Genomic DNA, 121,896 nt, shown 5'->3' with positions numbered 1-121,896 from the left:
TGTTGCACTTATCCCTCCTCTCCTTTAAAAATCTGTATGACATCAATTATTACATAAGTGATTGGATAGCCCAAAATCAATACAATATCTCAAAGGTCTTTACAGGCCCACACATCAAACTAAAATCAATCAATCAAACCATACTAAAATACTAACAAACTCTTCCTGTTTTGTGTTTGCTGTTCTTTCTGCAAATAAGAAAATAACTTCCAAATCCATGTTACAGATGAGTGTGTTATATCTGTGAATAACTGTGTTTCTAAATGAAAACTCAGAGAAATAAGTTTTGATCAACTTCAGCGTTTAATTATTCACAACCAAAAAATAAATTTAAAAAGAGGCTTTTAACAATCTACAGATTTGTCATATTATTCATAACCATCCCCACATTTAAAGCCATCGTCATTTTATTTCCCACTGGATTATGTTAGACTATATTAGAACATCTCCCTTGTGCTTCATCTATAAACACTTTGTTGTTATTGTTATTTTTATGATGAGGTTTTTTTCAAAGAGTCCTCAGTACAAACAGACCTCTCAATGATGAGAGCAATGGTGTGTTTGTGTATGTGTGCATGTATGTGTGTGTGTGAGTTAGGAGACATTTCACAGAGCTGTACATCAACATCCTGACTGATCCACAGTCACAAAACGACCAAGTCAGAATGAAATGGACACACACACACACACATGTACATGCACACACATAATGATGCCATTTTCATGAATTATCAAATGTGTCAAAATAAAGAAGCTGCTCTTGTGCCATATGTTGGTTATCATATTTTCTTAGGAATTGCAGGCTAACATACCTCCAGTAGCATCCACTAATAAGAACAAGTAAGTGAACCCTTCTGAATTATCTGAATTTCAGAATCCAGTGATCTGATCTTCAAAGTCACAATAGACAAGCACTGCAACTTAAACCTCAGCCTCGCTGTGAAGCATGATGGACCGAGCATCACAATTTGGGGCTGATTTGGGGAACTTGGAATTCAATGGTTTGTCTTTTTGTTTTGTCTTTTGTTTTCCAGGGAGGCAGGCATAAGCTTAGCAGTCTGATGAGAGGCCAGTTAGTGACCCCAAAACACAGAAAGCCAGCTTCAAATAGGCAATCAACCTTTACATGTTTTGTTCAATAAAAGAGTTGAGATCTACAATGTTGCATCGTTAGTCAGAATGCGTGTCTTATGGTAACTTGGATGAAGATCAGAACACATTTGTTGGGTAATTAACAGAGAAATCGAAATAATCATTGGGAATTCATTGAGCTTTTTCTAGTACTAGCATTTCTTTTAGGCAATGCAGATCAGCAAAACTCCATTCTCAGGTAATAATAGTAAAACTATTCTTTTGAAACATTTGTTACACAATTTCCAACTACAGCTGAGGGCAGTTGGGCCCATAAGTACCACCTCATACAGCAACTGGTGTAACAGTACAACCCAGACTGTCTGACAAGTGATTTCTGGGAAGTGCAAGTGTAGTTCAAATCGTATCAACGTACAGTGGTGGCTTTAGCTTAGTTTAAATTATTAATACAACAACCTAATATCATGTTTCATGTCTAAAGATCAGACCATAGACCAGACTGAGCTTTGGACCTCTACAAGCACTCAGCTATAAACTTGTAAGTCAAATGTAACCAAAGCTAAAATGTATGACATTAAAATTAAACAAGCTATAGTTTCCTTGGCTGAGGGAATTCAGAAATCAAAAAAAGGAATTGTATGAGATAATGAGGTTGTGGAATCCTCCTTGCACAGCCTGTGTGATGCTGATTAGCCCCCTCTTCATTTCATTCTACCACCCTTTACTTTGCTATAGCATTTAATCGCTGATTATTATGCATATATATTTGATTGTATGTATTTTATATCCATCACTTCAAAGATACACCTAGTCTTATTAAATAAAAAGGATACCATGACATGAGAGGCGGCATGTATCCACCTCATGTACGCCACAATATTAGTGCTTTTCTATAAAGACAATCATTTTGTTATAGTCCAACAAAATTCCCAAAGTTCGCAAATTTCCAACCAGCTTATATTTGAATGAGCTCCTACTCCCAGTACAGTTATTCTAGTGTTCAGTATGGATGCAGAACCTTTCTAAAATCACAATGTGAACAAACAGAAATCATGTTTTTAGATTAAGGCTCCTACAGACTGTGTGATTTTGGACTGTCGCTACACAGTAGACCTTGAGTTTGGCCTTGCAAGGGTTGCCCGCCTGTCCCAGAATTGAGGATAGGGTAATTACAGAGGAATTTCTCCACGGGAATATTGGAAGATTACATTTAAAAGGATTAAGTGTGGATACTAGTGATGAGTTAGCTAGCATTAGTGAAGATGGAGCACTGTGGATACAAGCAACCCAAATGAGTGCAGCGTGCAGGGCTCATCCTGAGGGAAAGGATAAGGAGGTAACTTATTTGGAGAGCTCTGAGTAGAAAGCCTGCTGCTTTGAGACAAGGGAGCCTGCTGAGGTGGTGGCAGCGTCTCATCAGGATGCCTCCTAAGCACCTCAAGTGCCTCAGTAACCAGGACCAGCATAAGCAGTGGGAAATAGATGGATGGATGCTGATAAACTATTATACTTCAGGCTGCAAAAGCAATCAACCGTGCTACATCTCTGTGCACACAGATGTTTCTTTATCTGAAACCAGCATTTCACACATATCTCAGATTGTGACATGTAATGAATTTATAAAGTTGTGATCACACAGTTTGCAGGAGGCATCGGTGGGAGCCGTGTAATAAAACATAAGTGTGTATCTTTAATTGAAGTAGCCGGGAAGGAAAAGGGAAAAGACAAAGCAATATAAGATGATTCATTAAAAACATTTAAATTGTCATGGTCATCACTGAATTAGATATTACACTGGAATAGAACATGCTTAAGAGAAATACCATTGACATGTCTTCTGAGTGAGGAGAGAAACCAAATCTTCTTTCATCAATCCTGTCTTTTTCACCAAAACTGACAACAAACGGCTTCATTAAACTGCAATCATTTTTGCGATTTGATTTCAATGAGAAAAAAAAGAAAAAGGCCAACAATACAACAACTCTATATAACTATGCAGACCCACATATATTCTCACACATTATGTCAAACTGTAGAAATAAAACTATTTTAATCTTGAAATCATTGTTGGGGATCAGTTCGTGTTGAGCAGGTAAACCCAAGATCCAAACAGGAAGAAGAGTGATGGAGGAAGAGATGAATGCAGGCGGAATGGAAAAAGACAAGACGGGACTGCCAGTGGGAGGAATACAAAGACGGACGAGGGAAAAGTGAAGCCAGGTTTTGTTCTGTGTTCAGCTCTTTAAAAGACAGAGTGAGGCCAACAGGTATCAGTAGTTGTATCCCGATCCACTGACTCAATATCATGGCCTGTAGTTGTACTGAACTAATATTGGTTAGCCTATACACACACACATTCATATATATACACACTTGTAACATACATATCCTGACATCACTCTGTTCCTTGAGCACCTGACTACAGCTCGTGTAAGGGGCACACATAACAGGCATCTGGGAACTTCTCACCAACTCTCAACCCTGCATTTCCCATATTGGACTTGTGCTTTGTAGGGCAGCACCTAATTTGCGCACTCCAGTTGGGATACAGCTACTAGCTCAAGTCAGTGCCCCTTCTCTTCCTTTTCCATATTACATGAGTCAAATGTCCTCTGAATGAACATATTGCTTTTATAATCTGAGTTAGAGTTTTATTGGTTGAAGGTGCAATTGTACTCACAACATATCAGCAGGGATTAACAACTGACCAACATTTCCTGGGAAGTCGTTAATTATATCACTATAAATTACCCACCCCATACTCTGCACATGGTTTAAGCTTTTTTAATTGCAGAATATTTGTAGAAATGTCATTAGGGCAAGTGTCCCAGCAATGCAAGATTTAGTTTGCTAACAGTGACCATCAGAGCATCAGGACAGTGAATCCTTTTTTCAGCACTGACCAAATTAATGAAACAATGAGCTTTGGGAGATTTCTTTGGTAGGAAAAAAACTACAGGATTTTTGTAGTTTAGCCTACTGTCCTGACCATTTTGTACGATGAAACTGCAAAGCCATTTAGAATAGATTAGATAAACCAAACATTTGCTGTATCATTGTTTCAAATTTACACCCTATGTTTTGAAGAGATTTCATTTAGCCAGGGGTCATGGACCTCACACAAATCTATGTACCTTCATATAAGTTAAACTCACTACGAAAGTGTTGATGCAGTTTTGACGATGCTGACTATGCTCGAATATGAATCATATTCTGGCCATGACAGTGCACTTGTGTGTTAGTAAGGACTTTCCGATTGCCAAATAGCCACACACACACACACACACACACACACACACACACACACACACACACACACACACACACACACACACACACACACACACACACACACAAACTTAAGGAGTAAGTCGAGGGTTGATGAAGAGAGGGAGAAGACTGAATTTAATATACAAGGGCCACCATATACAAAGTAAAGAGTTAATGCTTCAAAACAAAAAACAACCTGAGACTAGTGAGGGTAGATGATGGGTGACAGAGTGGGGGAGAGCAACTGATTTTAAGAGACAGAAATTGAGCAGCAAAGATCAGTAAAGTAAGAGAACCTCTGGAATCAGACTTGCATGGAGGGAAGGAAGGGCTGGCTGGGTGGGTGGGTCTAAAAGGTAAAAAGATAAGTGGAGGGAAGGGAATTGTGGAAAGGGATACAAGGGTCAGGCAGGGAGGGGCAAGACAACAGAGAAAGGACGGGAAGAACTGAGAATAAGAATTCAGATAGGAGTAGTGCTTTCAGGAATATGGCTGTGGGACTCCATTTCCTGGTCTGTAAATGGGTCTCCCCGTTGGTGACTGAGGATTGGTGTAGGCAGGCCCAGCTGGATAGCTATAGCCACCATAGCTGTAGGAGGCTGGGTACGGTGCCGGGCCACTCTGGGAATGGCTGGGGGTGTACTGGCCAAACACTGAGCCTGGTGCCGGGGCATGGAAAGAAACCTGTGTTGGGTAAGGGCAAGCAGCGGAAGCTGAAGGCCCAAATGCAGGCCTGGGGCCAGAGTAGCCTGCTGCTGGGGAGAAAGATGAGCTAGAAACTGGATACGGAGGAAATTGTGATGGGGGGTTGGCAGGGCCTGAGCCTGCTGCAACAGCAGCGGGGGGATTGGGAGGACACGCAGGATAAGGGGAGTAAGGATGGCCGGAGGAGCCTCCTGCAGATGAGGAGGTAGGCTGCAAGCTGTTCTGGTAGCTCACAGACTGATTCTGAGGTGTGGAGCTTGGCTGTTGTTTATTTGCTGTTGTGGTAGCTTTTGTCTGTTGATTCCATGGCAAAGGTGTGCTGGTAGGGTCCTGACTGATGCACGCTGATGATATCATGCTGCTGGGATTGGTGCCCTCACTGCTGTGGTGGAGGATCTCCTGGAGTTTTTCTATCCGTACACGCCTCTTATGAGCAAGGGAGCGCAGAGAGAGGAAGTTGTCAAGGAAGGAGTCCAAAGGTAGACAGCCTTCCAGAAACTCTTCAGCTAGTGCCTACAGAGAGAGAAACAAAGGCACATTAAGGTTACTTAAACTACTCCAAATACCCTCCAAAGCAGCTTTGTCAAACAGCTGCAGCATCAAGAGATGCAATTATAAACTAAACATAGCCAGAAAATAAGATGTTGTAACTCGTTATGCTCTATGGCACATTCACAAAGTAATCTTTATTTCTTTAAACAATGTGGCTACATGCACATGATACAAAAGAAATAAGGTACAAAATTATTGTTTTTGTCTCTTCTGTCACACACATCAAAGTGGCATGAGGTAAACGATTTTACATTACAGAATGACCAAGCAAGTGATCAATGAACAAAATCTTTATGTCCAATTTGTCCAAATTAAATTATGTTTCTAATGTAAATGAGGAATCCTAACTCCATTCAAAATACCATGCTGGTCTGGCATCCCATTGTGATCGCCGATTGCTAATTTCTCCATTTTACAACTGATGGCTGTCATCATTTATTTTGGATGGCTCAGAATTGATGCTTCAAAAGAATTCTGATAGGATTACACCAGATGGCGGCCACACGGAGCGAGGTCAGCGCTGAGTCTGGGCCGCAACTTCACTTCTCAAAGCACAGCTGCCATTTTATTTGCAAATGTACATAAATAATATTTCTGCCTTGACCATCACTATAGTGTCATGGGAATATAATTTGCTGCTCTGACCTGGATACTGCCAGAATTTGGAACGTTGATGACGGAGGACCTTTTCTGTCAGTTAATTCTGTGTCACGTTTTAATTGAATGTCGCCGGCAGAGATTTTATTGCAAATAAAGAAACTAAACTTCTAAATAAAGTAAGGAGTTTCTTTCTTTTTAGTGTTTCCAATCACATTGTATGTATTCTAACAAGCATGAATATCAGCTTGTCATTCTTCTTTTCCTCTCATTGGTGCATGGTGAGCTGATAATTACTGTTAACACTGCATTCGTGTTTGCTCACATTGTTTATGAATGAATTCAGTCATTGTCATGAATGTTGTAGCTGTCGCAAGGGAATGTGCTGAATTCTAAATGTTTTAGTGTGCCTATGCAGAGAAAATTGCTTGTTTATTATAGTAGGTTTTGTTGCGCAATTGTGTTGTTGCTGATATTTTGCAGGTGTAAATTTTGGTTTCTCAATGTCTTGGGTAATGACGACACCTACTGTTTAAACCAGTGAATTGCATAGAATGGACAACATGCTGTGGCCATGTGATCAGTCACCCAATCGATCAACTCTTTATAGAGAAAATAGGAATACTGCCAGAGCCAACAGGACAGACACATGGGGTATCTGCAGGTTTAAGGAAGGGAAATTTAAGATACAAATTTTGGGCCATTTCTTAGGCCACTTTAATACAAAGACCTTACATTAGCACCAGCAAAAGGTATGTGGCTATATTAAGAATATTATTTCGGGAATGCTGAAAATGAATAGAATACAGGCTGACGTTAACTGCTGATGTAAACTGACTTTTCAAACAAATATGCAAGTGTTGTGACACAAGTGCTTATATTATTTGACAGTAATACAGTATAAATAAAAACAAACAAGTACAGAATATGCATGGCCCTCAAAACCTCTAGCTGCCACATGGAGAAACCACCTGTGCAGGCTATTACGTATGTAGGGTGTGGAAGCCACAGCTCCCCACCACAATCAGCGTGGAGAGGTTCAGTACATTCTTGAGGAAGAAGTGAGTCATTTATCAAGCATATGTAATGCTAGGTGAGATGATATACATTATATATGTATGACAACAAGTAAACAAATCGATTGACATAACTCCTCCTTTGTGTAATGTCTACAACTGCGACATTTTCCAAACAGTTTTAATTGGTTTATGCCTTATTTTTCAGTTGAAAGATAAACTGTGTCCTTTATGATAGATTAAAACAATAGAATTGTAATTATGATAACATGTCATCAAGATATAGATACACAGAACAACACAAACAAGCATTAACAAGGTATAACAGCTTTTCCTAAACCTTCTATGGGCGGGATAGGTAGATCACTGGTCATTTATTAGTGTGAACTTGTTACTTACTTTAAAGTGGAGCAGGAAATCCTGAGCAGACCCATGAACTGGGAGCCCAGGTAACCTGATTGGACCCATCTTTCCAGTAACGCTTGGTTTTAGTTGTTTGGAAGAGGGTCAAAGTAAACCGCTTTGTTTACATCGGCGATAAGGACTTTAAGATCAAAGTTCAGATTTTTCTTAATTTGTTTAGCTCGTCAGCTAAAACTGGGTCCACCTTAGTCCTGGCCTTTGGTTTGTAGTCTGTGATGGTGATTAGTCCTTGCCCTGTGCATCTGGAGTCCCTCTGTAGAAAGTGCAACTCAACTTTCTCCTTATCCTGTCTCTTTGCCTCCGTTAAAACCTTCCTCAGGTTGTAAGAGTCCACCTTGTAGCCCGCACATGTCGCCTGATCTAAGCAGTCTGTGCTTTGAGGTCGGGTCACACAGACCAACTTATCCATGGCTTTTGGTTCGGGAATGTCTGAACAGAGAACGTAGGGATGATGGTGTCCACCAGTATTCCAATGTAGCTCACCGCTACTTCTGCAATGTCGTCGTCATTTATGGAAGTCGACTGAAACATTTCCCACTTGATATCACCGAGCGCCTCTTGTAGCATTGCTGATCGGGCAGTCCAGCGCTTCACATGACAATGTCATAATGATTTGTCTTTACCCCACGTGAAGTTTTTAGCAATTTGAGAGTTGGGAAACATTACTCAGAAATTGTCTCAGACTCCTTTGTTGGCCACTGAGCCGAGTTTGAAGAGCTCCTTACACAGTGTGCGACTGGTCTCATATATATTTCCTTAAATCAAGTCTAAACCACACCTCAAATGCACACCTGGTCAACCTTTTTTGCCATTTGTGCCACCTTTTGTCAGTATGCATTACTGCCCTCTCCAAATGAACAGACATGCATCACATCACAATAGAGGAAACTGTTCAATCTGACTCCAAACACCAATAAAGCAACCAGTACACTGTGTGTGTATATGTACTGAATGTATGTTTATTAATTACACACTGACCTCCGACTCTGCCTCAGTTTTAGCCCCTTCTGTCTGTAGCCTGGAGAACAATGCCTCTGGAGACGCCTCACCCACCATCCCATCTAAAAGGTAGAGAAAGACAGAGATAGGAAAACAGATTTATACAGTGAGACGAGGGATAGGATAAAACAAATACACACTATATTAGACAATATACATTATTAGGTGCTATTTAAACCATCTGCGAATACATCCCGGCTCTGATTGGCTTTCTACAGCTCGTTCAGACATCTGAGATAGAGGGAATGAGAGCAGCCTGCAAATACTGGGTTTGTGTGGATTTTTCTGTCAACAAGCTTCACAGGCTCAGGCTCCATGGAAAAATACTACGTTAATAAGATTGAGCATAATACATTGGGTACGGAAAGTATTCAGACCCCTTCCATTTTTTTTATTGCTGAAATTTTTTCAAATTCATGTTTTCACACATAAATGTACAATCAATATCTTACGACAAAGCAAACACAGAATTTTGGAAAATTAGCTAATTCAATAAAAATAAAACACAGAATTATCACATCCATATAAGTATTCTGACTCTTTGCAGTGATACTTAAAATTAAACTCAGGTTTATCCAATTACTACCGATGATCATTGAGATGTTTCTACACATTGTTTGGAGCTGTACAAACAAGTGGAAGAATCATTGATTAGACATGAATAATAGGCACACACCTCTATATAAAGTCCATACAGTCCACAATGCATTTAGAAGCAAAACAGGATTGTGTCAAGGTACAGAGCTGGGGAAGGCTTCAACTAAATTTCTACACCATTGAAGATTCCCAAGAACACAATGGTCTCCATTGTTTGGCACAACTAAGACTCTTCCAAAAGCTGATCATCCAACCAAACTAAGCAATCTTGTGAGTAGGGCCTTATGCAATAGAGGTGACCAAGAAGTTGATGGTCACTCCAGCTGAGCTCCAGAGATAATCTGTGGAGATGAGAGAAACTTTCAGAAGGACAACGATTACTGCAGAACTCCACCTATCTGTGCTTCATGGGAGATTGGCCAGACAGAAGCTACTCCTCAGTAAATGGCACATGAAAGCCCGCTTGAGTTTGCCCAAAGACTTCCAGACCAAAACAAGATTCTTTTGTCTGGTTAAATCACGATCAAACTGAACTACCTGACCTTGTTGGCGTCAACGGAAGGCTCAATGCAGCAAAGTACTGAGATATTCTCAATGAAAACCTGCTTAGAGTGTTCAGACTGGGCCAAAGATTCACCTTTCAACAGGACAACGACCCCAAGCAGATGACAACAGATAATTAATGTCCTTGAATGGCCCAGTCAGAGCCCGGACTTGAACTCAATCAAACATCTGTCGAGAGACATGAAAATAGCTGTCCACCAGCAGTCCCCATCCAACCTGTCAGAACTTGAGAGGATCTGAAGAGAAGAATGGGAGAAAATCCCAGAATCCAGATGTCAAACCTCCTAAGATCAGACCCAAGAAGACTCAAGGCTATAATTGCTACCAAGGTGCTAAGTAAAGGGTCTGAATACTTGTTTAACTAACAGATTTCAGTTTTCGATTTTTACTGAATTAGCAAAAATGTCTAAAAATATGACCCACATCTTTCTAGCTAAAAGGTCTCAACAAGCAGCACACTATGCTGTCGTGACTACACATTGCAGAAAAGAGGTGGTCTCACATTACAGTGTAATCAAAAGAAATCCTGGAAGTTATTGAAAGGGTTACAAAGGCATTTCTAAGGCTCTGACACTCGAGAAAACCACAGTGAGAGCCATGTTTCTACCATCAGAAAAAGGCTGTGCAGAAATGGTCAATGGGAGCATCGCAAGTCGAAAACTACTGTTAACCATGGGGACTATAAAAGCTGGTCTCACATTTGCCAAATAACACTACGATGACCCCCGAGCCTTTCAGGATAATGTTCTGTGGACTGATGAGCCAAAAGTAGAACACTTTGGAAGAAATGGGTCCCATTAAATCTGGCAGAAGGCTACACAGCATTCCACCATAAGAATATCACACTAACAGTAAAACACGGTGGAGGAAATGTGATGGTGTGGGGATGCTTTGCTGCTTCAGGACCTGGGCAACTTGCCATAAGAAATAGAACCATGATTCTCTCTGAGTGTGTTGCTAGGTTTGAAAAACAAAGGGATATGGTGACAGGTATGGAATGACAATGTTTTTGAGTTTGTTCTTCTTGTCAGCATTACTCACAGTGCTGGAGTTCTTTCTGGTTCTTGTGGCTGTTTTCCAAAATGACCAGGTCGTGTATCCACAAGCTTTAAGCGCATTCTTAAGATAAGGGGTGCATTTATTTTGCCAGAAGCCGTCAAACTGGCTTCCGTGGACCTGTTTTGTTTGTCGCACACCTCCACAAAAGTCTCATCTTCAAGTCAAGCCAACAATGAAGATGCACTTTCCTGATTGATTTGTCTAAAGATTTATCTGAGCAGTGCAGCTAAGGAGGAAGCTGAGACAAACCCTCGCTCATCCTTTAGTAGATTAATGTTGTTAAGATAATAGAAAGAAACCTCTCCCAGACATCACACAGACATCTCACCTCTTTTTTTATAGCTGAATTGAGTGGAGTGGAGTGGGAATGTGACGACAATGCAGTACTATGGTCACTAGCATGTAAAACCTATGTTATGTTAAGTCATGTGTTGTGTGGTGCTGCACTGTGGCTTTATGAAGAGACCTTACCTTTCAGGGCACAGTGTTGTCTATAGTCTTCTCTGACAGCCTCCAGCTGGGAATATCTCTCCACCAGGACCTCCTTCTGTGACTCCAGATGAGGCTTCATGTCCAGGTTCTGCTCAGCCAGGCTGCGATTGGATGCCAATGCCATCTCTCTCTCCAGCTGTATATTTTGGATCTGAAGGAGAGAACAGATATTTTTACACTGTATGCCTTTCAACACAGGGATGCTTTGAATTACAAAGAGTACAAATATTCAGTGATGAGAGGAAAAGCTAATTTTTGAGGGAAATCATAATTTAGAACTGCAGGATATAATATTAAAAGATGTTCACATAGTGCTACCTAGAGGCCAAATCATATTTTGCTCCATCCTTTGACTCACTGATTATTGCAAAAAAAAAAACTACACATCTATTTTCCAGTTCATCTGAATGAGTTATGTGCCAATAGTGGAAACAATTCTAAAGGAAGTCATGAAAGGTTTTGCAAAACTTTCAGAATGGTGCAAATCATCCAAAACAAAATCTGTGAAAAGAGAACTTTGCCTCTGACTCCCCAATTCAATTAGACCTGTCCAACAATCCTGTCCTTTGTGTTGTCACGACGGAAATGTAATTTTGAAGGAAATGCAGTCTATACTATTATTATTATTATCATTGATGAAAAAGGAAACGTTAGGGGGGTAACTGTACATGAATAGACATGACATTCATGGGAGAGTTGCTAGAGGGAAGCCTCTTCTCTCAAAAAAGAACAAAGCTGCCCGTTTCAACTTTGCTAGAGAGCACTTGGACAACACAGAGGCCTTCTGGAAGTCCATTCTCTGGACAGATGAGTCCAAAATAGTATTATTTGGTCAGAATCAAAGCAGCCATGTTTGGAGAAAAGCCAACACTGTGTACCAAGAAAAGAATCTCCTCCCAACAGTGAAGGATGGTGGTGGAAATGTGAAGGTCAGGGGCTGCTTTTCTGTCTCTGGACCTGGACGACTCAATATGATACAGGAAACCATGAATTCTCAGGCTTATCAGCAAATTCTTGACCAGAATCTCCTACCATCAGTCAGAAAATGGCCAAAAAATGGGTTACGCAACATGACAACGACCCAAAGCATTGCAGCAAAACAACCAAGGAATGGCTTCAGATAAAGAGGACGCGTACTCTGGATTAGTCAGTCAAAGTCTGGACCTCAATCAGATAGAAATGTTGTGGCTAGACCTGAAGCGGGCGGTACATGCCAGATGTCTCTCAACAGACTGAGTTCTGCAAGGAATTGGCAAAAATCCCCCAAAGCAGATGCGAGAGACTGGTTAGTGGTTACAGAAGACATTAGGTGGAATTAAAGTGCAAAAGGAGGTGCCACAAGTTACTAATTAAAAGGGTGCACATACAGTTATTCCATGTTTCATGGAGTTTCTGGGCTACTTACACAATTCCCTCAAAAGTACATGCAATTGATAAACATAAACCTGACATTTCAAATATAAAAGCTGGTGATGATAAAATACAAAATCATGATAAAACAAAGACACAGACACTAAAATACAGCAAAGTGGACGTATCATCTTGTCTTTCTGTTTTCCTTCACCCATTTATAATGTCTCACAGGTCAGAGCAAACTTCTCCTTTGTAGGTGCATGTCTTTCTTTTGACAATAATCACACTTTCAGTTTGGTCTCTTGTGCTTTGGTGCTGCTCTTGGTTAGTGGTGTGGGGAGAGATAAAGGATAAACAGCCACCTTAAGTGAAAAAAGGATCTAAACATGCGCCTATTCACAAGAGGGGCGAGTCAGATGCTGCCGGGGAGTCGGGTTTCAGAAACCTGTATCCTCGCATGGAGCGCCGGGATGTTTCAGTGTTAGATTTTCATGCATAGCACTAAACTATACCAACTATAAGCCATTTCAGACTTGCAAAGTGCTCCACTGTGGCGCCTAGATTTATGCAGTGGCCCCAGTCATGGATTGTACTAGGAGCTTTGACAGCAAGGGGGAGGATACAGGAATTTTTATGTTGAGTTCAGTGGTTGTCTATGTTGTCTTACCCTGTCTGTGTGTTTGTAGTGGGTGGGTCTGTTAGCATATACTGGATGTGCCCTCATGTCTCAGTCTGTCTCTCCCTCTTGTTGGGTTAATATCTAGTTTTGTCAAGTCTATGTTTTGATTAGAGGGATGTGTTGTAAGTCTCATTGTATGAGACTGAGTTGACTCAATGGTCTTCAATTATTTGTGAGGTTTACCTCTTGCTAATTAACCCTACCTTTTGGAATTTAAACCTGTGTGTGTGTGTGTCTGCCTTGGCTGCCTGGTCTCTGACAGGAACACAAACACCAGCACAATATAACTCTGTTTTTTTTAGTACTTAAACTGTATTTACACAGATTTCAGTTGTTCTGAATATCTACAGAAGTGTTCAGTCATTCAGGAGCTGTTGAACTACCATTTGTGTGTCTGGATTTGAGAACAACTGCATTAAAGGTTTCAAATTTGACACAAAATAACTTTCACAACATGTCCAGGTATCATTAAATGGTCGAAAAATACAACTAATAATAAAAAACAAGTAATTTCACAATTAAATTACATTCAATTGAAACCCCTGATTGTTCTGGATGCTGCAGTCAAGGCAAACATTTAGGGATATTGTTTTTATACACAGACAGGGGGAGAAAAGAAAAAGAAAGGGAAAGGAAAGGAAAGAAATATTAGAGACTTGGAAATGTGATACACATGTAGACGAGATGCACAAAGAGACGAAGCACCGGTAACTTGAGCTAGTGACTTGTACAGTCCAGTTTGTAACATTCCTGCTTTTTACAAAACTTAATGCAAAGAATATCTGGTGCTGAACTCGTTTCAAAAATTTCAAGCAGTCATTTCAAGCAACTCCTCTGTGACAGAACTGAAGCTCTGCACGCCTTACCTAATGGCAAAAATCGGAATTATATAATGATTATATTTTTACATTATTTAACAAAAGCTTCTTTCTGTGTTGTCCGTTTGTCCGATGTCCGTTTCCAACAAAGCTTGCATCAGGGGTAGAGTTAAAGGACCAAAGCTGGGAATATGTGTCTTGTTATATGTGCCTGAAAGGTGTCACAGCCCGCCAGATTTGCTCCCAGGTTTTATGTTTAGTTTCTGTATGACCAATAACGTTTTATATTCTAAAAAAAACCTCCACGAGTGACTCTGTTCTGAGTAGGAATGTCCCATGTACATGACAGCAAGCGGCTAACAGGCAGAATTTAAGCCAGTGATTCACATTTTCAACCCTGGTTACACTCTTCCCTCAGGGGCCCATTTCACTAAACCGATGGTGAGGAAATACAAGGATAAATGCCATTCAAACCACCAAAAGCAAAACTACTCTCACAAAACTACTCTCTGTTGACAGACTTACAGCATCAAATGTTGCGTGGTTAGAAGATGCAACGGCTAGGTTTGGCATTTCTCGGAGCAAAATTAGTGCCATCCTGACATTTTTAAAAACTTTTCTCCCCCTCTCTGTGTATATAAAACAGATCTCCAAAAGACATTTGGGCACATCTGCCCACAAGTTTGTTCAGGTTGCAAGCATGAGATGGAACTGCACATACTATATAGAAAGCTGAATGTTGGAGCAAAACGGGCCCACAACTCTGCTGTCAGTCATATCCATCAAACAAAACAGCAGAAGATACAGGCGTAATTAAGTCAGAGGTCTGTGACTGTGACAAGGAAGAAAATCTTTTAAATAGGCAGAAGACTGAGAAGAATAAATGTCCTACTTTGGCTGGGCTAGCAAAGACATATCTCTGATTCCCTGGAAACTCAAGACAATCTGAGTGCATCTGAGACAGGAAACCATGAGAAGAAGCAGCCTGAGCTCAGTCTGGAAATCTAATATCTATCTGATGATCTTTAAGATTGTGTTCATGTTCATTTCAAAGTGCTTGGTAGGTGCCACTAAGTGTGTTTTATTTGTTATTGATTCAGTATCTTTAAATGTTCAGTAAAAATAATTCCTACGTTTCTTTAATTGAGACAATGTGCTTTATGTTTTTACAAAGCTTAATTTTTGTTGAAAATAACCAGTGTGTGTTTTAGGATTTTGTAAAAGAAATTGTAATACTTCATAATCCAATCCAATTTTCAATAATAATAAATAACAGACAGACTTACATTATCTATATTAGTCTATTATCTATTTATTAAATCATATATTATAATAAGTTGCATCCCTTATATGAAGGGATATAGTTACTGTACTGTACTGGATACAATCTTTACAGCACGATGAATTGTATCTCCACACTAAGGGGTGTATTGGTTTTAGAGCCTCCAAATGTTTCACTCAAACACTTCACACCAAACACGTTCACTGCCGCTCTGGAACCCGGTAAAGATGTTCAGTATCATGAGGCACAAGTTTTACCTCATCAGATTCCAGAGCCATCGACTCCACCCTCTCTGGGTTGTCCAGGATCTCCTGAAGCTCTGGTTGGTTCAGGTCCTGAAGCTTCTCCATTTGATTTGCCAGGACGGCTGTCAGTCATGGATAAACCCGGAAATCAGAGTTAAAAACATTGATAGGAAACAGAAAGTGGAGTCGAAGTTATCTGTAAAATGTCACCTGACCTTGAATACACGGTGTTTGTTCACTGACTTATCAGGCCATTGTAACAACACATCCCAATAAATAACAACCACATAGGGGATACCCTACAAATTAAGTTATATTTAAGCTCCACCTCAGTGTAAATACAGCGTAAACGGTGCTAATAGGCAGCTAGTAGGCTAGGCAGATTGTAATGTGTAGGTAAGAGACGTTAGGCCACAGCTCTGTACAAGTTACTAACAAAGAAAAATAAAGAGGTGAAGTCAAATGATATGGTACTTACACGATGCTAGCAAACCAAGTTGAGCCTAACACCGAGTGCTGGTGGCATCCAACAGCCCCTGTTTGTCCCTGACAGCTGGCGTGACACGTCCGCAGGAGCGCCGAGCTGCCCGGACTCGATCCAGCACTAGGAAAAGCTTCGCACTTCGATCGGCCTGCTAGCCAGCTACTCGACCGACGTCTGGTCTCAGCTGCTGGTTCCGCGATCAGCTATCTGATGACAACACAAGGTATGATGGCAATATCAGTGACTTTAGCTGCAATCAACTTCGAGGGAAGCCCCGCGATCTGGCGACCAAAAACGGATCACAGAATGGCGCGGTTCGGTTCTGAAGGACAGTGTCGAACGTCGCTGTACTATAATAACGCTTACTTTGATATACAGGCGGCTGTAATCTACATAAATATTTTTACAGCTCGCTGTCAGGCTAAATAAAGGAAAGTTTCACTCCACACTAACAGCATCCGTAGCCATTTTAGAAGTATCCATTTTAATGGTAAGCGGGGGTGTTCAAGCTGATCTAAAATAATCAACACTGAAGTATGACCGCTTATAGCCTGAGGACCTGGGTTATATTTGTGATAATTACTTTGAGTACTTGCAATGGAATAGTCCAATTAACCCCAAGGACCAATTTTAGCCGGATAAGTGTTCCTGTTGTCGCCCCTCTAAGGGAGGGTAATGGTCGGGTCCTACGCCCAGCTGATACACGGGAAACCCCTATGCGATTGTAATGTTCCATCTCTTTCTGATTCCAGATCTCTGCCAGTGGCAAAGACCTGTCATCATTCGTCATCCTCCTCTACAGACCAGGAAAGTGACTGTCTGCCCACACTCAAACTAAATTAAATGTAGGACATTACACATATTCTGCCTTTCCGGGGAACAGTTAGAGTTGAGATATGTCCACCAAAATTTGATTTCATGCCAATATTGCTTGCTTCTGTATTAAGACTTCAGACTTCCCAGAATTGTGTGAAGTGGATGTTCCTGGAACAAAAATTTGTGGAGATATCTCTTGAATTTCCCTAATGGGATGAATAAAGTCTCTCTCACTCCCTCTATCAGTGGAAGCAGCCAACAGGAATTTCAAGGACTTGCAAGACAGTTGCACAGAGTTGTGTGCCAAAATGTCAGCAAAGGAGCATTTCCCTCTCACGATAAAGGGATTAAAAGCCTTGATGGATCTGAGGGACTGACTGAAGAACCAGTAGACCAACCAGCGCGAATACCACAGCAATGAGCAGGTAATTACAGGTAATATTGCAAAAATGTCAGCGGTTGTTGGAAGCTATGTCAGCTTACAATAACTCATTTTGCATCCTGAAGCAGCTCTGTTCAACCACAAGCACTTTTCATACAATACAACAACATGTATCATATTATTGTATGGCATGCAATGTAGTATACTTTCATTTATTTATGTTTATAATACATAGGATGGGTGAAAGGAGCAGAAATGTAGTATTGAGACAGCTTTGATGTGTGTGTGTGTGTGTGTGTGTGTGTGTGTGTGTGTGTGTGTGTGTGTGTGTGTGTGTGTGTGTGACCACTGAAGACAAAGGTGATGGGGCACTGACAGTAAATAAACCAAATACATCTGAGGAAAAAATATTGACAGCTCAATGTTGAATGTTTTGAAAACAAAGACCTGTTCCCTATCACTACAGTTAAATCTGTGTCAAAATTGCACGTTCAAACCTTAATCCCATTCCATTATAACAGGTTAGCAGATGTTTGCTACAGGACTATATAATGAGTTTAGAAATTCTAGAGAAATGTAATGCATTACACTTGAATAAGTTAGAGGGGACGTAGCTCAGGATGGCTGCAGATATGTAGGATGGTAGAGCAGTCGACCAGGGATTGGAAGGTTCCTGGTTCAATGCCGGGCTCCAAGGGACCAGTGCTGAGCAAAACATCGAACCCCTAACTACTCCTGATGTGCAGGTTGGCACCTTGCATGGCAAGTTTATATAATATCAATCTACTGTACATTTAGTCCATTAAAATCATTTAATGGACTAAACCTAGACTAGAACTTCCGATGACTAAAATAAGGATTCAATTCAAAATCAAGAATTCAAAATTTGCTGTCAAAATAAACACTACTCTAAAGGTAGATTGGCAAAATCAAACCCAGTGGCTGGCGCTCATTAACAGCTCATTGAGAAATTGAGCAATTTGACGCTCCCTATTGGTAAGAGGCCTAATTACCCATTACCCCATACCCCAGCCTCCCTCTGTCTTTTTCTTTTTTGTTTAAAAGAGTTTAAGCATAGTTTTGTTACCACCTGCTGTAGTCAACATGGATGATTAGTTACAGACACTATATGATTATAACTACCAGTAATATCAAATGATTGCATTGACACTTAAAATATCAGATATATAAGATGACTGCTGGTAGCAGATCCTCTTTCCTGGTTGAAGGACAAAGAACCACAAATGTCAAATGACAAATGTCAACCAACAAAGCTTTCACGAAGAAGATTTTACCCAGACGTTTGTAGTACACACTGATGCATCACACTTGGCAGCAAAGCTGTATCAAAAGCAAGATGGCAAGCTTAGGGTCATCGCCTATGGCTCTTGGACATTAACAGCAGCTGAGAAGATCCACTTGTCCACTTCAAAACTGAATGCAATCCCTTCCAGGTTGGTTGCAGAGCACAGTACAGTATAGACCAGACAAGGAGAATATTGCTACTGACGCTTTGTCAAGGAGGTCACTGGAAGTAGTTATTGATGATAGAATGTTCTGAGGAGCTGCCACCTGACACCATCGCTGCCAAGATCCAAGCAGTGAAGGTACAGAAAGAGTCCCTTGCAACCTGGTCAATGTCAGAGGTATCTACGTCAGTCTCAGTTGAAGGTGAGACAGCCACTTCATCAATCAGCTCCATACCAAGAGATCAATTTAGACAGGCACAACAATCTGATCGAGTCATCCATCCTGTACTTGATTGCAAACTGTCTGGTTCCACACCCCCAAGGAGCAAAAAACAGCCCAAAGAAAAAACGCCTGTTCAGAGAATGAAGGACAATAGACAGTGATGGCATTTTCACCTCCACAGGTGAGTGTTGTCAACTCCCTAATTTGCAGGTGATAGCTGATGTGTAGATCCAGTTTGGTGGCTCTGTCAAAAGGGACAAAAGTAGAGCCCATGAGAGGAAGAGGAAACTTGTTCCTTACCATTCCAGACCATGTATTGATTATCAGTTTATCAGTTAATTTTCAGAAACTCCAGGTCAGTGTTCGATCGAAAAATCATATGGCTGGTGAGGAGGAAGTGACAGCCTGCTGCTTACTCTAGACTGGGGCTAGACCATGATATTCTGTGGGACACCTCTAGTGGTTCAACTACAGGTTCGGAAGCATGTATTACGGCAGACTGAATGCAGTTAGTATGACATTAGGAACTCCAGGAAACATTTTTGCGTAGCACTTTGATCAAATGGGGATTATGGGACTTTAACCAGAGAAACCAAGAACCAGAAGAACATGAGGCAACATAGATACTGATTACTGCTGACAAATCCTACTGTCAATGAAACTCTGATCTAACCCTGAATCAACATGAGCGGTAAGAGCGATGCAGCAACTACACCATACGAGGGCAGTGTCGAGCTGAAATCAGTGTGGAGGGGAAGCTCGACAATTCACGAGAGCCACGATCAAACCAGTGGCGCCCCCAGAAATGTTTCATAGGGGGCCAAATGGGGCCACTGAAAATCTAAGGGTGGCCAACCAAACCAAAACGTATGTTCCACGTATGAACTACTTGCCACTTCCCAACAGGGCTCGAGGGGACAGGGAGGTGTTCAATCCACTCTGGTAAGCAAAGATTAGAGCATTATCATTGTCATATCCTTGACAGAGCTTCATAATCACCTTTGTTGAACACACTTATTGTAAGTCGCTTTGGATAAAAGCGTCTGCTAAATGACCGTAATGTAATGTAATGTAATGTAATAATATTAAGTATATTTGACACTGTGGCAAAACTTTTAATAAACCAACTAAGTCACTAAAGCTTTCATTGAAAACCTTCCCACCACCAAACACATGCAGCTTAGGTGAATCAGAATCTATAAATTTCACCTAGGTGTGAGTGGGAGTGACTGAATGATTGTTTGCCCTGTGACAGATGTATCCAGGGTGTATCCTGCCTCTTACCCAATGACTGCTGGGATAGGTTCCAGCACCCCGGCGCCTCTAAAAGGATAAGCGGCTAAAGATAATGAATAGATGGACTTGTGTTCTTTATCAATACGTTAAACACTACAAATAAATAAAAAAGTGGAAATTGAAAACTCTGCTTCCTAAGTCACTAAGTCTCTTTCCATAGGGGTTGCAATCGTTGCATTTCAAACAGCTGTAATCAAACTACTCTGACAAATGCAACACTGGATCCAGGCATCCTAAACAACTATTGGCCTATTTCTAACTTTCCTTTCTCTCCCAAATCCTAAAACATTTAGTTAATGACCATCTGGTAGATTATCTGACCAGTATTTTTGCTTGTCATTCATGCTTTTAACTCTTTATGAACACATTACAGAAACACAGCAAAGCTCACGGTTGTTCTCGACATCTTCACCATGAGATTCCATGTGTTGAAAGTAAAAAATTATCAATATTATTGAAAATACAGGTAAAAACACCCATTTTTCAATAAACATACATGAAATTCTTGTACTTTTACATCAACAACTTTCCACAGGATTCATATGGAAACAATGCATTTGTGTTCCCATTCCCATTCCATTCATTCTCTTGTTTAAATCTGTACCGAGTTTCCAGCTTACATTACATGGCAGCACCCCCACCTTGGTGGTGATAGTTTCAATTTATTCTGTATTCCATGAGTTATGGCTGAGAGATGATGGCAGCATGTGATATATTAAATGCCTGGCTGGGCACACAGCTGATGTTTATGCTCTGGGCAGCTGATCTGTGATTGTGTAAAGCTAAATGCTAGTTAGCCTTCAGGGTTAGGTTGCTAACTGTGTTTCTGTGATGAAATATCATGTTCATGGCTTTTTTGTTATGGCTGTTTGTTTGTGTGTTACTTGGAATTAATATTGATTTGGGACAGCGGTGCCTAAAAGAAGGGGGCGGGGGGCATGAAGGGTAGCTTGTTTTTTACCTGAATTTTCATTTCATTGCAACAACTTCCCTCGGCAAGTTCTATCTCATTTTATCTAATAATGATTTTTTTTTCAGCACAAGGGATCTCATGGTGAAGGTGCTGTGTTTTTGTGAGTTTTTGCTGTGTTTCTGTGATGTGATGAGTTATAAGCAAAAGTAGCAAGCCAAAAATACAGGCTAGCTTTTAGCACTGTGAGATGGGTGAGGTTAAGACGAGCAACACAAAAATAAACAACACAACAAAAAACAACAGTACATGTTCACGGAACAAAATATTTTATTGTTATTAATATATAGACCAAAGACCAAAGACCAACGCTTGTTGACAGAAAATGTCTGCAGTCCTTCAGATCAGTCAATATGTTTGCATTTCTTGCATTTAGCTTATAATGTTTTCAACAATGTACACTCTAAAATACAGAAATGTGTATTTTGAAAAAATATATAAATGGTGTTTGTGTTTGTGTTCGTCACTCTGCTTTGAGTCCTTTCAGAGCGTACACAGACAGGATGCAGTGCAGGACCACAGCGACCGTGTCATACAGAATTAGCAGTAGGGTCAGACACCAGATGAATGTCTGATGAGAAGGAGAGCATCACATCATCATCATCGTTTATCTCATTTACCGTCTCCAATTGTGAAAAGAATAGAATTGAGTGGAGCACAATAGAACAGAATGGAAAGCAGCACACTGACCATCAGGAACTTTGTAGGACACATGAAGGGCACATATGGAGAGTAGTCATCCTCCAGGTGTTTTTCAACAGGCTGGCATGGCTCATCCAAGGGTAAGAAGCTGAGCTTGTAGCAGTAGAGGCAGAAAGCCAGCAGCGTCCCCAGCAGACCAACCACATTACTACAAGCACAGCCTTGAAGCTGAGGGGTGGGAGTTTATGGTCCATCAGTGTGACATGCTGAAACCTTCCTACTAATGGCAGATTAGTTGTACCACCTTGGTACCTACCAGCTGTATATATTTTGAAGTAAAATTACAATAAGTACCTATTCGGATTACTATGTAAAACACATAAAGGGCTGGCCCAATCCTTACTGGATCCATACAATCCAAACATGAATCCATCTCACAATAACAATGCTTAAAGGTTAAACCAGAACATTTGCACATGTCCCTTGATTTCAAACTATTATTATTACTATGATATCTTTAGAATAGTATAAGAATAAATTGTCCTATGAAGATCAAAGCCTTGATTAACTTACCAATTTCCTGCTTGGAAACCTCTCACTGGCGAGGGTGAATGATCCTCCAGCCACAATCTGTAACACACAGCACTGGCCTCTTACTTGGACACTCACGCAGAGAACTCCAGCACAAACATGACCGCTGTGGTTCTGCTTTTGCACATGTGTGTGTCTTTGTGCCAATGACTGTCAATGTTTCACTTCTTAAACTAAAGCTGTACTGAATATGATGACAGATAAAGGCAGTAATATGGTAACCAGGCACATAGTAGGTAAACATTGGGCAACCTAGGAGCAGATGTTTCCCATACGAAATATTTTAGAATAGTAGTATAATATTAATTGGTATAAGTTAATAATGGCCGATAACAATGTCTTCAAGACCCTGCTGTCTATTGCCAGAGAAATCATGACAGCCAGGTTCAGTCCATATTATAATACCTACTGCACGTTAATGAGCAGCGTTGTATCAGTTTAACAGTACCTACTAAATGTTGATTGGTATTTATTATTATAAGGCATTAAGTGAAAATGTATCAGTACCTATTATGGTACTGAACTTGTCCGTCCGTATCTTTTACAGTACCTAGATAGACAGGAATTAATTCTCAACATTAACAAAGGAAATTCCTGCTCACTTCATATTTCTTTATTTCATTTTTCATTGCACCATTTTGGTGAGCTCGGAAATGAGTGAGAGTAAACAAATGCTCGAAGGTTATTTTGTTAAGGTAATTAAACTTAAAAAGAACATGGCTGATATCTAAATGCTGATACATACTAGAGCTCCTACGATGAGTGGCAGAAGAAAGAGCTCTCGCATAGTGCCGTTGACGCCATACATCGGGACAGAAAGCAGAACCTGGACCAGCCCCATTAGGATGGTAATCACCTACAAACACACACAGTTTAACAAACCATACAAAAAAGGCATTGCAATAATTTGTTAAATAAAAATGTTCATACCATCATGGTAAGATAAAATACATCCTACATTCATAACTCTAAATAGAATCTAAATAGAAGTAACAAGTATATATTATTACACTGTATGTGTGTGCCCAAAGCAAGAATACTCACTGTGAAGAACCTGTGAGGTACTTGCATTAACAAGTTTATGGTACATATCAATGTTTCCGAAACAAGAAAGAAGCAATGCAATGAGATGCAATGTTTTTCAAACAAAGGGAAATACTAGCCATTGAGGTGAAACAAGCCCGCAGTGCCAGAAAAAGTTGCCAGAAAACATTTTCATATGCTTACATAACATATTGCTGAAAATGGTCATAATGGTAACAAAAGAAAAAACAACAAAAAATTATTTTTCCAATCCAGTGTGTTTGGTGCTTTTAAGGCCCTTTATATATAGGACCAAAAAAACCTTGCAGTTGCCACAGGTTAGAGCTAAGTGAGCAGAGGAGCAGGCATAGAGGCAGTCAGGCATGATGTTTCTGTTTCTATACAAAACATACTGTGTGCGTTATTTATTGTTGAAAGCCGTATTTCCATTTGTACTTCCATTTTCCAAAACTTATTTATCATTATCAGGTTATCATCAGAAAAACGTATACTTCGTTTTTTGAAAAAGTCTGTTTAAACAATAAAACAGAACTCAAACAAACTGTTTCTTAAATATTTGGAACTGTTCTTTTTATGAGAACTCTGCCCTGTGATATGCTGTCAGGTCACACTTTTCAGTGAACCCCTTTGTCCAAGAGTCAAACATTCCTCCTTGCCACCTGTATTAGAAGGATCTGACTGTTAAGCTCATCTAGTTCCTGATGTTGCTTTTTCTTCTTTCTTGTCTGGTCAATGGAGTTTGAAGGGCAGCTTGTAGAGTGAAGACTATTTCTGGAATTATGAGCACTGGGCCTTACTTTGGACAGACTAGGAGGGACCAAGGTCAAACTTGGCGTGAAAGTCTCCTCAGGAAGGACATCAGATCAGGAGGAACCATGGGTTCAGTAGGGGATGAGGTCTCTCCTCAACAGACAACATGGACAACACAGAGTAGGTTTGGGCTTCCAAAAAGGTCATTGACAAATACTTCCAAAGGGCCTCCTGTTCTGCCCCAGTACCTTCTCTTCTTTTGTTTAATTGCCTTTTGAAATAGTTAATGATATATAAACACTTCTTGTAGGGTTATAATTGTTATCATTGATATATAAACATGATGATCCTTAAATACAATTCTGTCCACTGGTTCATTTCATTATTTCTCACTTAATAACATTACATTATTACATTACATTACGCTCATTTGGCAGACGTTTTTTTTTCAAAGTGACTTACATTACATTACCACCCTTCGCAGAGGGGGGAGCAATTGAGGGTTCGGTGCCTTGCTCAGGGGCACCTCGGCAGGGGCTCGAATCGGCAACCCTCTGGTTCCCAAGGGGAAGCACTACCCACTGAGCCACTGCCTCCCTAACCAACATGAAGAGGCATGTTCAAGATAATTTTGGGTTATTATTTCTTTTGAACCTGGGACAAATGATCACATCTCCACTGCAATTTAAACACACCTGGTGAGCCCACAGGTTTGGAGATTTCTATCAATATGAGGGCTTTCTTCCCTGTGTCCTGGTAAGTTCTTCAGCGTGTGTTGTGAACTTTCTCGTGCTGAGAAACCACTGTAACATGTGTTCTTCCATTTTTTTCAATTGCCGCCCACCAGCTCTGCACTGCTGCACTACATCTCGTGAGCTCAAACTTGACGCCAAGCTCTGCTTAGCTCTGTCCAGCAGGAATGCACCCATAGATCAACACATAGACAATTAATGGATTTGATAGTGCAGCACAGGGTTTTGCAATTTCTATTTGAATGGCCCTTAAATCTCACCGCAGCTGCCTCGGGGTCAAACTGAGGGAAGAGGTGATGTAACCGAGGTCCAGCTGCTGTTCCCTCAGAAAACATGATTCTGGACACAAGAAATTACAGTCAACTGGATTTACATAACATGAGGTAATGCAAAATGGTCTTAATACATTTGACGTAAACTTATATACGTGGTGATTTCTGCATCGCTCTACTCTAAATACGTTGAGTGTTAAGCACTTTGAAGCTGTCTTAACAACATTAACAGCTTTGACCACCTTTGGTTACTGATAACTGTATTTAAACTGCCTGAATAATTGAACAATACTTTAAAGGTATGTTAAAGCTATACCATCACTGTCTATTTGAAGTGGCAAATGACTACAAATGTCATTGCATTGTGTGTGTGTGTGTGTGTGTGTGTGTGTGTGTGTGTGTGTGTGTGTGTGTGTGTGTGTGTGTGTGTGTGTGTGTGTGTGTGTGTGTGTGTGTGCAACGAGTGGGAGGAAGAGATTGAGAAACATTGAGGCAAATGAGGGTAACAAAAGAAAGAGTGTTTGAGTGTGTAAGTTCATGAAAACCACATGTCAGAATCCCCTTAGGAAAGACAGGAATGCTGGTGGATAAGAAGCAGATGTGGAGGAGAAAGAGAAGGAGGCAGCAATGAGGAAAAGAAAGAATGTGTTGGTTGCTGATGAAAGGAGCCTATGAGTGTGAAGAACACTATTCTGAAGAACATCTGATTATACAGGCACACATCTGTGCAATGTCAATCCAGTTTACTTCACCCTGTTCCCGTCAAAGTGGCTGTATGGGGGGGTTCATAAAAGTTTCATTTTGTGTGTCATTTTGTGCTAGAGAGGGTGTGCAAGCTCATTTTGTGACACTGGCATTTATTGCGTGTGACTGTGCAATGCAACACGACACTAGTTAAAGAAAAGGAGCTTTTCCACGAGTTGAAAAGGTAGAGAAAAGCCAAAAATGACGGAGAGGAGCAGTGTGCTTTTATAGGCTTTCCTATGTACATAGAGAGCCCATGCTTGTATGATACAGTGCATCCAGGATGAGCACACAGACACATGCTGAGAGTATTTGGGTTCATACAGAGTGTACACAGGCACCTACACTGCACACACACGTAAAGAGGGGGTTCATGCATGGTGCATTGAAGTGGCACTGGCAGGGTTATACAGCTTAACATACCCCTAACCTGCATCACACTACAGTTTCCACGTTGTCAGATGTGCTATTTGGTGGCTAAAAATAGGTTTCAGCTCCACAACAAGAAGAATTAATTTTGGTCCAAGCTTTCCCAAAGCAAAATAAAGGAGTAAACGATTACAAAGCAATGCAAGTAATGGGAATAGAAAGTAAGGTGTGGCATGAATGTGACCTCATTCTCATACATTTTATGACAAGCTGAAAGAAACAGCACAGCTCTGACTGGATTAAGATAATATTCACCTTCGATTGTGTTTATATTATTACACAGGTTTTTATACAGTAAACCCTTCTTGAACCAAACAGTACATGAACATCGACGTGCACAACGATTTCTATCTTTTTCTAAATAAACCACATAGAGTTTAATCTTTCTAACATCGGAAACATGGTCTAAAACACTTTCACTACTCACCAGACCTGAAAGCAACGGCGCAGATTTCACAGATGACACATGGAAAAGGACGATGCTGTGGTGTTGATTATGTTGTTTTGCAGTCCTCCACATGAAAAGCTGTACTCCCTAAAAAGTCGCACAAAAAAAACCGGGAGGAAGCGAGGGAGGAGCCTGAATCATCTGGAGAAAACGGTCTCTCTCTATCTGAGGAGGTTGATCAAAATTCACTCAAACAAGGAGTGGTTGAACCAAGAATCAACAACAAACTAAACCAGGCTGCAGCTGTTTCAATAGATCTGAAAGGTAAGCTAAAATGTAAGAAGATTCAAAGGTGTTTTAACTATCCAACTCGAACACATCTTGGTGTATTTGTGCAGAATACGCAGATATCAATACATAGTTATCGCTGTGTCAATTGTTGTTGTTGTTGTTGTGAGAAAGGCGTTGGCGTTTAGACCCTGAATAACATCACGGACGTGTAAAGGCAAATCCGCACAGTAAACATGAGTCCAAACTCCCGGAGGCGCAGCGTAAACAAAAAGAGTTCATGCGCAACGTGCTGTGGCCGATAACTGCGCGCAGTTAATGTGGAAAAGCTCCAGTGTGTGCCTGCTAGAAACTGCAGGGTCGGAGCACTATACCAACTTAAAACTTTACTATTACTTTGTTGCTTGTAGGCCCTAGTTTATTTTATACCAGAAAGTTTACCAGATCACAAATATTGTTCAATAAGTAACAATGTAAACCAGGTGAGCAATGAGCTGGGAGCTGCCAGGCACCTCATGACCTATGACAGATGATGATCCCAGCTGATATCTAGAGGTACTGCTTAATAAAGCTTTGACTGGATTCATGCTAAAATGTATTTTGACACATGAAATGCGCTTTCCAAATGTATCTGATTATTGCAAAGTTGTCCCAAAATTCTTTATTGAAGTTACACTGATTATCAAGATCAGGATGCAGAATTTGGATCTGATGAAATGAAATATGTTGTTGGACATAGGTTATTTATAATGTGACATACCACATTGGGAAAGAACCACACCACTGCCACTGCATTATAACAGTAGGTAGCCAAGATGATGATGATCTTTAATTGTTGTGAATCTAGATCCAGAAGACAATTTTGTCAGTAATACTGATCTGTGCGCCACTGATCAAGTATGCAGTCAAATTAGAATATAATTATTTAATACCCAGTGCACAATAAGATAAATATTCTTAATCATGAAAAACTTTTTTTCAGAAACAATGCTATCATTTGAGGACTATTGAGCCTTCATGGAGCTTTAGGCATGAGTGCCCCTCTAGCTGTATATTGTATTGTATGTTATGGGTTATAAATAAATGTATCTCTGTGTCCATTTACATTTTATGGTGTGTGTGTGTGTGTGTGTGTGTGTGTGTGTGTGTGTGTGTGTGTGTGTGTGTGTGTGTGTGTGTGTGTGTGTTTTTTGAGGACATATGTCCCCACATGAACCTGGTGCTGACAAAAAAAACAGGACATCCATGGATTGAGGGCATTCGTTCATTCACTCAGTCATGTTCTGTCATGTTCCGTTAAGTGTTTAAAATACAAGCTGGAGATGAGAGCTGTCATGTACCTGAACATGAAATTCCCGTTTGTGGGGCAAATCCAGATTTGCCATGTTCCATGTGGACAAGTCACCTATGGCTGACGATGTCATATTGGTCATATTAGATTATGCATCTCTTTACAGGGCCACAGAACAACAATTTCTGCTAAAGCTCTATGAACCTAAGAACTACAGATAATTCCCATAGACATCATATTGAAAAGAGACAATTACTTAACTCAATTGTCATGGTTGACCAGGAAGCCAGACACCACAGCGGACGCAAAAACTCAGGTTAACATGTTTACTAATGTACAAAGGTGTCTCCAGTTTGGAGAGGACAGGCAGAGGTCTGGTAACAATAAAAGCTATAATGGCAACAGTACAGACAAGGGCAAGGCAGGCTCAAAATGACAACAATAAAGCATAGATAAAACACCACCACAGAAAACTAGGCAAGAGCTCAGCTGGACTGTAAAAGTAAGGCACTTGACAATCTAGCAACTTCACAATGGCAACCTGGATCTATAACTATCAAGATGCTAATGATAATGGAGGGCAGCTGTGTAGGAAGCAGGGCTGGTTGAGTCGTGGAGTTGAGGGTGACATCTGCTGGTCAGGAGGAGAATGGCAAGACATCTGGAATAACAGATGATGAATAGAAGAAGAAGAAACTTTATTGGGTCCAATCACATGCGAACACGCCACCATGCAAACATTTCAATCTGAAATGTGTCTTGCGTGCCCCTCTTACACACACACACACACACACACACACTTTACAGAGGGGTCAGAGCAGGGCAGCCACAATACGGCGCCCCTGGAGCAGTTTTGGGGGTTTGGTGCCTTGCTCAAGGGCACCTCGGCAGGGCCCTGGAGGCAAACTGGCAACTCTCCAGCTGCCAGTACACTTCCTTGGTCCATACAGGACTCGAACCAGCGACCCTTCGAGTCCCTATACACATACTAAATAAGATGTCTGTGTCTGCTAATGGATGTCCCAGAAAGTTAAATCAATCAGTCTATCAATCAAAAAGCACCCAAGATCGAATGTTTAATTCTCTGGTCAGTAGAGGATTGGAGGAGCGCCCACGGAGGGACATCTTGGAAGATGTGTGGGTCAAACAAGTGGATTTAAGGATTGAAAGCTTGGTGTGAGCTAGACATGACAGCATTCATATCTATATTGACAGAATAAGCACGTGAGTAATCACACTCTATGTCACAGGTAAACTGACTGTGGCGCTGCAGGTGTGAAGGCAATGTCTGTGTCAGTCTCCAGGGATCTGACTGTGCAGGTGGTGAACGATTTAAATGCTGACAAGCTGACAGACAGGCAGCTGGCTCTGCATAGTAGTGTCCAGAAAGGAGAGCCGAAGAGTCTGGGGGTGAGTCTGTGTTTGTTTCTCTGGGTGTGTGTGCGTATATAATATGTATCATAATGTATATACAGTATATGTGTGGGTCATCTGGGGACAGCAAACACATCAACAGGGAAGTGAGCCATAGCGTGCACTGTGTCTGATGAATCAGTGTGTGCCATCCTGGCCTTTGTGGAGCAATCTTTGATAAAGTGCAGCACCATCCCCAAAAAAGACCAATTGATTATATATATCATTATATATATGCCACACTAATTGAAACCAGGCAGAGGTTGGTCATTTAGGGATGATTAATATGTGTGTTTGTGTGTGTGTGTGTGTGTCAGATCAGTCAGATGATGTTGGGCTTTATGTTGATCCTCTACGCCATACCTCTCCTCTTCACTGAGATCACTGAGGTGGTCCAAATGGGGGTGCCTTGGTGGAGTGGCCTGGTGGTGAGTCTGTGTGTATGTGTTGAAACTACTGATCGTGTCGAAAGCAAGATGAATTAGATAGAAGATGAAGGTGAGTTGACATGACATAACTGTTGACGGGGAAAAAAAGGACAATTTAATTTACAAACACCCCTGTGTTCCATGATAGAATGATGTGTTTTTTATTGTGTACAATTGTGTGTGATGACAAGTCCAATACGTGTCAATGTAGTTTTCTTCTTGCATCCCAGTGTTTATGTGCTGCTTCACTCCTGTTAAGTTGGACTACTATAGATAATTACAGTGTGTCAGTGTGCTTATTCAATTCATGATAATGAGAGACAGTAAGACAAAGAAAGAAACACAAATAAAACGTCTTTTTAGTAGAACATTCAAACACCAATTCCACAAAAGTTGACACAGTGTGTAAAATGCAATTAAAAACAGAAAGCAGTGAACATTCTCTTTTACCTATACTAAAATAGTACCAATGCTTGAACTGATCAACTTTATTATTACAGTAAATAATACACATTCTAAATTTGAAAGTAACATTTTTCTTGCTTGATATGAGACTCCAGCCGTTCAACAGTCCAGGGTCTTTGCTGTTGTATTTTTCACTTCATAATGCCTACATTTTCTGTGGGAGACAGGTGTAGACTGCAGGTAAGCCAGTCTAACACCCCCCACTTTTTTACAATAAAGCCATGCTGCTGTTACATGTACAGAATGTGGCCAGGCATTATCTTATGTTGCTTCAAAATGCATACTGTATGTACGGTCCAGCATTAATGTTGCCTTCACAGACAGCATGTTGTGAACACAACTGCATACCATGACAAACTCTGGGTCCTGAAAACATGATGTCCAATATTTAAAAAAAACAATCTGAAAGGTTGACTCATCAGACCAAAATACATGAATCCACTGTGCATCAGTCCATTTCAGATGCTCTTGAACCCAGAGAAGTGGGCAATGTTTCCCGGATCTGAATGTTTTGACCCATGGCTTCCACTTTCTGTATTACAGTTTGCAAACTTGCATCTATAGATGCAGCGAAAAACTGTTGGAACATGTTAATGTTTTTCAGTAGAATATTTTTTGTAAACATCGCTCAGCATTCCCAGTATTACACTGCCCCCGTCCAAACTTTTTTGGATGCGTGATACTTTGCAAAAATAGTTCAAAAGCGTATATTTCCAAAAAACGTTGATGAGTTACAACACTAGTTATCTTGTATTTGTACTGTTTTCAATTAACGATAAATATGAAACCAAATTTCAAATCACTGCTTTCTGTTTTTGTATTTGCAGTTTATGCACTGTCTCAACTTTTATGGAATTGGGGTTTGTGTATGTATGTTCCATATGTATGATGTTGAATTCTGTCCCCTCTGTTACTCCTCTGTTTCCTATGTTTCCTTTGCCTGCATGGCTTCAGTTCATCACAACAGGAGTGATTGCTATTAGGTTGGAGAGGTACTACAGCGTGAAGACTGTGAGTAACACACACAAACACACACACACACACACACACACACACACACACAGTTGTGGAATGAGTCAAATTCATTATGTGGGTTTAAGGAACTGCTAGGGAACTTCTGTGTCAAATTTGTTTGAAAATTATACAGCCAATTCTGAAAACATAGACTTACTGCATACAGACAGGAAATGGACAACCCAGCAAATATTTGATAGCGCCAAACAATTGTTAAACATGAATTTGTTTCATCTGGGTTACTGACTAAGTATATAATCATTGCACCTGGTCAAAAGTGATCACTGATGTGTATAAATAGGAATAATAAGAGGAATGTGTCTGAAAACTAAATTAATCCAACTTTATGAGCAACAGTGTACGTCAATTATCAATAAAACGTAATATTTATGTTCTCCAGCTTGTTTTTGGATATCAGCTAGCTTATCACCAACACCAGACATAATTTGCAACTTGTAATAATGGTATTTGGTAACTGGTAATTACTGCTGCCTCTGCTCCAACAGGATATCTGTACCTCAGAGGTAAAATATTGTCTTGTACTTGCAGCTGCGATTGTGTTTCATGGCGAGTGTGGCGTCCATTGTGCTGTCAGTTGTGGCTGTGATCATTTACGCAGTGGATTTATGGAAGAGCCTCGTGGTGCCATGTGAAAAGCTGAGTCATGGCAGCTGTCCTGACAGACATTTTGCAACGGTACATTTGAGATTTTATGTCACCATGCTTTGTTGTTCTTAGAGGAAGATCTCTGTCATCTTCACACACGTACTCATCACACACCAATGTCAATGTCTCAACCTGTTTGTTTTTTTACATCACAACCGTCACGCAGAACTAGAGTGCTAGGGTGAGGACTCAATTGCACGAAGATTGAGCAGCAGTCTTTTATTAGTTTAACAGGAGAAGGAATTCAACAACAACAAAACAAAAATTCACGGCAGGCAGGGCAACAACTAATCCACATTGTGAAGAATATCTTCAGGGAATTTAAGCATATTCCCTGAAGATATTTAAGCATATCTAACGCAACGCACTGAGGAGACAATGAGCATCTGGTCAATAGAATGGCCGGACGTGCATCATACCACAAGGACCATGCTCTGCAGGTTTTCCCAGATCTGATCCAGCACATAGTGACAGGGTGCAAAGTGCCGGCAGGAACAGCATAAACAACTTCATATATATAGATTTGTTTCTTCGATCACTTTCTCAATGTCTCTCTCTCTTTTTCTCGCCCCCTCTCCCTCTCAATATATATATATATATTGATGTGTCACCAACAGAAACTGAGCAGAGGATTGAAGTCTTCTCTTCTTCTATTCACCTTGGTCCAAACAGTCATCTCCTCCATCCTCTGCTTCCTCCTCAACATGCAGAGACGCTGCTCCATGCAGTACTATGTAAGATTACAAAGTTCAATGTTTTCTGTAGGCATGCACATGTGCACATAAAAAAGCACAATTGTTGAAGCGTATTAGTTTGTAACTAAGTTTACATGCACAGCAATGGTCTGATTAGAAATATAATATACTATATAACACAAACAAGTAAACCCATGCTATGGTCTGACTATAAGTTTATTTAATGTGAATTTTTAGATATTGTCACAACCCACTTTGTAGGGCCATGACAAAAATAGTGACAGACAACACAATACCAGAAAAGCTAAACTAATTTAAGTAAATTTAAAAGTAAACAAAAACTAGTTTGAGATGTGAGAGTCAATGATATCAGTTGTAGGTGCTATGAAATTATAAAAACAAAAATGGCGTTGACAAAAACATTGACACACTAGATTTGAGAAAGCAACCGGCCGAACAAACCGATACAACTCACTTGCTGTACTGCATATGCTATGAAAATGAGTTTGGTGATAATGCCTAGACTCGTAAATATTAGTATCTAACCAAGCGTACCTGGAGCATTTTTAGAAGAGAATTGTTTGTGAATATGTGGTTGTATTCCTTCATCAGAGAGCATCTTTTCCTATGGAGGTGACTTTAACTGGTGCGTCCTCTGATTACAAGCATCAACACGTCATTTTCAAATTGTAGCCTCGATTCTCGTTCAAAATGTATTAGAATGTAGTAATGTATTGTCAGTGTAGCTAACATTGGTTTATTAAAAACTCAAACGCTGAGATGGACAAGGCATATATCAAATGATTCCTCACTATTTAAGGAACATAAATATCCCATGTTTAAGATTGTGCAACATTAGTGTAGGAAGTTATGGACCAAAATGCATTAGTCTTTATTATAGTGCCCCCTTATGTCATACCTAATTTTTTGTGTATGGCTAGATTTGCTGCTGGCCGATTACTCTTAACATCATGATGTGTGTGAAGTGTCATCTAAGTGTCAGTCAGATATGAGTTTTTCAAAAAAGTACACTTTACGACAACATATCTGATCTACTTAGAAAGCATATAATATCTTAATTGAAAACATTTTGTCGATCATTTTGACAAGACATTCCTAAGAATTATTTGAAACCAATTACGAAAATGTAGACACTAGTTCGAGAAAAGCCTTCTCCAGTTTCTTCCAATTTATCAAAAAAGAATTTGGCATAAATGAGCGTGGCCTACGCCAATGGATGCAGGTCTTTTAAGAGAATGTGTTGAAATATGTTATTTAAATAGGAGCCCTCCTATTTAAATGACATACTTTTACTGTATTCTTTCTATATGGCTAGATCTCAAACTAGCCATAAAAGCTGGCAAGCTCATATTCCTATGTAGGCCACATCCACAGCCATGTTCATGTCTATGTAGCTTAATGCAAAAAATGCTGGTTTGTGGTGTTATGTGTGCTGTACTTTAAAACAAAGTGTCTCCAAATCCAAAAATTGTGTTTTATGTGTCGGACATCCAAATAGATTACATTAATTTCTCTGTCTTTTTCAGTCTCTCTCGGCAAGTCCTCCAACAAGCCCCACCTCTGTTACACCACCTGATATCAACTGAGCTATCATCTGACCTTCATTAAAGGATCTGTCATCATGGTGGACCTCTTCTTTCATTTATCTGTTTATTTTGTTTGTCACTTTACTTCTCTCTGTAGATAATCCTCTTTCTGTGTTGAACTGTTAATCATGAAGCCCTAATGTGATGTAAACAGTGGGATAACATTTAAAGACAATGTGCTCAGTGTGGTATATGTGTTGTGTGGAACATTAAGCAAATAAAAATGTAAAGGTTATTTGTCATGGCTGATGCCCATTCTGTTTGATTGATACTTCTACTGCAGCACAATAATCATAACTCTTATTATTTACACCCAACAATGAAAATATAATATACATAGCATCATATTTTAGCTTGTCAACTAATTTGAATAGTGAATGGTTGAACATTTGGAATAATTGGGTGAAGTGTGCAAAATATAAAAGGAGACTCATGACCTCTGCATTATGACCCTTTAAATGTCTCATGTTCCTGTAGCCAGCGCCACCTGCAGACCAAATTAGTAAGTAATAACTTTGTTCAGATAACTTGTTACTTACTGTATAAAGAGAAGGAAGTTCTTTGTTTCAGTGGATTTGACCTTATTCCATAGATTTTAGGAAAATGTGTCTTTTAGGGAATCATCATCATTGTTTAGAAAACTGCGAACTGTTTTTTGTTGAGCAAATCAAAAGCAAATCAAAAGCACCAAAAGCACAAGTGTGTGAGCAGTTTTTCTAGATTTTGAGAAAGCTTGTAACACACTGTATCATAACATTTTACTACTTTCTTACTTAACAACTCTCTCAGTTTAATTTATCTGTTAATGACCTGTCTAGAGTGGAATCATCTTTAGAATAGGGCTGGGCAATGATTAATATGTTTAATCGCGATTAATCGCATCGTTAAAAACAATTCAAGAATGAATACAAAAGTAGTGTATTGCACACTTTTATTTTAAAAGTACTGCAGTATGTACGTTCTGTAAGTTCTGTATGTACCCTATGACTTCATTGCAAATCCAGCCTACCTGTATTTTTCCTCAGGGTCTATGTATAAAGTTCAACAACAATAGTAGGGATATCACAACCTGCCTCCCTTCTCTCTATCTCTCTCTCTCCTCTTTCCCCTCTTTCTATATAAAAAATGATCTCCAATAAAAACAAATTGCAAAAAAAAAAAAAAAAAAAAAGTACTGCAGTATGAACAAAAGTGCAATAACATTTGGTTGCAAACATATATAATAAGAAAGTAAGTAAGAAAATAAGCAGTATTCCTTTTACACAGTAGCAATTAAAATATTTCTTGTAAATCTTGACTTAAACATTAATGTTATCAAATCAAATATAGAGTGTATGTGTGTATGTATGGTTTAAAGTGGCCCACAACTTTTCAGCGACGCAGGGGGCGTGTTCAAAAGTCAGATGTCTCGCAGCATTGATCAAATTTCTTGCACTATATATATATAAGTGCTTTTCTTCTGTATTTATTTTCAGTTTCACAAAGTTTCTGGCATTGTAAGAAGCAATGATGGCAGAAAAACACTTCACGCCTTGGTGTTGGTGCTTGCATGTATATATCTATATTATTAGTCGTGTCATATCATGTTATATTGCATTTATTCCTTTTAATAATTTAAAGAACAATTACTTATCATGCAGTAAATGCTTGCTTGTGCTAGTTTACTTTACTTCACTTAAGGTGTAGAACGGGAAAGGATATGTGGCGTGCTTGTCGGTCTACTGCTTCACCCTGGTGTTTACCTGGTTGCGGTTATGCACCAATCAGTTGCCTTTTCAACCGCAAAAAAGAAGGATGACGTTGTGCAGTCCAGTAGGTGGCAGTATTTTTTTTTTGTTGTCCTTCCAGTTTATCCCCATATCCTGTTTGGAAAAGTTTGAAGTTTAGTTCGTGTCTTCGCTGGATTGATTGTAGTATTCCAGTATGTGTTCTCTTTTAATAACTGGAGCAATGATCAGTCTATATTTGCTGTTCGGTTCGCTGATGTCGGTTTCGGGGCACAAAGTGCTGGAGGAGCGCTCCGGCAATCTCCAGGAGCTGCGCGTAGCCCTGACGGAGATGATGAAGGAGGGGAAGACTTACTTGAAGAGGCTCGCTGGAGAGCAGACGGTGCTGTCGGTGCATAAGGTGAGCAGATTTTAAAGAAGCTCAAAAGAACAGTAGAAGAATGTAATCATATGTAAAATATCAATCGTTACTGTGGCTTTTGATCATCAAATCACTTGTTGATTGTACAAGGTGAATCCAGGGATGCTTTTACAAACAATGCAACATGTGAGTTGCAAATCAGCCTCGGTTATTAATGATTATTTCGCGACATATAAACGCTCAGTCAGCTTTTCCTTTCGTTTCATGTATGAATCACTTGTCAGCTTGGGAAATACACGTAAGTGGAACTTAAATCTTTCCAGTTGCCAGTTCAGCACTTTTTTTTTTTAAATCAATATTATTTCATTAAGTTTGTGCTGCCCTCTGACCTTTGTTTTGGTAGTTTGAACTTGCAGGAGTAACAATCGAACTAAATTCCTTTCAAGTAGGAATTGCTTGATTGATGCCAAATTGAAGACGTCTGTTGGTTTAAAAAAGGTTCTAGATATGTATTTGGTGTTTTGTATTTTTTTGGTCAAACCTTAAAATTCGTTTCCCTGCATGGAGTTTGGTTTGAAGGAGCAACAGCTGATCAGCTCCCATCTGCTCACAAACTCCGGAGAACTGAAGCATTCTGGGCTTTGAACTACATGAGAGCATTACCTGAAGAAAATGTGTGTGATTGCTGTCAGGCTGAGCAGCTTGATTGTTATTACAATTATTTATTCATTACACAATACCATACTGTTATCATGTGGTACTTTAGCCTTTTCGTCATTCTATAACACACATGGCACTAATCCACAAAGATAGAATACATGTCTTGGTAGCACGAAGCTTGTACATGACCACAGCCTTTCTATTTTCAATACATATGTCTGTACTTAACCTTCCATATTGCAGTGGTTGATGTCTTATGTACGTATAAGCTTGTGTAAACCTGGTGCCTTACAAGACATGTACAGGTGATGTAATATTAGTATAGATGGAAATTGAAAGATGATGAGCAACCAGGAGCCACTTTGTTGCCAGATATGTTTGTCTGAAGTGGATAATGTGATATTGAATGTCTTTCAGCTGCTCATGTCTCTTCCCCCTTCCACCCTCCAGGCTTTCTCACAGGTTATGGGCGTGCTCGCTGGAAGTTTGGCTGCTGGTCTTAATGTGCTCCTACAGTATCTCACACACGTCCTGCAAGCTGCTGGGATCAAAGGTAAGCGGTACTGAGTGGACATGGCAGAGAGACGGGCCTTAAGTGTCATTAAGACACAAGTATGATGAGGATGGAAGTCTGTCGTTTCCTCAGTGGTGGAGATTGTTGTGGAAAAATAACTATCTGTGTGTATGTAGCGTTGTTTGTAGCATTGTATGTAGCATTTTATGTGCTTAATGTGTTTAACTAAGCATCCCAAAGATTCAAACTCTACAGTATGATTATATAAAATATGATGTGCGTCTGGGTCGCCTTCACCTTTAGCACATAAACTTGGAGATGCTTAGGCTTCCATTTGTGCATGTTGACGTGTTCTCTGGTCTTGGGGCCGGAGAGGAGCCTGTCTATCTCGTTTCTGTGACCTGGTAGAGAGACACAGGGGCGCCTCTGACGCCTTGGAACCGTCCAATCCCCACTTGTTTTCTCTTGCCCGTATAAGAAGTCATATCTGTATTGTATCGTCGTCTTTTCTGTCTAGCAACCAGAACTGACCCACTGCAGTGTAAAGGAATACACTGATTCGTCGGTTTATTTCTCAGTCTTCTCAATTGTCTTACAACTGAGAATGAAAATTTCCACCACAGAGATCAGCAACTTAGTCTGTGCCTTTCAATTCCAATGTGACTGGTTTGCAGAATAACCAATCTCCACAGAGAAGACATTTGACCTTAATCCTAATAAGGGGCTGTATGAGTGTGACATGTGAATTAGCCCTTTGTAGTACAAATAATGTGTTTACATCATACTGAAGACATAGATGGACAAAATGAGTTTGCACTGTTTATCGGGTAAATAAGTTATCTACCTGTCGGGGGAACTACAGACTTTACAGCCTACAGGGGCAGGGTTTGATTTTGTTGGCGGAACGGTTTCATTCTTTTCAAAAGAAAAGTCTCAAAATGATGACTCAAGTACAATTTTCTGTCAGTCAGTGTAACACAGGTGAGTTGGTATATTTGCCTATCCAACTTTGCACTTACACTTGTCTGTGTGTCCCTGCAGAGTAAGACTGCAATGTTGTTGTGTGGGGAAAGGTTTGGATCAGATTTCTTTATCCCGAAGGATTCTACAGGGTTTTACTCATGAAGGTCTTTGCACACTACCACAGTGCAGCACAACACGTAGATTCACGAGATGTAGGTTTTTATGTGCAAGTGGCCAAATTACTGCTGTCTGTCAGTCCATTCCAACTCCTCTCTCTATCCCTCTATCTCTCTCTAACACACGCAGTCATATTGGCTATAAAATAGAGTTGATCAGCTCAGAGATTAGCTGCCTATCAATTTATATCATAAAAGCGACCACAACAAAATCAACTTTGAGAAAATGGGTTAGAGAATAACCACAAAATATTAAAATGCCATCACTGTTTTTCAATGACTAATACTCCTTGTATCATTTCTTTTGTCCTTATTCTAGTTGTTCTCCCTGTCAACAAAGTTACCCCAGAAGGGTTGATCTTTGTCATCTATTGGGTTCTTGTGGCTCTCATGGGCTACTGGCTCATCTCCCTGGCCTTTCAATTGGTCAGCTCCACTCTGAGGCGGGCCCTGTGGCTACTGAAACTAGGCGTAGCTTTAGCCTGTTTTGGAATAATCTTGAGCGACCACAGCGTGGGCACAGAGACCATGGCCATCCGATTAGCTGTCCTGGTGGGTGTCTGTGTCCTGTTGGGTGTTGGAACAACACGGGGCAGGGACGCGGCAGATCAAAGTGCTCAACTGAGGGAGCAGGTGCAGATCCTGGAGAGAAGAATTCAAGAGATGGAGAGATGGAAAAGGATGGAGGATTGAAGCGGGGCTTATGTTGTGTCTTTGTGTTCGTTCCTTCCATTACAGAGGTCGTGCAGATTGAAATTTGAAAATCTGTACAGCAATAACAATAGTATTCCAAAAGTAATCAGATGGGGCTTGTTGCATGGGCTGTGCTTGCCGGGATGCTAATGGTGCTGTTAATAAATAAAGTGTGTATTGTTTGTTGTGCATATACTATTCAGAAAGTAATATTGAAAAACTTTAAACGCATGCCCTGCCTTTTTATCAAAAATGAATAGTAAAGATGAATGCTGTATAATGTGTAAATGTATGTGTACACCCCAACGTTCCACAGATGCTGGTGTAAGACGATAAAATTGTTCTAATGTGCAGGTAAAACATTTGTTAAATCAATCATAGAATGTTATAGATAAACAGAGGTTTAGTGATTGCAATAAAGGTTAGTTATAACAGATGTTTCTGTGATTCCAAAGGATGTCCATGTCAAGTTTCTTGTCCTTTGAGAGCCAAATTAGATTATTTTCAAATCTCTGAATGCTGCTCTATACTGTAATTTTATTATTATTGCACTTTTGCTTTGGGAAAGCTACAGTATATGTAGTTTGTGCATAGTTGTATGAACATAGCAGTACAGTTAAAGTACCGCTGAAATAGGAGGAACTACTTGTGAATCTATGCTCATGTTGGATTACTTCATTTACATGCACTCAATGCTCCTTACTAAGACTCACATGTACCTGCATGGATTCATTTGCATTGTCCCGTTCTCTTCAGTATGTGACCCGTATATTTGCAGATGCATAATCCCATTGAGGAAATGGAGGTGACGTACTGTTATTAAAACATTTACATGCCTGAAATTGATCAACAATCGCATAATCTTGGTCCTTTTGGAAACTCTGAATTGCCCTCAGGTGTGAATGGGAGTGTGACTGAGTTGTCTGTCTCGCTTGTGTGTTTGCCGAGTGATAGACTGGCAACCTACCCAGGGTGCACCCTGCCTCTGGCCCCATGACTGCTGGGATAGGCTCCAGCACCCTGTGAACCTGAAAGAATAAGAGGCTTTGGAGAATTAATTAATTTTATGGCGATTCAGTCCCATTATACATGACACTTGAAGAAAATCAACTGCCTTAATTGCAATAGAATTGAAATTGAAATATGTGAGAGGGGAGGTGAGTTCCATGTAACTGTAATTCTCAAACTCAACACAGTCTGTAAACCACAATCAAAATAAAAAGTTCCAGCTGTTCTGGTGTGATGTTTTCTGACATGTAACACTACATATGAACCTGACCCAGAGATTGCACTATTGTTTTTTTCTAAAATCCCAAGTCCACAAAAGTTAGGACGCTGTGTAAAACGTAAATTGAAACAATACAGTGATTTGCAAATATCATAAACCCGTATTTAATTCAGACGAACATAGAAAACATATCAAATGTTAAAACTGAGTCAGTTGGGTATAAATGAGCATCTCAGGCTGTAGTCAGAGCCCGTTTGGTGCTTTTATTCCGTAACCAGGAGCATGAATGCATGAATTGACATTTCCTGTTTCAATTTGTAGCATCCTGTATGTTTGTTTCTGTCAATTTACTTTCTTTTGTTCCCCACCACTTCTGTGCATCACCTGTTTCCAATCAGCTCATTACTCTCAGCGTGTGTAACCCAGCACTTTCATCCACACTTGCCAGATTGTCTTGTTCCTTTGCTATCAACCTCTCTTGCATTTTCTTTCCTTTCCTGTTTTCTTGGTTATCACCTCCGACTGTTTCTTTGATTCCATTTTGCATCTGCCTGTGTGTGTATTTACTTGCCTGTATTTGATTTTAGACAGTATTCAGATTTGGCCCTTTGCCTGTTCCCCGTCTGTATTGGTTGCCTCACTGACTGACTTCCTGTGTATGACCACTGCTTCCTAAACACTGGGTTTGAACTTTCCTCGTCCAATAATATATAAATATTGACTTTTTAAAAAAAAAATTTGAATGCAAAGCTCTAAATCAGAGAATTTTGTTTGGCAGTTCTGAGTTCTTGGGCATATTTATTTTACATCACAGAATACACTCGAAAGTCTGCAGCTTACCTATGCAGAAGATCATTAACAAGCTGATTTTCATTAGCTTTCACCATTATCAATTCTAAGTAGCATTACCCTGACACACCAATTAACATCTGCAAATCTTTATGAATGAGATTCAATTATCATAACATGGCATGTTTACTATTTCTCTATTAATAATCCCAAATAGCCTTGTCTGATTAGCAGACAATATTAATTGCATACTCAACACAGCATTGAAGTTAGTGGAACACCTTTTCATATTGATCAGCACGTTAAGTAACAATCAAACAAGTGAATACAGCATTTCCTCCAATTTTACTTTTACACTATTTGAAAGCAAGGATGAGAAATGAACACTGTTGCACATACATATAAACAGAGCACAGACGTCAACATGTCACTGTAACAACACAAAGGTACACTCCTTCTAATGAAAACTAAACAAATGAAGTTTTTCTTTTCATGTGTGGTCAAGCGTTCAATCACAAGTAAAGCTATACAACTACTATTATCAGTCCATAATGTAATGCACAAACTTCTGAGATGAATGGATTAGATATTCTGCAGCTCTTTAGTTTAATACTGAACCTGTGGCCGTGTCTGTGTCATCACAAAATAGTACAGAGCTGAAGGTAACTAATTGTATCAGTATAGAACAACACAATTGTTTGAGCGGCTATACACGTCCCTAGAATGCCAAGGCGAAAGGAACAAAAATAATATCACTTTGCAGCACAAAATAACACTCACTCACAGCTCCTCCTTGGTTCACTTCGTGTGTGTGCACCTTGTCCGTGCCAAGTTGTTTTCAATGATTTTGTGTTTTGTGTTCTGCTTATGTCTCCATTTATCTCCCAGGCTTATTACAGTGAATGATCTGATGAAAGTTGATTGAAAATACTTTTGAAAATAGGCCTTCACTGATTCTGACAGACTGAAGCTGAAATTTTTAATATCCATGATTTAGCACATTGTAATTTTCCTGTGCAATATGTGTGTTTTTGTTTGTAGTATAAAACTTGCGACTACATTTACGACTATGTTTTTGTTGAATTTATATCCTCTCTCCAAGGTAAACTGAAGGTCAGGAGACTCTTAAACATTCCTTCACCATCAGTGGGGCTCCTGGTGACCAGATGTGTGCGGCTTTATTTGATTCTTTGAGCCTTAGTCTCAGCAAGAGTGTGTCTTTTACGCCAAATTAATAAATGATAAATAAAGCTTGTGTTCCCAACACCTGACAGTAGTAACAGAGAATTGAAACCGATAAATTATCATTCGATTATCACAATTTAACCTTTTAATATATGGATTCTTATATGGAGAATAATTAGGTTGTGGAGCCATAGATGATAAACATTTCTCCTTCTAATGCTGCTGTGAGGGAACAATTTCCCAGTTTGGGATCAATAAAGTATATCTATCTATCTATCTATCTATCTATCTATCTGTCTGTCTGTCTGTCTGTCTGTCTGTCTGTCTGTCTGTCTATCTATCTATCTATCTATCTATCTATCTATCTATCTTTACCACGACTAAACTGAAACTTCTGCTCCCTCCCGGTTCATTAGCCATTTTTGGTTTTATATTCTTGGAGCACTAACACATTGGCACAACTTGACACTATCATGTTCCAGTTAAATAAATGTAATGGATTAAAATGTATTTCTTAAGTGGTCTACAGTCAATTTCCATTTCAAACCATGCACAGTGAAATAGTTTCATTTACGGTGCTTCTTTATCTGCATTTTGAGTATGAAGAGGTAGAAAGAGAGCGGTATAAAAGGCTTCTTCAGTGTTCACAATCTCTGGCATAAACATTGGACATCAACAAATGGAGACGTGTTTTTGTTCTGCCCGCAACACAGATCAAATGTTGGCTTCATTTAACAGATAATACATTTTAAGCCTTAGGAACCACAATTTCTTTGACTACACCTCTGGTAGAACTACAAAACATCCAGCTACACAACACAAAGATTATAAAAACAGACCCGTGTGGTTGTTGATTTGAGGAGATGGTAAACTCACCTTCACATTCAAAGATGGAAAGGCAACGTGTTAAAGAGGTTACAACAGTTTAATATCCTGTATAGATGATAGACTGGATCTGACAATACTAATCCAGTAAACTAAACACACAGCTTCCTGTTAGTGAAGCACAGGAGAGCAGTCAAAAAACAATTTGTCCCATGTGGGAATGAGACAACCCAACTATATTTACAGCACATTAACAATGAATACAGGCTTAAACAGTACAGCACTGACTGGGCTTTTACAAAAGAGCAAAGGTGTTCCTCCAGTTTGAAATGAGGAAGATAATGCAGCTGTCTGTATTATCCAGGGACACACAATTAAAATCTTACATTAATATCCTTATTTCAACCTGTCACAACCTTATTTCAATCCATTATTGCATTGTTCTGTGCTGAACCATGGAGCAGCTAGACACTTGGCAAATTCCACACGAAATCCACTTCTTTGTCATCATTAGAATATTACTTTGCTTGACAAGAATATGAAGATTATATGAATAGATACATTTTGTCTGGTATTCCAAAGGTCTTAAATTGTATCTATGTTTCCCTCTCTTTCATCTTAGACTCCTACACTACAGCACAGTACAGTACAGTACAAAGAACGAGGGAACAAGGATTTATGATGATAGATTTTGATATTTCCTGGTTCACTGTGATCGTGTGATAAAAGCACATAAAAAAAAGTATGCATGTTATTTTAATGTGAGGTCAACCTGAAAGGCAGCGGAAGGCTCCATGCTGCTCAGTGATCTGAGCCAGTGTTTCCCAAAGTGTGTTCCATGGCCCCTTGGTGGGTTGTATAATTGTTGTGAGTTTTACAGTTCTCCACAACAATTTCCGGCAACTAAAAACTGCGTCATAGCCTACGTCTACCTCTTAGTGCCTTTTCTTCAGGGGATTGGAGAAACAGGCACTAGTATGGCGTTGAAAGCTGTTTGCGGACAGTGACTACATGAAAGAGTCGTTCGATAAAATGTGCATCTATTCTTAGACATAAAACAAAACTAAGATAGTTCAAAAAGTTAAAGATCTGCCTGAAGCTGGAAACAAAAATCACCAGTCAGCAAATCGAGAACATCAGCTCGGCTCCAGTAAACTCAGTTACCTGTGATGAGGAAGGGAATGACACTGAGCAGACAGAGCTGCTGTGCATGTATATGAACTCCAAAGGGAAACGGAACAGAACCTCTCTTCTTCACAGTGGTTCAGTTTTGTTAGTAATAGCAACCCCAAACAAATCACACTTATTTTTTTAAATTTTCTTTGTTGTAGTTCTATAAATGTCCTAGTTGCAAAACATGGAATTATTGTAGCAAAAATTCAGAGCGTAAAGGAAAGCACCAAATAATAATAATAACCTCTGGGCTTAAAGGAAGTTGGTGGAGGAGCCTTTGTCTTTATTAATCTGGAACATGTAGGCATCATTGGAGGGAGGCACAGGAGCGGATGCACTATCAGTCTGGAAAGAAAAACACAAATAATTAGACTAATGATGTTTTTCTCTCTCCATGTTCTATGTACAGCAGCTGTTTTCTTTGCCAGTTTTGTGTAACATACTTACAAATTCAAACGCAAATCGCCTGACATTATGCAACTCAAGACCGAATCCGCCTCGTCATTTTATGTGGCCCGCGAGAGCAAAATAAACGTCTATGCTGCTTATAAGCGTACATTGTCCATAGACTACATTTCCCACAATGCGTGTCGATTTTGTGACCCGTGAAGTGACGGCATCCCGCCACTCAAACGCAGCGTTTCCATATCAACATTTAACAAAGGTTATTTTCCGGGCTAGATTCTCAGATATTTCTTTTTTCTTCTCTTATTTATTATAAATTTCATATAGCAAGCACATTATTATTAATTGTTATTATTTCTCTCCTGTATTGTTGTCAGTGAAAGCAAATTGTAACTGTCCAGGCAGAATTAAACTCTCTATGTAACTTGTTTTATATGTTGAAATTGGACTTTTTTTACTTTAGAAATTTCAGGTTGTGAACGTCACGTTTTTTTAAATAATGCTGGGATCTTAAAGTAGTAAACCCTACATAATCTGATCAAAAGCAGTAGCATCGCCCGTGGTTGGAATCCCATCTGCTACTTGTAAATACATATTTGCAACCTACTTAGCATAGGTAAAGCATTTAAACTCATCTTGATAGAACTGATGTGCCGTTCAACACACACACTGAGGGAAAGGAACTTTACGGGGAAATCTGGGGGAATAATCGGTATTGCTGCTTTAACACCTGTATAAATGAGTTCTTGGATGACCTCAGGGCCATGGCACGACGCAAAGTCATTAGTTTTGTGTTGATGTGCAAGAGCACTGTGGGCAAACAGCCTTACTTCCTGTTGGGCTTTTCCGCTGTCAACCTGATTTAGAAAATCAAAAATGTTGTTGTTTATTTTTATTATCATTATTAATAATATTTCAAGAGGCTTCCCAGCATTTCCTGCTTCGACCTAAAAAAAACACTATAAAAAACGAGTTGACGTGATGTAACGTAGGCAGGTTGTTGTGGTCTGTCTATAGTTTGTCTGGTTCGGTTGGTCGGCCTCAAATCACCTAGTAAATCCAGTTTATGCTGAAAGTTAAACAAATCTGATAACAGTAAGTCCAAAACACCAGTACCTTGAAAAGAAGAATTGTAGGAGTATTGAAATCAGAGGTATTACTCAAATGAAGCCTGGTTATTCAATCCACACTTTTGGCTGATTCAGATAAATAATAGATAATATAGTGGAGCCTTGAACAAATCTCCATTAGGCATGTCATGCTATGAGTTTTTAATTACAAAGTACAAAGTACAATTACACGTTCTCTGTGCGTGCATGGGTGTTTGTGTGTACCTGTTGTGGGGCCGTCAGCAGAGGGCTAGTTGGTGGGTTGATAGGTTCACTGGAAGCTTCTGGTGGAGGAGCACTATACATCACTGGAGCTGGAGCATAGCCCTACACACACAAACACACACACACACCAACATGTATGGTATATAGGATATACAACAAATGTGTGTTGTGCAATAATACATGTTGTACAATTGTGCAATGATAGTGCATTGAAAAGTCTGATGGAAGGATTTCCTTTCATGATGGAGTTGGAGTTGAATCATACCATAGGAGCTACAGGCCCAGGGGGGTACTGGCCTGGTGGAGGACCGTTCCACTGAGGCTGGGGTGGCATCATCATGGGTGAACCAGCAGGAGGATAGAGTGGGTTCTGAGGTTGGTATGCTGGGTTATAACCCTGCAGAGGGTGAAAATCAAGAGCTAGACCAGTAAGAAACAGATAACGTGCAATCTCGAGAAGTGGTTCAAACACAAAAGAAAGCTTGAATGAAGTCCAGTCTTAAACTTGGTTTTACTTAGTTAAATTAGTTCAGCTCAATTTTGCAAAGCATCTGTGTAATGTTATACTGACCGGGAAAGGTGGAGAAACTGCAGGCGGAGGATGGTAAATTGTACCATCCTGTCAAACAACACACACACACACACACACACTTCACTACTTGCAAAAAGTCCAATTGCAGTGATCATGTAACAGACATTTACTCTGTGTAGAAGTGTAATAGGTGTGTAATGAAGTGATGTTTAATAACTCACGGGGGCAGGACCATTGTAGTACACCTGAAAACACAATACACACAACCTTAACCCAACTCCTTAACCTTTGATTCCTTCCATTAACATCAGTATAAATTAATGTTCCTACAAGCAATGCATGTTCTTTTAAATGATCAAAGTTTTCTGAATTTGCTTTTGGGTTCTTATTTTGTACAACATGTATTTGACCTCTTTATATTTGTTTATTTTCATGTCCTTAGTTTGCTTGGTATTAGTTTGCATTGATCTTACCGTTCCTGGTTGTCCTTCAGTGTTGTAAGAAGGTGGGAGTCCAGATGGGCCACTGGCAGGGTGGAGTACTGCTGGGGAAGCCTGGACAGGGCATGGAAGGAGGCGTTTTTAATTTGAATTTGTGAATGATATCAAATAAAGAACAACACAACAAACCTAAGAGAAAACAAAAACATAATAATGATCTACAGCTCTAAAGAAGAGTCCTGTTTGTCGATTTATGACTTGAGGATGTTCACAAAATTCTGTAGACAGGCTTATTACCTGTGCTGAAGTTGAATTTATTATATATTGGTAATGGTTATTGCCTGTTGCGTTGCAGCAGTGCTGGCTTTCTGCTTGAAGATCTTTTTACGACAGCAGCAACAAATCCCAGCCGGGATCCCCAGGAGCAAGAGGAGAGCCAAGAGCGGGTTTCCTCCTGAGTCGTCATCATGATCTGTCAGAAAATAGTGAAACACAGCTATTTAGCTAAGGAGGGTAAGTCACTCTGTCTGTAGATTAGCATTCGCCAGAGAACACCAGAATTGGCAGGTCCACCATCGGTGCCTCGTTGTCTTCACAGATGAGAGCAGGTTCACACTGAGCACATGTGACGGGCGTGAAAGCGTCTGGAGACGCCGTGGTGAATGATTGCTGCCTGCCATCCAGCATGACAGGTTTGGGAGTGGGTCAGTGATAGTCTGAAGAAGCATATTCTATGAGGGTCGCTCAGACGTCCATGTCATAGCCAACTGTTCACTGACTGCTGTTAGGTTGAATAGGTTGAATAATTTGTCCATCAAGATCTTATGTGTGATTTAAGTGTTCCCTTATTTTTTAGAGCAGTGTACATATATGGAATGAAACTTGCAATATAAGAAATGAAGGGTCTATACAGTATATGGAATGGAAGCAGAATCATTCTATATATATCAGCCTTTCATAACATATATTTTTATATATTTCCTTTCATATACATATATATATCACAGTTTCATTCATTGTATTCTGAATTTCCAGAGCCATTGCGTGCAGTGCCCAAGCCTAACGAACAAGAAAAGTCACATTTAACTCATATAAATCCACTTCAATTCATTCCATTCATGCCACATTGTCATGAATTATAGATTTATTTCCTGAACCACATGCCATAATATAAATATGTGGGTTGAAATTTCCAGGATTTAATACACGCTTGTTATGGATTCTATGGAAGTGTCAGGCATTATGATCAGGACTATGATTGTCCACCATAGACATACCAGTCAGGTCCATCCTGGTAGTAGACACCACTCTGTCCCTGCGGTCTTTCAGGGTGTAACGTCCCACATCACTGACGTTCACGTGTAGGATCTCAATGTTCGTGTTATGGATCTGAACTCGGTCATAGTAGTCTAAAATGTCCTGGGACACCCGAGCACCATCACGCACCTAAAAAAAAGACACACAGACTTAACAAAACGGATGTCAAAAAAACTAAAAGTCTATGAGAAAATGCAGAATGTAGACTATACTGTACTACTACAGTGTAGCCGTTGAACTTAAATTACATCCACCCAAACCCCTCAGTTCATTTGATACACTCATTTACTTATCCAACATCAATCAGTCAGCATTTACACAGCAAGGGTTCAAAATTAAATTATCCCAAAACAATCTAGAGTGGAAATGATATGGTTCCTACGGTGAAGATGTACGAAACCTTTTGCAGATATGATGCATTGTGCTCTTGACAACATGCATGTTCTGTATCAAACTGGTGCACAGGCCTGGAAATGCAGTTTACATGTCAACTACGTGAGTGATCGCAAGGTGTGCTTCTCTGCTTAGTGAAGCCCTGAGAGAATCTTTGTAACAACAATCACGCAATTTGAACTCTCCCAAAATAAATTGTTGAAAGCTGCAAATTAAGCAGTCGTGCCACAATTACTCTTTTGGAATAACTAAAGATCTAATGTGACATGAAAGACGAAACATCACAGTCCACATTTTATTACACTCTGTCCCTGCTGCTGTATCCTGCAGGGGCAGTGGCCCTCCACCGGTAGCAATAGTTTGAGATTTATTATATGAAACTTTTTCTTTCGTCAATTGCCTTTTTAATCTCATGCCATCTTTTTTTATTTCCTCTGTACTTCTTCTGGTGACTCCTATTGCATGAATGTTATGAGTAACAGACACCCACATTTGTTTTTTAGCAGCTGAAGTTTGCGTGGATACTACACTATATAGAGGATTAGTATGGTCAATTATTAAGCATTATCTATCTGTAAAATCAACCATCCAGCCAGAAATCTCACCAGTGTAACATTGACAGCTTCCCCAGTGAAGGAGAGGGAAGCATCACTCAGCTCAATGCCCTCCAGTGAGATCACCAGGCTCTTTCCTGGTACGTGCTTCACATAGTTGTGTCTGGCTGGAATAAATGAGAGAGGAGGAGAGTGTGTAATGCTGGAGATCAGGTTCACCACTGTGTCAATGAGAAATGATATATACAGTATATGATATATGATATATGTATCTATAGGATACATATACATGTATCTTTATGTATCGATGTGATAACAGTTTGATATATCAAAGTAAAATTAGAATTAAGCCATAATCTCTGAATGTCATTCTAAAAACATAAATACAAGATAACTAAAAGAATGTGTAGCACAAGAAACCAAGATTATGTTATAACCTGATGAAATAAACTATATAAACAATGACACATCACCACAATGAACAAATTAGTACTAAAAACTGACAAAACTTCATTTATTTGGTATATAGGAATGTTCTTGCCAAAGCTACTGCATTGGATTTATTTATAGATGGGACATCAGTTGTGCAAGTCTCTAAAACTAAATTCCTGTTAATTTAGACAATTTACTGTCTTGGTCTGATCAGATTGATCATATCGTTCAATTAATGGGAAAGGGCACTGCCTCCTCTGTTATGATTGATGTTGTTTGGTGCACAGAATAGAGCAGCCTGATTAATTCTTATTTCTGTATTTCTGTACTAAAATGAGTGAGATGCATAAAAGATTATAAGGGCTAAATTAAAACCTTGTCCTCTGCTATTCATGCATTAATACACTACAGGACAGAATTTCCACTTGGGAATCAAAAAAAGTGTTTCTTCTTCTTCTTTCTTCTTCACACTTCTTTTGTGAAAAACTAATACATACACTGGTCTCTGTCACAGGCAACACAAGTTTGCTCTGGGCATCTGATGGTGCCAAGTCCACATACAACTTGTATGATGAGCATTGTTGTCTATTGAGCTTCCTCTGCTTGGAATACCCGACCTGTCAACATCAGACAGACTCAGTAGGTTTGATGAATCTCAAATAGATGTTATTGTGGTATTTATTGTTGTGTTATTGTAAAATTTGTATGTTCTTCTCTCTCTTTATGTTGAGTATTTGTGAAAATTTCCTTTTAGTTTCCATTCGAATTTACTATTTTTTATTGTTTTATATGCAGACTTATTTTCACTTATTTTTCTGATTTCTTTATATTTGGCTTGATTTACCTTTTTATTTTACTAAAGAATAAAGAATCACAACTAATCTGATGCCTCTTGAACACAACACTATGGATGCATATTAATCATACCCAGGGAAGTGCTTGACTGGCCTTCTTCTCCCACACCCATCAGACCAAAATGAGCATAAGCAAATTAGCATCAGTTCATTGGTTTTGGAGATGTAGTGAACTTTGCAATTGGGAGCCATTTTTGTTTGGCTTTCAAACTTGAGACAAAAGTAAAACCTATAAATCATACATGGATGCCATGATTGAGAAAGTCAAGCCGTTCCAAAACCTACTGTAACAAGAGAGGATCCACAAACTCACGTGTAACAGCCACTTTCAGGATGGAAATCTCGTTATTCCAGAAGTCTCTCTGCGTGTAAGAGCCCTCATCCTCATAAGTTACCTGAGAAATCAATACAGTATAGCCCCATAAATACACAGTCAACAATATGTAATGTTTCAAGTCTGTCGTATCATTGGGCACACAGAACAGTTTCTTCAGCACTCCTTTGTTTTTGTCTACTTTCACAGCACATCACAGGACAGATCTAGTAATTAATGTTTGCTTTAAACTTGCTCATCAAGCCTTATTCTTTTCTTCGGTTTAGTTCATGATCTCACCTCAAAAAGTTTATTTCCCTGTGCACCATGTGATCAGAGCTGATAGGGAGGCTGCTAGGATTCACTCCTTTTCCACAGAGGTTTCTTTACATAAATGTGTCTGGATGTGTGATAAAGGAAGCTGGAGCCTTAAAACCAGACAATTGGCTTCTGTATTGAGACTCTGACCTAGTGAGAGCAGGACTTTGAGAATGAGACATTGCTGGAGCGGATGCAGTAACAATGTGAATTTAAGGGGAACCCTGAAGATGTCGAATGTGAAGATTGCAATCAAGTCTGCACTTATAACTACAACATTCCTTAAAATGTGTCTTTTCTGATTCCTGCTTTCATATAATTTGGACGCAATCCCACTAATTCTGACTTTGGCACTGCTTCCACAGTAATCCATAATTCCTCTATAATAATTCTTAAATTGAATTAGAGCAGAGTCACCTTGTCGATGTACCAGCGTCGGTCACTGCCTGTCCCAGACACCCTGCCTTTGGTTGCACTGTGGAGGACAGAATTGTTAAAACAAAGAAATACATGATAACACCCTACACATCTCTGTACTGAGAGAAATCTTCAAGCTCCCAGCAAGATGACAACCATATTTCCTAAAATGATGAAGTTTTTAAAAAAAAAACCCTGCAATAGCTGATATGGTTGATAGATATTTATTTACTTTATTGATCCCAAACTGATATAAATAATAATAAGATTAATAGCTGGCAACTCTGCAGCTGCCAGTTCATATGTGCCATACAGGCCTCAATACAGGCGACCCCTGCTGCCACCGCCAAATGAAGACCTACTTTCGCTGCGAGCAGGGTTCGAACCCATTGGATTTCAAGTCCAACACCTTAACCACTCGGCCATCGCAGCTTATGCTATGATACCGCAGGGTTGAAATTGTGCTCGTTTAACCAAATTATCAGGGTAAGCAGAACAAAAGCATGCAAAGCTGGAGGCCCTCATGGCGTCCCTGGACTTGTTCTCAGAGCATGTACTAGGGAGCGGGCAGGGGTCATGACGGACTTATTCAACCTGTCCTTGCTGACCTGCTTTAGCACACCAATAAAGAGCTCACACGCTGCAAGCAGGGTTCGAACATGCGCGGGGAGACCCCATTGGATTTCAAGTGCAACGCCTTAACCACTCGGCCATCGCAGCTTGTACACTGCTCAGAGCAGGATTGAGGTTGTGCAACTTTTCAGGGAAAGCAAGATAAAGGCACGCAAAGCTGCAGGCCCTGATGGCATCCCTTGACGTGTTCTCAGAACATGTACTAGGGAGCTGGTGGAGGTTATGAAGGACTTATTCAAACTGTCCTTGCCCCAGGCTGTTGTGCCATCCTGCTTTAAGTCCACATCCATCTGCCAGTACCTAAAATCCAACCTGTCTGACTGCTGCCCCGCTAACCTACTGCCGCCCCCCAATAAAGAGCTAATCGCTGCGAGCACGGTTCAAATCTGTGCGGGGAGACCGCATTGGATTTCAAGACCACCACTGCTCTTCCACCCTCACCCTAAACACTGGCATCCCACAAGGCTCTAGACCTGGACATGGTTCCAACACCATCATGAAGTTTGAGGATGACACCACAGTTATTGGCCTCATCACAAACAACTTAAGTCAGCCTACAGGGAGGAGGTGGATCGCCTGGCTACGTGGTGCGACAGCAACAACCTGCTGCTCAACACAACAAAGACCAAGGAGCTCATTGTGGACTTCAGGAAGAATGCTGAATGCTCATCCATCCATCCACATCAACTCTTCTTGGGGATCCACATCTCACAGGCCCTAACCTGGGCGACCAACTGCTCCAATCTGTCTGACTGATGCCCCCTTAACCTACCGCCGCACACCAATAAAGTGCTCACTCGCTGCAAGCAGGGTTCGAACCTGCGCGGGGAGACCCCATTGGATTTCAAGTCCAACGCCTTAACCACTCGGCCATCGCAGCTTATACACTGCTCAGAGCAGGATTAAGGTTGTGCAACTTTTCAGGGAAAGCAAGATAAAGGCACGCAAAGCTGCAGGCCCTGATGGCATCCCTTGACGTGTTCTCAGAACATGTACTAGGGAGCTGGTGGAGGTAATGAAGGACTTATTTAAACTGTCCTTGCCCCAGGCTGTTGTGCCATCCTGATTTAAGTCCACATCCATCTGCCAGTACCTAAAATCCAACCTGTCTGACTGCTGCCCCGCTAACCTACTGCCGCCCCCCAATAAAGAGCTAATCGCTGCGAGCACGGTTCAAATCTGTGCGGGGAGACTGCATTGGATTTCAAGACCACCACTGCTCTTCCACCCTCACCCTAAACACTGGCATCCCACAAGGCTCTAGACCTGGACATGGTTCCAACACCATCATGAAGTTTGAGGATGACACCACAGTTATTGGCCTCATCACAAACAACTTAAGTCAGCCTACAGGGAGGAGGTGGATCGCCTGGCTACGTGGTGCGACAGCAACAACCTGCTGCTCAACACAACAAAGACCAAGGAGCTCATTGTGGACTTCAGGAAGAATGCTGAATGCTCATCCATCCATCCACATCAACTCTTCTTGGGGATCCACATCTCACAGGACCTAACCTGGGCGACCAACTGCTCCAATCTGGTCAAGGAGGCTCACCAGCGCCTCTTTTTCCTGAGGAAAAACACCTCTCTTTGGAGAACTTCTACCGAACGTCCTATCCCCCACCTCCTCACACACATACACACCAACCAATCTGTCTCCTCAGCGTCCCAGATCAAAGCTACAGTGGTTTTGCTTTTCAAGCCCCGAAACCTAACCTAACATGAGGACATAGGTGCCAAGAGGCAGTGCCTGGAGTAGGTATAGATAGAGAGGTTTATCATATACCCATTATATGATTGGGTAGAATAGGTTTGTTTTTCTTGAAAGAAAAAGTGAAATATAATCTGTCTTTTGTTATACTCCTAGGCTCATATATTAGAGTATTAGTAAATTGCTACCTCCTCTTTTTTGACCTGTTCTATATCAGGATGAACAGGTTCATTCAAAGCCTTGTCTCCTCAGCTTTAAGTGCACTGTTCCATTGAAATGGGTTTGCAAGAGGATTGGATTGGATTAAGCGACTCATTTTACATCTCTCTCTCTCTCTCGCTCTCGCTTTCTCTCTCTCTCTCTCTCTCTCTCTCTCTCTTCCTCTCCCTCTCACCCCCTGCCGCTTTTGCCAAGTGCTTGCTCATGTGGCAATGTTAGATGTTAAATGCTCTGTATGTTAAGTGCCTTGAGATAACATTTGTTGTAATTTGGCGCCATTTAAATAAATCTGAATTGAATTTACCAAAGCTACTATAATGAACTGGTAGATTACAGATAATGTAGGGGAGTTTTGGATATTATTATTATGTCATTATTATTGGTTTTTGTTGTTGGTTTTGATTTATTTTATGTGTTGTATGTGGTGATTGTTTTTCTTTAAAATACAAAACAGATACAATCACATACAGTGTCCCTTAAACTCTATGAGAATGCACTCACACAAACACCAGCAAGAACTGGTCAAACTGGTCTATGTATAGACAATACAGAGCGTTTGTTTACCTGGCATGTAGGAAATGCAGTGTGCAGTGCACAGAAGACAAAAAACAGAAGTTCCATTCCAAGGGACAGCAAATTTCACCACCACTTCCTAAAATGGCGAAACACTAGTCGACGAGGACAAATGTACCCTCACATTTTCCATGTGCCAGCTTTGCCAGACCAGTTATGCTAAATTTCTCTTACCCTTGGAGCTCGCAACGTTTGGGTAGTAAAACTTGGGTCAAAGATATCATGTGAGTATTGTTGTGTTGCAAATGATTCAACTGCTATACAAAACATACACGCAAGGCAGTAGGTCAAGGTGTGGCTAAGCCTTGCATGAATGAGAAAATGAATACCCAAGGATCGCCCAAGGGATATCTTTAATCCATTGATTTCTTCATTTATTAACAGTTTACCAAACTGAGACACTTGCTACTAAGATATAAGCGAAGCAGGCCTGTAGGTGCCATTCAGAGAAATAACACTGTTGCTGGAAGTTATTTTAGTCTGTAAAATACCAGAGACTGAACCTTACAATTGTTTGTACTTAACGGTGGTGACGTCGGTGTGTCTTAGCTTTGAAATAGCTGGTACATTTTTGATGCAGTGGAGAGGTCTGTAAGTAAAACTAAATTATCCTGGTAAAAGGTTGTTGGGCTAACTACCAATGGCGCACCTGCAATGTGTGGAGAAAAAATAAGCTTGGTTGGAGTAGGAGACAATGCTATAAAGTAACTGCCACACACCTCTGACAACGTATTACTGCATCATGCACCAAGGTTCTGGAACTGGATGATGAAACGGTAAACTTCATTTGGGTGAGCGGCCTGAATCACCGCCAATTCCAGCTGTTATTGAAGGATGTGGGCTTGGAGTACGGGGATGTGATGTACTACACAGAAGGAAGGTAGCTGAGTAAGAGCGCGTCCTTGGATACGTTTTTGAGCTTATGGAATAAATTGCTCTTTTCATGCAAAGCAAAGCGAACCCGTTGCCTGAAATGTCAGATCCAAACTGGCTCTATGATTTTGCTATGTTGTGTGACATAATAGAGCATCTCGCCTAATTGAATCAGAGATTACAGAGACGCAAACAAGTCATGACGAAGATGTCCAACGTGATCACAGCTTGCCAGTGTAAATTTACACCTAAGGAAGTCCCAACTGCAACAGCACGATCTTGCCCACTTTCCTTTCTTGTCTGTCAGAGCATCTCAGCCTCGGTTCCAGGTGCTATTCCATGCATCGGATTGGCTACCAAAGTGAACCAGTTAATTAATGAATTTGATCGGTACTTCTCTGACTTTAAAACACAGCACTCAGGCTCTGCCATTTTTGCTAATCCGTTCACCGCCAACAATGACAGTCCACCACATCTCCTTCAGATGGAGTTAATAGAGCTTCAAAGCGATACTGGCCTGATAGCAAAGTTCTAGGATGCTGCAATCGAGGACTTTTAACATCTACTGCCCCCTGCTTTGATGCCACAGCTCCTAAAACTTGCATTCTTGTGTGTTGGTACAGTAATAAACAGTATAATGACCAAGCAGGTGTCTTACCTGAATCTGGCTTTCTCCCAGTATAGAAAGGTCTTTCCGGGTTCATAAGCTGGAGTGAACTCTAGCTTCTCTGCAGCTTTGGGCAGGTACATCTTGAGCTGTCGACCATGGGCCAAACGCTCATGGATATCATGGACAGCATAGGAGTCTGGGAATAGATAACAACAGAGAAGACAGAAAGGTTTTGTTTTGGAAAAGTGGTTGATTCTTTGTCATTGTCCTCACAAAAGCTTAAAGCTGTAGGTTACAGCAATAGTCTTGAATGACTGACTTCACACATTAACAGAATTAACACCTTTGTTTTGATCCATTAGCATAGCCAGAAACAAGACTTGTGCCATAGCAAAACAGGGTGTGGCAAGAAGTGAAACACGAAAAAACACGACATGCACAAGTTCAAAAAACACATGACAATGTTAAGGGTCACAAATAAAGCTACATGACAGCTTACTGACATCATACTGCACAGCTAGAAACGCTTAGGTCAACAATTGCTATTAATACCTTACCACCATGTATGCAGCATGCCACACATGATGAGGGCTTTGACAAGGCAGCTATGGGCTTTACTGGCTTCATGCTTGTCACCTATTTCTCAACCTCACATGAAAATGGCGACGGGTTTGACAAAATGCAGCACCTGTTTAATGCTGTATTCAAGCCAAGCATACCTCCCATAGCATCTGGCTCATTGGGGAGGGAGGTGGAGATGAAATGAAGTGTGTTTTTGTGTCTGAGGCACTAGTTTGATTCTTGGCTTGTTGTAAAACTTCTATAGAGAGCTTTGCCATAACGTTTGACTTTTTTCCCTACAACTCATGGCCTATGAGGTCGATCCCATGTCCATTGTGCATGCTCTGTGACATGATTTACATTTGATTGGGTTTCATTGCTATGTTACTTTACATTAAAGAGACTCACAATTTGACTGACAAAACATGACATTTCTTTGTATCCATAAAGTAATATGATGTTATGAAGCAAATGTAAGGAAAAAGTGAAACGATACTCACCCACACAGAGGACACTGCCAAGCAGGATCAAAGTCCAAATCATCTGCATATAACAGACAAAGAGATTTAATCATTTGCACATCATGACTGGTAAAGGTATTTTGGGAGCTATGGTGGCTTCACAGAAAATCCCTGTAAACACATGATGATCGCAAACTGCATTCAATTCATTATTCATGAATTCAATGATGCAGTAAAAGCTGGTGTCTATTTGAACAACTCATTCATGCTGCTATGAACTGGAGTCATTATCAATCACTATAGACCAACTGACAACTTTATGTCCATGCTTAAGGGATGTGAGCATAACTGACTGATATGGCCACATAAGACAGCAACCACCAACCCCATGGCAATGCAATTCAATTCAACTTTATTGATATAGCGCCAAATCCCAACAAACATTATCTCAAGGTGCTTCACATACAGAGTATGTGTATATACAAGCCACAACATTCCCCTGTGACCAAGCACTTGGCAACAGCGGCAAGGAAAAACTCCCCTTTAACACAAAGGAACCTCATCTGTGAGCGAGAGAGAGAGAGAGAGAGAGAGAGAGAGAGAGAGAGTGTGGATATCTACATGTGTTGTCGTTGGTGTGTAGAGGAGCAAAACAAAAAAGCCAAAAGAAATACTGTAATGTTAAATTTATGTTAAACTAGTCGCTTAATCAAACCAGAAGGGTGAACATACATTCAAAACTCTTACAGTCTGAAGCAAAAAATTTCCTCTCTGAAACCCAATTCAATGGAACAGAGAAATGGGTTGCAGTTTAAAGCTGAGAAGACGAGTCTTTGAATGCACCTGTCCATCCTGATATAGAACAGGCCATACAAGTCTACTCATTAAAAACAACCAAAGATAAACCTCTCTATCTATACCTCCTCTTGGCACCTATATCTTTTTGTTCCACTAGAAGTTAGGTTCTTGGCACTTGTTCTCTCCAGACTAGACCTTTACTGGTGTTGCATTCAAATCTCATATGTATGATTACATGTAAATGTTAAAACTCTCTAGGGGAGACTGAATGGGGCTTGAAAAGCAGAACCACTGTAGCTTTAATCTGGGGACACTGAGGAGACAGTCAGTAGTCGTAGTAGTAAATGTGTTTGAATCTTTGTTTCTTTGTAGATTTGGACTCAGGCTTTGTTTTTGGTGGAGCTGAGCACCTCAGGTCGAAGGAGGGGAGAGAAAGAGAGAGAGAGAGAGAGAGAGAGAGAGAGAGAGAGAGAGAGGAGAGAGAGAGAACAGCAACAATAAAAAACAACATAAAGACTAAATGCATGTCTTTAGCTGCAGCACTAGTAGTGTTTCTCATAGCCAGTTCTATTGTGGATCTGGTTCCAAGCTGGTAAAATGCCCACATTTGTAAATGTAAACATTGAAGATATTTTTTTTATTCTTCTCTCTGTAAAATACTTTCCACCGTCATTTAGCTGAATAGAAAAACATGGCAATGCAATACAATACAGAGATACAAATGCAAACGTAAAATGAACACATGTCCCTTATCTGATTCCATCTGATCATTTTGGTTTAGGTTTCAGAGTGATTTGCCTGATGGTCGTGCAATTGATAGCAGTGGCCTCTTTGGGTGAGACAACACATTGTGAAAATGTAGGTTCACATAAACAAATGTGACATGTCTGGATGGCTATCACCATATTGCCCTCAAGTCAACAATCATCAAGTGCTTTGAGTAGCTTGTCATCAGATACAGCAAATGCTTTTCAGCAGCCCTTGTAGTTTCCATAGAGTTTCCGAGAGAATCCTGGACTTTCTGATAAACAGACAGCAGTAAAGATTGGAAACAACACCTCCATCATCATCAGACCGAGCACCTGGTCCGCCCAGGGTGCTCAGTTTGTTACTCTTCACACTGATGATACGACTACTGCACCAGTACCTAAAGGAACAACTGAGGAGGGAATGCTAAATACCACTGTACAATCTTCTCAAGGCCTTGAATAAGATCAATCACATTTTTTTTCTAATCTACAAAAGGTAATGCATCTTTTCAAGGGACTGTAATGACTATAAAGCTGTTTCCGCATAGATTCAGTATACCAGAACAGGGAGATGTTCCTTAACTTCCCCGTGAGAGCCGTCTCTACACATTGTGGCAGAGGAAACATTAACCAGTAGGTGGCAAGACATCCAAAGTGTAGCGAAAGAACTGGAAGTAGAATATGGCAGGACCTGATGCAAAGTGTAGCTTTGCTATAATTTGGTCATAAATGCCTGAACATCTTACTGTCGCTTCAAGGTAACAAAAGATCTGTCCTCTGACCTAAACGACAGAAGCACTGTGAGCTATGTAATGTCAGACATCTGGACAAATAATGTTTCTTCTGGACTCAATTGTCTTGAAATATCCCAGTCCCAGTCTTCAGAGGAGTCTATCCAGAAATCTTAATAGGGTCTGAAGAGGACAATTCAACTAAAAATGTCTCAATGGGCTAAGACTCACAACGTAAGGGAATTCCTGACCACGCCCAAAAGCAAAGCCCAAACTCGTGTCCCGAAAATACCTTAATGTATAAGGGGAAAGGGAAGAAACGTGTGCAGAGGCAAGAGAAATTCCCCTGTGAGAGATTCGCTATTGTTGTGTGATAACTAAAGGGTGTAGGCTCTCTTCCGCTCTGTGGGTTGAACTCACTCGCCCCAGTCTGCACGCAAGGACCGAGATGCGCCTTTAACAACACAGAGCTGAACACAAGAAAGACAGGAGCCTCTGCAGCCAGAACAGTAACAAAGACATCGGCAAATGCGGAAAATCACCACTCATTTATCTCCGATCTACACCATCAGCTTCAATGAAAGGGTTTCGATGTCCCCCGAGTCGAGTAATTAGGCTTAATTCAATGCTGTGGCAGCGAAACCGAATGATTTCAAACAGGGACAGGAGAACACCCCTCCCCACACACACACACACACGCACAGAGAGAGCCAGACGCCATGTGTGGAACAGCGACAGCAGACGAGGCGAGAAGGCTGCGCGGTTTGTCACAGATGTAGAAATTCGCAAAGACAAACCCAGAAACTTAAAAACAAACGCACACTGTGTCAGTCATGTGACTTACCGCCAGACGATGATGGGGTCAGGTAGTGTTTTTCCAGCTTTTAAAAGAGAAAAAATTGTATGTTGTTGTAGGGCAGCCTGTCGGTGTGGAAGCTGCCTCAGAGCGGCGTCGACTGGAGTGGGAATGGCTGGAGTGGGGGGAACGGGCAAGGGCTGATGCTAGTCGGCAAGTGTCGGATATTTACTAAATAGCAACAGTTTGATAAGAAAGGAGAGATTTCAGCAAACAAAGTCAAACATTTACCGAAAAATCTCACGCGAAAAAAGTTTTAATGCTACGAGAAAAAATTGTTTTGAGAAAGAACATGTGATATAAGAATTACAACCCAAATAATATAGAAAAAGATGAACGACAATAAATGTGAGGAAAAAACGTCGAACGATGACGAGTACAGTGAAACTGTATTGAGACGTTTTAAGTATTAAGTCCTTCATGTGATGTCACGCGAGGGTTGTCGCGTGTATTCAATCTATGGCTCAAATTCAGCAATTTGATATGTGGGAGAACAACACAAGGCAGAGAAACAATAACACTTTCAGAAACAACCTACGGACCATGGCTACACTGTAAAACAAATCTTCGTCGTCACATTTACTGTAAATACTGGCAGCAGTGGTTGCCAGAAATTAACCCCAACAAATACGATGCAAACATACTAATAACATCAATAATAACCTTAATGATAACATTATTATTATTATTATTATTATTATTATTATTAATATTATTAATTTTATTATTATTATTATTATTATTATTATTATTATTAAGGCACTTAGAAGGTAAATCCTTGAAAGCAGGCAGGAATGACATTGATTTTCTCTACACAATATTATTAGTTCATATCAAGTATGTGTTTGTAGTTGTATAGGATAGGATAGTATAGGATATATTATTTGTATAGCCCAACATCACATACAATGTCTCAAAGGGCTTTTACATTCCCACATCACCAAAGCTCTCAAGGAAGACAAGGCGAGATGGCAGAGGGAGTTGCCGAGCCTTGTAGGTGGACACACCCGCTGTCTATTGTAGAGACAGCTCAGGATGAATGAATTGGGGTTTCAGCATCGCCCTTGCTAAGGTACGCTCTAATTGTGGCGATATTTCGGATGTGGAATTGTAAGGATGAAAAACCTCCCACCCAAATATGGACAGAGATAGTTAACTTTGATTTATCTGACTCCATTAATTAATTAGAATGGCTAAGAATGGCTTATAAGCTATGCAGAGAGGCATGGCACAATAGAAGTTAGATGAATGGTGAATAGTTTACCATTATGAGCTGATAGTTGACATTATAGTTACAGTTGCAGTTACCTAAATTCTACTGACTGTGTCTGAGATAATTGACCAGTTTCTCTGAAATTGCACATATCTCACATAGAAACAATATGATACAATTTGCACTCACATGACAGAAAAGATATGGAAAGGAATCCATATCCTAGAAGAATAGAATCAACTTTGAGAACCAGATTATGCTCTCCCGACGTTTGGTCACAAGTTAATAGATTAACAGACCCCCAAATGGTGAAGAGTGTTATCAGCCCCTTGAGGAGCCTTGGAAAAGGTTGTAAAGAAATATGAACAGAATAACACACAGCAGGAGAAGAAGAAGAAGAAACTTTATTGGGTCAAATCACATGCGAACACGTCAATCTGAAATTTGTCTTGTGTGCCCCTCTTGCACACACACACACACATGCATTACAGAGGAGCCAAAACACAGTTGTAAATCCAAACCTAAAGTTGACCCCACAATCTTCATTACATTCCTCATTCTTCATTTACCTCTTAAATTCATACACAGTACATGAAAAAGTAAGGAAAATAACCAAATAATGAGTGCAGTGTTTGATAAAGGACTAATTCTCATAACCCATGTTCCACTAAAACAGACATGGATAACTTTGCATCTTTAAATTGTGACATCCAGAGTCACAATGAGGATTGGCACAATCACAAAAGGCTCAGGAAGACACATAACATTAAGAATGAAATCTGATATTGCGGTTATGCATCCACAAATTACATAAAGGGCTATGACAACAACCACAGCAAGTTTAGCTACTGTCAGTCACATACCATTGGCATATCTGCTGGAAACAGTGACCACCTTTCTCTACACTTCATGTGTTGAACATCTTGACTACTCAGTAAGTATATTTGTGAGATAACCATGTAACTCTGATACTGCACATGCGCAAAGTCTACCCAGTCCACAAATGGCCTATACACAGTGCCTGAATGCATCAGCAAAGTATCTGTCCATAATGATATTTTGCTAGGTCTTTTTACACTGAGCCTTCTGGCGCTCAATGGCAATAGATAGCCTGAATAACTCAATAATCCTATGAGCATCCTTATCAGTGTCTGAGTCTAAATGGTGCGAATATCCTACAGAGGAGGACCGTTTCCGTTGTGGAGGCCTGCCCCTGCCCGATTCCCATTATTTCTGTGGCTCATTTCCAACTTTATTGCAGAAATGTTGTTGCTAGGACAAGATGCATGCTTCAGACATTGAAAAAAGCAAAGAAAGAACGCCTTTATTGTCTCAGCAGGCTGAGAAATTCTTCTTTCAAATACATGCTTTACATTTCATGCTATACACTTACATACATGCTATACACAATGTATACATGTTCACACAGCTGTAATGACACACAAGAAAGTTTGCGCCCCCCTCACTTCAGTTTCGTATGATCAAGAATCACAACTGAATCACACCCAGATTATTTGCCATTGCGCAGCCGCGAATGGAACCGTTGTTAAAGTTAACTAAAAGGTTTTGAAGTGTCAATCTCTACTTGTTTTGCCCTAAGATCAAAATTTCAGTTTTATTGACATTAAATTGTGTCATCCAACCTTTAATGGCTAGAAGGCAGGAGTCCAGGTTGGAGATCCCACAGTGATCGTTAGTCGAAGATTCATGCTGGAACTCTTGTTACGCTCTAATTTATGCTTTAACTCTTCACTACTCACTTCACATTCATACACACACAAAAACCTCTCATCTCTCTCACTCTGTTCAGTTCCATCTAATCCAGTTTCTTATCATTTTGATGAAATTTTTGTAATCCTGAATTTACAAACCAAGCGACAGAACTCTAGGCAGCCTCCCTCACACAGAATACTACAACTTCAAAAATAAAATAACTGCACAGGATGCCCACCTAGCTCTCTCTGGCCCAAAAGGAGAAAAACGTATATCAGTCAAGCCCACAACCTATATGTCAATATAAGGTCAAAAGAACACTGTTACTGGGCAAATTGTGACTTTATGACCTTAAGACCTTGTGACCCAAAACCAGACACCAAAACCAGATACGACCGGTTTTCTGCTCGACAGGAGAACAAAGGCCAGCATAAGATACACATTGTATAAGCATACAAATACATACTGATACAGAGTAATACAAAATTATACACAGTGAGGGTACAAGATTGTCATTACAGGTCTATCTGGTTGTTTCGGGCCACTACCGCTAGGGGGAGCCACATGTTAGCATATATCGCTCTTCACGCAATACTCCTCACTCCTTATTAAATAAAATACTTAATAAATAGAAAAAACTTTTCAAAATAAAGCCAAATTAAAATCCAACTGGGTTGACCCCGTTTCATTCTGTCTCTAGGTGACAGCGCAAGCACTCCCACCGCTGCATCCGCATCTGACCAGGTTGCGAGAATGGCCGGGCAGATACTCGTAACGCCTCTCTCCTCCCCTCCCCTCCCCTCCTCCCCTCCTCCCCTCCTCTCCTCTCTGGTCCCTGCTGGTGCAGTGTCTGATGATAATGTTGTTGATGATTTTGCCTCAACAAAATCAATCACTGACAACTGAAGGTTACGGAAGGATATATATATATATATCTATATCTATATATTTAAATATTTAGATATAAAAGTGCAAAATATACGGTAGATTATAAAGTAAAAACTGCAAACACGTCAACTATTGTTCAAAGTCCTATCCATATATATATCCATATATATTAGTGTTATTATTTTATATTAGTGTTATTATTCTATTATAGTGTACATACTCTGATATGAGATCAGCTTTCTGCCCAGTCGGGAATTTAAGTTTTCACATGCCATCATATCATTCTCTCAGCCATAACTCAATAACGCCACAATATGAAATAATTGTACAAACTCATCACCACCAACTTGGGGGAGCTGCCATGTAAATGCAAAAATGTCATGTTCATTTATTGAAGAACGAGTGTATTTTTACCTTGATGAGATCAATCAAACTCTGAGTTCGTACTGAGAAGGTCTGACTGAATCCATCTACCATGACTTCACTGAGAAACAGTGTCAGTCAACGTGGCAACAACCATGGAGTCCAAAATGAGAACATGACACTGGTTTCAAATGAAAAGATAACTTTAATAAATAATATATCTAAATATGTAGATGTACAAGGTAATGTGTGCAACAAGCTAAATTCCTAAATCAAAATTGTAATGATCTCAGTCAATTTCCTTCACTGTTTCATTGTAATTGTGGTTGTGCAATTTAAAACAACTCACATTGTTATTCATACGCTTGGCACATAAGATAAACATCTCACATTCATTCACAACCATCTTGTTTATATTTGGCATACTGTGGCTGTGGAATGCTAGCGTGCCTGAAGACAAAATCTTCAATTGGGAAATTTCAACTTCAAACTTTGAATGGAACTCAACATAAGGAAACATCACTTTATTAAAGGTCCACTTTAGTGACACCAGTGAGGATGGGCTCTGATTGCACCTTCTTATTGGTCCACAGCAGCGCCAGGCCTGCCTCCCTGAAGTCCAGATGGGAGCAGTAGATGAGGGGGTTGAGACCACAATCCAGATATGACATTACTGATGACAATGTTCTTAGCCAGTCAGGAGCTGGTGACAGGTCCACCCTGCCGAGGAGGATCAGCTGGTGAGTGAAAAAACAGACCAGAAGACATTGCATAACTGTGTAATAGTTTTTAGTAATAATAGTATGTATTGTGTTTGCAAATCTTTGCAAATGCAACTGGGCTTGTGTTGTTTGTCTCAAGTATGAATAGAGTATGAATATAGTGTGCGTGCGTGCGTGCGTGCGTGCGTGCGTGCGTGCGTGCGTGTGTCACCTCAGACACAGCAAAGGGAGTGTAGCAGAGGATGTAGAAGGCCACCAAAAGTGGAGTGACAGATGACAGATCCTCGTCCTCTTCATCATCACTGAGCGAGTGAGAAAAGAGATGTTACAGATGTAAGCACATCAGAGTGCACGGGTGCCCAACCAGTGAACTGCGATGGCCTGATCTGTCACAGATTGATTACTGAAGAAAATAAAATACCCATGTGTAAACTTGTCTTCATTGCAGCCATCACACTTGTATCTTCACTATTTGACCTGTTAATTCCTAAACCCACACCCCTCTTTCAGTCAGATAACTCTGCTAATCTGGTGCTTGTCATGAGTATTGTCAATCATAACTTTGGGATACAACAGTGTTAACCATTTCATACACTGTGCTCATATGCTTTTTTCTTTTTAATTGTACTTCTGGTTGTGAAAGTGGGTATTTGAACTGAATAGAGATTTTTTTTATTAGTCTGACTCCACTTTCTCCACAACCTGCCTTAGATTGTAAGAGTCCACCTTGTAGCAGCACATGTCGCCTGATGGAAGCCCTTTGATTTAAGCAACATCGATGCAACTCAATGTTGTTTATAGTAGTCGACCAGAATATCCGGCCTTGGAAGCATACACACAGAATGTACTATGTTACATCAACATGTCCCAGTCGACATCACCGAGTGCATCCTGTAGCATGGCTTCTGTTTGGACCATCAAGCACTTGACCTCTGTCATTATTGGAGCCTCTTGAAGAAGCCTGTTTTTTGTGATAGGAGGAAGAAGGGCGCTGTGGTCTGATTTCCCAAAGGCCGGTGGGGAGAGAGCTTTGTATGCAGGCTGTTACAATGGGCCTTGGTCTTTTCTAATTATGTTGTACTTGTGGAAATCTATTGTGAAAATCTATCTCTGATGAGTTTCCAGCCTTGGTTCTTACTAAGTTATTAAACACATTAGAGTGTTTCTGCATCTGGCCTTACATCTTCATGTCCTGCTTATTTCAGCCGCTGCCATCTGGTTTTCCCTTTACACACAATGGCTGGGAGAGACTTAAACAGTTTTACTCCTTATATCACCCTGGAGCTAAGGTACTGTCACATAAGCATTTATTCATAGAATCTAGACTTATCTGACAATGTTGAGTAACAACATGGAGGAAGCTTTATTTTAGCTAATGCTGTTTCTTACTATATTTCTCAGATGAAATAACATTGTGAGTGAAAGGCTAGTGGTGTTAAGGATAGGAACTTGTGCATCATGTATGTAGTATAATAATAAGGATATATAATAATAGAGTATTTGTTCGTACACATGGAGCCTCCTTTTTAGATGCCACAGAAGTTTGTCGTAGGTGATTGGATATTATTTAAGGTGGTTTACCTTGTGCAGTGCCAGCGGATGCCTGTAGTAGTTAGTAACAAGCAGAGGATGATGACGAGAAAGGGGATGAAGATACAGATGGAGAATGCACACAGAATGTAGACCAACATATCTGAATAGCTGTTCTCCCAGAAGACAGCACATAGCATCTCTGCGGGGTCATACCTTTATTAGAAAGGAGGGATGGAAAGAGATAAGTTGGGCTAGAATAAAACAGAGGCAATGATTGAGAATTGTAAAATCTTGGGATTTTTTTTCAGTTTTATTCATTTTAACTTGTTTAAAACGTTTAAAACTTGAAATCAGAATGACCTGATCCAGTTGTAGACAATAGGTATGCTCCCAAACACCACCCCTGTCACCCAGGAGGCCAAGCAAGCCGTCACCATGACAGTAAAGAGAGCCCTTCCAATAAAGGTCACTCCGACCAGCCACTGCACACAGAGGAGGGCTCCAAAAGAAACAAGAACGTTATGGTGGACACTGCTGCAATTTATATACAGTGAATAGGTATTGTATTGGTCTGTGTGTTACCAATGCTTCCAATTGAGGAGCTGATGAAGGCAAACTTCAACAGGCTGACAATCTCACACCATGGTGACCTTTGACCACCTGTCAGCATGGCCAACATGGAGCCAGAGATGATGAGGAGGGAACATCCTTAAAAAACAATGGTTCATCATTAAGTATACTGATATTGCACACTGTGATGAAGAGTACAATACACTGAAGAGGTATATGTCAGTCAATCACATAAACTATTTGCACTGCTGCATAGATACATGTACTGTGGTACCTAAATCGGACAGTGTGAGACTGATGAAGGGAAGCCAATAACGACAGGAGAACTGTCCCCTGCACTAGAAAAGAGAGAGAAAAGAGGGAGAGGGAGACCCTGTTTACACTCGGTGCGTCCTTTTACTTTCACTTGATATTGAGACAAATAAAATAAAACCCCTATATTTCAATAGATGAATCAGTATTTAAATGACACATACAAACACACAAACAGACAGACAGACAGACAGACAGACAGACAGACAGACAGACGCTTACCATGACTTTAACCAGCAGAACAAGACAGTTTCCCACAACTCCCATCACCATTTCTAGTCCCAAAACAACCACCAGCAGCCACTTCTCTGTCTCCGGCCATGATCGTTCCACAGTAGTTATATTGGACCACTCACTCACTGAAATACAAATAACACAGAGCTTAGCCCAGACTTCATCAGATAGCAATATGAAAAGAGAATTCATAATCCCTGAAAAAAATGTGTACACAAACTTAACAAATGACATAATGCAGAATCATTTGTGAGGCATTGAACTTCAGCAGTTCCTAAGTATTCTATTTTTGTTGGTAATAGCATCCCCTCCAAATAATAATGGAGGAGAGGAATAATAATGCTTGCTTCGCTGTTTTGTTTTGGTGAGTGCACCTTTTTGTTGTTCCTGCTCTCCAGGATTCTGTTTTCGGGATCCACTCAATTTCGCTTGTCAGTGTTCTGCTCAGCGTCTCTGGCAGCAGCGCCCAGCCTCCGTGTCTCCAGCTTCATCCTGGTTTGTTTTCATTAAATACCAGTGTTCCACCTGATTCCTGTTCTGGTGTCTGTGTCCGACATTACAATAACATGATCACTACAGAGCATAACAAATTAACAATGTTTGCTCTAGCCATGTTTTTCTTTAATATAGTTCTATAAATTGATAAGTACAACAAAACACGGTATTATTGGTTAGAAAGGGAAAATACCATGTAGCTCAGTGCAGAGTATTGCATAAAAAATGTTTTATTGAAGGCTCATTTACACGTCTTGGTAATGTTGACAGGCTAATTCAGACTTAATAGGATGAGTTGCCTTCATTGAAAGGCTCAAATATGTTTTGCGGCTACAAACAGATTTTTCTTTGGCTAAAATCGACAAAAATGGCTCTTGTATAATAATATTAAGGCTTAATCTTTGTTTATATTTGGTGTGGAAGCCCAGCCATTAGTCAGAGTTGTTGTTTTCCCTGAGTGTAACCCCAAGGCCACACTGGAAGCACCCTGAAGTGTTGCACCGCCGAAATCGTGATTAAGGTGGCTACACTGGACGTGGAAGAACTGCGAATTACCAGGAAAGAATGTGGCGTGCCGTTTTTTTTATGTCAGCACTCATGTTAACCCAGATCATCAGGTGTGCCGTGGGAAATTATCCAACTTCACTTAATTAGTCCGTGAGCTGATCGCTGGCAGATCGCTAATTTCGAAGTGGCACAACTGTTAGGTGTGGAGCCTCTAGCAGTCTGAGCTCATTTACTCTTTTCTTGTTTACATCCTGTCAAAAAAGCCCCCTGATCATAACAATTAGAGCTCTTTCTGTTCCATACTCAATATACCACAATAAAAGTCCAGCATGCACACATCAACAGTGCACAAAATAACATTGCCAAGAAGAAATTAGTGTGAAGACATTCTGTGCCAAAATGTTGAGACTTTGATGTTGAGACACACAAGATCTTTTATATAAAAAAGAGTGTGTAGAAAGCAAATGTGTTTTTAAAAGCCCTGTGATAAGGAGGCATGGTCTGTCGGTGTGTTAAGCGTTGGCACGATTAGTGACTCTGGCAGCTACATTAAATTTTCAATCATGGTCTCGTCAAATTTTTAGCTCTTCTTGGAGTGAGACTTCAGCTCTCCCACTGAGGCCGAAGGGCAGACAAACAGAAAGCTGAGTGAGCCAAGATAAGTGAAAGAACAGAAAAGCCCACTGTTATGTAGCAGTATTATAGTATCATACTGTACATTTCAGCAAAAGATCAACATATATACAGAAGCTACTTATGTCTACGTAGAGCCTGACAAATGCAGGACATAAGATATATAAAGAATGAGTCTACGACAAAGAGAGAAGCAGTTGACATATAGGAGGAAATATGGCCCATGAGTCATCCTCAAACAGCGCTATTTGATATATCTCATATTGATATTTAATGGAGAAAAAGCTTACTCTTACTTTTAGAACAAGCAGCCAGTCCACAGCCTTGAGATGTGTTGTGAGATGTACTAAGAGTTTGTAGTGGGAATGTTGTCAAAACCATTTTCAATTAAAATCCACATGCTCCATTAAACTCTGTGTGTGACTGTGTGTTGATCCATATGATTCTGTGCCTCTAACTAATTCAATTACATACAAAGACAGGACCAGACAAGACCAGACTAGACCAGATAAGACAAGACCAAGGCAATACATACATTTCAAACATTCTCAGAAAAGAATATTTATGATGTGGACAACTGTGCACACATGTATTTATCTCCAATAACGCCGTTATAAACAACCTGACTGTACAAGCCAATAGCCAAGGTCACCGTCCTCTCATCTAGACACTTTATCCAAGTGTAGCACATCCCGTAGTTCCCAACATCTCTTTGTTTCTGTGTCTCTGTCTCATTTCCCCCCCTCTTTCTGTATCAAAAATTGTTCTCCAAAATGTCCCATAGCTGTATGCTCACTGTCACGTGATTCAATAAAAATATACAACAAAATAAATTAATGATGTGGACGGCCAATAAACCAAATATACCTATAAATCTATATAACCCAGCTCTGTTTAGGACGCAGCGGCGATCCAGGCCCTAGAACTGCATGCATCAGAATATAGACTTTGTACAACCTGTGTGTGCGCACACACACACACGCCAGGACATAATACTGAGACACTCTTACACTCTTACACTCACCACTGAGACACTCTCAGATTTACTATTGAAATGTTCTTACAAACTACTGGAAAACTCTTTTATTCACATTAGTTATTGAGTCACCCTCATGCATACTACTGAAACAATCTTACATTCACCACTAAAATGCTCTTACATTCACTGTTCAAATGCTCTTACTCTGTCAACTTAGACCATGAAATGCATGTCTATTAGGATTTTACAATGAAAAAGAAGAAGAAATAATTACAATTGTCAAATAATTATAAATTCAGTATGCAACTTCCAAACTTTCCTTACTCATCAAAAAAGGAGGTAGTGTTTGGCACCATTACCCGCCGAACCATGTAGATTTCATAGAATCCAAGTCATCACTGGTATAGTGCTAGGGGGTAGCACTATACCAGTATTTTCATGTCCTTCAGTACTTGACTCGAAATGATTCTGGCCAATAGTGGCACAATAAAGAGGCATGTATCAAGAACACAATATAAACACTGACAACGAGCAAAGCTACTGGCTTCATGGGCACATTCACTTATTGCTACAAGCATGTTGTTGACATTGCAGTGATCCAGGTGTACTTCATAGTTGATAGTTCATCAATTAATCCAGCACAAATCCTTTCCCTGGCCAGGACAGCACAGCTAGCTGCTGGGTTTCTCGACCCTTCCTCACATTATCTGACTTTTTTTGAAGGTTCTTCTCAAAAAGGAATCCATTTCTTCTCCTCCTTAAGCTATTGTGCATTAAACACAAGTGCGAGAATTGGCCAGGCGTCCACTTCACAGATATGGAGATTGTTTTGCTCTGGGTGTCGGTATCAGTCTCTCTTCTGAACAACACCCAGAGTTGAACAGCCAAACTGAGCGTGTCAACCACAAGATGGAATCAGCACTGTGCTGTGCCAACCTGTTCACCTGGAGCTCTCAGCTGGGTGGAATATGCTCATAACACTCTCACCAATGCCTCTTCATGTTGCCCTTGTACGGGACTTCTATGCCTCTGATCCTGACAAACCTGTTAGTTGAGGGGCTACTGGTACATCTGTCCCTAGAGCGGGTCGGTCTTTCTCCCTCTCTCCGCCGCCTTGTGGTTGTGTGTGTCTGTCATTGTGTGATTACTTGCAATAGTGGAGATTGAGGTCAGCTGCCGCTCATCCTGGTGATCAAGAGCCTTCATATTCTAAGCCCTGCCACTCTCAGATCTTAGATTCAACTTTGTTGGCCACTCTGATTTCTCCTCCTTTCTGATAGCAAGCATACTCTACAACAGTGTTTTTTACGGTTAAATTCTGGCACAGCTGCAAGATTTTTTGCTGTACATTTTTCATCATATTAATTTGACCTGGGATCATATTGTATTTGTACTTGAAAAAGTATACTGGCTTCTTAGAGGAGGAAATGAAAACACCAACAGAATGTTTGGTATAAGAAGTGTGATTTTTGATAAATATTTTAGAAAACAAAAGCCATCAGCAATATTACTGATAATTCTTTGTACAAGACAAAATATATGGCTCCAGCCCTCCAATACACACCTGAGATTTTGCACACCCAGCTGTTCTATCAGAAGTGTCATACATACCATACTACACTCTACCCACACATCCAAAGAAATGTCATGGCATGAACTGTTGGTCGTGTTTGTACATATGAAATATTTCATTATTTTAGATGGCTAGTGTACATGCTCAGTTTATTTGTTTCAAGTTGTTTTTCTATTTCAACTTCGTTTGCCCAGACCAGGAAAATCGAAGTTCATCCCCCCTAAAGGTGCTGCGGCGGTGCACCTGTCTCCCTCTCTCCCTCCCTCCCTCCCTCCCCTCCCTCTCCCTCCTCACCCTCACCCTTTTCCTCTCTCATTTCTCTCTCTCTCTCCCTCCCTCTCCCTCTCTCTCTCTCTCTCTCTCTCTCTCTCTCTCTCTCTCTCTCTCTCTCTCTCTCTCTCTCTCTCTCTCTCTCTCTCTCTCAGACGGTACCGTGCCGTGTCGTGTTGAGGTGACATTTCTGCTTCAGAGAACGTCAGGTAGTGACCAACAACAAAGCATGTTGTCAGTCCTGACAGCCTTGTATGTGGCGGTGCGGGCCGTGTCGTGTCAGGTGAGTCCTCCTCGGTGTGACTGCGGTGTGGACTCAGCTAAATGTTGCGCACTTGAGCGCTGCGTTAGAAGGCAGTGAACAGACGTGAAACAGCTAAAATGAAGCGCTAATGCCTGTCAGGAGTCCCGCTCCCTGCCAGGTTTGACGGGATATAGCGTTTCTGCCTTAGTTAGCTCACCCGCTCACTGCTTTATTCGAGCTGCAGGATGAGCAGATGGCCAACTTGGCCAACAACAAGAGCGGTGGTGTGTGGTGCCAGCGGTTGTTTCGCGTCCCATTTTACATGCAAAGCAGTCTCGTTAAACACGAAGAGCAGAGTCGTCCGGTTCTGTCATCATTCATTTACACAGAGTCGGTTTACTTTAGCTTTAACAAAGTGTTCAATGCCACAGAAAGGAGAGCTGGACTGCACACATTATCCCATCACACTGGGCAGATTAATGGTTTTGACTGTGACCGTACCACCTATTCTTAAGGGCAAAATCAGTATTATTACACCATTTGATACAGTACCGGAATAATTATAACAATAATATATAAATGCGGAATCAATTTCACAAAAATACATGGATTCAATATTATTTTGGTGATATATGTCCCTCACACCATCACACAGGTCTTAACGCTGCTCAGTAGGTAAACAGACCTTCTTTAGCTCATCAAAAGTGTCACAATTAATATGATTTCATCTGAAAACCATCGTCACAATGCATTGGTAACTTTAAGTGAAACATTTCAACTTTTCAAATGTATTTTTTCAAGAGGAGTGTTGATTAATTTAGGGTTTTATTGCTGAAAGACTAAATGAATGATTAGAGAACTATTTATATCTACTTGTATTTGATATTAAACTTACTGTGTGATCTATGTAGAATACAGCATAGATGAACATTTTCACATGTTTGCGTTTTGCATAATTATTATTATGAAGAACACAACATGATCAGGAACGTGCATGGGCCTCCACCATGGCTGTCCTTGCTTAGATGAAGGATGGATGGGCAGACTGACACCATCCTCACTTAGCTGAAACTGAATCCCCTCCACTATCACGCTTTACTCTCCTGCTTCCTTTCAGCCAGTGCTGGAGCGTGTGTGTGTGTGTGTGTGTGTGTGTGTGTGTGTGTGTGTGTGTGTGTGTATAGCCACGCAATGTCCAGGTAACTTTGTGGCTACAGATCCTCTCAAATGAATCAGTTGCGTTTCCTTTGTGAGTTTTGGTGTCTCAGGATGGTCTGCATCCTGTGTCAGAGGCTTTGTACCCTCTTGAGGAGAAAGATGTCCACACACTGAAACCCTGCATCTGTTCAGTATGAATTTGGCCAGATCATCAACAGATCGGATGGCTCAGCTCTCTGTTTTATCAGGTTGGATTCACCTTGACAACCAGACCTTGACATGTTAGCTAAATGAGCCAGGAACTGAGGCCAGTGGCTTTCTGAAGTGAAATTGACCTTGGGTTACCTTTGCCTTTGACACTGTTTTGAAACAATTTAGCATCAGATTCACCTTCTTAGGTTTCCCCCAGTTTGGGCTTTGAGAGAAGAAGCTATCCAAGCGCCACACTACTTCTGTAACGGGTTTGGTCCTGCATGATACAGCATAATTGGTGAGACTTTGCAAGGCTATGTAGTTTTTGCCGATGGTCACATTCTGTTTGGTGGATGTGTAATAGGCAGTACATTCCCTCCAATTGAAAGATAAGTAGAGGACAAAAAGGGCGGTTATACTGCAGACCGGTTGCAAAGCTTTTATGAGCGGTTTATAAAGTTCCTGTGCAGGTTGTCGTGATGCAGGACGATCGATGCAGTCGCTCTATACTGACCAGCAGATGTCAGTAAAGAGCAAACTGTTGTTAAAAAAGGAAACGTTTTCAGCACATTCTCCGCCGTGTGTGTCTGAGGAGGCGGGGCCTGTGAGCTGTGCTTCATGGGAGATTGTGTCCTTTTTGTTCAGGCGTCCACCTTCAAAAACACATCTTTACTGTAAGAAAGACTACAAGTCCCGTTTTAAGCGCGGAGAACATTTTATCGCATGACTTTTTCAATCCCAGCCTATAGAGGTGACCCTTCTGTTCAGTCTGACTCCTGCAGTGAACCAGCTCCGTGCTCGTCTCCTCCCGTTACACAATGGTAAGGTGCTATTTAGTGATTTATTCTCTTTAAACTCCCCGTGAGTCTTGTTTACCTATGGGACGTCTGCTACAAATGAAAATATGGGAAATGTGAAATGATGCAAACCGTGTGCTAACTGCTGCGGTGATGCTTGACATTGACATGAGGCCGATATGGTTTAATATCACTGCTGTTTTTTGTCTTTCTTTTCTCAGTCTGCGTTTTCTTGTACAGATTATTGCTTTATTTTGTTAAAGGCACGAATGCGATACGCATTTTGTTGCGCAGTTAGAACAAGCGAGTAAATCGTGACGTTTGACTGTATTACAAAGAATACATCGTTTGTTTCCTTTACCAATTTCCTGTAGTAACGGCATGAATGGCAGTACATAACACCATCTATTCTTTGATTCCGTCAGACTAATCAATCAATACAGGCACTGCATCTTTTGAATGACCATTCATGCCTCTTACAAATTAACGTTGACCGCCTGTAAAGCTACAATCTCGGTGTGAATCAAAAAGCCATTTAGAAAACACGCTAAACTATGCTTACATTACATCATCAATCACGCAGGTCTGTAAAAAGCAGTAATACTAGTTCACAGTAAATGCTCTGAGGTGGGCGGTGTTTAGCAGTCAACCAATCATAAGAGCTAACGTAATTGACGCAACATTGGGTATTAATGAAAAAGTGTAACATTTTCGTTGGAAAGACAGGAGCAGGAGAGTTTAACAGGCATGTGTGATCTAGTCTGGCTTGGGGTTCAGGATATATAATGTAAAGACAAAGGACAGCAAGACGAACAATGCTGGTTCATTTCTTCCCCATTATTTATGTAGGTCAGTCTCACATAGGAACCAAAGATGAGAACCGATCAATTTTGTGGCTTCTCTTTCTTTCAGGCCGAACCAATCCGTGTTGTGGTAACTGGTGCAGCTGGTCAGATTGCCTACTCCCTGCTGTACAGCATCGCAAAGGGAGATGTGTTTGGGAAGGATCAGGTAAGAGAGCGCCTGCACAGTTATTACATCATCAGCATCAGAGTCCACCCCTCACACACCACAGCACAGACATTGGCTCTTACATAATGGAATCATAAATGAATAATACATTACTTTATTGCAGAGATGCACTAAAGTCTTTGAAAGTCATTGAAATGAACGTTTGGTGCTGAAAAAGGTGATCTGTACAGTCAGATGTCTTTTAAGTGTATATCAGTGATCACAACTAAACTGCCACTATAATGCATTTATTAAAGTTACTGATTCTGTGTTTACTGTTAATGTTTTCAACCAATACATTGATTAGCGGCTGTGATCTGCTGATTGCTCTCATGTCTGTCTCAATTCAGCCAATCATCTTGGTCCTGCTGGACATCCCCCCCATGCTGCCAGTGCTGGATGGAGTAGTCATGGAGCTGCAGGACTGCGCTCTCCCACTGCTGAGGGGTGAGCTGTGGTGTGTGTGTATATGTGTGTGCAAGAGAGTTTGTGAAGCTGCTAAATTATATTTACAAAAAAGATTAAAAGTTGTGATGAATTATGATGAATGATATTGTTAACGCTAGTCTTATTGTTGTCCTGTGGAAATGTCAACTGGAACCCCAGAAATCACTTTTACAAGCCCAGATCAGTCTGAATATTTCCAGTGTGTTTGTGTGTAAGGTTTCCAAGGGGAGGAGGGAGTGTTATCTATAAGGCCTCTGATTGGCTGCATGTGGAGGCCCCATGGTAGCTTTTCTTCCATTCAGAGTTGTGGTGGAACAACAATGAACAGGGGTGGGGGTGTTGAGGGCGAATAAAACCTGACTTAAGTTCAGTGTGATAGCAGCGGGAAGGTTTCTAACAAGGACACAACAAAGGCATCTTATCGGTCGCCCCGGTAGATTTTTGTTTGGACTCTCGCTGTTCCAGAATAACAATAGTTAAGTCGCTTACTGTGGAGATTAAGAACAGGTCTTTGACTAACATAATGCAGTGGACAAATTCAGTCCTGACATGTTAACATTCATATGTCAAAGATCAACCCAGTCAAGCTTGAAAAAGTCAAATTGAATCTAAAACTCCATTCCACACCCCCATCCCTTTGCTGTCATGCAGAGGTCATCCCCACGGACAAGGTGGAGGTGGGTTTCAAGGACCTCGACGCAGCCATCCTGGTGGGCTCTATGCCCAGGAAGGAGGGCATGGAGAGATCTGATCTGCTGAAGGCCAATGTGGCCATTTTCAAGACGCAGGGAGCTGCCCTGGATAAGTACGCCAAGAAGACCGTCAAGGTGACTCTCTAACATTTCATTTTCATTTCTGGCAGGGAGAGGATATGGCATTAAATGACATTGCTCTACGCTTTGGGGAAGAGAGACACATGACTGTCAACCTCATTCTAATCAACACAAGGAAATTAAAGCGCTGACAGAGCTTCTCCTGTCTCCAGACAAACGTCTGGCCTTAAACACAGGACTCAAGTACTTTGTTTTTTGCACTGAGGCCTCTAACTAAAGCCATAAATAGTCAGCTGATAATGCCCCACTGCAATGCCTGCAGTTTGACTCAGACGATAGTCAAATCTCCTTATCAGGTGTCTTTTGTCTTTTCAGACATCCTCCATGATAATGAAATATCACAGATTTTTTAAATTGGATAAAGCCCTTAACATGAACAGTGTTCATGTAATGCAGCCTTCTACATGCGTTACCAGAGCACTGTTAAAACATGTTCCAGAGCATCAAGTAAATATGTGAAGGAAAATTGAATGCTTGTCACGAGCGTTTCATAGCTGTAGACTTGGGCTGTTTCCTGTTATTTTTAATGATAAAACTCTTTATACATAATTTCTTATAAAGTTAGATCTGCACTCCTGTGCTTCGCTTGTATGAACTTAACTACTGACTGAGCTGTAGTTATGTAGTTTGCACTATGCATTTTGCCCATTAGTGATCTAATGGTCTGCTCCAGTTAAGAGCCCTCACAGTATCAAAGCAGATTTTTGTCTTTTGCAAATCTCAAATCTGAAACGGAATGGTAAGCTTTCAAAGCTGGAGGATCAAAGTTCAATTGGCCTCCAATGACCAAAGTCCTCCAGACAGCCCAACATCAGTGATGAAAGAGGCTGAATGTGGAGAAGGTCAAGGCCTCCACTCACAGGGAATATGTGGAGAAAACAAACAGGCTGTTCATTTACCCTGTAAAGCCTTTTTATCTCCTTTTACTCTTGCCCTCTCTGAGAAACTGATCCCACTCGACAAATGTGATGTAATGATATGTGCTCATCATTGAGACCACTTTCTCACTTTCTCTTTAACCAGAAGGAGACAGCAAGTCTTAAAAAATCTGCCTTTAACTGTAGGAGCATTTGTCCATATCATACGCATGAATTTGATGATAGGATTGGAGGAAATGTAACATAAAAACCACTATGATGATGCAGACATGGACGGCTATGAATCTGTTTAATTGGTGTGAGAAGATGTGTTTCCTGTTTTGTTGAAAGAGTAACTTTCTTCTTCCTGTAAGGTGCTGGTGGTGGGAAATCCGGCCAACACCAACTGCCTGATTGCTTCCAAATCTGCTCCATCCATCCCCAAAGAGAACTTCTCATGTCTGACCCGCTTGGACCACAACAGAGCTAGCTCTCAGGTACACACACACACACACACACACACACACACACACACACACACACAGCTAATATTCATGCATGTTTTTATTTTCATTTAATTCCAGTTAACGTATGTTAATTAAGAATATTTTGGACCCAAATTAATAGTGGTAGTGCTTCAAATGGGAAATGTACATTTGGTCAATGCACCAAATTAAGCATTAAGCTATTAATCATAGAAAAATAGGCATTTGTCATGACACAACCAACTGTGCTGTCCCTTGCCTGCAGGTAGCAATACGGTGTGGTGTTCCAGCCAACGACGTGAAGAATGTCATCATCTGGGGAAACCACTCCTCCACCCAGTATCCTGATGTCCACCACGCCAAGGTCAATGTCAATGGATCTGAGATGGCTGCCTATGATGCCGTTAAGGATGACTCCTGGCTCAAAGGAGACTTCATCTCAGTAAGCACACATCAGATATTATTCTACTTGAACAAGGTTGGTCATTTTAGTGCAACAGAAAGAGGGAAATATTTTTATGTTTAGAAGTTGTTTGGGGAGACTCGGGGCTTTCTTCAGACCGTCACAGTAAAGAAAGGAAAGAAGTGATATTGCAATGGTAAACATTTGAGTTGACCTAAAAGTAAAAGGCAGCACACGCACAACTTCAGGACAAAGTTGACTGAGCAGATGGGCAGACGGCAGAGGGAACTGCAGAGCCCTGTAGATGGACACACCCCGGTGTCCCTCCGAAGCCGGCTATCGTTGAGACAGCTCAGGAGACACAGGGCTGAAAACATCCCTCTCTTCTTTGTCTTGTAGACAGTGCAGCTGCGTGGTGCAGCCGTCATCAAGGCCAGAAAGCTGTCCAGCGCCATGTCTGCCGCAAAGGCCATCTGTGACCACATGAGGGACATCTGGTTTGGCACCAAGGAGGTCAGTGTTGGTGTGCAAAGATGGCAGGAACAACAGAGTTATCGAGAGTTATCCAGCTCCTGCACTCATGGACAAAATACTGCAGATAAACAATATTTTGAAAAGCAATCAATCTATGCCTTTCTACTGTGCTATTTCTTGCTAACAGGGTGAGTTCATCTCCATGGGTGTATATGCTGGTGGAAACTCTTATGGAGTCCCAGAAGACCTCATCTACTCATTCCCTGTCCAGATCAAGGTGAGCATGTCCAGGTGATATTCACCAGAACACAGATTGATGTCAAAGTAAATGTCCAAAGCCCATTCATCTATTGGGCAAATTGTAACATATGAAATCAAACATTTAAAAGGCAGCTATCAAAGTAATTTTTGAATAACCCAAAAAAGGTTTGCACCCTCGGATTAGGTGGATAAATATTTGTTCCATGAAATTGAATAAAACTGCAAAACTGTCATGGAAACACATTTACAGAATAGAAAGGTGAGAAAATTGTGTCATTTGACATCCCAGCTGTTCTGGGTTTATACCCAGCTGCAACGTGTAAAAATAGGAAACAAAAAGTTCATCTCATATATGAGGAACACAGATATGCAGAATGCTGCATTTATGCAGGTGACACCCATTTAAACCTCCAGCTGTAAACATATTGAGGCTGCAGGTGACACAACACTGACGTCTGACCTGTTTCTTATAATCTCCCTCATAGAACAAGACCTGGAAAGTGGTTGAGGGTCTCTCCATCAATGACTTCTCCAAAGCCAAGATGGAAGCCACAGCAGCTGAGCTGGTGGATGAAAGAGATACTGCCGTGGCCTTCATTTCCCAGTGACTCCCGTCCCCTGCTGGCTCACTGCAGCAGCAGCAGCACTTAGGTCCCCCCAAAGCTCCTTCCTCTCGGCTGTGAAGACAAACCCAGACAAACCCATCCACCTTTATTAATGCCTCAGCTTGTGTCTGTGTGTTAAGTTTGTGTGTATACGTGTGTAACGTGGCCACCTTCACAAGTTTTCAGGAAACCTGTTAAATGACAACAAACTGGCCTCTCTGTCTGCAAGACAAAGCCAGACTGTAGCTGTAGGTAGAAAACGCAAACTTGCTGTTCAGAAACTGTAATGGGTCTCTAATAAAACACAAACAACTGACAGACTGACTTAAAGGTTTCTGAATGATGACTCTGTAACGGTTGATAATGTTTTAAGTCGCATCAAAGTCCCACCTGTGGGGAAAAAAGGAGTAATTATCACCCATAGTTTATATTGTGTTTCTGATGAAATCAAATAAGAAATGTGATTTTTGTCGCATAAAAATGTATTACTAAGTATTTTACAATATGTAGCACACTGACCAATGCAGAGGAATGGAACAGTGGTAATAATTAATAATAAACAATAATTTAACACGTACATGGAAGTTTGAACAAAGCTTGTATAAAATCAGTTCTGACGTCAGAAAAGGGATTTTGTGGCAGGTCGTGTTCATCTATCGGGTTCGCCGGGTGCAGTATCATTTATTTGAGCAAGTGTGCGTTGCGAAATCGTTTTACATCACATTTTCTTTAAAGCTGAAATAGTAACAAATTGTATATTAACATTGTTCAGTGTTCACACCTCTATATTTTTTTTTAAATAAGTAAGGTACAGTAAAACACAATATCCTTCAAAATATTTAAGATGAATGAGGAACCTGCCAAACGTGGTCATATTCAAGAACTACCACTAAACTACTACTGCAACCAAAACACTAATAGTAAAACAGTTGAGTAGGAAAAAGCCATGTCTGTGTAAGAGTGGGCGGGGCCATAGTAACCTAAATGTTTGACGAGTGCTCCACCAATCAGCGCGCTCCGTCTGGTCTGTCAGTGAGCCTGCTGTGGACGGCTAGAGCCCGCCGCGCGGCTGCCGGCTAGGTTGTCTGCTAGTCACTTCTCCAAGCTAACAGCAGGAACATGAAGTCACTCAATTTTAAATACGTTTAACTCCACTTTTTTCCGTTATTTTGCACTTTGCAGACCTCAGCCGTAGATTGTCCATGTTTTAGGTTCTGGCCCTTGTCATCGGACGTTTTTGGAAGTGTTTTTTGATTCGGCGCAGGTACTTTGACTATAACGTTATATTCAGGTGGGTGACAGCTTCGTCCGACTGAGCTCTGGCTGTTTGTGCGCAACAAAGTTTACGATCCAAATGTCGTTCTGCTGTGTAAAACTGAAACCTTAAAGCACTGGATCATGTTTGTGCTGCTGGCATGAAAACTGCTCCAACCCCCGTGTGTGTGTGTGTGTGTGTGTGTGTGTGGGGTGTGTGTGTGTGTGTGTGTGTGTGTGTGTGTGTGTGTGTGCGTGCGTGTGTGCGTGTGTGTGTGTGTGTGTGTGAATTCCAAAAGTAGGAATATTCCCCCAAATCACAATGTTGACATATCTATTAATGGTGATTTGGTCAAACAAAACACAACCGAACAAAGAAGAAAATAGTCAAAACCTGTGATTAAATCAATTCAAAACTAAATTGGCACAGGCAACCAAGATTTTGGTTGCTTTACACTTGAATTAATGTTGATTAATGAAGTTAATTCACTATCTGGGGAGAAGCATACCTTGTGGTCCTTTGTAAAAGTTAAAATCAAACCATTTTGTTTAGGAGTTTTGGAGATTCTCTGGTGTGTGGACCTCAGTCAACAGTGTTGACATGAATAATATTCCTTGGAATGACCAGTATGTTTGAATGACCCAGAGTGTACAGTATGTCCTACTGAGTCTGCTTAAAGATCAATGTACCAGCTGTGGGGAATTGAGATAGACTGATATTGACTTACCCACTTGAAAACCACAAAATAAGATGGCTGATCTAGGACAATGCTGCTGTCCAACATTAGTAATGCTCAACACTTCAGTACATTTAATTCAGTATAATGTGTTTTTCTATTAGTAAACTAACAGACCGTGTTCGTATCCCTTAAAGTTTTTTGTTATCTGAAAGAACATAGTATTCCCTTTTTTCTTTATTCCTCTTCTGTTCTTATGTTTTCCATTGTTGTTCAAAAAATGAAGGGTTGATCAAATCAGCATTGGTATCAAGGCAAGGGTCTTGATCTAATTGATCTAATTAATTTGTGAAGCAGTGAGACATAAACGTGATTTTAAAATAAGTGAGGAAAATACCCTCCACATTCAAATGATATAAAATGAAAGATTCCATTTGAGCAGTCCAGAGTGAGAGAATCAAGTGTGTTTGAAGTACCATGGGGTGTGCAACGCAGGTCAGGCCCTTGGCTGGGCAAAGGGGTCAGTGACAGTAACACACCCTCCCCACAACACAGACCCACCCCCATGAATGATTGGTGTGTGTGGATATGGGCAGGCCTTGTGTGTTGGTCAGTTATCTGGCTGCAGAGCTTTGTTCTTCCTCTGTGCTGAGGATGAGGAGGGTAACTGTTCTGTGACTGTTCTTTCTCTTACTGCTTTGGGACCATAGTGGGATCTGACGAGTGCGACAGAAACTTCCTGCTACTTCCTGTCTTATCATATCCATACGTTTCTTGTTTTTAAATTGAGAGTGATAACATGTCTTTAACCGTAGATGGTAAGTTGCTCTCTGTACGTAAGTAACTTTTAAAGTGCATGCACATGCATTGTTTGTCCTTTTCTTCACATTTGTTACAAACAAGCAGGTGAAGACGTTGGCTTTATTTCTTTATCCCAAACAACAACAACAACAAACAGTCTAATAATGTTTCCAGTCAATCCTAACTGAAATATTGATGCAAAATGTTTTAATTGTATTAACACTAGTCAGTATGTGAGAGATGTCATTGTTTTGGTGGATATGGAAAAGATAAACAAACCAAGAAGTTGACAGAAATGTCATCAAATCTGACATTAACAACCAGTTAAGTGTTTTCAAACTGTTGCTGCTTTTCTCTATTTCAGATAAATATTAATCAAAAGCACACTTGCTAGATCAGTGGATTTTTAAAATTATCATTAGTTGAACCGAGTTGTAAACTTGGACAAACTGATAGTGTGGCAGTCAAATACAAGACCACTCTTCTCAATTGCTAAGAGAAGATTTTGTAGAAGCAAGTGTTTTACCCATCAACAGTGAAGTGTTGTTATGAAGAGTTATGCTGTCCTACAAATTACAAGACACTACAGGGTTTTTCAACTGACCTGGATTTTTCAAGGTCAGCAACGGACACTTTTAGGTTGCTGTGGTATTCGGAGCATTGCGAAATTAGCATTGTGAAACTACCAAACAGGTTAACGACACAGTACCATGCGAAATTAGCACCACTATAACTAGGGCTACCTCATTAATTAGCACAGAAATGTCCTGTTACTTGACAGTCAAAGTCATCTGGTATCACAGTTGGACAAAGAACATTAGGGTGTTCTTTGTCTCATTATGAAAATTCGCTTTGTTACATCTGTTACACGAAGTGCCCCATACGGATGAGGCTGTTTTGAGAGTAGTACAAGGAGGACTGGGTGATGCTGATACTTCATTTTCTCCTTCAGTAAAATGTACAGTCATACAGAAACTGAACAGTTACTTTTAGCATGAATGTTGTTTTATGAACAGTTTGACAGGAAATAAGGAAACGCCATAAAACCCAATTTTCAGTGCAAATGCTGAAAGAGGTTGATCACAGGTGTTTATGAATGAAAGCTCATGGCTGCTTCATTTGATCTGTCCTCACTCACAGGTCATATCTGGCACTGTGTTTTTTTTCATGCAAATGTATGTAAGACGATTCTGTATTTAAAAGTACAAACCTATTGTAAGGAATAGATATCTCTGGTAGGGTTTCTATGCTTTACATTTTTGTAAACAGCCTACATCAAGTGAGCAAACAGCAGGAGCTCATGACTTAGAACATATGTCATCTAGTTTGGATCTTCAGACCAAAGTGTCATTACACTGTTGTTCTTCAACTTCACCTTTTTGTTTCTGTATCAACTGCAGACCTGACCAGAGGAGTCATGACAGAGTTCCAGGCGAAGCTGCGTCAGCAGCACGAGGACTCCATGCACAGAGAGCTAGAGGCACTGCTGGCTACAGCCAATGAGGCGGAGGCCGAGGTGAGATCCACTGTCACCCTGCATGACCCACAACTTGTCCTCAAAACTCCTCAACATAAAGCTTATACACTACATAATGGAAGAAAGACTTTGGTGATAAGGACATTTGAGATTGATAACTGGGACCACAGGTGTCAAAGTCGAGGCCCGCGGGCTGAATCTTGCCCGCTACGTCATTTTATGTGGCCCCCTGAGAGCAAAATAAACGTCCATGCTGCTTATAAGTGTACATTGTCCATAAACTACATTTCCCACAACGCATGTCGATTTTGTGATGCACAAAGTGACGGCATCCCGCCATTATAATGCAGCGTTTCCATATCAGCGTCAGATCAGCTATCAACAAAGGTGATTTTCCGAGGATAGATTCTCTGATATTTTAGTAAATGATTCCTTCATGTAATCGCCGTCTGTGAACGGCTTTTCGTGCCGTATGATCTTCTCAAATCGATCTTCTTGATCGATTTGCTCTCCCCGGCTCTCCACAGCAGTATCTAAATCGCTCTTTTATGTTCATTTCCAGCTTGGTACTTTTCAGTAAATGCTGCGTGTTTGTTCTGGAATTGTCTTTGAACATTTTGCCTTTTTCTTCTCTTATTTATTATTATTTCCCTTTAATTTCTCTCCGTATAGGAAGCCCATTAAAATTAATTTTTATTATTTATTGTATTGTTGTCAGTGAAAGCAAATTGTAACTGTCCAGGCAGAGTTAAACTCTATGTTCCTCCAAGACCTTTTTGGAGTTATCCACAGATAGTGAGTCAGTTCACATTACTACACAGATGTGGAAATGTATGTACATTTAAAATCATTTTTAGATCTTGAAGTTTGTTTAATATATACTGTATTGTTATTATTGTTTATTGGACTTGTTTTACTTAAGACATTTCAGGTTGTTCATAATGTTTTGCTTAAAGATAGTTAAACAAAAGTAAACATCTGCAATATGAACTTGTACTTCTTTGCACTAAATCAAAGGGAATACTTGGAGTTGTCCATTTAGATCCATTTAAAGGTTATTTTGCTATGATTTTACTAATCTGGCCCACTTGAGTTTAAATTGGGCTGAATGTGGCCCTACAATGACTTTGACACCCCTGATCTAAACAAATAAATGAATTTATATTCCTACGTCGCTGTTGTTTTCTTTTCATTTAGTTTTGTCTTTATGCTCTTGCAGACCTCCAGAAAGGATTTTGATGGCTTCAAGAAACTCTTCCACAGATTCCTTCAAGTTAAAGGTCCTGCTGTGGACTGGGCCAAGATCAATCGGCCCCCAGAAGGATCGGTAAGAACCTCTTATCTGGTTGCTACAAAACTGACTGATTTACCTGTGATTAAGGTTTAAAGTTCTCTGTTCTCTGTGGGACTGATGTTCAGTCTTCAGGAAATGAAATTATCAGCTGAAAATACATAAAAGCTGTGCTGAGCTGCAAAGTGGGATGTCAATTCTTTCTGGAATTGCATCCCTTTCATATATCCACAATTAATTTCATTCCAACCAGCTACTTGCAACACCTGCCCTGAAAGTTTTGCATGAACAGGTAGTGTTACAGACACAGACTTGGATTAGGCTGCATATTTTGTTCCCGCTAAGGAGGTTATATTTTTGTCATGTCATTTTTGTCAACATGTAGGCTGATTGGTTGGTTTGTTTCATTGGCTGTTGAGATTACTCAAACCATACACATTTTGACAAATCCTTGGGCAAAGGAAGAACCCATTACATGTTGCTGCAAATATGAACTCATAACTGAAGGCCCTTCCACCCGGTCTACTTTTGGAGATACTAGGAACCACAAGTAAGCCTGCATTCTGGGAGCGCAGTGTTCCAGGGGGGTAATACATTACTATGAGCTCTTTAAGGTATGATGGAGCCTGACCATTAAGAGCTTTGAAAGTGTTTGACATCATCTTGTAAAAGTATACACTATGAGATCATCGCATCAACATCACTGATGCCATCCTGGACCCTGCGCCCCCCACTACTGTGCCATGTTCTCACAACCTCCCGCAGCCGTGGCTTCCGGCTATTTCAATTTCAATCTACCTTCTACCTCAGGGTCTACGTATAAAGTAACGGTAACAACCTTCCTCCTTTCTCTCTATCTCTCTCTCTCCCTTTCCCCCTTTTTTGGTGTAAAAAAAATTATCTCCAAAATGTCCTATAATTGTTTGTGCAATGTCATGTAAAATATTTGCTTCAGTAAAAACAAATAGTAAAAAAAAGAGCTTTGAAAGTGAGCAGGTGGATTTTCTAAGTTATAGCAAAACTAATGACAGTACTGACACAAAAAAGCACCCAGGGAGTCTCAGTCTTCACAACCAGGCAAAGATGTCAGGGATTCAATATGGTTTAGGAAACGTCTCCAAGTGATTTCAAAAGAATTGTGGACCTTAAGGGAAAAGTCCCATGTGTTTCTCCAGTTGGGTCACTAGCTAGGTCATGGATAGGGTTTCGCGGGAATCTTAATCCAGGCCAAGTGTGCACTGGCATCAGAGGTTGTGGCAGCCATCTTAACAAGTTTACTGGCTCAAGTAGCAGCACAACCATGAGAAACTACAAAGCTTTGTGCGCTGGTTGTTTTAGAGATTGTCATTTTGCCAACAAATTAAAACCTTGACTGTAAACTCTCTGTAATCTGTAACTGGTTTACAAATTTAGTGTTTAGAGGGCTATATTAACAGTCAAATCGAGAGACCTCTTTCATGTGACTTTATTCTACATTTTCACAGATGACAATCCCTCGACAAATACATTTTAATGGAATGTAGACACGCCCACCACATGTAAGGTGTGCGACAAAGGTTACTTCCTTCAAATCAAAATTCACAAATTGTGGAGTTCGACCTGCTGATATTGGGGACCAGAATATTGTTAGACATTAGGTAACTAATTGCAAGCATGCATAGTTCCCGAAATGTCAGGCTATTCTTTTAACATATCAACTTACTCCAGGATAGAAATAACCATCATGCTACCAGTACCCAACCAAGGTAACCAGATCTGAGGATAGAGCATACATACAACTATTTATCTGCATAGAGACATTTCATTCTCTCACTCTCTCTCTATTGGCTTCCATCTCACTCTCCCATATCCCAAAGACGAACACACACACACACACACACACACAAAACCAACCAGTCAACCTCTGTCAGTCTCTCAAGGTTGCCAAAATAGCCAGACTGATTGAAGGTTAGGCCTAAGAATAGTTTGGCCACTACAGCATTGGAGGCACAGGTTTGGGAGGTGAGGTCATACATCTGTGGCCTGAACTGTCCAATGTTTTTATCTGATAGTTTCAGGATAAATTTAATGGGCAGAGCTACACAAAAAAAATTACACTCGTCAACCGAATAGGGAGTCATTCATTCAAAGCTGAATATTTATAAAAAAATGTTTTTTGTCTATTTGTATTTTAATCCAGACTTTTACATTGCACCAGGCAAAGATAATCAAGTAATTGTAGATGTTTGGCAGAGTGCAGGTCATTGTCTTATTTTAAAAAGCAAGGTGAAAGTGTAGTTTTTTAGTGTATTCATTTTTAATTTTCATTTATGTTTGCACAACAACAGAATACTGCTCAAACAGGAGACTGTTCACCTGCATTTTTGAGTCAAGTTTCTGCACAGACTCAGACACCACGGCCCTTGTGGATAGAGGATGTGGCAGGTCCTGGTGGTGGGCTCAGTTGTACACTCTTGGTTTGCTCCAGTGTGAAAACATGCAAGCAATGAGTCTCCTGTTCTTCAGCAGCACATTTCCCTTCTGGTGGCCCTTTGCCCACGTGCCATGGGTTCTGTATTGCGCCGGTGTGCTTGAACCCCAGAACATTTGCTTTGCAAATGTAGTGATAAAATGTGTTTATTTAACCAGGAAGGTTGCATTGATTTCTTGTATCTCTTCTTCCCGGACTCCTGGTCAAGATGGCAGAAAGATTTAATCAGATTTGCGATGATTGAAACACTGTAAATACAAAATGAGTAAACAATAGAAAACATACAGTGGTATAATACATGGATACAAAACACAAAAAGAAATCAAGGACTAAAAGCTGGCATTTGCAAAACTGTTGATAGATCATGTTTTAAAAACAATCTTAATCAGGATCTGCCTCAACTATCAGTGACACCTGGCCAAGGTCAATTTCACTTAAAATTAGGACTGAAACGGGTTATAAGTTACACTTCAGCCATGTAATGTAATTATGTAAGAATTATATTTTCAAGTTATTTATTGATCACTCGGATAAAAAAAGTAGCTATCATAGTTGCAGAGCATTGCTCATTTATTTGATAGTCTTTGAAAATTGTAAAATTAATAACTATAACCAGTGAGAAAGTATGTCACACTGTTTGGTGAAAGTTCACTATTAAGTGTTGCAGGATTAAATGTGAACAGTTGTACCATTAACCTAAGTATGTGCATCAGTAAGTTCAGAACATTTGGATATATGATTATATTCCATATGTATCAATAGTGTTATTTCCACTAAAATACTGTATATTAACTATCTGGTTATTAACTGGTTTTAAGTCAGGGCTATATCTCAGAAAAAAGTTCCTTTATTTGTCACATCAATAACTGAGAAACATTTTGAGCCTCTAATTCTCCATAGCACATAAAACCACATAGGATGTACATTCTCTGACTAGTCTGAACGTAAACATGTATACAATGAAGGGCAAATATTTCCCAGCCCTAGTTTGCTGTCAGAAGGTTGTTTCGAGCAAAGCAGTTCAGTATGAACATTGCATTTTTTTGTTGTTGAAGAATCGAGAAGCGTGATCAATCATTCAATGCAAAGTGATTTTAAAATTGCAATTCCATTTTGAAGGGTTATGTTATCATTAATTTGTCTACAATTGATCTAGTACACCCCCGCTCTTTTTGACACAGAGGGCACTGTTAGGGTTTGTGTCAGGATTGTTGAAACTTCTGTTTGCTGTCTTGTGTAATACCCAGACAGTTCATGAGGTCAGTGTCAGCGAAATCGATGCAAAGTTTAAAGCTTTACCTTATCTCTCCAGTCTGCAGCTTTCCCAATCCTGCATTTCATTGACATCTTTCATGTTGGCCTACATTTCATTTATTTCTTGACTAGAACATATCATTTGTCTGGACCACATCTCTGCTTGTGTTGTATCCAAAAATATGTACATTGCTTAGCGTGTGCAAAATGTCTAAATGAGAATGCAATATCATCTGTAGATGGAAGATTCGTCATCTAAAGATGAAACTGGTCTGTTGTCAATTTCATGTCTTTGCAGGTAGAAGCAAGACTTTCTGATCAACCCTTTTTTTTTGTCTGCAACAACTCTTTCATGTTTTCACCATCCGTATGCGCATTTCATTTTTCTCCTGAGCATCAGGCAGCAGTTGTGGAGTATGGGAATTTGATCCGATTCTTAAAAGTACATTTTCTCTGCTCTGTTTTTTGCAGCAGTCCCAAATCGCTCTCTTTCTCTGATCCCCAGAAAGAAAAGGTGCTGGGCGGGAGACGTAGGCTATGACACACATTTTAGTTGCCGAAATTTTTAAACATTTTATCATTTGTTTACAATTGGAGAATGTAAAACTTGCAACAATAGTACATGAGTACAATAGTAGAAAGAGGTGCATGCCCTTTGTAACAAGCACAAAAAATTTGCCATACGTAAAAGCTGTATATATGTAGGTGTCACAGCTTAATACAAATGCAGAAAACCTCAATTATTTGCCCTCTAGAGCACTGTTTTTCAACCACTGTGCCGTGAGAAATTATCCAATTGCACTTAAGTAGTCATAATTAACATTGATTAATTACTATCTGCAAATAATATGCCATTGTCGAGTGTCTGCGCTGTAATATACTTATTGACAGAGTAATCATTACTCTGCTTCTTTTAGCTGCCTGTTGCCACCGGGACGAATCCGGGTGGCAACAGGCAGCTAATTGCCGTGTGCCTTCTTAGAGACAAGAACATTAGTGATGCACGCGACAGGTCGTTGTGGCAGTGATGGAGAAGTTTTTGAAACGGAAAAGTTCAGAGTCCGAACTGGGCCTTGGAGAAGATTCTGACTCAGACGAAGGCACTAGTATGAGTGGTGGTAATAAGAAAGCAAAGTTAATGGTGAGTTCGAGGCAATACAATGACAGCTATCTTTTTACAAGACACGGGTTTACTTTCACCGGGGATGAGACGACACCGACTCCATTATGCTAGGTGTGTGGGGAGAAGCTGTCCAACAGCGCCATGGTGCCAAGCAAGCTTAAACGCGATCTCCAAACAACACATACCCGTCGCTTCTGAATAAGCCGATAGACTATTTTGTTCACCTGCGTGAGAACACAGCAAAACAGGCGAGGTTTATGAGAAAAACCACAAAGGTAAATGAGAAAGCCCTTAAAGCTAGTTACCTAGTTGTTGAAGTCGTAGCTAAATCAAAAAAAGTCCCGCTCTGTGGCAGAGACACTAATATTACCTGCCTGCAAAGCCATAGTCAACGAGATGCTCGGCCCTGACGCGGTTAAAGACATAGTTACTAACTTAGTTAGTTAATAAATTTTATTGCCATTCTACATCTACGCAATTGAGCCCAGCCAGGAACATACTAGGTATCAAGAGATAGAAGTAGAGGCAGAACTGGAAAAAGGGCAAAGAGATGTTAAAGGAGAAGAGAAGACACAGTTTATGAAAGAGCAGGGCAAAGTAGGAAGTGAAGCTTGAGGAAGTTACACTGAAGGTGGTCATTGTCAGCTCTTGGCCAATGTGCGTTTTGTGGATGGAGATACCGTTACCTATTTTGCAAGGCACTGCCAGAGAAAATGATTCTCTCAATGTAAAAAGTGTGCCGTGGCTCGATAAAGGTTGAAAAACACTGCTCTAGAGAGGGAGGGAAGGGGAATTTCAAACAATCCATGCCATAACCATTGTTTTTTCCTCTATCTCCTTCCTGTATATTTTTTATATGCTGTAGGCATTCTTGGCTGTTCTACAGTGAAAACCTAAATGTGATGCCTCTGCTCTGTGTTTGGCAGATCCAGCCCTATGACAAAATTGAGTCAACGGGTATCCCCGGCAACATCACTGCCAGCCTCAACAAGCTTGTCGTGATCAAGCTGAACGGTGGTCTTGGAACCAGCATGGGCTGTAAGGGACCAAAGAGTCTAATCAGCGTACGCAGCGAGAACACCTTCCTAGACCTGACCGTACAGCAAATAGAGGTGAGACACACACACCCACAGCTTCTTACATTAGATCTACATGAACTTTTCTTCCAGGATAAAACAAAAGTAATTTATGTACATGTGTTACAGGGCTGTACTAGCTAATTACCTACAATTTGCCTTTTTTGTTACTTAGCATTGCATTTAGACTTATCTTGTCTCAGCCCATATCAGTAAACAAGAGAAAGCTATTTACACAGACAGAAAATCAGATCAATGATCCACTAGACCCTGCTTACACCTGAGTTGACAACATAGTTTTTGCAATAACATTATGGATGGAACATTGGATTATGTATTTTCGATGTACATGTGCAGCTCAATAATTTAGAATATTGTGGAAAAGTTAATTTATATCAGTAATTCATTTCAAAAAGTGAAACTCTCCTATATTACAGATTCATTACACACAAAGTGAAATATTTAAAGCCTTAGTTTGTTTTAATTTTGATGATTATGGCTTATAGCTCATTAAAACCCCTAAGTTCAGTATCTCAGAAAATGAAAAAGTTCAATATTGTAGTCTCACATTGTCAAACTCAATCTGCTAATTAACTCAAGTCACCTGCTTGTTCCTGGGCTTTTAAATTGTCTCTCAGTCTGGTTCAGTTGGCGACATAATCATGGGGAAGACAACCAGATTTAAATTTATTGAGATGCACCTGTACGTGTGATGTGCATGAAGAACATGATCTCCCAAACCCTGCCAGTATTGCTGTGTGGTAACCTGAATTTAATAACCTTTTGTGTGTTGTCATTAGCATCTGAACAAGACATATAATGCAGAAGTGCCACTTGTTCTGATGAACTCCTTCAACACTGACGAAGACACCAAGAAGATCCTGCAGAAATACAAACATCACCATGTTAAGATTCACACCTTCAACCAGAGCAGGTACAGCATGCGCGTGCGCGCACACACACACACACCCTAAAATGAGTTTGACACCCCTGCCTTAAACATTTGAAGATGTTTTTGTCCTTCCCAATACTAAGACTGTCCTTTCAAACCCAAACTGATATAATTTCATCACAATAGTTTATGGCAGTTTAGTGATTGATCTGCATCAACTCAGGTATCCAAGGGTCAACAAGGAGTCCCTGCTGCCAATAGCCAAAAGCATGGGGACCACCGGGGAGAACTCAGAGGCCTGGTACCCACCAGGCCACGGTGACACCTATGCTAGCTTCTACAACTCAGGGCTGTTAGACAAATTCATCGCAGAGGGCAAAGAGTACGTCTTCATATCCAACATTGACAACCTGGGTGCCACCGTCGACCTCTATATTCTCCAACACCTGATGAGCCAGCAGAACGACAAACACTGCGAGTTTATCATGGAGGTCACAGACAAGACAAGGGCAGACGTCAAGGTTAGAGTTTTTCAAAATGTATATTCTTGATCATTCATCTATATATGTGTGTGTGTGTATATTTTGTCTCATGACTCTGTCATAATGTCATTGGTGTGCTATCTCTTTATTTCCTCTGTTTGGCTTTTGTAGGGTGGCACCCTAATCGAGTACAAGGACCGCTTGAGGCTCCTAGAGATTGCTCAGGTACCCAAAGCCAACGTGGACGAGTTCAAGTCTGTCACCAAGTTCAAGATCTTCAACACCAACAACCTGTGGATATCTCTGCCCGCCATCAAGAGAGTGCACGAGACCGGCGATGGCATGGACCTGGAGATCATCGTCAACCCCAAGGTGGCCAGCTGCGGGTGTCCAGTTTGACTGTGGTGATAGTTGATATTCTTCTCTCACTTGACTTGTCTCTCTCTCACCAGACACTGGCAGGAGGGCTGAATGTCCTCCAGCTGGAAACAGCGGTGGGTGCGGCCATCAAAAGCTTCCAAAACGCCATGGGAATCAACGTTCCCCGCAGCCGCTTTTTGCCAGTGAAAACCAGCTCCGACTTGCTGCTGGTCATGTCCAACCTGTACAGCCTGGATGCAGGCTCACTCACCATGAGCGAGAGGAGAGAGTTTCCCAGCACGCCACATGTCAAACTTGGCAGCTCCTTCACCAAGGTAGGCAAGAGTGCAGATTGGGTCCCTCAGATTCTTGGGGCATTTGGAGATTTGTTGGGAGGCTCCATCCACGTTTTGACTAACATAACAATTCCATAAAAATCTATCAAATTGGTGCTGTTGGAACGGTCTTACATTTTCACACTTCACACATAAAATTGGTCTGACAATATTTTATCGATTTGTAATCCATCTGATGCATCATCACTTATTTGATTTTGATGAGCAGGGAAAAAAGGACTCTGCAGCATTTTATTATTTGTTTATTTTTGCTGTTGTAGGTTCAGGAGTTCCTGGCAAGGTTTGAGAGCATCCCTGACATGCTGGAGCTGGATCACCTCACTGTGTCAGGAGATGTTACCTTTGGAAAGAATGTCTCTCTGAAGGTGAAGCACCTTTTGACACATTTTTCGGGGGGATTGTCATTGTGTAATGGGCTTAAAATAACAAATGTAACAGCTGCGTTTAGAGGTGCCTATAGTAAAGTTTGGTATCTGAGAGATAGGAAAGTGTCTGATTTGCAGATATCTGAAAAATGGCTATTTTGTAAGTAGAATTTTTCCAAAATCTGTTCAAATGATGCAAAGCCGTTAAAACAATTTAATTTAAGTGCTCAATGCCCCCGCTGTGCCATTGTTGAAATGCTGAATCAAGTAAAAGAGGTAAGAGGGAGCGATGATCCAAGCAATGCTGGGATGGGGAAGTTTTGGACAGGTTAACAAAAAGTTAACTTTTTAATAGAATCAAAAATGGTCGGAGGCATGCTGCTGCCTCTGTCACTTTTAGACTTTTGAAGATGGACTTGATTTAGTCGAGGTCGCTTGTCCTTCCATTTATAGGATGGTATCACGGAATCTCTTGAGTCAACAAATGATTCAGGGATGAGTTGGTATGCACTTTGAAAGATATATATACTGTATATAATATTTATTTGGATGGAGTTGATTGGACTCACCAAGAATGCATTCAGGGGAGACCACTGCGTTAGGTACATTTTCACATCACCTAACAGAGTGAGGACATTTTCTATTATAAGACACTTATGTTTTATCGTGTTATAGCAAGGTAAGAAGATTGATATTCTACTATCTTAAAAGGGATCTTGGTATCCTCTAGGTCAGTAGTTCCCAAACTTTTTCTTTGGCGCCCCCCTCATATAGATCAGAAGTTTTTCGCACCACCTCATACGTCGAACACGTTCAGGCATTGTGTCTGAAGGTGATTGCTAAATTGCTAAATTGGTCTGCGGAGGTGTGGGTGGCAGCATATCTCAGCATGCATGGGTGGAAGGCATCTACATGTAAGGACAGGTTGTCAGGCTACTGTAGTAAAGGAACTTTAACAGCAGATTAGAGTTGATGTTGGGCTTCTGTGACGAAGCAACACACACATGCATCACATGTGTGAGACAATGAAGGTGACTGATGTGAGGGAACCACTCAACTCACAGGCAAATATAAATGATGAAATGGGACATATGGACATTTAACAATTATGATGAAATGCATTTGTCAAGTTTTCTCTAGTTGCCTACTGATTGGATTCAAGTCTGTCTGACTAGATTTCATCCAGTAAGTTGAGTTTAAAACTCTCTGCTCTGTCACAGACTGGGTCAGACTCGAATACAAATTGGTTTTGATCAGATTTAGATACAAAACATTTTTATGTTAACACTATTGTACTGCGACAGTGCTCTAGTCTAAATGTTGGGGACAGGGACCTGTGACCCCATCTTAAAATGTAAATGTTGGGTGAGGGCAGGAAGGCCATGACCAACCGAGCTTCTGCTCAGCTTCAAATTCCTCTCAACAGTATAGGGTTAAGGTCTGAGAATGCAATTTTGTTTTGATGATTCTTTGCTTTTCACCTTTATCAGGGAACTGTCATCATCATAGCCAATCATGGTGACCGGATCGATATTCCTGCTGGAGCAATGTTGGAGAACAAGATTGTTTCAGGGAACCTGCGGATCCTCGACCACTGAGGGCTCCAAAAATCTATTTGCACTAAGAAAGTTAAGAAACGTTCAACAGAGTTTTCTCTTTCTCTCTCTCTTTGAAGTCAGGCATGTTATAAACAAGGGTCATTACAGCAGGTGTGTGTTTTGGGCATTTTCACCCACAATTCTCTTTGGCCATGAAATTCAACAGGTTACATGCTTGAAAAGTCAGCCTGAAGGGGTCAAAGGTCGCTCTCATTCTGTAGTTGTTCAGTAATAAAAAAGAAGACATCTTAAAATTGCTTACACACCATTTCTGCATCTGCATACTTTCGGTGTTTGACATTTGACACAGTATGAACTTCAGTTTGTCATGCAAACAGAAAGAAGCTTTATTGGAAACACTGTTACTTCAATCTCTGTAAATTCTGAGCTCGGATCCCTTTGGCATTGCTGCTGTTAATAAAAGTGCAGTGTGGTCATGTGTGTGTTATTGGCTCTTTTCTTTCAACCAAGAAATTTAGAATATTTATAACTTTCCACGCCTAAGACATGTTTTTCTTTTTACATTTGACTTTTATAATTATCATTATAACAAACCTCTTCAATGTCCCTTTGATGTAAAGCTTTTGATTTTGAGGTGCAAGTAATCAGTGCCGTGTACAAGTACACACACACAAAAGGCATAGTCCAACTAGGGGGCACATAAACTCATACCTCCACCCAGGCCCAAAAGGGTTTCAGTTATAATTGTCTCTCAGTGATGACATGAAACAGTTTATAGATTAGACCATGAGGGGTTTTTCCTGGATCTTGTCCAACCTGCTCACCAAATATCAGGAAAATTGGTTCTCTTTAATAGTCATCATCATGGGTGAAAATAACCTTTACACTTAATTCAATGGCAGAACTGTTCTGGATTGAGCACCAAAGATATCGAAGATGCATTGAAAAAGTTCAGTTCAAATCAGCTCGAGCTCAACTAGATGATGGTGGCAGTTTTACATTGGGACCGACACCTGGCTATGCCTGGATAAAGAGAGCTCTAAATTGAAAATGCATTTCTGACCTCCAGACAAAAAAGTGTCTCTCAGTGTTAAGGAGGTTCTACTTTTGAGGCAACTGATGTCAAGTCGAGTCAAGTTTATTTATATAGCCCAATATCACAAAAAAGAAATGTCTGATGTGAAGTCGAGGTGCAGCCTGCATAAACAGACACTCATGAGGCAGCAGCCAAAATCTGAAACGTGACCTAAACCACTGATTACTTGAAACCTATAATCAGTGGTTTAGGTCACAATCTACAAGAATTAAAAAAACCCTCATCTCAAAATTACAACAAAACTTGAAAAATCAATCCTTTGATCTACACAAAATTGGGCAAATTGTCCCTTGGCCCAACGCTCACCCCTCCAAGAATAATGTCTGTTTACTCAGAGATATCCTGCTAAAGCACAAACGGAAACATAAAGAAAACACCCTTGGTGAAGTTTATCAGACATGTTGAAGAAGAAGAAGAAGAAGAACACCCCTTTATTAATCTCATGAATGAGAAATTCCCTGTTTCAGACCCATGCACACACGATGCAATACACACACATCCGAAACTGCGCCCCCTCCTACACACACATGCACCAGAGGGGGCACTGCAGGCAGCGCACATGGAGCAGGTTTGGGGGTTTGGTGCCTTGCTCAAAGGCACCTTGGCAGTGTCACTTGTTGGCAACTCTTTGGCTGAGGGAACTCGAACCGGCCACCCTCCCCACAAATTTGTATGTATTTCATGATAGACATGATAGTAGCAATTTGGTCCAGATAATTTAGTATAGAATACATTTTTCTAGGTAGCACCATTTACTCATAGCAAGGTGGTAGTGGGTTTGAATCCCTGTGTTAGGATAGGTCACATGCAAAGGAAGCATTTAACTGTAAAATTGAAAACTTTCATCAGAGCAAGCTTGTTTATGCTCGAATGACTGAACATGTAAGTTACTTTTACATGAGATTTTCTGCAGGATATATTGGCTTGTGTGTTGTTTTGGTGTATAAACATTTTGTACTGAACTCTAATTTGAAGTATTTGCAAGCTGCAATGGTTTCATTTTATTTCATTGTCCTGTTTTCTATTGGGACGACTCTCTGCAACTCAAGTTTTGAAACTGAGCCGTGGAAGTGGTGGAGTGTCTCATCAATCACATGACTGAGAGACAGAACACAAATCTGGTTCATGGTTTTATTCACAACTTGTTTGTAGAATTAAAAACATCAGGCATGCTGTCGGGCTCTTTCATCAATAAAGGGCACACACACACACACACACACACAGGCATCATAGGCACTCAGACACTGTAGTGGAGAGCTAAGATGTGTCAAAAGTAGGCACTTTTGAAGCAGACAATCATGTTGCACTTAGTGCTTTTTGTTTAGTACTTAATTGTCTTGGGCTACTCCCACAATACAGCAGGGCAGGTGGTTGTTTGAGCAAAACCTTACTGTAGGTGAGCTGACTTGACACTTTCATATTCCACTCACTTCCTATGTGGGAAAAGCAGCTCAAACTAGGAGGAAAAAATCATACATACATACTAAGTTACAGTCAACTGTAGGAGCAACAATTCCTTGTGGTTTTTGTTCTCCTGCAGTGTGACGTCACAACCTGCTACACCTGTGTTAATTACAGGTCAAAGGGATTTAGGTTGACTGAGGTCACATGACCACAGTGAGGCTGCTTTCACACCGGAACAGAAAATCTCCACACTTTGTCCCCCAAGCAGCAGAACAGGAAAAGACTTGATGGTTTATCCAACATAAATCTCTTGGTCATACTCATTGGTTTTGTGTAACTGAATATATTGGTACCCTGGTAATTGCAGCATAGAATTAAAATTAAGTTAAGCGTTTTCAAAGTTGAATTACTCCCTTACTTTGTTCTTCAAAAACAGTTACAAATGATTTTCTTTTATGTGGGCATCAGTAATTCTCAAGCTTAATCTCAATGCAGCCCTCATACCCGTGAGGTCTTCCAGTGATGTGTGTGTGCGGGAGTTGGTGGGTTGCTGGTGAGGTGGTGCTTGTTTTGGTTTGCTTAGGGGTTCTTGGTTGTAGACTCTTCCGGAACAAAAGCTCTCCCACCTTTCTTGAGCCAAATACTGGGACTTAATGTAATTATCTCACACTGCTGGCAGGTAGAAAAGTGACTCCTGAATGCTGAATGTGTGTTTGGAGTTTCCCTGCAACCGTCAGATGCTAAAATATACAGTCAGGAAGTGAGGATGTGACATTCAGCTGCCATTCATGGTTCAATTTCACTTTGTAGTGAAACAGACATAATAAAGACGGCCAGGAGAAGAAGGACCCGTCTGGTCTCTGACGAGTTAACAAAATAAATAGGAATGAAGATTTTCTGTTCCAGTCTGTCACTCAAGCCTCAGAGAAAGAAACCCCTCATGTTCATGCACAAAGAAACACACATTGATCGGTACGTTACACTAAAGTGTTATACAAGTCATGCTTCATGTGCTGCAGCCACGTCTTCTCCATTTGTCATATAGAAAACATTACAAAAACTCTTCAGATGGTTATGATGTCTGAGAACACAGCTGAGAAAACCTAAAGTTGTGACTCTACTGTTAAGCACTTGCAGTTCAAATGAGGAGTTGGATTAAAAAAAATGAAACTACTAAGACTTTGGTAAGAAGAGGTTTAAACAGAGTGGTAATGCTTTCACAGTCTGGATTCTCTAGATTTCAACATGCAAATTCATCACATTTATGAAATTAACTCTTCAATTACACGTTTCTGTCAGGAGGTGCTTCCCTCCAGCTCTCCCTCCTTCTCACACACATGCACTCGTGCCCACAAACACACGCGCGCACACACACACACACACACACACACACACACACACACACAATAGAGAGGTCTTAAAATATCTGTGTTTTGTCCTGGTAATGCAGCTTTTACATTATTACAACCATCCTGGTATTTGTTGCTAGGAAGAATTTTCCACTGTGCTAAATTATTTGGCTGGACCTAAATCACAGTGAACATGAGCCAGGTAAGAATGAGGTTTGGAAAAATTCTGAGAGTGTAAAACACCATGAAGGAACCCTGTTGATTATTTTGGAGAAGAGAAGAAAAACTATTGAATGACTTGAACCCTGAATCTCTGTGGCATTCGGCCGACATCGCCGCAGTGAGACGAGGATCAAATCTCTTTATCGCAGCAACTTTCAACCGGAGAGAAAGTCTGCCACTGTATAGAATTCTATCAAGACAACAGAAAAATAAATTACCCACCATTCTCAAACATTATCTACAACCTGTGTTCCCTGTAGAAGAGTAGTGTGTAGTAATGTAGGAGAGTCTACACCATACATGATGTTTGTTGAATTGCACACAGTGAGATGCAGTGGCATCAGGAGGCTCTGAGTTGCTGGTTCAAGTCTTTCAGGTGGAGCTGTTCAGGAAGCTCCTTCGTGTTGCACTTTGGTCCCTCAGCGTCCTTCCTCCGCCCTTAGCAACATCCCCGTCGTCAGCCCACAGACACCGAGCTGATCGGTCTTCCGTCCTGGACGAGGCACCAGCAGCAGGTTCAGCGTCGAGCGTCCTCACCTCTCACCTCTTCTGCTCCCAGATTTCGGCCATGTTCAGGTCGAGCCGCTCCAGGCTCTTCAGCGCCTGGATGTTTTCCGTGAAGAAGGCAACGTCCACCACAACCAGCCTGCAGGATGACCACACGCAAGCAGTGTAGTGATGTCAATACATAGAGGGGACATAGAGGTGAAGAGCTGACAAAAGGAACAATGCTCATCAGTCACAATCAAGTGGATCATTGTTGGATAAATATCTCTTTGTCTCCTGTCAGCCTTGATGTTTGAAGTGAAGTGAAAAGGACAGAGAGTGAGTTGCTGGCAGTTTAGAGTGACACAAGAACAGGAAGTCACCATGTGGTAATAACCTTCCTGTCTCCCCTCTCCTTTCCTAAGATTACATACATGTGTTCTTTCCTCTTCTCAGGTTCTAGCTTTATCCGTCAAAATGATCGTCCTTGATGTGTCACATTTTCAGACACATCAAAAATCGACGTGTTTGTGTGCGGCCGTGTGTAAAGTGTGTGTGTTAGTGAGCAGCTACCCGTGCTGCGGTCCTCCGTCGTTGACGACGCCCAGCCGAGCCAGCTGCCTCTTCAGGTGCATTTTAAAACCTGCGTTGATCCTCAGAAACAACACCTGCAGACAGACAGACAGACAGGTACCTTCAGTACAGCTGCACTCAGGTAAGATCAGTGCAGGTGGAATGTGGGAGGAAGAAAGCCTCACCTGTGTCTGCTCCTCAGGCAGCAGCTCACAGATGGCTTCATGCATTTTGCCCATTTGTTTACAGATGTTTCTGAAGCAGGTGGAGGGCATGGGAGCCTTGACTTCATACTGGGGGAAACAACACAGCTAAGCGTTACAAAGCATGTCCTGACCCGATCCACCAGCAGGCTCCAGTGTGACAGAGAGCAGACAGAACAAAGGGGACGACAAACCAGAGAGAGAGAGAGAAGCTTTACACAACTGCCTTCAACCATTCACACAGGGCCGATCTTACCTTTGATAAAGCCTTCTCAAAGAGATTGTCCATGATGGCCACCAATTTAGCTGAGATCTCTGCTATGTGATCATTGTAGTCCTGCATCACAAATGACAACATGTTACTCACATGACACACTGGCCCTGTGTCCATTTAGCTACAGCTGATGTTTGTGTGTGTAGGACACAACAGCGACAGTACTAGCAGATACATAAAGTATTCACAGAGCACGACAGCTTGTGTGTGCCATATGGATCCAGGTGTTCACGTTACCTTGGTGATGTGGTCAAAGTGTCTGAGAACGCTGTACTGTTTGGGTTGCAGTTTGGTCTCAAAGTGAGCTCTGATGATGGGAATGTAGTGAACCACCAGCTGGAGGCAGCGGGAGGCTAAAGCTGAACACACACACAACACACACAACACACAGACAATTTTGAAAGGAGGTCTGCTAATGCTAATTCTTTATCTGTCTAGATTTGATATTCCAATGCATATATAGTTTTCTTGTTTCCTGCAGTTGAATAGTTGACAGTCCGGCTGGTGAATTCTCGATCTGAATCTATTTCCAGAAGCTCCTCTTAATTGTGTTTTTCAATACCCTGGATAAAGTGAGAGCCCTTAAAGGCAGGTTAATATGAATATGAATGTATTAAGCAAATGGAAAGAATTGCAAAAACCTCAACTCTGTGTGTTGTCTCCAGTCATTTCCAGTCTGTGTCCTCACACGTGTTTGCGAACATGAGTTCTCTGTGTGAGGTTCACTGACATCACCTTTCAGGACTGAGTACTAAAGCCACATCTGAGGTTCAGTCACTCTGTGCATCACGTTTTCACACCTACCAAGATTTTTGGTAGTGATGGTCTTGAGGCCGACCACCTGCAGAGCTCCGGCTCCCAGGACCAGCTGGCAGCTCCGAGAGTTGAAGTGCTGCAGACAAAATATACTCTTTAAGGAAAATAGAACTTTTTACTACACCAAGACAGTGAGCTGCTGAATATGATTCTCAAACTTAATCAATCTTATGTCCCTTTGCCACTGTGGGGCTGAAGTGTAGCAGGCCGGCTGCCCACTTCATGTTTCACTACACTGACACTCCAGGTTTCCTTCACAAAGCAGAGACAGAAACATGGTGCCCAAGACAAGGATCAGGCAGCATGTTTAAAAACAAGAGAATGTATCGCAGACAGTTAAATAGGGAGGGCGCAGAGCTACTGCAGGGGGGGCGCAGGATCGGAAGAGGAGGGTTATGAATAAGTACCGCCTCAGGTAAATAAATGAGGTGATCTTCTCCGTCTCACTGCAGGAGAATGAGCGTCCAGAGCCAATCAGCCGACCCGTATTGTTTTGTATATTGTGACAATATTTTTACTTAATTAAGCAAAATGTAACTTTGTCTCTGATGTAGCCCTGGGCCCTTTAAGATACATTAAAAAAAAGAGAAAATGATACAAGAAAACCAAAAAGCCCTGTGTGACATAATATGATATGATATGGGAGTGTGTACTGTCAAGAAACTAAATGCAGTGCAGAGTGTGCTGTGTGTGGCGATGCAGCTTCTGACCTTGAGGAGATCTGACAGGCGTGTGAGCATGTCAGTGGCAATGGATGGGATGTCGTTGACACACTGACAATATTCCAGAAAGATTCTGATCAACAGCAGCACCGTCCTGAAAAAACACAACAAAACCCAAATCAAAAAATAGATACAAGTCTCATCTCATGTTGTTACAAATAACTCAACTCTGAAGGTGGGAGGACACTTACCCAACAACAGCATATTTCTGCCCATGGACAAGCAGATACTCAGTGGGTTTTCTATCATCTGGACCTGCAGGACAATGTTAATTAATTATCATTATTATCTTTATTTCGTAGCCTGTGTGAGGTCATTTGGTAGGGCTGTGGCCAGTGCTCCTCTAGTTCCTCCTCACACAAAGGAGCAGATACCGGTCCTGCTCCTGGGTTATTGCCCTTCTAGCCCTGTGCAGCTCTCCTTGTGTAACATTCATCTCCTGGTATCTTATGGACCACATATATTTAAGTCTCATAACACATCACTTCATCCTTCATTGTTCGGAAAATCAATCAATCTTTGAAGCACAGGTTCTGACACTTTATGTTTAGAAAGCCAAATGATTATTGGACTGACATTGTGACATTAATATTTAATAATATTTAATTTGGTTATTTTAAGAATTATTTCCTTCTTGGTGAGAAACCGTACACAGGTTGTGTACCTGGAGTTTTGCGCTCTGGTAGTGTTATTCTGCCCTCAGCGATGGAGTTCACCAACCCCTGAAACTCAGCAGGAACCTCTGCCTGCTTCCAGCGCTCGTGGTCCAGGAGGAGACTGGAGGGAAACAAAATCAGGCGGGTCAGCCAGGACACTTGCCACATTACTGTCATTTACATACAGTAGATACAGCTGCGATCCAATAACAGTCCTAATGTAAATCTGTCAAACTGATCAGGATCAGGATTTGTTGGCCTTGTGTAGCAATTTTTAATTCTGTTCAATGGGAATGATTGTGACCATTGCTGGTTGTGTTGTGTTGTACAAGACTGCAGAGGGTTTCTTAATATTTTGTGCAGCCCAATCACAATCACCCAATCACTTTCAGACAAAAATCGACTCCGCTCTTTGTTCAGGTTCCTGGTCTGTATTTTTTGTTTGTTTTATGCTCATTACTCTCTATTAACACAAAAAAAGCTCACACATTGTTGTAGACACAATTAACATGACATTCCAGGAGCTGAATCATTCTAAATGAAACTACAGGTATTGTGTCAGTAAACGAACCTGAAATTGAAAAGGTTTATATCTCTAACTTTCCACCCTAAAAACAATGCAGAAATCCTACAAGTAGTCCGGTTGAAGTTGGTACAAAACCTGAGCCATGTGTCTCACTGTAAAGCACTATGAATCCCTGTTTTACCACAGAGTCGTCCTTTTTAAGCTTTATATCTGGTGCTCACCAAGTAGCTGGTGCAAACAAGATCAATTTGTCATGGACCACACTAATATTGCACCGGGTCCTAGAGTCTCGGTCATGCAGGATCACTGTGATCATGCAGACCACCTTTGTTTTTCTTTGTGGGTGGTGGCTGAACAAAACCTATTAGATGTGAGAGGGAGCGGGACAAAATATGTCAAAATAGAAGTGTGCGGGAGCAGGACTTCATCTTGCAGGGAAATCAGTCCCTAGTGGCAAACTAGTGACGAGCAAGTTACCCGAGCTTGGTCTTTCGCTCTTCGTGGAAGCGGTGGACAAAGCGGTTGGCCTGGCTCTGTAGAGCCCCCCTCAGAGAGACGCTGCGCCTGCCACAAAGTTCTTCGGTGTCCTTGACAAATCCTTCCACTGCTTGTGAGAGACACACAAACTCTGCCGAGCTCAGGCGCTCCAGAGAGCCATCCTGTTGAGAGAGGGGAACTATGAGTGGTCAGGAAATAAACAATTTCTCTTCACACTCACTTTTCTGGCAGTATGAATACTTTCTTATTCTTTATACATAAACAGCATATGCTGTCGGCGTGTGTGCATCGCCGATCTTGACCACCACTGAACATGGTGCAAAGGTGATCCGAGAGCTCTGATGATTTTGAGCTACCAATATGTGGTAACCACGGAAGCCATACGCGATTTTCTGGAAATCCTGTTAACCTATAAGATTGTGCTACACAGTCTAATCGCAGCAATCATTTTTCTGTGATCCCAAAACAAAGGATTTGCAAGGAAGGTCGCAGCTGGAAAGAAGCACATTCAGTGCAAGTCTGATGGATTTTTCCAGATTTCCGTGTTCGAAACAGTGTTTCCTCCTCCAAGGAGAGATAGCCTAGCATACCAACCTGCAGGAGGTTGTAAATTGGTCGTCGTAGTTTTGGGAGTTGTGAGGATGCCATTCAACTACAGGAAGCAAAGGGACTGCATGAGAGTCCCTCATGCCCTTTAACAAAAGACAGGAAACTAAAACTAAATGAACCAAACTGAGAGAGCTGTATATCACAGAGGAGAACAGAGCAGAGGGGAAGCAATCCATGCTGGCCAGAAACAAGGGACTGGAGTATGGACTATAGATAAGGCAAGAAAGTAACTTACCTTGGCTCTGGCTGTGAGCACTTTGACACAGCGGTCATGGCTGACGTCAGAGGCAGTGTGGAGCAACTCCTGGATGTTATTGGCCTCCTGGCTCAGCTCCAGCTCTGTGGGCATCATGTCCTCACCGCACCTGCAAAGGACACATCGCGCATCACGGATCACGTTTGAATGCACTGCTCATTCATGGAGCAGCAGCTGATTGTTACAAGAGTTTTGATTTCCAAAAAAGTGTGCTTCTCAGTGTAGGTAGGGTTGGATTAATATACACGTTTCCCAGACTGAGCAGCATGTGAGAAGCTGCCCAGTGGTTTTATACACTACATAGAAAAAGATTAGACAGACAAGGCCACATCTGTTCAACAAAGACAAATCACAGAGTACTTTGACTAAATACTTAACAGTACATGCTTGAGATAGATATGATGAATATTTACTCAGGTTACAGAGACACAAACCCTTAAAGATTGAGTAAGAACCTGGTGAGCGGTCAGTATTATATGGTATACTAGACCTATCAAATAGTCACAAAACGGTTAGAGCAAGATTCCTTCTCTCCCAGGAGAAATGGGATTTTCGCCATGATACCAACTACAACTGGGGATCCAACATTTTCAAATGGTTGTGATTTGTCTTTGCTGTATCACAGCTCGGTTGAAGGTGAAAATATGATTAGTTTCATACATGTTTGTGGTTCCCCCTGCTGCCTGGAAGGTCTGCTCCTTGCTTGAGGAGGATTCTGAGGTGCCAGAGGCCAAGTCGCAGCCGACAGCCCACTGGTTCCTGGATCCAACTGTGGAGCTCTGACCCTGGGCCACACCTGCTACCACTGCCTGCTGCTGCACCTCATTCAAAGCGTCACTGATGAACAGGCCTTCATGGGTGAGGTAGGCCAGCTCAGCCTCTCCCTGTAGGTGTGATAGGCCAGGATCTACATTCTCCCGGCCTGTGGCCCCAGAAACCTCTCCCGTCTCCTGCAGGAACCTGTTCTTCTGGTTAGAGTCTTGCACTTCGAGGACCACATTCCTTATGATGTTCATAGTGACCTGGTGGTAAGAAAGCGGAACACGCAAACCTGTTGCTAAGTAATGTCACAGTCAGGGTTTTCCATATCATTGCCTACCGTCACTTGGGCACGGTGCCTAAATGCTCATTGCCTAAGACGAAAGAAATAAACACGGTACAAGAATATTTTTTTCAATTTAAAGAACCTTTTCAACAGCACCCACAAATAAACAACAATGGCAAGAAGCACAGTGGAAAGAAGTACCGTATACCTTGTGAATAATTAGCAAACAATCAATTCAGCTTGCTTTCTGTAGTGGACACTTTGTGCTCACCTTGACTCTCTGTAGAAAGAGAAGGAAACTCTCAAAGATGCTCTTCAGCAGCTCAAACCACTGAGGGAATGTCATCAGACGCATCTGGTCAGCTAGCCTGGGAGGAAAAACACATTCAGTACATTGGATTTATAGTTACATAATCTGATGCGTTCATGTTTTGGAACAGCCTGAGGTTATATGGTAAATGTTGAATGAGTAGGCTTGACTGGGTTCAGTTCCTAAAATTAGTGACCGACTGCAATTTGTGTCTTATAGCGACGTCTCATTGAGCTTTCTATGTGTTCCACTGCTTTGACACTGGAGGCTCGATCTCAGGGTTGCTGACACATGTAAAACAGTCAGGAGTGAATCGTTGTGATGAACTCTTTGGTTGTCAACCCATAACAGTATGAGGCCCTTCTGCTGATGACCAGCATACAAACAAAATGCTAAATTTCCCAACAAAACAAGATATGTTCCCTCAAGTTCTCAGTGAGACATTTATGACCCAAATCTCACAATCTTGACTGTGGTTGTGCTCCGTGCCTAGCAGATAGATGACAAGTCCATGATGCGTTTCCTCCTGCATTTTTTTTTTTGCTGTACGCTATACAGAACACAATTATGATTCTTTTGTCATTTTCAGGTCAACGCTGCTTGGAGCTGATAAAACTAATTATGCACACCCGTCTCCTTAACCCCTTAAAAATATTATAGTCTTTTAGTTTAGACTTTACTTACAGCAGCGCCTACAGGCCAGTTTGAAAGTTAAGGATTAAGTTCAGAGATTCATCATCATACAATTCAGACTTTGATTTGTTTCGTCATGACTTCATGAACTGCCCTACTTACTTTGTGACGACTTCTGTGTCGATGTCTTCTATAAGTAAAACACTTTCCGCCACACACTGCAAAGAGACACTTCAGTTCAGATTCTCACTAGCTTCATTAGGTCATTTGCGCTTTAGTTAATAGGTTAGACATTGTCAGTCATTGATGAGTAGAAGAACAAAAACCATTATACCTGAGTGACAATGGCCTTGGCAGCCAGGATCATCTCTTCATTGTAAATATCCAGAAAGTCCAACTTCCTTTGCCGCAGCAGGCCAAACACAAGTGACTCCAAACGTTCCTGCAAAAAACAACACACAGCTGATTTTAGATAACTGAAACGAGACAGGACAAGAAAGTCACACAGCAGAATGCATGCTTCCATTTTATATCAGTTAAGATTAACAGCCAAAAGCTAGAAATTATGCCAAATTATTTAACAACAGGAGCTTTTCATTCTTAACCCTGCAGGAAGGCAGGCAACCAATTTGTGGTAGTGGACAGTGAGTCTATCCAAGCCCTTAACTAAACCTGGGTTGGCTAATAATGTGTCTGTTTTGTAATAATATAAGAAAAGTTACAATAAACATACTCTGAGCAAACGCATCACATTGCTTAATGAACAGTAGAATCTGACTGTGAGCCTGAGTGATGATGAGTGTTGTTTCATTCAAACCTTCTCCAAGATCTGTGGCTCATCCCTCAGGCTCCGGTTCAGGTCACTCCGAGCGTACATGCTGAAGTCCTCCACCATCATCTTATCTATCAGCTTCTCTAGCTCACACAGCTGAGAGCCCAGATGTCTGGGAGACAGGGAGACAAACAAACAGACATGGCAACATAAGCAGCATTCCACCTTCAATGTCTTCTTAGCAGCTGCAGAAGTAGCAGTTTACTTCCAGACACATTCACAGTTGCCACTGTACATCCTGCTTTGGCTTTAGGTTACATAAGAAGATTGTGAAGAATGTGAATTATTCAATGGGTAGACATGGTTCCACATGTCACAGGATGCTGTAAGGGATTTTGCCAAAACTATGGTTTAGGTAACCTGGAAAGAAATGATGACACATGAAAGCAGTAGAGAGAATGATTCCACAAGAGGCATGAGGCAAACAGCACTGAGAAGGTTTTCTTTCAGTTAAGTCATTAACAATCTCACCCCAGGTTTTGCAGACATAAGGCTGTTGAATATTTCAAGTACTTATTACTTGATTATTATGTTGGCACTTCCAAGGTACACAATTAATTTTTGAGTACTTCTTTCTGTGGAGAAAGATCCAAAATGTCACTGGACCTGGAAGATGTAGAGGTCCTACATATAAATCACACATCAGATCTTGATGAACAAATTATTCAAGTTGAAAATCTTGCCTGATGAACATTGTATACGTTGTTGAGAACAAAATTATGTAGCAACGGTCATTGGAAACCAAAATCAACCCATTGAGGGCTGGATTCAAAAAGCACACTGAAAATTGTAAAGGATTGAAATCACAGCGTGATCCAACTTGGAGCTCCTGGATAGTCTGTGTCGGTACTTGACGGCATCGGATGACCAATACATTATGTCCCATAGGTGTTCCAATTGGACTTAAGTTAGGGGAATGTGAGGGCAGGTCAATGGCATCAATGCCTGCGTCATCCAGGAACTGACTACACACTCTGGCCACATGAGATCGGGCATTGTCTTGCATCAGGAAGAATCACAGAATACAAAACTAGAAAATACTCAGCAGGGTTGGATAAGCAGAGAGCAATTGACTGTGGCCATCACATGCAAAACCAGTTATTGGGGATCGTCTTGCTTTTGCTTCTTCATTGCACTTGTTGTCACTTTCATTTGCACCAAAGCCAGTGAAATTGATTCACAGTCACTTTTGCTTCCTAAATGGTCAGATTGATATCCCTGAAATGTAACTGACCTGGTGTTAGACTGTGAGGATGTGTTCCCATCATTTTTTTTGAGCAGTGTATTTTGGTGGTTATAAAAGAATCAATAAGGAAATCCTAACATTTCTCCATAAAAACAGTAAATCAATACTCAAGCTCCTGCTCCGACAGAAAGTTGTGCTAATACAATGTGACATCATGCTAAAATGCAGTTATTTTCCAGCTGGTGCTCAACACTTCTAACCTTGCAAGATCTAAAAATAAATCTATAAACCCACTCACCGGAAGCTGTGTATTCCCTGGAGCTCCTGCTGCAGCACCTCCTTGGTGGTGGCGATGAGTTCAAGTGCTCCCACAAACTCAGATGTAGAGAGCAGCAGCTGCACAGTGGGCTGTGTCTGATGAACAGCAGCCATCAGCTTCAGCTTGTTGTGTAGCTTAACACAATTGTTACGCGTCAGGCCAGTGCGAAGGGCCTTTAGAGGACCTTGGCACATTACACGGTCCATAGCAGCGGTCCTGCCACGTAGAATGGTGACAGCGAGCTGTGTATCCTGCAGCCGATCCTGGAGGTCATGCTGAGAGGACATGGCATGAAAGAAGGCCTCCGAACGCAGGGAAATCTGCCGAGCGATGCTCACCTCCACCACGTCCAGGTAGTGACTCAACTGGAGGGAAGCAGATGGAGTAATCTTCACACTTGATCATGGCAATCATGCTTTATATATGATCAGCTGCACCTCCATCATCAATGCACACTGGAATGCAGCGTTACCCCGAAGCTTTACTGCCAAATACTACTGCAAAAGTCGCACACCTCTGGCGGAGACAGACAGAATTAAAAACAGAGAAAGAGAAGTCTTGTGTTGGCCAGTCTCCATAAATATTATTGACAATCACAACATTTGATGCTCAAATCAATATTGGCACTAGGCGTGCATCTGTAATGGATGTACTACACTGTAGTGGACATTTTTACGAACCAGTAATGTGCACAAAACATGTCCAAGTTGAACTCATTGTTGTTTAAAATGAACTAGGATTACTTTTTATGTCTTGAGGTGCAAGAGCTGTGCGAGTTTAGTCCGACTGATTTTTGTTCTAGACAGTCATGACAACAATGTGTCCTGGCGGATAACGTGACAGATGGATCAGGCAATCAAGATTTTCAGGCTTTGTTATGCAGACTACACAAGGAAATCACATGCAGCCTTTGTACTGGAAATACATAGTTTCCTGTGCGTAAAGTGCACCGGCCTGGTGTTTGTTAGGCTGTGTCACCTAAGGAAACAAACCCCTTTGTGCTATTCAATTCTGGGTCTGTCAGGGTAGTCACTTGCTCTGTATAGTAATCCTTTGCCGTTCAGCCACTAACTTTGAGGTCAAAAGGTGATGTCACCCCACCATTGTAAATGAGTCACTACTAGTATGAATGAACTTTGTTGCATTTCGTGTGCATGCCACTGTAATTTCTGTACGCACTCTAAAATTTCCTGATCAACAATAACAACATAGTTACAGGTAAAAAAAAAAACATGCTTCGGATATTGAGGCTTCCTACAGACACATCTAGATGGAATCATGAGTAGGATGAGAAGGGGTAGCTCAGTTGTAAACATTAGGCCAATATGAGTAAGTGTGACTAAACAAGGGCAGCATTATGTCCTGTACTAGTACATCGGCTTCATTCTGGTGAACCACCAGTTGATTGGTTGGAGGGCTAAGTGATTGACAGGTAAATTAAAAATAGAGTGAAAGGTGATAAAAAAAAAAAGATTACATGCACTCAGACAAGATTAATTAAAAAGTAACATATTTGCCAGGAACAGGGACAACACAAATTAGACTAATGGTTTTGACTGGTCTGCAGAAGGTGTAGATACATGACACATCTACTGCCCTGCTCATAGTCAAATGTTTTACAGATCTGTGATAGGTGGATATCGCTCATTGTTTCACCTTCTCCTGCAACAGCTTGGAGGAGGCCATGTCCCTGCTGCTCTTTCCCCCAGCGCTGTTGAAGTGCGACCAGGGTAAGACGGTATTGAAGGTGGCAGGGTCCTCCAGAGCAAAGTCAGGCTTCATGAAGATCTTGCATGAATAAGACACATTAACACATAAGGGCAGCGAAAGCGAAGAGACACAGAGAGAGTCATCACGAGATCAGAGGCCATGGGACCACAAAGCTTTAACCCGTGAATTATGCAATTTACATAGTCACAATTACTACACAACATGTGATGCCTTACTAATCGTATCAATGTTTCTCAGCTCAAAGAAACTTGGAATCATCGTCTGTCACAATCAATTTTTTTCACTCTTCATTAACAGAAATTTGGAAAACTCGAAAAACGTGGGAAATGCTAATCCTTTGCACTTGGACATCACAAGATACTTATTTCACAAGCAATCTATTGTTTCCCTTCTTATTTCTCTATTTGAAAGAACCACACCCATTTTAACGACGACACCAACAACCAGCTAAACAGGGATGATAATGGTTACTAATAAATCATTATAAGTTGTGGCAAAATATCCTTGTGTCATTTTGTTGCTTTGAATTTTGTTTCTCCTGTTTGATTGGACTTATTGTGATCAAACTCCCTGCTGAAATGTTTTCTGCATATAACAAATGTCATTTTTGGCCAATTTAAGTTCATTCTGCTGCAAAAACAAATGTAATGTAAACAAATGTAATGTGTAATATTTTTCACTATCTGCACATTACATGAAATATTGACATCATCCGTTATTATCAGGCAGATCACACTAGATGACACCTTACCTTTGGGACTTGCTCCAGCTCGGCTCGGGATTTGTCTAAAATGAAGAGGATGAGAGGCGAATTAACTTTTATTTGACACATTTTATTTGACATATGTTTTAGTTTAAATATTTATTGGTTAACACTGGTTTGGCAGCAGCAAGGTGTGTATACACAGGATGTATGCATCAAGTTACTAGCAGGTGATGTGTGTTTTGACTGGCCTTTCTGCGGATGAGCCCGGGCATGGCAGGCAGGGAGTGTAGTGACTGCAGTCTAAGTTGATAAATAATTCATACCTTGGTTGGTGGTGATACTGGAGATGGCATCCACATCATCTTTGTTGGGACAGATCATCTTGCAGCGTTCATGAACTCTTTCCCTCTAAAAATAAATCACAGAAGGTTTGGGGACTTCAGTTAAATCAAGAACAATCACTTTCAAACTACTACAATTTTCCATCAAGTGCAGCATATTTGCCATCAGTGTACTATTTATAAATAGCAATCGCTACCTTAGAGTAATCATTCTGAACAATGATATGTTGGCTTGATGAAGAATTGGTTGCCTCCATCTTGCTCAGGTGGCACTATTGGTACTTTCTACTTTCTCTAAAACATATATTTCTCATCAGCCCCATCCCTGCCTGTCCATTTCTATTTGTAATCATGCTTCAAAGTGATTTGTAACTTATCAGCTATTCTTCCACAAACTGCTGTCAGCATAAACTAAAACGTTATGTCAATCAATCACCACAGCTAAATAGGAAAGGAATGAAGTTGAGGCATAATCTGTAGTGGCCACACACTGCCACTAGATGCCATCCCTGACTCAGAATGTATTCTTCAAAGACAAACATTGTTCCAGGTGACTTATGATCTCAATCGTTGCTTTGAATAGTTTTCCTAGTGGTAATACATTTACATTTAGTCATTTTGGCAGACTTTTATTCAAAGCGACGTTTAAGTATCATTGTTCTCCATCCACTAGCCCGGTATCTGCTGGGGTGTTTCTAACCAGTTGTGAATTCATGCATACAATTCATGACATTCAGTCAAATGAGAACAAACCAACCAGCTTGCTGCAGGAATAAGGAAGTGAAAGAATAATGTCTAACTGCCTACCTGTTGTTTTATTATCCATAACACACTTTAATGCTGTCATTCTGAAACTTGTAGGGGGAAATGAACACAACGCTGCATATAGAATGTGTGTGCTGGATTATACTCCAGACTGGAGGCGTTCACGGACAGCTGGGGACACCGCACATGCACAATAGTGCTAATTATACTACATTTGTACTTTCTGGAGCCGCTTGGACGTGTATTTCCGCGGCGTCAGACATAATCCGGCTACTCCTTATTGTTTTTAATGGCCGGCCATATTACATTTAATAGCTAGCCTGGATATGCATTGCAGATATCCATACTTCCATTCCTCCAAGATGAACATTTCATTTCAGATTTGCAGTACATCAAGTCTAGACACACACTTTCTTCTTTTCCTGAGCAATTTTTCTCCACGAGTTATTGCACATAGGGACGTCTTTGTACTGTTTTGATGGGGAATCATATATGAGGGTAGCGACGCTTTCTTTCTTATTTGTAAGGATTTGTAAGGTTTTACATTTAGAAATATCAGAAAGAGATGTGTACAGCTATGGAAAACCAATAGGTTCATATTTATACAGGAGCCATCACACTTCTGTAATTAAAAAAACGTGGCTGAAGTGAACTTTGGGTGTAAATTAGCAGAAATTAATCTGCTGTGCAAATTAGCAGTGCAAGTGCTCTTATAATAAATAGGATTATATCAAAGAACTGCTGTTGTGAATTACATTCCAATAACATTAAAAATCAACTGCTCACTGGTAATAATGATAATAAATTCATATTTCTTTGAAAGCCTTGCTTCCATCCCGAGGGTATTGAGGCCTTAGCTGCAGTAACACAGAGGGGCCTTGGTTTAACAAATGCACTGAATAATTCAGAGTGGTGTTACCTGAGCCATCTCCTGCAGGTAGGGGCCAAAGTGTTCTCTGGTGATGTTGGGGAGGTAGAAGGAGGGCATCACCTCTGTCTCTGCAAAGTCCAGGCCCCATGTTTTGGTGAAAAAGTCAGACTCACGCTTAGCAAGCCGTGGGTCATTCAGCGCAGCGGGGAGGTTGACCTTGGAGCTGTACACTGTCCACCTGTCGTGCTCTGCAACCACAGACGGGCCATCGCAAAGGCCTCGTCTCTCCCCTGTAAAGAAAGAGTATCACCATTGCAAAAAGGTCTTTATCATTTCAATTTCAAAAGCTGAGAGACGACAGATAACCCCACCTGTGGGCTCCTTCGGACAGACATCGGGCAGCGAGCGGATGGGGCGGCAGCGAGGGGTGGTGGGATCCTGGTCTTTATGGTAGATCCTACCTCGACCTCTACTTCCCAGATGAGGCACTGGAGAGGAGCCTTGGCTGGAGGCCATGGCATTGGGACTCACCTCCCAGGAGGCTAGCTGGATACAAAAAACACAGGCAGAAAAATATAACTGGTAAACTAAGTGGAGTTTCTGCTTGGCTGGACTGGTGTTTCCCAAAGCTAATGGGAGTGAAAGACATGCAGATAAAAAGGAAAGTGGAAAAAGTGTAAACAACTCTATTCATCTTCACTTTCACATGAATAGTATGTATGGCTGCAATACTACTCCATAAACACGATAGAACTTTTACTATACCATAACATATAGTAAAAGGTGTCATGACATGGACATGGACGTCATGTCATGATGTCATGTCCATCCCATAGCTCAAGATGGACATCTTGAGCTATGGGACTACTTATGTTTTAATGTATGAATGGAACTGTGTGATGTTTATTTATTGTTATTTATTAATAGTTGTTTATTTATAGTTTATTGCTGTTTATTTATTACTGTTCAAAGATTCAGGCACAGCACAAATACATTTCGTTGTATTAGCATGTACAATGACAATAAACGATTCATTCTATATGAATGTCAGATGCACTTTTAATAAAGCTGGATTTGGTCCGACTTGACGGTAAAATACAAGTGGTTTCCAGTGTCATTTCTGTCGCTTGTAGATTGAATATCATCTGTGATCAATACCTTAGCCGAAGCATTCTTTACTCATTGCTTTAGCTGCAATCCCGGCAGTGTGAAATGCATGGCAAAGCAAGAAAGAAGCGTACATAATTACTGACTGCATTTCACCGATAATCTCGCTCTCATTAACAAAGTCAATCGATTAGCAGCATTGTGATACCGATGCAGAATGATTGCGGAGTTTCGATTTTGTGAAGCCAGCTTGCTGAAACAAGGCCGAGGCCTGTTGAGCTTGAGGATATTTATATAGCCGCTAATACAGTATATGCTTAAATTGTCCAAGGATATTCTTTCCCAGCAGTACAGATTCTCAGCAGAAAGCAGACATTTATGCTTCTTACATAGTTTACCCTGCGTTTCATGTTTGCAGGATTGCAAATCAATAAAGGTGCAGCTCAATAAATTTGAATATTGTCGTCTTCCCTATTATTCCCTATTATGTCGCCTACTGAACCAGACTGAGAGACAATTTAAATGTTCAGCAGGTGATTTGAGTTACCGGTAATGAGCCGATTAGAGTGCGACACTGTGAGGCTACAATATTGAACTTTTTCACAATATTCAAATTTTCTGAGATACTGAATTTGGGGTTTTCATGAGTTGTAAGCCATAATCATCTAAATTCAAACAAATAAAGACTTTAAATATTTCACTTTGTGTGTAATGAATCTATAATATATATATTATATATGACAGATTCATTTTTTGAATTGATTTACTGAAATAAATTTAACTTGTCCACGATATTCTTACTGAGCTGGACCTGTAAATAATGAGGAGGTGCTCACAGGTGATATTGAATTCACAAGATACAGCGGTGACTGAATACAACTTCAATTAGCGAGTAAAGACAAATCAAATCTAGGTTTATTTAAAGTACATTTGACACAAATGGCCCTCTTTTATTTGAGCTTGCACATCTCCTTGTCGCTACCCTTTTTAAACATGGAAACCTTTACTTTTACAACAGCTGGGAATGTTCTTTTTAGGAGACATAACTTAATAACGTATGAGCTTCGAAGACAACATATACTAAATGCAAGATACTGCCATATATTGAAACATAGAAAGTCTGGATGTAGAAGCAATTTTGCACATGTGTGATCCAAACCAGATACTGCCCGATATCAAAACGTTGAGAGACATGATGTAGATCCCATTTTAAACATTAGTCTTCCAAATCAGGTTTTCGGGTCCAATTCAGCGACACTCAGCATTAACAAGGCTGGCATTAACAAATCCTGCTGAGCGGTTTTGTGATACAACTAAGCCTGATTGCAGGGTTTTGATTTTGAGCCATCTCACACAAGCAAGGCCGAGATCAGTTGAGCTCCCTTCTTAGCACAGGCACCAACAAGCCACCCACTCTTAAGGAAAAAAACAACACATATAGATCTTTAACAGGCTACAAAGCTGCTCTTACACAACAAGATAATGGGGAAATCACAAAGCTGTGTCTGCAGAAGCTGTGCCACAAGTGGTACTCATAACAGAGTTTGAGAACCACTTCTTTAAACTTGTGGTCATTGAGAATGGTGAATCAGGTGATATTTCATTCAAGAACAGACTATGGTCGATAATCAGGTTTAAAGTATGTTATCATTTTGTTAGGTATTCTCTTGATGTTTTGTTTTTAGACTCTGCGAGCTTAAACTTAATACACATTCTAATAAGGAAGGGGCAAGCTTTAGGTTAAACAATTTACAGCATTAGAGTACAGACATGTTGAGATAAGGTCACGAACATGTACGGTATATGGGTAAATATCAATACTTTCCCTACAACAGGCAGCTGTGACAGCAGCTAGCCAGCTAACGCTAGCTTAGCTGCAATCAAATCATGTAGCTTTTAGCATTGTTTTGAGTTTAAACTGATTTGGAAACCAAGTGAACTTTATCCAGTAACGCGGGATGCATAAAATCAGTTAAACTTTGGATGACACGACTGATAAAGATTCAAACTGTGCCAAATAACCGCGGCCCCTGCTAAAGCTACTGTTGTCAACAGGTCCAGCGGTGTTACACGTAGGCTGGCTAACGACGCTAAGTAGACTTAGTCTAGCCCTGAGCAGACAGACGGGCGAGAAGAGCACTGAGCGGAGACGAGCATCGGCACACGGAGGGGAAACATCGGGTGTCGTACCTGACGTCTGAAACACAGCAGACGGTCTTCTCTTCACCATCACAGAAACAGGAGATGCACTGTAGGGAAGGCAAGCCACATAGCTGCAGCTAAGACCGGTACACTAACCATCATGCACTGCAGGGGGAGGGGCAGCCTCCTGCCTGCTGGGATTGTGGTCCCCTTCCTTTCAGTACAAGCTGCTTCCATCTGCTGGCCGAAACATGCTCTCTGGTCTACTGTATTATGTCTAAAGGACTATCCATGCGTAGAGAAAATGTACAAAAACATACTTATGAGACATTGTATTTTATGAAAACACTTTTTTAAATCCGTCATTGAATATTTATTTATTTAAGTATTGATTTATAAACGTATGTACTGAATGTCCAATATGTACATTTGTTTATATATTAATTTCAAATTTCTTTTAAATTCAACTTTATTTATATAGCGCCAAATCACAACAAACGTTATCTCAAATAGAGCGAGAGAGCGAGAGAGAGAGAGAGAGAGAGAGAGAGAGAGACAGAGACAGAGACAGAGAGAGAGACAGAGACAGAGAGAGAGCACAGCAGAAGTAATATAGTAAGTGTAAATATGACATTAAGGGTACAACATACATCAAACCAGTAATAGTAGCAGTAGCAGGAGTAGACAAGAAATTAAAAAGATAGATGCATTACAGCATTATTGCACTTGGTCATTAGCAGTGTTGCATAGTATAGCACATAGGATGCCATTATGGGATTGTTGCCCGACAGTCAGTGCTTTTTGCGTTTTGGTATGTGTGGTCTACTGGGCGCAGTGCTGGCTGTTGAGTCTGACAGAGTCTGTTACATTACAACTTGCTATAATGTGCATGAGGAACAGTCTCAATTGCATGTAAATTCTAAGATAACTTACTTTGTTTGAACACTCAAGTGTACGCTTTGATTCCCATATCAGAGCAGGGACCCCTATCTTCCCTCACAGGATGACAGGTATTACACCTCACTGTATGTTAATTAATCAATATAACTTTTAAACACATCTAAATTCAAGCAGATAAATATCTACATAACATTTGACAGTATATTTATCATATGACAACTTGTAATGATGTGACAGTGCTGAGTGTCAGTAAGGGACACTTCTTCAGTCCTCTACTAAAGAGTAAACAGAGCTCACAGCCTTCCTGTTCAGAGCGGAGAGCTGCAGAACACTTAGATTTGTGGTTTGAGTGGGGAGACATGAAAGAGTACGCCCACATTAGTTTTCTAAAAATATTGTGGCATGCAACACAGCCCTTTTAGACACCAAGTGGGTCGTTTAGAGAGCGATTTTCCACAATCACCACATTAAAGAGCATATGAGATAGTGAGAGAGATAGGAGGGTCAACTTTCAGGCATAACTGGTCGGTAGACTCTATGCTCCTAAGATCATGACATGGTATTTGTTTAATTTAAGGTAGGGTACATACTCCATATGTGATTAATATATGGAGAGTTCCATAGAGGCTGGTGCTTAGAAGGGACCCGATCAATCCCAAAAAGTTGCCAATTAGACAGGGAAAGTTGTAGTTCCCCTGTCTAAGTTGTTGTAGGAGACCCTATGTCACACCATCGTACAAGCAACCACGCCCTCGAACATACATAATACATTGAATAGGACGAGGTGGCCGAGTGGTTAAGGCGATGGATTGCTAATCCATTGTGCTCTGCACGCATGGGTTCAAATCCCATCCTCGTCGGATGTTCATATACTGTTGCTTCATCTCAGGAATGGCAATGGATCCCCGTACCTTTGACCAGTGCGAGGTGGTCGAGGTGATGGACTCTTAATCCTTTGTCCTCTGCACGTGTCAATTGGAATCCCATCCTTGTCCAGCAACCATATTTACTGTTGCCTCATTTCAGGAACGCTGAACAGTCACCATTTTCACTGAAGTTTGCAAACTTTCCATCTTCTCTCTCTATCTGTCTGCTCCAACCATCAAACCATTCCACCATTGATGCCCTATCTTTGGTGGGCTCGAATCCAATCCTCGAGCACGCGTGGGTTCGAAACCCAACCTTGTTAAGCAACATTACACGAGACAGTGAGCTTTACCGTGAAAATTATCATTACTGCTTACTGCATTGCAAACACTTGCCGGTGACACGATATTAAACACTAGCTAGCTTAACAAAATAGAAATGTTGCAATCAGTATCACGACGCTGCTAATAAACAGATTTTGTTAATGCCGGCCTTCTTAATAAAAGGGGGGAATGTCTCTAAATACGAGCCCATAGGACCAGGCTCAGTAGTACAATTCAGGCCCCTGATCGCAGGGTTTCCTTTTGTCAATCCTTTTGTCAAGCCTGTTTATTGAAAGGTTGAGGTCAGTTGAGAGGGAATGCCAGTTACACAACAAATAATAAAATGAGACAAATTAACATGATAATCAGGATGTCAGTTGGTTACTTTGATTCAATTAATCACATATGGAGTATGTCAATTCTGATTATTTTACTTTTTGAGGTGGTCACAGTTCATAAACTCAGTTAAGCAGGACTCCTGTGAAACAGAATGACATACACTGAAACACCAAATGCGGATAAGGACTAAATACACAGAAGATGAGGTAGAAACTTGGAAAGCTTCAACACAGCAACTGTAGCCACTAAAGTGGTCATAACTCCATCTGACCAGAGGGTAGCAGCACTGCTTCGAGGGAGGCACTCGACGTGACCGGATGTGGTAATTTTAGTTTTGTCAAGCTAGCGTAAGCCAGCCACGCTAATCGAACACGTTAACTTCAACATATATACAGATACAATATCAGCGAGCGGGACACTGCTCTTTTTTTAATTCACCAGATTTTTTGGACATGAATATTGTTTGAGTGGAAACAAGAGTCGTGTTTGTACAATTAATAGTTCATATAATGAAAAACACAAATAACACGGAAGACGTTTATTTTGAAACCGGACGCGTGTTGCGTTATTGAATCAGCCTTGATTAAAGCTATGGACGATACACGTGTATATGAAGCTCATCATGACGAGAGGAATTTGATGCCAACCCGAGATTAAGGAATATAAACTTGTTTCAACCGACGTGGTGTGCATCCAGAGTTGGTAATGAAGTTTTCATGTCCCTATTATGTGGCGCTACAATATCTATAACTTAAGAGGATGACATGCCAGCTGCAATTGTTACCAGCACATGTAGGTGTCTAATACATACAACGCGATGAAATCCCATATACCTTCTATCCAACCATACAATGTCTGTGTATTGATTACATACCCAATTGATTGATACATTCCTAAATCACCGGTGTTGTCAAAGCGTGTTTATTTACTGGCAGTATTCACGTGGACAGTTTTTAGCCTATGTGTCGAGATATAAGGCGCAGCTTGTGAGCTTTCTATGTTTTAGCGTTAAAATATATAAGTAAACCGCGAAAAGTAAATAAGGATCTCCTCAGTAGTAACGCTGTTGTTTTCTCGGCGGGGCACATGATCATCATACGTCAATCACATTCCTGACCTGTACTTCCTGAATGGGAATCGCTGAATGCCCTCCAGGAGCGGCCACCAATGCCACTGCTTCCTCACACACCATTTGACCAATTCTGCTCTGCGTTGTACTGTGGGACAGTACTGTCCATGACTACCACACTCAATGTAGTATGCATGAGGACGTGAAAAAGTGGACTGAGTTTATACAAAGATGATCGCATTATCAAGTTTAAAAAAAAAAAAACGTTCCA

The 121,896-nt window shown here is 40.8% G+C and overlaps 10 protein-coding genes and 4 non-coding genes across 23 annotated transcripts in view; 6 read left to right on the top strand and 8 right to left on the bottom strand.

Moving 5' to 3' along the window:
• Positions 1-280: 280 nt before the first annotated feature.
• On the bottom strand, positions 281-16,352 carry vps37c (VPS37C subunit of ESCRT-I). Its single transcript, XM_076147821.1, has 5 exons — positions 16,222-16,352; positions 15,756-15,865; positions 11,346-11,517; positions 8,634-8,716; positions 281-5,580 (listed from the first exon to the last, which is right to left on the bottom strand). Exons 2-5 carry the CDS (start codon positions 15,846-15,848, stop codon positions 4,843-4,845), a joined length of 1,086 nt encoding a protein of 361 aa, XP_076003936.1. The 5' UTR covers positions 15,849-15,865; positions 16,222-16,352; the 3' UTR covers positions 281-4,842.
• A 5,283-nt stretch (positions 16,353-21,635) lies between these two features.
• LOC142996840 (uncharacterized) lies at positions 21,636-27,175 on the bottom strand. Of its 3 annotated transcripts, none has more exons than XM_076147949.1 (6): positions 27,035-27,175; positions 25,423-25,501; positions 23,362-23,472; positions 22,599-22,655; positions 22,074-22,253; positions 21,636-21,954 (listed from the first exon to the last, which is right to left on the bottom strand). In XM_076147949.1, the coding sequence occupies exons 2-6, from the start codon at positions 25,495-25,497 to the stop codon at positions 21,847-21,849; spliced, it is 531 nt and encodes a 176-aa protein (XP_076004064.1). In that variant the 5' UTR covers positions 25,498-25,501; positions 27,035-27,175; the 3' UTR covers positions 21,636-21,846. The 3 variants fall into 3 exon arrangements, with proteins under 3 accessions (XP_076004064.1, XP_076004065.1, XP_076004067.1); XM_076147950.1 differs by having other exon boundaries at positions 27,040-27,172; XM_076147952.1 differs by lacking the exons at positions 25,423-25,501; positions 27,035-27,175 and adding an exon at positions 24,458-25,407.
• A 10-nt stretch (positions 27,176-27,185) lies between these two features.
• Positions 27,186-35,948, top strand: tmem176 (transmembrane protein 176). Of its 3 annotated transcripts, none has more exons than XM_076147946.1 (7): positions 27,186-27,319; positions 29,825-29,984; positions 30,305-30,415; positions 31,835-31,891; positions 32,444-32,590; positions 33,178-33,294; positions 34,803-35,945. In XM_076147946.1, the coding sequence occupies exons 2-7, from the start codon at positions 29,859-29,861 to the stop codon at positions 34,860-34,862; spliced, it is 618 nt and encodes a 205-aa protein (XP_076004061.1). In that variant the 5' UTR covers positions 27,186-27,319; positions 29,825-29,858; the 3' UTR covers positions 34,863-35,945. The 3 variants fall into 3 exon arrangements, with proteins under 3 accessions (XP_076004061.1, XP_076004063.1, XP_076004062.1); XM_076147948.1 differs by having other exon boundaries at positions 27,210-27,331; positions 34,803-35,948; XM_076147947.1 differs by having other exon boundaries at positions 27,225-27,319; positions 29,848-29,984; positions 34,803-35,947.
• Positions 35,949-36,706: 758 nt separating this feature from the next.
• Positions 36,707-41,190, top strand: tmem109 (transmembrane protein 109). Its single transcript, XM_076148217.1, has 3 exons — positions 36,707-36,989; positions 38,061-38,163; positions 39,583-41,190. The coding sequence occupies exons 1-3, from the start codon at positions 36,786-36,788 to the stop codon at positions 39,954-39,956; spliced, it is 681 nt and encodes a 226-aa protein (XP_076004332.1). The 5' UTR covers positions 36,707-36,785; the 3' UTR covers positions 39,957-41,190.
• A 2,576-nt stretch (positions 41,191-43,766) lies between these two features.
• LOC142996764 (uncharacterized) lies at positions 43,767-61,365 on the bottom strand. Its single transcript, XM_076147829.1, has 14 exons — positions 61,229-61,365; positions 58,146-58,188; positions 57,133-57,280; positions 52,466-52,523; positions 51,731-51,812; positions 50,183-50,298; positions 49,145-49,313; positions 48,209-48,339; positions 47,901-47,981; positions 47,649-47,672; positions 47,467-47,514; positions 47,161-47,292; positions 46,896-46,997; positions 43,767-45,501 (listed from the first exon to the last, which is right to left on the bottom strand). Exons 2-14 carry the CDS (start codon positions 58,186-58,188, stop codon positions 45,409-45,411), a joined length of 1,227 nt encoding a protein of 408 aa, XP_076003944.1. The 5' UTR covers positions 61,229-61,365; the 3' UTR covers positions 43,767-45,408.
• Positions 52,831-52,897, bottom strand: trnas-uga (transfer RNA serine (anticodon UGA)). The gene has a single exon. It is a non-coding gene; the product is annotated as a tRNA-Ser (tRNA).
• trnas-uga (transfer RNA serine (anticodon UGA)) lies at positions 53,104-53,185 on the bottom strand. Its single transcript has one exon. It is a non-coding gene; the product is annotated as a tRNA-Ser (tRNA).
• Positions 53,897-53,978, bottom strand: trnas-uga (transfer RNA serine (anticodon UGA)). Its single transcript has one exon. It is a non-coding gene; the product is annotated as a tRNA-Ser (tRNA).
• Positions 61,366-65,670: 4,305 nt separating the features above from the next.
• Positions 65,671-71,803, bottom strand: LOC142996988 (uncharacterized). 2 transcript variants are annotated; one of them, XM_076148131.1, is made up of 8 exons: positions 71,727-71,803; positions 68,777-68,913; positions 68,517-68,580; positions 68,255-68,380; positions 68,033-68,171; positions 67,721-67,885; positions 66,351-66,441; positions 65,671-66,154 (listed from the first exon to the last, which is right to left on the bottom strand). In XM_076148131.1, the coding sequence occupies exons 1-8, from the start codon at positions 71,728-71,730 to the stop codon at positions 65,945-65,947; spliced, it is 936 nt and encodes a 311-aa protein (XP_076004246.1). In that variant the 5' UTR covers positions 71,731-71,803; the 3' UTR covers positions 65,671-65,944. The 2 variants fall into 2 exon arrangements, with proteins under 2 accessions (XP_076004246.1, XP_076004247.1); XM_076148132.1 differs by having other exon boundaries at positions 65,980-66,137.
• A 1,628-nt stretch (positions 71,804-73,431) lies between these two features.
• LOC142996766 (malate dehydrogenase, cytoplasmic-like) lies at positions 73,432-81,330 on the top strand. Of its 2 annotated transcripts, none has more exons than XM_076147831.1 (9): positions 73,432-73,528; positions 76,549-76,647; positions 76,998-77,094; positions 77,746-77,921; positions 79,159-79,281; positions 79,535-79,711; positions 80,072-80,185; positions 80,334-80,423; positions 80,893-81,330. In XM_076147831.1, the coding sequence occupies exons 1-9, from the start codon at positions 73,475-73,477 to the stop codon at positions 81,013-81,015; spliced, it is 1,053 nt and encodes a 350-aa protein (XP_076003946.1). In that variant the 5' UTR covers positions 73,432-73,474; the 3' UTR covers positions 81,016-81,330. The 2 variants fall into 2 exon arrangements, with proteins under 2 accessions (XP_076003946.1, XP_076003947.1); XM_076147832.1 differs by lacking the exon at positions 73,432-73,528 and adding an exon at positions 75,564-75,660.
• A 764-nt stretch (positions 81,331-82,094) lies between these two features.
• Positions 82,095-96,925, top strand: LOC142996683 (UTP--glucose-1-phosphate uridylyltransferase-like). Of its 2 annotated transcripts, none has more exons than XM_076147693.1 (10): positions 82,095-82,303; positions 85,145-85,260; positions 86,441-86,548; positions 92,286-92,471; positions 93,236-93,369; positions 93,551-93,848; positions 93,981-94,181; positions 94,262-94,504; positions 94,786-94,890; positions 96,381-96,925. In XM_076147693.1, the coding sequence occupies exons 2-10, from the start codon at positions 85,162-85,164 to the stop codon at positions 96,486-96,488; spliced, it is 1,482 nt and encodes a 493-aa protein (XP_076003808.1). In that variant the 5' UTR covers positions 82,095-82,303; positions 85,145-85,161; the 3' UTR covers positions 96,489-96,925. The 2 variants fall into 2 exon arrangements, with proteins under 2 accessions (XP_076003808.1, XP_076003807.1); XM_076147692.1 differs by lacking the exon at positions 82,095-82,303 and adding an exon at positions 83,573-83,761.
• A 1,737-nt stretch (positions 96,926-98,662) lies between these two features.
• Positions 98,663-118,296, bottom strand: vps54 (VPS54 subunit of GARP complex). Its single transcript, XM_076147941.1, has 23 exons — positions 118,176-118,296; positions 115,250-115,424; positions 114,927-115,168; positions 113,225-113,309; positions 112,947-112,981; positions 112,121-112,252; positions 110,444-110,829; positions 108,945-109,071; positions 108,462-108,569; positions 108,290-108,345; positions 107,456-107,552; positions 106,800-107,161; positions 106,119-106,248; positions 105,254-105,435; positions 104,259-104,371; positions 103,786-103,849; positions 103,583-103,688; positions 102,861-102,948; positions 102,294-102,415; positions 102,039-102,119; positions 101,765-101,872; positions 101,580-101,674; positions 98,663-101,166 (listed from the first exon to the last, which is right to left on the bottom strand). Exons 2-23 carry the CDS (start codon positions 115,392-115,394, stop codon positions 101,061-101,063), a joined length of 2,970 nt encoding a protein of 989 aa, XP_076004056.1. The 5' UTR covers positions 115,395-115,424; positions 118,176-118,296; the 3' UTR covers positions 98,663-101,060.
• Positions 118,297-119,805: 1,509 nt separating this feature from the next.
• trnas-gcu (transfer RNA serine (anticodon GCU)) lies at positions 119,806-119,887 on the top strand. The gene has a single exon. It is a non-coding gene; the product is annotated as a tRNA-Ser (tRNA).
• Positions 119,888-121,119: 1,232 nt separating this feature from the next.
• rrp36 (ribosomal RNA processing 36) overlaps positions 121,120-121,896 on the top strand; it is a 5,913-nt gene continuing 5,136 nt past the window's right edge. For 2 of the 3 annotated variants that reach the window (XM_076147912.1, XM_076147911.1), the window contains exon 1: positions 121,120-121,258. Coding sequence is in view for 1 of the 3 variants with exons in the window: in XM_076147910.1 (XP_076004025.1) it covers positions 121,316-121,348 (33 nt within the window). In the remaining 2 variants the exon portion in view is untranslated. Of the gene's footprint in view, positions 121,259-121,279; positions 121,349-121,896 lie in introns of those variants that run through there. The other variant, XM_076147910.1, reaches the window with a different exon arrangement.

Source organism: Genypterus blacodes, unplaced genomic scaffold (genome assembly GCF_046128005.1).
Source record: "Genypterus blacodes isolate CSIRO-AG114 ecotype Tasmania unplaced genomic scaffold, CSIRO-AGI_Gbla_v1 ptg000039l_1, whole genome shotgun sequence".
In the NCBI taxonomy this organism is placed as follows: Eukaryota; Metazoa; Chordata; class Actinopteri; order Ophidiiformes; family Ophidiidae; genus Genypterus; species Genypterus blacodes.
This window is presented reverse-complemented; position numbering and strand designations above follow the sequence as displayed.

Excerpts from the sequence above, each read along its gene's own strand:
- vps37c (XM_076147821.1), bottom strand. The coding sequence starts at position 15,848 with ATGGAGAAGCTTCAGGACCTGAACCAACCAGAGCTTCAGGAGATCCTG. Across the intron at positions 11,518-15,755 it reads TGGCTCTGGAATCTGATGAG|ATCCAAAATATACAGCTGGA; the intron begins GTAAAACTTGTG and ends TCTCTCCTTCAG. Across the intron at positions 8,717-11,345 it reads ACAACACTGTGCCCTGAAAG|ATGGGATGGTGGGTGAGGCG; the intron begins GTAAGGTCTCTT and ends TCTACCTTTTAG.
- vps54 (XM_076147941.1), bottom strand. The coding sequence starts at position 115,394 with ATGGCCTCCAGCCAAGGCTCCTCTCCAGTGCCTCATCTGGGAAGTAGA. Across the intron at positions 113,310-114,926 it reads ACCTGCAGGAGATGGCTCAG|AGGGAAAGAGTTCATGAACG; the intron begins GTAACACCACTC and ends ATTTATTTTTAG. Across the intron at positions 107,553-108,289 it reads GACACAGAAGTCGTCACAAA|GCTAGCTGACCAGATGCGTC; the intron begins GTAAGTAGGGCA and ends TTTTCCTCCCAG.
- LOC142996683 (XM_076147692.1), top strand. Across the intron at positions 93,370-93,550 it reads CACACCTTCAACCAGAGCAG|GTATCCAAGGGTCAACAAGG; the intron begins GTACAGCATGCG and ends GCATCAACTCAG. Across the intron at positions 94,182-94,261 it reads AGATCATCGTCAACCCCAAG|ACACTGGCAGGAGGGCTGAA; the intron begins GTGGCCAGCTGC and ends CTCTCTCACCAG.
- LOC142996840 (XM_076147949.1), bottom strand. The coding sequence starts at position 25,497 with ATGTTTTCTGAGGGAACAGCAGCTGGACCTCGGTTACATCACCTCTTC. Across the intron at positions 22,656-23,361 it reads CACTCATCGTAGGAGCTCTA|ATTGTGGCTGGAGGATCATT; the intron begins GTATGTATCAGC and ends TGTGTGTTACAG. Across the intron at positions 22,254-22,598 it reads GGTTTCCAAGCAGGAAATTG|CTTCAAGGCTGTGCTTGTAG; the intron begins GTAAGTTAATCA and ends CCCACCCCTCAG.
- LOC142996988 (XM_076148131.1), bottom strand. Across the intron at positions 68,581-68,776 it reads TTCTGCTGGTTAAAGTCATG|TGCAGGGGACAGTTCTCCTG; the intron begins GTAAGCGTCTGT and ends TCTCTTTTCTAG. Across the intron at positions 68,172-68,254 it reads CTCCTCAATTGGAAGCATTG|CCCTCCTCTGTGTGCAGTGG; the intron begins GTAACACACAGA and ends TTTCTTTTGGAG.
- tmem109 (XM_076148217.1), top strand. The coding sequence starts at position 36,786 with ATGTGTTCTCTTTTAATAACTGGAGCAATGATCAGTCTATATTTGCTG. Across the intron at positions 36,990-38,060 it reads CGGTGCTGTCGGTGCATAAG|GCTTTCTCACAGGTTATGGG; the intron begins GTGAGCAGATTT and ends TCCACCCTCCAG. Across the intron at positions 38,164-39,582 it reads GCAAGCTGCTGGGATCAAAG|TTGTTCTCCCTGTCAACAAA; the intron begins GTAAGCGGTACT and ends TCCTTATTCTAG.
- LOC142996766 (XM_076147831.1), top strand. The coding sequence starts at position 73,475 with ATGTTGTCAGTCCTGACAGCCTTGTATGTGGCGGTGCGGGCCGTGTCG. Across the intron at positions 73,529-76,548 it reads TGCGGGCCGTGTCGTGTCAG|GCCGAACCAATCCGTGTTGT; the intron begins GTGAGTCCTCCT and ends TCTTTCTTTCAG. Across the intron at positions 80,424-80,892 it reads CATTCCCTGTCCAGATCAAG|AACAAGACCTGGAAAGTGGT; the intron begins GTGAGCATGTCC and ends TCTCCCTCATAG.
- LOC142996764 (XM_076147829.1), bottom strand. The coding sequence starts at position 58,188 with ATGATTTGGACTTTGATCCTGCTTGGCAGTGTCCTCTGTGTGG. Across the intron at positions 57,281-58,145 it reads TGGCAGTGTCCTCTGTGTGG|ACTCCTATGCTGTCCATGAT; the intron begins GTGAGTATCGTT and ends ATCTATTCCCAG. Across the intron at positions 51,813-52,465 it reads GACGCTGGTACATCGACAAG|GTAACTTATGAGGATGAGGG; the intron begins GTGACTCTGCTC and ends TTGATTTCTCAG.
- tmem176 (XM_076147948.1), top strand. The coding sequence starts at position 29,859 with ATGTCTGTGTCAGTCTCCAGGGATCTGACTGTGCAGGTGGTGAACGAT. Across the intron at positions 30,416-31,834 it reads CTTGGTGGAGTGGCCTGGTG|TTCATCACAACAGGAGTGAT; the intron begins GTGAGTCTGTGT and ends GCATGGCTTCAG. Across the intron at positions 32,591-33,177 it reads CTGACAGACATTTTGCAACG|AAACTGAGCAGAGGATTGAA; the intron begins GTACATTTGAGA and ends TGTCACCAACAG.